This window comes from Antechinus flavipes, chromosome 1 (genome assembly GCF_016432865.1).
Source record: "Antechinus flavipes isolate AdamAnt ecotype Samford, QLD, Australia chromosome 1, AdamAnt_v2, whole genome shotgun sequence".
NCBI classification, from domain to species: domain Eukaryota; kingdom Metazoa; phylum Chordata; class Mammalia; order Dasyuromorphia; family Dasyuridae; genus Antechinus; species Antechinus flavipes.
Genome location: NC_067398.1, coordinates 641,632,855 through 641,777,033, shown reverse-complemented (window position 1 = coordinate 641,777,033; position 144,179 = coordinate 641,632,855). Strand labels below are relative to the sequence as shown.

Sequence of the window (144,179 nt, the reverse complement as noted above, 5' to 3'; positions counted from 1 at the left end):
AATAGGACAATCTAGTCACATGAGTTTTGTGCTGTCAGCATAGAGAAGAAATAAACAGTTTTTCTCTGTCCCTTGTGAGTGGCTTAGAAGAAGCTGAAAAGGCAAAACCAAGACCAGGGATACTGTACATGATGAAGGCTTTATCAAAAATTTGCCTTTGTACAGATGAATCCTGTGACTTCAGCATCAGGCAAAGACAGAAACAAATTACAGAAATAATTTCTCAAACAGAAATGCTCATAATGAACAAAATATAAAAACCTGCATAGGTACTTTAATTAACATATACCCCAAAAGCTGAGGACAATCCAAAGAAAGGCTTTTGTTGGCAAGCTTCTGTGAAGTCCTAGGTCAATGTATTAACCCTAAAAAAGATTTAATTCTGAGCTGTGGTTCAAGATGAGGGAGAAAGTAGTATTTTGTTTTGCTCCTAACATCAAGAGTTTATTTATTTTTACTGATTTAAAAAAAAAAACCTTATTTTAGAGTTGAGTTAATTTTTTGAAGTTTTTTTTTATTTTTAAATTTTTTTTATTTTTTCAAATACATTCAAAGAGAGTTTTCAATATTCACCTTTACAAAACCTTACGTTTCAAATTTTTCTCCCTGCTCCCCCTTTCCCAAGACAGCAAGCAATCTGATATAAGTTAAACATGTTTAGTTCTTCTAAACATATTTCCTTATTTGCCATGCTGAACAAGAAAAATCAGACCAAAAAGGAAAAAAAAACTGAAAATAACAAAAGTGGTGAAAATGCCCTCTCTGGATGCAGTTCTCTCCCTGGACGAAGATGGTTCTTTCCATCCCAAATCTATCAGAATTGCCTTGAATCACCTCATTGTTGAAAAGCGTCAAATCCATCACAGTTGATCAATACATAATCTAATTGTTGCTATGTACAATGTTCTCTTGGTTCTGATCACTTTACCTGGCATAGGTATATGTCAATATTTTCATGCTTTTCTGAAATCAGCCTGTTCATCATTTCTTATAGAATAATATTTCATTACATTCAGAAATCTTACCTTATCCAGCCATTGCTCAGCTGATGGGCAACCACTCAATTTCCAGTTATTTGTGACTACAAAAGGACTGCTACACATTTTTTTCTTTTTTATGATTTCTTTGGGATACAAATCTAATAGAGACACTGCTGGATTGAAGGATATGCACAGCTTTATAGCACTTCAGTCATAATTCCAAGTTCACAATTCTACCAGCAATGCATTAGTGTCCCAGTTTTTCTACATCCCCTCCAACATTTATCATTATCTTTTCCTATCATCTTATTCAGTCTGAGAGATGTGAAATGGTACTTCAAAGTTGTCTTCATTTGCATTATAAAGTATTATTCTAATCAATCTTGAACTAGGATATAAGTCATAGAATTCTCAGATCTATACTTATCTATATCTATATCTATACTTAATTCTCCAGATAACATGGTATGAATTCAATTCTTTGCATGTATCTCAAATTTTTCCACTGTCATGCCTGGAATCATTTCCCCATTTCTGTTTGAAATCCTACATAATTCAGTTCAAATTCCATAAATTATTGGAAACCTTTCCAGATGTCCAAACTCAGCAATCATCTTTCCTTCCTTCAACTTAACCTTTCATTTGTTTTCCTTCTGTTAAGTATGGTATATTTATCTGTTTTCTATCTCCCACTGCTAATTGCAAGCCACACATGATTAGAAATTATGTTTTAATTATCTTTGAATTCTACATCTCTGAACAGAGTACATCACTTTGCAGTAGGTATCTCCAAAGTGGTATTGAGTACATGCTTTAAAAAAGATACAAAATTGTGCCCATTTCTTCTAAAGTTTGTTTTATAAGGTGACCTACATTATACTTTGATGTTTTTCTCCTTTGTTATTTTTGATAAATGTTTTATTAACCTTAGCTTTCATTTTAAAAACAACAATAAACAGTTCATGTTTGTGATTTCAATCTCAGGCAAAATATAACTCTTAAAACTCAGAACACCAGATCAAAGAAACCGTCATCAATTGGAAATATTTCTGCATTTTAGAAATATAATTTTTAAAAAAGGAATTAACTTTAGTTTCAAAAGATGTTAGTGAACAATGAATATAATCAGAAAATTATATAACTCATGTTGTTGGTATGGCTTTCTCCCTTTGAGTAAAGAGTCCCAGGCATTCAAGATTTAAAGTGAGATGATCCTAGCATTGAGAGCTGCAAGAAATTTTAGAAGCCATCCAGTTTAATGTGTGCAAGTTTGTAGATTAGAAACCTGGAGTTTAAAGAGGTGCAGTGACTTGTCCAATTGCTGAAGCCAGAATCAAAACCCAAGATTTCTCTCCCAGTTTTCTTTCTAGTATATTACCAGAAATGGAAGACATAGTTCCTCTCCTTAAGGATCTTGTAATCTATTGAAAGAGACTAAATTCACATACTAGACAACCACAGAATAAGAGGAAAAAGTAAGGAATCGAGTACTATGTTATCCATTACAGTCTTCAACTGTCAAGGGAAAAGATGGAACCTATTGATTTAGTAGTCAGCGCTGATTACACAAACCAAATGGGCCTTGCAGAATACATAAGATTTAGATAAATCAATAATTCATGTTCATGAAGGATTTAAAAAGAATACCTTTCCCAAAAGATTATTCTCTTCATTGGAGATTCCACACAAAGGCCAGATGACTATTTGCTGTATATGTTCTGAAATAGGTTCGTGTTTCAGAATAGGATGGGATTAGATGCCCTGTAAGGGTAACTTGAATATTCAGTCATTCTCAATATTTCTTTCATCTTCCACCTCAGTGGAAAGGATTGTTCTAATTGCTGTCCACCAAAAAGAAGAAAAAATATCAGACTGATGAGTTGCTGGCATCCTAGCCTAGTATTTGTCTTCTTTTCCTATTCTCAGAGTAGTCTCTACACTTGTTGATCAGATCTTCAGAGAATTTATGTCCATGGGGAGAAAACCTGAGATCATCAGAGCTGGAAAATGGATCACAGGATGAAATATTTAAGGCTATTCAAGAGGACCAAGACAAATCTCTTCCAATCCCCTCAATTAAAGAAAAGTGACACTAGATCTGGCGTCGGGGTGCCTGAGTTCAAATCTAACCTCCAACATTTAGCAAATAGTTCCTAGCTGTGAGACCCTGAGTAAATAATTTAACCCTAAATCACACACACACACACATACACACACACACACACACACACACACACACACACACACACACATACACACACACACTTTAAAGAAAATGGAATGGAGGCTCAGATAAATCAAGTGATTCATCCAAAGTCACATGAACAGTAGGTAACAGTCATATCAAATCCCGGCCCTTAAATTTTAGAACCAATTGTATTTCACTCCCACGAACTAGGTAGATTCTGAAAGCAAGAGATTGGATGCCCCAGAAAGAAATAAAACTATGGTATGGGCAAGCTGGTTACACACTTAGGCAATGTATGAATTGGGGGTTTAAAGTATAGGAATCCCCAAACATTTGTGGCTTTAAAAAATTAATTTATGATTAAATCTCTCAAAGGAGAGATAGATATATAATATATATGAGATATGAAAATATAAAAGGTAGATTGAAAGATAGATAGATAAGAGAGCATTTATCACTTGCAATGATGCTCTATGCTAAGTTCTAGGGATACAAATGATAGCAAACAAAGCAGTTTCTAATTTCAAAAAGCTTATGTTCTAATAAAGGAAAACAATCCCTGAGGAAAGCTGAAAAGGGGGGAGAGAGAAAAGGATATCCACTTGGGTAAAACTACTGGTGAGGAAGTGAAAACCAGAATATGAATCAAGCAAAGAGAAAAATGAATGTTCCTCGTCCTTCATGAACTAGTAGTCTGAACTAATAATTCTTCAGTCATGAGAATAGAACAAAAGTATCTGCAGGTTAGAAAGGCTACTTGTCTAAGAAGTCAGAAAAGTTCACTGAGTCTAGCCAGAAAAATGTAAGTTAGCTATAAAGTAGTTTGAACTTATGAATCCTAGTTCTAATCTAATCCAACTGAGAAGTCTTGGATAATTTATTTGACTTTTCTGGGACTTCACTTCTTCATATTTTACAATGAAAGTAATAATGGTTGTAATATCTCACACATTGCCTAAATCTTTGATGGCTATAGGAGCTCCTATTAGTCAGGCTGGTCTTTGGTGACATCTTTCTATATTGGTAGAACCTACCAGACCTTGTATCCTGGTAGTCGGGGATTCCAGAGTTCCCTTCATTTTAAAATATGTCTCAAAGAAAAATGGCAATAAAAACAGTGCCTAATAACTTAGATAGTCCTTGGATATTTACAAAGAATTTTCAGACTCATTAGTCAATTTGACCTTCACCACAGATCTAAGTTGATGGGACAGGGATTTTTATATCCACTTTACAAGTAAAAAACCCTTTACAGTTGAAGCAACTTGCTCAGAAACCCAAGGGCTAGTCAAAAGCAGAGTCAGGATTCAAACCAAAATCTTCTATCTTTATATCTAAGACTTTTTCCATCAATTGCATTACCTCCCTAGGGGGTACCTACAAGATAGAATGAGACCAAATAAAATGTGCATTAAATTCCAGACCTAGCAAAGAATTGGACTTGATTCTAAAGTAAAGGGGATCATTTCCCTTTCCTAGGCAGCATACAGGGTGTTTACTGAGGTTGTTATAATGGACCCTTGGCGACAACTCCAAACTCACCAGCTGTAGTATTACTCTGAAGACCCAAAGAGCTCAGGGCTTAACTGGTAGCATGCAATATAGGTTGCCAGGCTGGAAAGTAGGTCCTAGAAAGCAGGGAGAGATTCTGAGCCTCTGGCAGTTTCTGGCATGACTGAACCTCTGCATTGGGAATCCTGGAACCTTGCCTCTGGGAATTGGTAATAAATTCCTGTCTTGTTTGCTTGATAGCTGCCCCCTAACCCTTTGGTATGTGGAGGACTAAGCTGTGCACATTCATTTATATGATCCTTGGAATTTAAGGAAAGTTCTAGAGAGGAAAATTTGACTTGATGTAACAAAAACTTCTTAGTATTTGGAGCTAGCTGGAAATAAGATGGAGTTGGGAGGTGATGACAGAGCTAAGACTTGAATATTTTATTCTCAAACAAACATTTGTCAGGGAAATAATTAGTAGTACAGAGCACAGTCGCAATCTGGCTATAGTCACCTTAGTAGGAGTCATTTAAGTCTTCCCTCTATAGAGGAAAAAGAATGGGAGGAAAAAGGAGGAAGGAATTCTTTCAGAACCCATTCTTCTGCTTTCCAATGGCAAGAAGTCAAGGGAACAAGCATTTATACAGCCATGTAAGATAGATGTTATTATTATCCCCATTTTACATCTAAAGAAACCAAGGCACAAAAATTGAGTGACTTGCTGAAGATCAAACAGCAAGTATGTCAGGCTGACTTTGAACCTCAGTCTTCTAGCTCCAAGACTATATTCTATCCACTATACCACCTGACTGCCTCTAGGAGTCTGGAGGAAGGGAGTAGCATGAAGCTCTGGGATAATAAGCATATTTGTTGTTGTGTAATATTTTAAGGTTTACAATATATTCTAAATATATTACCTCGTTAAGTCCTCACAACGAAAGTGTGAGGTAGACATTATTACTATCTGCATTTTACAGAAAAAATAATAGACTAAGAGAAGCTAAATTAACCCAGATTACTCTGTCACAGGTAGAGTCTGAATGTGGATTTTTCACTCCAAAGCCAGCTTCTATCCATTATATACCTAGCTGCCTTCTAACTTCTTGCCACAGCACAACTTAACAGCAACCTCACTCTGTAGCTACTGAAAATGCTCCATAATACAGTCCTCTCAGTCAGGGTCATAGTACAGCCTTTTCCCATTCCAAGAAAAATCTCCTTTCAATTTGATTTCCCAGTGATGAGTTGAACTGGCTCAAGCTTTTGGAGCTGATGCCAAATCCCAAAGAGAAGCAATAAAGGACTGCAGTGCCAGCCCCCAGCACTCAGCAATCTTGCAGCAGGGCCAGTTAGAGAAGCCCATCTTGATTAATAAGGTTGGATCAGAATCATAGAATCATTGGATCTTAGAACTGGAAGGGACCCAAGAGATCTTTCAACTCCAAAAACCCAAGCATACAGTGTGACCTGAATGGTCCTCCTTACCTTTAAATGCCCTTCGCCACATTCCTAACTTGTCCCTTATCTCCTCAGACTTGAGTGTCAGGTGAGATTTTTTTGAGTGGAAAAGAAAATAAGTTTATTTGCTGGTACCTTGATATCTATAATAGAAATTCAGTATGGCATAAAGAACAGAATGTTGAATTTGGAGCCAAGACCAGTGTTCAAATTCTGCTGTCTCGCCACAACTAAGACAATTAATATCTCTGAATTTCTTTTTCCTTATTTGTAAAATGGGGAAACTCTTTTTATCTGTCTCACAGGGTTTTTGAGAGACTCAAATGAGATAATACACAAAGCACTTTGAATCAGAAAGAACTCTCAGATTCTTTTAATCCATTTAGTACTATTCAACCCACCTGATCAACAATCCTAGAGCTTGAATTTGATTCCCTTCAGTCAGGAGGATTCTATTCTCTCCCAAGACAGCTCATTCCATTTTTGGACAATTTTAATTGTTAGAAAGTGTTTTCTCATATCATTCTGAAATCTGCCTCTCTGCAGCTTCTAGGTCTGCCCTCTGGGTCCAAGCAGATGCAACATAAGCTGTCTTTCAGGGGAAAGCCTTTCAAATAATAGAAGACAGCTAGCAAGCTCCTTCCAGCTCTGATATTTTTAAAAATTACATGAATACCAGTCACTTTTATTATAACCTGCCTACCATTTAAAACTCAACTCAAGCATTCTCTACCCCCAAGAATATTTCCCTGTTCTTGTGGAAAGTAATGGTCTTTTTTATTCAGACCTCATGTGGTATTTTGCACCTCTCTGTCTTATACTTCCATCTAAATTTAGCATTACCATTCTTTACATTAATAGAGATGGAATCTTGGTTTCAGGCAGCTATGTAGCAAAGTAGAACATTGGGCCTCAAATAGGAAATGCTGAGTTGAAATCTGGCCTCAGAAACTGTCTTCCTCAGTTTCTTCAATTGTAGCACCTTCTTTCCAGAATTGTCATGAAGAGCAATGAAATAAGGCTTGTTAAGCACTTGGCCAACATAGGTAATTAATAAATGATTATTTCCTTTTGTCTTTAGGGAAAATATGATTCTTATCTCAGTTCTACAGTATGGCCATTAGTAATTCATTTAATATCTCTAAATCACTTTTTTCATCCTTAAAAATGAAGATAACAATATCTACACTCTTTACCCTACAGTGTCAATTCAGGGAAAGCCCTATGTGGTGACATGCTATAGAAAGAAAGATGAATTGGAAATTGTTATTCTCTAATACTCTACTGTAAGGACAAGGACTATGTCTCATCAAAATGTATTTTTCTCAGAGCCACCAAGAGTGCTTTGAGCAAAGTAGGTATTTAATAAATGTCTATTTTGTTATTTTTTATACAGTTCACCTGGTCTATAGTTTTATCCTGGCTCAAGGGAGTCCAAGGCCTGGGGTGAGGGGAAACAGTGATATTGTTAGTAGGAAAGTCAGTAATCACAGAGGAATGAAAGAATATAATGCTACGACCCTTCTTCAACTGGCCAGGATTGTGGCAGGGATTTTTCACTCTGCCAAGGGACAAAAATTATAAAAATGAAAGAAGCCAGAATGAGGAATCCTGGGAATCCCAAATGGGACAAATACACCAATATAGTCTAGCTATCAAATCATTCATTTCAGTTAAACAATATGTGCTGAATTCTTGTAATACTCTCATGTTGGCACAGATGTAATTTTCTAGTCATGCTGTATTTCTCTTAACTAAGGGGTTGTATTTCATAAAGCTAAATGTTCCAAAATCTAAGGGTAGTTTTAAGCTATTTAAGCTATTTTGGTATCAGAAGCTTCATAGTCAATGGCAGAAATAATATAGGAGGAAGAGGGGCATACTTGGGTTCTTAAAGAGGAGCTTAATAAATTAGCAAGAAGTATTCTTATTTATGTAAAACTTTAAGGTTTATAAAGAACTTTCCTCAAACAACCCTGTGAAGGAGATAATATTTTCCCAATTTTATAGTTGAGGAAACTGAGGAACAGAGAGATAGCCTTTCCTTGCCATGATCCCATTTCCCAATCATCTTCACTCCATTCCACACTAGAAAATTAGACTCCACCCCTCATCACTCCTGAGTTCTATTATATGAGCTTTTTGCTTGATCTTCCCTTAAATCAGACCTTCAAGCCATTCCTTGTAGTTCTGTCCCTCTGTCCCAAGGTAAGTGTCCTTCCCTCACCCCTGATTTTAGCTCCCTTTTATGGCTTGTATTCCCCTAATAAGGGCCCTTGGAGTCAGAGACTATCTTTTTTATTTATATTTGTATACCAATCATTTAGCACAGTGCCCAACAAAGAGAGCCCTTAATCAATAGTTAAGATTTTATCTATCACACAGTTAGTAAGAAGGAGGACCAAAGTTCAGTATTTTATGTTCTAGTAGTCAATAGTCTAAGGAGCTGAGCTGTCCATGGTAGAAAGAACTGACTAGGGAGGGCATTCTCCCTTACCCTAGTGGAGTCTAGATGGCCTCTTGCCCAGGACATCATAGAGCCAGCTTCTATTCAATACACAGTATGGTTTCAGTGGATTCTGAGATCCTTTCTGAGTCTGAGAATCTATGATTCCTATTCTAAGGGCCTTTCCCACTGTAATATCCTACACTCCCTAAGACCTCTTCTAATTTTAAGACTCTTTGCTCTGGAGCCCCTTAATAGCACTGACATTCTGTGATTCTCTTCGAGTTCTGCAGTATTTCAGAGAGTCCAGGAAGCCTTGCACTTGCTGATTCCCTCCTTTGCTTCCTCTTCCTTTCCCTAATGCTCCCTTCCCCCATTAGCCAGCTGTGTTAACTAAGAGGCTCACAAGGAAGATACAGTATAAGGAAGAAGGAAAAAAAGCAGATGAGGGCCAGATTGGAGCAAAGGCTCTGGAAGAGGAAAGTGGGGGAAGGGAAAGAGAGTCTCTGTGTTGATATGTCTCCCACTAGGTCATTAAATATTCTCTATTGGCATAGCAGATGGTGAAGTAACTCCACAGATAACAAGATTAGGAGACTGGCATCAACAGCCTGAGAGAGCCAGATGTGGCCAGCTAGGGGGTGGGGAGGAGGCCCTTAAAGGGATAGCATCACTACCACGTACCCTCCATTCCTGCCATCATAATCCCTACTCAGCCTGTTCCAAATTTTCACAGAAATATCCATACTATTTCTACATTTTTTATTCACAGAACCTTGTTTCTATCACCTCCCCCAAAAGGTCTTTTCACTATATTCACATATCTTCTATCCATTCCTGTTTTTATTTATCTCTATCTCTCCAAATTTCTTCATCTTTCAAAGGACCAGTCTAAGCTTACTCACCTCCAGGGAATCTTTCCTGACTGGCCCCAGCTCACACTGATCTCTCTCTTCTCAGATCACATACTGTTCTTTCAGTCTGGACCCTACAAGTAGACAACCAATTGTTCTATAATTATTTCAGGGATGTTCCTAGACAATGAGTCCTATCTCCTTAGCTAAATAAACTTCCCAGAAGACAGAAATTATATCTTCTCAATCTTCTCTTCCCTTCACAGTACTCAATAATTCAATTCTCTTATTAAGACCTGAGAAGTGATGCACTCAGTCAAAAAATTGTCAATAATAGTAAGGGAGAAGGAGAGGATTTTGTTGATTAATAAATTAATTTATAAAGCAAAAACAATAAAAAAAAAGTCTGTGGACCTGTCACTCAAGGACTAACATACTAATAACAATAAAACTGACATTTCTATATTACTTTAAGGTTTAAAAAGCAAACATTTTCCCCATTCTATAATTAATTAAAATGAGGCTCAGTTTCACACTAGTTGCTTTATAGAATTTCCTCAGGAACAAAAAGAAAGAAGACAAATAACAAGAAGTAAAAGAACTGCTACAAGGAGGAGGAAGAAGAAGGATGGAGAAGAGAAAGAGGAGAGGAAAGGGAGGGAGAAGGACAGGGACAAGAGCAGGTACACAGATAAGGGGAGGAGGGAGAGAAAAGGACAGGAAGAGGGAGGAGCCTTCAAATGTTATCTCAAATATCTAAAACAAATGTTATCTCATTTTATGTTCACTATCACCCAGGTGCTGTTATTATCCTAATTTTACAGATTAGAAAACTAAGAGAAAGAGAGGTTAAATGACTTGTCCCCAAGTTCAAGGGTATAGGGAATTCTAAACAGGAAATCATTTCTAAAAAGTACAAATTGATACTTTCTCTGAAACTTATATAAGTTGCTTGGAGACAGAGTGTTAAGTGACTTGTCCCATGGTCACAGGTTACAGACTCGGTTCTGACAGAATTTGGACTTGAGCCCAAGTCTTGCTTGGTCTCCAAGACTATGTATTTATTATCCACATCACACTGCCAAACTTTATAATTGTCAAAAATGAAGATAGCTATCAAGTGGAAAGGAGAACAGTGATGTGACATAAAGGGTTTGAAATCAGAAAACCTGGATCAGAATTTGGCTCTACTGCTGATTCAATTTGTATTTCATTTCTCTCCTCCAGGCCTCAGTTTCTCTGTAAAGAGATGAAGAAGAATCCTTACTCAGCCTGCCTCAAAGTCATTGTTTTGAGAATCTAATGAGATAATGAATGTGCAAAGGCTTTGTAACTGAAAAACTCCATGCACATGTGAGGAGTGATTATTATGGCTATTAAACAATGATGAAGCTGAAGCAATCTGTTCTAAAAGAGTCCAGGATTTCTCAGTAATTTCCCCTCTGCTAGTTTTATTTCACTTGGGAAAAAAAAAAAAAGCATTTTTTTGCTTCCTAACAGGCTAATCTGTAGCTGACAAGCATGAGGATAGGGATAGCCTTGCTCGTTCTTTTAGTCTTTTAAGCAGTTTACTGAAGGCTGATGGAGAGCATTACCTCCTTTCCCAGGGGGAGATAGCAGATGCATAGGTGGATCGAGGACTAGACTCTGTATACTTCCAGAATGGTATAATGAGGTGAGTCCTATACTGAATTAGGATCCTGAGATTTCAACCCCAGCTTACTACCTTTGAGACCTTGGATGAATAAGTCCCTTCTCTTAGGTAAGTCTTAGTTTCTTAGTTTCCTCCACAGGAAAATGAATAAGTTGGACTATATGACCTTTAAGGTCCTTCTCAGCTCTTGCAAAAAGAAGACAAAGTTATAATATACAAAATTATACTCAGTCAGATTATTTGGAAAGTCATGACTGAAGAAACTAATAGCTAGCGATGTCCTCTTGGGCCAGGGAACTTGAAGATAAGAATAGTCTAACTCTTACACACACACACACACACACACACACACACACACACACACACACACTCATTTCTCATTGATTTTACCCTTTGACTTAAAATCCCAACTCCTCTGCATGGCATTCAAGACTCTCTACTGTTTGACAAAATCTGATTGGAAGCCGAAGATATCATGTGAAAAAGAGAAAATTTCTTCTTCATCATCTCAGAGTACAGAAATATAAGGGCAGTGACTAAGTAAAGAAGCAGACAAGCAATTTTCAATTTAATATGAAGATAAATTCCCTAGAAATCAAAGTAATCCCATAATAGAATGGTCTATTTAGTGAGATACTGAGTTCCCTGTTACAGGAGGTGTTCAACCAGATGATCTTGGGAGTGCTATAGACAAAATCAGTGCTTTGGAAATTGTATCTTAATGACTTCTGAAGTTTTGATAACTCAGATCCTAGAATACCTTTTGGATCTCAATTTCCCTATCAATAAAAAGGAGATTTTAAGACTGGAGATAAAGAAACTAGGAATTATAAATAAAATACTTCCCACTCTAGATATAAAAGTTGTATCATCCCTTCTAGCACTGTGATCTATGTTCTAAAGCAGGGGTATATTTGGAAACATTTAAAAGCTGAGAGGAAAATATGGCCACCACAACTTTTAGTTTAAATTGCATTAACGTTTTCTTCTTCATTTTTTGTTAAATCTAGACAATAAAAACAAATAAATCAATCCCAAATTTGTAGTGTCTCCTGATTTCCAATGTGTAAATGATCATAATGAGATTATAATAATCAGGTCTTGAGAGCTGGTTGAAGCTGGCTCCAGCACATACCCTTATTCTAAAATTTCTTGTCAGTCTGACATTCTTCAAATCTCTTCATCACCAGTTAAAGATGTGAGGCATTATGGGGTATAGACAGGACAGGGAAAGATCAGATAAGCAGATCTAAGTAGCATATTTCAGCAAGTTAATCAGGGAGAGCCAGTAACCCTGTTGGGTCCCCTACATTTTCCTAGAGGGAAGATTGAGAGACAGGTATGAGACCCCCTGCTTGCCTCACAGTGCCAACCTATCCACTCCTCCAAGAGCCAAGCCAGTTTATATATTTTTATGTCATGTGTTTTTAGCACATGCTGAGTAAAGAAGAAAAAGTGGAACAAAAGAACTCCTGAGGAGATTTCAAAGTTTCTCCTTCCTAACAATGCTCTTCCAGTAAAGTCAGTCTTCTCCCTTCCTCCTATAAAGACCAGATGAAAATTAAGAAGAGAATAAAACACTGAACCTGGAGATAGAAGATCTTGACTCAAATTCCAGTCCTACTTCTTTCTATTCGTATGACCCTGCCTGACTCATTATCCCTTTGAGGACTCCTATATTTTCTGAAAAATTAAGAAGTTGGTTTAGATAATATTTAAAGTTCCAAATTCTTTCATCTTTCTTATATCTATCTGTTCTTTATAATTCCACCTTTCCATTAACCATTTCAGATCCTAAATATCCTTCAAGGCCCATCATGCATCTCTTACACTCAATACACAGTGATCACTCATTCAAAATTCTCATAGCTCTAACAGATGGTGCTGTTCATATAGATCATTGGAATTTGGAATAAAGGGAAAGAGGGATTTCTGGACTTGTGATTTTTTTAGTTAGGGAACTCCTGGTCTGGAATCTCCCTCTATGTATATACAAGCATATGTAGGGTACTTAGCTCCTGTAATTCTTAACCTAAACTTTGGATCAAATATAGACATTCTGTAACTTGTTCCAAGCCTGTTATCTGCACTATAAATAGGAGCCTCTTTTTATTGGCGGGAAGTTAGACATTCAAAAAACATAAATTAGTGCATCAGTTAGCAAGCATTCATTAAGCATTTACTAAGTGCCTATCAGACAATCAAAATCTGGCCTTCTCTTTGTTGATTTTTTTCTATCTGTTAGCATTCCAGGGAGAAAAGAAAAACAATACTTTAAAGCCCTGGACTCTTACCATCTGAGGTTGATGTGTGGTCCATAAACAAGGATCTCAATTCTTGGTCACAGCATTTGTTCAAAAGGTCAAAAGTCTGATCTACCAGGAGATCCAAGAATAGAGTCTGTACCAAGATTTGCATATGGTCAGTCCAGCTTTGAGGATCTGAGGAATGAGGATTGATTTTTGTGACCCAATGGCTAGGAACCCAAGGGACCAAGATGGCATGGGGCAACTGTGCCCCTAAAGTGTTGAGTTTATTGATGTTTGTACTTTTGTTCTTACTGAATCTTGCTTGAATGAAATACCTTTTTTAAAAGCTAATTGAGGTTAATCAGTTGAATGGAATCAAGGTAATGGTAACTGGCAAGTAATGGTGAGGGGATAAACCAGAAAAGAGGCTTGAGTTGAAAGCATTAGAAAAGAGATCTCAGGGATACCTCTGGAAATCTCGGGAAGATGTAGTCAGCCTTACTAGAGAAAGAGAAATATAATGTTACAATAGATGCAAAATAACAATCCATTTAAAAAATTATTTTGGCATAGATTTTATTTTAATAACTTTTTATATCATTACAATTATCCAAAATTTCCCCACCACCACCACCTTTTTCCCATAGTCTTTTTTTTTTTTTTTTTTTTTTTTTTTTTTGCTGAGGCAATTGGGGTTATTGTCCAGGATCACAAAGCTAGGAAGTATTAAGTGTCTGAGACTATATTTGAATTCAGGTCCTCCTGACTTCAGGGCTGGTGCTCTATCTACTGCACCCCCCACAGAGCCATCTTATATAACAAGGAGCAATTTTAGAGGAGAGGAAATAAGCACAACTGATGAATACATTGAAAAAGTCCTCAAAATGTGCACTATGTTATACCTGTGGATCTCCTACCTCCAGGGAAGGGATATAGTAGAGAGTATCTTCTCATTTCACTACATTTACTTTCAATATTTTTGTTTTGTCATTGTTTTTTCTATTAATGTTGTGGCTACTGTGTATATTGTTTTGTTGGCTTGATTTATTTTACTCTGCATCCATTCATCTAGATCTTTCTATATGTCTCTTATCACATATTTCATTTCTCAGAGCACAATAATATTCCATTATATTCTAATACACAACTTCTTTAACCATTCTCCAATTAATGGTCATCTACTTTGTTTCAAAATTTTAGCTACCATAAATATTTTAGTGCATACAGAGATTTCCTTTAAGGTATAAGCCTGATAATAGAGTCTCTGGTTCAAAAGGTCATTTTTAGTCACTTTAATTGCATGATTCCAAACTGCTTTCCAAAAAGGATTGTACTATTTCACAGCTCCAAAAACAATAAATGGGCATCTCTATCATGACACAATGCTTTCAAAATTTACTGGTACTATTTGTGTCATTTTTTAAAATTTTTGCCAATTTTCAAAATATGAGGGGAAACCTCAGAATTGTTTTGATTTTTGTTTCTCTGATTATTGGTTTTGTTGTTGTTTTGATGGAGTTGTGAATACTTTACAATTCTTTTGAGAACTGTTTTTTTCATATCATCCATCCTTCATCTATTGAAAAATGACTATTATACATAAATATTTAAATATAAATAATTCATATAATATACAGTATATGACTTTTTTTTCTATTTCTTGGTTTATTTATATATCTTGGATGCTAAACCCATATCAGGGAAATTTGATATAATTTTTCCCTATTTGACCACTTCACTTCTTATCCTAGATACATTGATGTTATCTATGCAAAAACTTTTAAAATTTAAGTAATCAGCATTATCTATTTTATCTCTTGTCATTACCTTGATCTCTTGCTTTGTTATGAATACATCTTCTACTCATAGCTGTGAAAGATATATGATGTTTTTCTTCTTATGTTTTATAATGTGATCTCTAATATTAAGGTTGTATACCCATTTAGAATGTATTGTGACATGGTCTAAGCCTAATTTTTGCCATTCTGCTTTATAATTTTCCTAACAATGCTTATCAAACACATTTTTCCCCCCTAGGTAACTTATGTTTGCTATTTTATCAAACACTGGATTATTGAATTGCAATTTTTTTATTTTTCCTTGCATAGTCTCTTCCATTGATTTTTCTATTTTTAAACCAATAGTAGATGTTTTGATGTTTCAAATATATTTTGAGGACTGAAAAGGCTCTTCATCCTCTTTCCTACTTCTTTTCATCATTTCTCTTGATATTCTAAATATTTTGTTTTTTTTAAATCATGTTTGATATTATTTTATCAGCTCCTATAAAGTATCCCCTTGAAATTTTGATTGGTGTAGCATTAAGCATACATTAATTTCGGTAGTTACTAATTAGTAAGTACTAAATCTGGTAGTCTTTTGTATTATGTCAGCACAGCCTGCTCACAAACACTGAATATTCCCTTCAGCCATTCAAGTTATATTTTTATTTCTTAAAGGAGCACTTTGTAATTGAATCTATACAAGTCTTTTGTGCATTTTGGTAAGTTGATTCCCAGACATTTTATAGGAGTTATTTGGAAGGGGATTTTCCTTTTTGTTATTGATTTTTGGGTTTTGTTATTATTGTACAGAAATGCTACTGATTTTTGAGGATTTATTTTACAGCCTGCAATTTTGCTAAGGCTATTGTCTCAAATAATTCTTTGCTTATTCTCAAGGATTTTCCATGTAAACCATTATATCATCAGCAAACAAAAAGAGTCTCAATTCCTGCTTACCTAACTTTATGTCTTTAATTTCTTTCTCTGGTTGCATTGTTGTTACTAGCATTTCCAGAACAATATCAAGTAACAGTGGTCAGAGAGGGCATATTCACTCCTGTATTTATTAGAAAAAGTTCTAGTGTATCCCCATTGTGCATGATGTTTGCTTTTGGTTTTAAATGGATGTTTTTTTTTTTAAGATATTAAAAAGGGAGGTGAAGGCATGATGGCAGAGTGAAGCCAGGAAGCTATTTGAACTCTCCCAGTTTCACCTGAAAATCACATGAAACTAAGCTTTTGATCAGAGTCTGATGGAATGAAGCCACTTTCCAGTTCAATATAGATTAGAAAAACATCAAGAAATATCATTCTCACTGGGTAAAAAGGGGTTCAGCCAAGTTCAGACAGACTCTGGGAAAGCTGGTGAGAGGGTCTTAATCACAGCAAGTCAGCAATTGAGACCCTTGGTTCTGGCTTAGTAGAGGAGCAGATCAGTGGGAGAAGCCTCAAGTCCCAGCTCAGAAAGCAAACTCTGGGAAACTAGGCTGTTTCGTGAAAGAAGCAGGCAGAGCTATCCACTACAAACACAAAGGGGCCCCTATGCTCAAAGTCATAGCTCAGAGCTACACTGGAAGCTTCAGACAGTGTCCCCTTTATCCTACGAGGAGAGCTTGACAATAAAAGTAAAAAGAAAAGAAAAGAAAATGAGGAAAAAAAAAAAACAGAGAAGAACCTTGACCATAGAAAGCTACTGTGATGACAGGGAAAACCAAAACACCAACTCAAATAAGGATGAAATATTCACAGAGAAAATCTCAAAGAATGATATAAATTGGTCTCAAATCTGAAAAGGCTTCTTGGAAGTACTCATAAAAATTTTAAAAGTCAAATAATGGAAGTTGAAGAAAAAATAAAAAAAGAAATGAGATGTAAGAGGGAGTCAATAGCTTGGAAAAGGAAGTCAATTCCTTAAAAATACAACTAGTCAAATGCAAAAAAAAAAAAAAAAATCCACCAAAGAAAACAATACATTCAAAAACTAATTGGAAAAAGAGATACAACACCTAACTAAAGAAAATCACACATTAAAAACTAGAATGAGTCAAATGGAAGCTAATGACTTTATGAGATATGAAGATTCAGTCAAATAAACTAAAAAAAATTTTAAAATGTGAAATACCTCATAAGAAAAACAATCAATCTGGAAATTAGATCCAGAAGAGACAATTTAAAAATTATTGGTCTACTTGAAGGTCATGACCAAAAAAAGAGCCTGCATAGCCATCTTCAGAGATCATCAAGGTAAATCGATCCAATATTCTAGAAACAGATGGGAAAATCCTCATTGAAAGAATCCATCACATAAAGAGGCATAAAGGACCTATTATAATCAAGGGAAGAAGGGTGTTTGAAGCTTGAGCTCATAAATTGTGGCTCCAAGAGAAAATAACTTAATCACTTGATTGGTTATAGAAATATATCTAATCCTAAAAATAAGTAGGAGAAAAAGAAGAAAGAAAAGAGAGAGGCTGGATAGAAAGGAGGGCAGAAACACTAAGAAATAAAAGTAAGAAAAAGGGGAGAAGGTGATAGAAGATAAGGTAGTGGGTGGGTCAAAAAACAAACCAAAATACTACTAAGGACAGGGCAGAAATAAAGAACAAAAGTATATACAGGGGAGAAAATAGGATGGAGGGAAATACAGAGCTGGTAATCATAACTGTAAATGTAAATGGGCTGAACTCTCCCATAAAACAGAAGTGAATAGCAGAGTGGATTTCTCATGCTTCACCTGAAGTAAAAAATAAAAGCAGGGGTAGGTAGCATTCTAATCTCAGATAAATCAAAAGTAAAAAGAGATTTAATTTAATGAGATAAGAAAGGAAAGAACATCTTGATAAAGAGTCCCTTAAACAATGAAGTAGTAACAATACTAAATGTGTATTCACCAAGTGGTAGAGCATACAAATTCCTAGAGAATATATATTAAGTCAGTTACAGAAAAAAAATAGAAAAATATATTAGTGGGGGACCTCAATTCTTCCCTCTCAGAATCAGACAAATCTAACTACAAAATAAATAAGAAACTAGGGAGGTTAATAGGATTCTAGAAAACCTAGATATGATAAACCTCTGAAGAAAATTGAATAGAGACAACACATAATACACCTTTACAAAAATTGATGTATTATGGTATAAAAGCCTCACAATTAATTTCAAAAAGGCAGATTAGTAAATGCTTCCCTTTCAGATCACAATGTAATAAAAAATGTATTCAATAAAGGGACAGGGAAAGATAGACTAAAAACTAAATAGAAATTAAATATTTTAAGGTTAAAAGCTGAATTGATCAAAAAAAAACAAATCAATGAAACAATCCATAATTTCATCCAAGAAAATTACAACAATGAGACAATATACCAAAACCTATGGGACACAGCCAAATCAGCTCTTAGGAAAAATTTTATATCTCTAAATAGCTACATGAAGAAAATAGAGAAAGAGAAAATCAATGAACTGGGCATGCAACTAAAAAAGCTAAAACAAGAACAAATTTACCTCTGTCCCTAATTAAATAACATATTAGAAATTATACAACTCAAAGGAGAGATTAATAAAATTGAAACTAAGAAAACTATTGAAGTAATTAATAAAATTAAGAGCTGGTTTTATTAAAAAAAAAAAAAAACAACAAAAAAGATAAACCTTTGGTTAATTCGATTAGAAAAAGGAAAGAAAAATACCAAATTACCAGAATCAAAAATGAAAAAGAAATTAAAGCAATAATTAGGAGCTATTTTTTCCAACTGTATGGTAGCAAATCCAACAATCTAACCAAAATGAATGAATGTTTACAAAAATATAAATTGCTGAGATTAAGAAAAGGAAATAAATTTCTTAAATAGTCCTATTTCAGAAAAAAAATTGAACAAGCCATTAATGAACTCCCTAAGAAGAAACCTCCAGGGTCTGATGGATTCACAAGTGAATTCTACCAAACATTAAAAGAAGAATTAATTCTAATACTATGTAAACTATGTGGAAAAATGGACAAAAAAGTCTTGTCAAATTCCTTCTATAACACAAATATGGTACTGATGTCAAAACCAGGAAAAGCCAAAACATAGAAAGAAAATGTTAGTCCAATCTCTCTAATGAATATTGATGCAAAAATTTTAACTAAAATATTAGCAAAGAGATTATAGCAACTTATTAGCTGGATAATAATCAAGTAGGATTTATACCAGGAAGGCATGTTCAATATCAGGAAAACTATTGCCATAATTGACCATATCAATAACAAAATCAACAGAAATAATATGAAAATCTCAATAGATGCAGAAAAACTTTTGACAAAATATTGCACACACTCCTATTAAAAACATTGGAGAATCCATGGATAAAGAGAACTTTCTTTCTTTCTTTATCTATATAAAACCAACAGCAAGCATATTTGTAATGGAGGGAATCTGGATGCATTCCCAACAAAACCAGGGGTGAAATGGATGACCATTATCACTATTACTCAACATTGTATTAAAAATATTGGTTTTAGCAATAAGAAAAGAAAAAGAAATTAAAGGAATTAGAATAGGCAATGAGAAAATAAAATTATCACTCTTTGCAAATGATATGATATACTTAGAGAACTCTAGAAACTCATCCAAAAACCTACTGGAAACAATTAACAACTTTAGCAAAGTTGTGAAATATAAAACTCAGACAGATCATCAGCATTTCTATATAGTACTGACAAAGCCTATCAGCAAGAGAAGTTCTATTTAAAATAACTATAGACAAAATGAAATATTTGGGTGTCTACTTGCCAACACAAACCCAAGAAGTATATAAACACAATTACAAAACAATTCTCAGCCAAATAAAGTCAAATATAAACAATTGGGAAAATATCAATTGTTCATGGATAACTAATATAATAAAAATGCCAATCCTGCCTAAATTAATCTACTCGTTCAGTGCCATGCCAATCAAACTGTGAAAAATTGTTTTATACACCTAATAAAAGCAATAACAAAATTCATCTGGAAGAATAAAAGGTCAATAATATCAAAGGAATTAAAAAATACAAAGGATGGTGGTTTGGCAGTACCAAACTTAAAATTATATCATAAAGCAACAATCATCAAAATGACTTGGTACTGGCAAAGAAATAAAAGTAGTGGATTAGTGGAATAGATTAGATACACACAACACAATAATCAAGGCCTATAGTAATCTAGTATTTGATAACCCTCCAAACTTCAGCTTATGGAATAAGAACTCACTAGTTGACAAAATTGCTGGGAAGACTGGAAAATAATATATCAGAAACTCAGCATAGACCCACATCTCACACCTCATACCAAACTAAAGTGAAAATGGGTACATGATTTAGACATAAATTATGATACCATAAAGAAATTAGGGGAGCAAGGGATCTTTGGAGAATTTATGACTAAAGAAAATATTTTGGAAGGCAAAATGGACAACTTTGATTACATTAAATGAAAAAGGGTTTTCACAAACAAAACCAACAGAAACAAAATTTAAAAGGAAGTAAAAAGCTGGGGAAAATATTTACAATCAGTGTTTCTGATAAAGGTTTCATTTCTATTTTTTTAATAAAGTTTTTTTTTATTTTCAAAACATATGCATGGATAATTTGACAACATTGACACTTGCATAGCCTTGTATTTCAGACTTTCTCCTCCTTCCCTCCACTCTCTCCCCTAGATGGCAAGCAATTCAATATATGTTAAACATGTTAAAATATATGTTAAATCCAATATGTATAAACATATTTCTACAATTCTCTTGCTGCACAGAGGAATCAGATTTTTAAAAAAGAAGATAAATGAATAAGAAAACAAAATGCAAGTGAATAACAATAAAAAGAGGGAGAATGTTATGTTGTGATCCACATTCATTTCCCACAGTCCTGTCTCTGGATGTAGATAGCACTCTGCATCATAAGATCATTGGAATTTGCATCAATCAGCTCATTTCTGGAGTCACATTCACCAGATGATTGTCATATAATATTGATGTTGTTGTGTAAAATGATCTCCTGGTTCTGCTCATTTCACTTAGCATTGGTTCATGTAAGTCTCTCCAGATCTTTTTTAAATCATCCTCCTGATCATTTCTTATAGAACAATAATATTCCATTACATTCATATGCCATAATTTATTCAACCAATCTCCAACTCATGGATATCCACTTAGTTTCCAGTTTCCTGCCATTAAAAAAAGGGCTGCCACAAACATTTTTGCACATGTGAGACCCTTTCCTTCCTTTAAGATTTCTTTGGGATATAGACTCAATAGAAACACTGCTGGGTAAAAGAGTATGCAGTTTGCTAACTTTTTGAACATAGTTCCAAGTTGCTCTCCAGAATGGCTGGATCCCTTCACAACTCCACCAACAATGTATTAGTGTCCCAGTTTTCCTATATTCCTTCCAACATCCATCCTTGTCTTTTCCTGTCATCTTAGACAATCTGAGAGGTGTCTAGTGGTATCTCAAAGTTGTCTTAATTTGCATTTCTCTGATCAATAGTGATTTAGAGCACCTTCTCATATAATTGGAAATAATTTTAATTTCTTCATCTGAAAATTGTCTGTTCATATCCTTTGACTATTTATCAATTGGAGAATGGCTTGGATTGTTATAAATTTGAGTCAATTCTTTATATATTTTATAAATAAGGCTTTTATCAGAACCCTTAAATGGAAAAATTATTTCCCAATTTATTGTTTCCCTTCCGATTTTGTCTGCATTAGTTTTGTTTTTACAAAACCTTTTAAATTTAATATAATTTATCTTGTGTTCAGTTATGAATTCCAGTTCTTCTTTGGACACAAATTCATTCCTTCTCCACAGGTCTGAGAGGTAAACTATTCTATGTTCCTCAAATTTGCTTATAATATCACTCTTTATGTCTAAATCATGAACCCATTTAGAACTTATCTTGGTATAGGGTGTTAGGTGTAGGCTGAGCCCTAGTTTCTGACATACTAGTTTCCAATTTTCACAGCATTTTTTGTCAAATAATGAGTTCTTATCCCAAGAGCTGGGATCTTTGGGTTTGTCAAACTTCATTGCTATAGTTATTATTTATTTTGTCCTGTAATCCTAACCTATTCCATTGATAGACTAGTCTAAGTCTTAGCTAGTACCAAATGATGAAGGTTTCATTTCTAAAACATATAAAGAACTGTGTCAATGGAGGATTCTGATAAGATATTGGAGTAGGTTGGCAAATTTCAAGCTCTCCAGGTTTCCCCCACTAATAAAACAAATTTGTACCTCAGGATAAACACAGATTGGTGAAAAACTGGTGTCCTCCTGATATACCTGAAGAAGATCTGACGACCCCAGGTTGGAGATTAATTTGTCTTAAATGCAGACACCTACAGGCTAGTTCCACAGAGACATCTAGTGAGGACACTTCAGCCTAGCTAGATGTGGCTGGAACCTTAGCAAGAACCACAGAGACTTTTCACCTCCCTGATTGTTTTTAAAATTGGGGTTTGAGTCCAGCAAAACTGAGTGAATCTTGACTTACTGGGAATGCCAGGTGGAGCTGTGTTGATGAAATGTGGCCTTGGATGAGAAGAAATGAGCACCTAGTGAGTGCAGAGGCAGTGGAGCAGGGACACTGCTGGCTGTGGGCATTTTCAAGAGGGTGGAGCTCTTGGTTTGGGCTTCCTGGTCAGAGTGGAGAGTTTAAGGGAAACTTGAGGCACTATTCTTCCCATCCCACAATTAGAAGTGCTTATACTAATACCTCTTATTTAAAAAAAAAAAATGAACCAGGCAAGATAAAAGAACTCTATCATTGAAATATATTATGAGAAAGGGAAGACCAGGGTTCATCTTCAGAGAACACTTTAATTAAAAAAAAAAAAAAAAACTTCTACCCCAAAGAATAACATGAAATAATTCCCTGCCCAAAGAGAATTTATAGAACTCAAAATAGAATTCAAAAATCAAATGAGAGACATTGAGGAAAAAAATTTAAAATTTAAAAATTATCCAAGAAAAACAAGAAGCTTATGAAAAAAAAAAAGCTAACCAACCAGAAAAGGAGATACAGAGTCTCAAAGATGAAAATAATTCTTTGAAAATTAGAATTGGACAAGGGGAAGACAGTGAAACTGTGAGAGACTGAGAAATAATAAAGCAAATTATGAAGAATGAGAAAATGGAACAGAATGTGAAACATATAAGAAAAGTGACAGATATGGAGAACAGCTCAAGAAGAAAAAATATAAAAATAATTAGACTGCCAGAATTCTGTGACCAAAAAGAAAACTTTGACACAACAAAACAGGAAATAATTCAAGAAAATAGTCCTGGAATTGCCTTGCAGGAAAAAATAGAAATAGAAAAAAATCCACCAATTACTATGTCAGAGAGATTCTTTGTAGAAAACTCACAAGAATATTATAGTCAAATTCAGAAACCCCCAGATCAAAGAACATTTTTCAAGAAACAAGAAAAAAAAATTCAAATATGCTGTAACTACAATTAGAATTGTACAAGACTTATAAGCAGCTACAATAAAAGACCGCAGGTCCAGGAATCATACCTACCAACAAGTTAGAACTAGGAGACACAACCAATCTAGAACTAGAAGAACTAGGCCTGCAGCCAAATATATCATTTCCAGAAAAATTATCTACAATTTTGAATGAGAAAAAATGAACATTCAATGAACTTGCAGATTTTCAGGACTTTCTAACAACCAAACCCCAACTTAATAGAAAATGTAACATTTGAAAATCAGTATGAAAGATAAATTTTAAGGAACTTTCTCATGAACAAATTATTTAAACATGGACAAGTTGTTTTTTTTTTAACATGGGAAAATGTATACTATATGTTTAATATTCACATCAATAATAGAGTAGCTCAAAAGAAAGATTAGCAGAGTCAAGGTAAAAATAAGTCAAGGTAAAAATGAGGTTATGAGATAATATATACCTCATGAGGAAATGAGATGAAGAGGAAGAATAGATACAGAAACATTAGAAGTAGGGAAAAGGAAGACAAAGGGGAAGAGTTCTATCACTCCAGGACAGCTTTCTTGGATTATTTCCTGCATTATTGTGTCAAGTTCTCTTTTTGGTCACAAGTTTTTGGCAGTCAAATTATTCTTATATTTTCTCTTGATCTCTTCTCTAAATGTCACTTTTCTTATAAGATGTTTTATATTCTCTTCTATTTTCTCATTCTTTATAATCTATGTTGTTATTTCTTGGTCTCATGGTTTCACTGGCTTCCCCTTGCCCTTGTAGTTCTGAAAAACTACTCACATAAGGAATGAATTCAATAGGCAACACTACAATCTATACCATGAAGGGTAATACACTCTCCAAAATCTATAAAGAAATAAGGGAGGAGGGATGGGCAGATGGGGAAGCAAAGGGTAAAAGAAGAAGGCCAGGGAGGGACTCTTGAGTGTGGATTGGTTAAGTAATAGCAAGGCAAGTTAGGGAGCAGAATTCTAGTAAAGATTCAGCAGGGATAAGAAAAACATGTATGTGGAGGATGTGAGTGAGTGCGTGTGTGTGTGTGTGTGTCTCTGTGTGTGTGTATCTATATAGATATATACATAAATATATCTTTTCTTAACTGTAGCTTGCGTGGGGTGGTAGGGAGATCAAAGGTAGAAAAAAGAATAAAATAAATAAGGTGCATAATAGACAACCAAAGAACAATTTACGATGAACTAAAGAAAAAATGGAGATTCATGAATACAATTTCTTCTACTTATACACTTTCTTGATCTGGTACTTTGTTATTATATATTATGAATCCTTCCTGGTGTTCTGCTAGGCTCATGACAATGTTCTATTTTGTTTTGTATTTCTTTTTTTCTTACTTTGTTTTTTTCCAAGTAAAACAAATAAAAATAAAAAGGAACAGTGTCAAATATATAAAAATACAAGTCATTCCCCAATTGACAAACAGTCAAAGAATATGAACAGACAATTTTCAGATGAAAAAAATTAAAGCCATATAAAGTCATATGAAAAAATGCCCTAAATCACTATTGAATAAAGAAATGCAATTTAAACAACTCTGAGGCATCATCTCACACCTCCCAGATTGGTTAAGATGACTGGAAAAGATAATGATAAATGTTGGAGGAAAGGTGGGAAAACTGGAATACTAATGCATTGTTGGTGGAGTTGTAAATTCTGGAGAGCAAGCTGGAACTATGCCCAAAAGGCTATAAAACTGTGTGTATCCTTTGACTCAGCAGTGTCACTACTGGGTCTGCATCCTAAGAAAATCACAAAGGAGAAAAAGGCCCCACATGTGCAAAAATGTTTGTAGCAACTTTTTTTTGTGGTAGCAAAGAATTGAAAAATGAATAGATGTTTATCAATTGAGGGATGGCTGGATAAACTGTGTTATATAATGGCAATGGAATTTTATTGATGAACCAACTGATTTTAGAAAAGCCTGGAAAGATTAATACAAACTGATACTCAGTGAAATAAGCAGAACTAGGAATACATTGTACAGTGTAACAGCAATACTGTGCAATTATCAACTAATGAAAGACTTGGTTCTTCTCAAGGATTCAGTGATCCAAAGCAAATTCCACAGACTTTGGACAAAAAAAAATGACATCTGCATCCAGAAAAAAAGAACTATGGAGATTGAATGTAAATCAACATATGTTGTATTCACTTCTTTTTTCTGTTTTTTTTTTCTCTCCCATGGTTTTTCCCTTTTGTTCCAATTTTTATTTTCTAATGTAATTCACAAAGGCAATGTGAATTAAAATAAATTAATTAATAAAAATGATATTTTAAAAAAAACTTTAATTTGTAGAGTTTTTTTTTAACATAAAAGTGTTGTGCTTTATCAAAGGATTTTTTTATCCATTGAGATGATCATGTGACTTTGGATGTTAGGATTTGTAATGTGATTATGTTGATTGTTTTCTTAAGTTGAATCATTCTCACATCTATACTATAAAACTCACTTGGCTATCATTAGTTAATTTTTTGACAAATTGCTTTTTGACAGAATTTTGTTTAAAATTTTTGAGTAAATATTCTTTAATGACATTAAACTATAGTTTTCTGGACAGCCAAAATGATTAGAGGTCCAGAGACAAGGCTACACAAGAAGAAATTGATTGAAGAGTTTGGGTATCACATAATTATAGATTTATAGTCAGAAGAAACCTTGGAAACCATCCAGTCTAACACTCTTATTTTACAGATAAGTCAAATAAATAAACCCTGGGTTGTTTAAGTGAATTTTCCAAAGTCACATAGCTCATAACTGCTTAAGGCAGATTCTAAATGCAAGTCTTCCTGACTCTCAGCTTAAGTCTTTGAAATGTCAAACATGGGATCTTCCAGATTAAGTGCAGATTAAATTGATCAATATTTAACAAAATTAATTAAAATAGAATAGATATAATGTTAATGTATGGTTTTCTAAAGAAATGTGCTTACAGGAAGATTTTGTTTTGGTTTAATGGACCCCATTTCTATTTGAGTTTTATACTATTGCACAACAATCTAGTTAATTCAGTTCCAGCAATGTTGATTAAATGTCCCCTATATTCAGGACATTATGTTAGGTACTGAGAATGTAGGAATATCAGAAGAATTTATGATTTCCTTATCGTTAACAATTCCTGGAAGGACCCAGACTACAAATGTCTATAACTTTGTTGTAGTTGTTGTTTGTCCTATGTTCTTGAAGAGGACCATGACTTCAGAGAGGTGATGTGATGATATGCAAGTGAATTGGATTTATGTAAAGAAGGGCTGTGCAAAGACACCTGCCTCACATCTCCAGAGCCATCTGGGTCCAGTAGCCAGATCTAAGTTAGGACAATTGGAGATGGCCCTGGAGTGACTTTGTAGGCAAATCTAAGAAGAAGCTAAGTGGAATAGTAGATAGAGTATTATACTTTCAGTCAGAAAAACCTGAATTCAAATCATTTCAGCTGTGTGATCCTAGGTAAGTCATTTCAATTTTATTTACCTCAATTTCTTAAACTGTAAAAATGGACCTAATTACAGACCTTACTTTGAAGGACTATTATAAGAATCAAATGAGATCATATTTGTAAAGCCCTAATAGCAGTACATGACACATAATAGGTGCATAATAAGAACTTGTTCCCTCTCTTATCTCTAGTCCTAAATTGCCTGAGGCATAAAAAGTTTTGAGTGATTTCATTAGAGTCACAGAAGTTATGAAGAAAGCAAAGACAAAACCTATAGTGTTTACTTTCTATTATTAAATATGGAGAAGAAAGCACTTGGAGGAAATATGGTGGCTCTTCAAGTAAATGAAGAGCTACTGTGTTGCAGAAGAGGGAGGTTTGTACTATTAGCTCCCAGAGAGCAGCAGTAGAATCAATAAGGAGAAGCAGCAGAGAGATAGACTTGACCATGGTCTAAGTTAAGATCTCCTCCCAGTGACACTAATGCATTGGTGGTGGAGTTGTGAACGAATCCAACCATTCTGGAGAGCAATCTGGAATTATGCCCAAAAAATTATCAAATTGTGCATACCCTTTGATCCAGCAGTGTTTCTATTGGGCTTATATCCCAAAGAAATACTAAAGAAGGGAAAGGGACCTGTATGTGCCAAAATGTTTGTAGCAGCCCTGTTTGTAGTGGCCAGAAACTGGAAAATGAATGGATGCCCATCAATTGGAGAATGGCTGGGTAAATTGTGGTATATGAATGTTATGGAATATTATTGTTCTGTAGGAAATGACCAGCAGGATGAATACAGAGAGGACTGGCGAGACTTAAATGAACTGATGCTAAGTGAAATGAGCAGAACCAGGAGATCATTATACACTTCGACAACGATATTGTATGAGGACATATTTTGATGGAAGTGGATTTCTTTGACAAAGAGACCTGAGTTTCAATTGATAAATGACGGACAAAAGCAGCTACACCCAAAGAAAGAACACTGGGAAACGAATGTGAACTATCTGCATTTTTGTTTTTCTTCCCGGGTTATTTATACCTTCTGAATCCAATTCTCCCTATGCAACAAGAGAACTGTTCGGTTCTGCAAACATATATTGTATCTAGGATATACTGCAACATATCCAACATATAAAGGACTGCTTGCCATCTAGGGGAGGGGGTGGAGGGAGGGAGGGGAAAAAAAATCGGAACAGAAACGAGTGTCAATATAAAGTAATTATTAAATAAAAAATTTAATTAAAAAAAAACTAAAAAAAAAAAAAAAAGATCTCCTCCCAGTTAGAGCTATTCCACAATTGAAGGTTATCCCAGGAAAAAGAAGTTCAAATAGAAAAAGATATTTACTTGTCTAAAATACAAAGAAAGAAATATTTCCAGCATCAGCAGGGGATTGGACTAAATGACCACTAAGGTCCTTTCCACTCAATATCCCATCACTGATCTGCAACCCATTGCAACAGAAGAATCCAGTGAACTTCCTTGCTCACTGTCATTCCTCCTACTTTCACAACTGGAGAGTTGCAGCTCTGCCTTCAGAGAAATTAACTGCCAACACTCCTGTTCCCTCACATCAGTCCTGCCATTAAGTGTTCAAGCTTTGACTCCATGGTTTTTTTTTCCTCCTTTCCCTATAATTGAGTTCAAATTATTTGTGAGACGCTCAACCAATTTATCACATCTCGCTCAAAGCCCCTAAATTGGTGCTAGGACTGTTCTGGATAAGATGAGCTGAGCTGGCCAGGAAAATTCCCCCTAGCCCAATGACTGTGCTAGACAGTTACCTGATCAAGCTGTTTATGAGATAATCATATCACGAATGGCCAGAAACCCCTAACTGGGTCTATGAAATTCAAAGACAGAAAAAAAAAAAAACTTTCTTTTTCTACTGACTTAGATACTTGACATCAAATCACAACTTCTCTCTGTATCATTCTAATCTCATCAGAGTGGGACAATTGACAGAGAGCTGAGTCCAGAGTTAAAAATATGTAAGTTCAAAGACCTAGTTACATACATACATATGTGTTTGTGTTTATGTAACTTAACTCTGGATATATAACAACTTCAGTTTTCTGCAATTTTAAAATAGGGATAATGCCTACTTCATGTGTTATTGTAAGGATCAGATGATGTGATATTTGTAAGGTGCTTAACACAATACCTGGCATATAACATATACTTAATAAATATTTATTCCTTCCTTCCTTCCTTCTCTTCCTAAAAGTGGGCTCCCTACTTTTTCTATTTTCTATCTTCAAGGTTTATATCTTTCAGGTTATCGTTTGTTCTTCCTCCCAGGTTAATCTCATAAACAAAAGGCTACCAAGTCCTCTTAACTAAATACATTTATTTACCTATATTTAATACATGTAACATCTCTTATATTTGTGACCTCTTCTCTATTCCTACTTGTAAAGACTCTCATTACCATATATCTAAACAATTGAAACAAGCTTCTTTCCAAATCTTCCACTTTCATTTTCCTCCAAATCATCCAATAGAAGAGACCAGAATACTTTCCCTTTTGTGTGGATGTAGCTATATCACTTCCCTGGCCAAAAATCTTCAGTGTTTTTTGATTGCCTACCAAGTAACATTCAAACTTCTTAGGTTGGCATTCAAGACCCTCAATTATCTGACACCATCCTTCCTTTCCAGCCTTATTTCAGACTACTCCCCACATTATACTTTAACCTCTGGTCAAATTATACCCTGCCCCTCATACATACCCAGAATGATATTCTTTTGAAGTCTTTAATCAAATGGTTTACTATGCTTGGAATGTTCTGTGCATTCTTAGTGAATAGCTACCCAAAATTTAAGCCAGACACAAATGTTATTTACTGCAATAATCTTTTCTATATTTTTTGATCATCCTACTCAGTAGCAAGCTCCTCCTCCTCACTCAACTTCAAATAGCAGGGTACCTCATTGATGTAAATATCATGTATTTTTGTTTAATATAGTCATCTGTGTATATACCTTCTTTACTTAATAGATAGAGTTTCTAGTGGGCAGGAACATGTTTTATTTAAGCTTTTTCTCTTTCCCTGTATCTGGTATCTCAATACTGCAAATAGATAATTAGCAAATGTCTGTTGCCTAAAATGGAATTAAATCTGTGTCTTGTTTATGGAATTCAATTCACTTTTTATCTGAAAACACTATGTCCCAAGCACTTTGTTCTATATTGAGGACTACATGAAAGCAGGAAGCCCTTGTTGTCTGGGAGTCCAGTCTAACAATGGACTTAGAATACATACACACATAGAGGATATCAGTTAAAAGGTAACTAAGGTCTATACAAGAATTGCAAATAAAGAAGCATAAAATCTTGACAATCTAGAATCATCAGGTCTTGAACTAAAATGGATCTTCAAGATCATCTAGTCTAATCTCTGCTCTAGAATTTCCTCTATAAAATCAGATTAATTATCATTTTTCTGTGGGATACTTTCCAGATCTCTCTATCCAGCCTTAGTACTCTCCCAAACCCTAGAAACACGTCCCCATCCGCCTATTGCACATATACTCCATAAATGCTTCCAACTCAACATGTCTAAAACAGAATTCATTTTCATCCCCCCAAAACCCACTCTTCTTTTTCATTCCCCAATTTCTGTGGAAAATAGCACCATCTTTCTCATCAAGGTTTAAAACCTTCAAGTCATCCTCAACTCCTCACTCTTCGTCACTTCATATTTCCAGTCAACTGTGTCCATTTTATTGTTATGTGTTATGTAGTTTGAATTATCTCCAAATCTTCATGAACCTATTTAGCATTTTCTTGGTAAAGATACTCGAGTGACTTGCAACTCCATTTTATAGATGAGAAACTGAGACAAACAGGGCTAAGTGACGTGATTGGGGCTAGGTTTGAATTCAGGTTCTCCTTATTTTATCAATTGCACCTAGCTGGATCTATTTACTTTATTTTCACATCTTTTGGATTTGTCTTCTTCTTGTCTCTTAAATAGATACCACCCAAATTCATAACATTAGTTCAGATCTGGGCCATTGCAATAACCTTTAATTTAGTCATCTCCCTTCCTCAAGTTTCTTCTAATTCTAAGTGACCCTCCACATAGCCAAAAAATGATCGTTCTAATTCTCATCATTTTACTGAATTGCTCAATAAATTCTAGTGGTTTCCTATTAGGTCTTTTGCCATTTAAAGCCCTTCACAACCTGGCTTTCATGTTACCTTTCCATTGTTATAAACAATTATTTCCTTTAAAACATTCTTTAGTCCAATTAACTGGTTTTTTTAATAATAATGATGATATCTAGCATTTATATAACACTTTAAGATTTGGAAAATGATTGCATATCATGTCTTATTTTGTCCTACTATTATCCCAATTTTAAAAATGAGAAGACTGGACTTACATGACTCACTCAGACTTTCACAGGTTTCTCAGTATCAGGCATAGTTCTTGATTAGATCAAGTCTTCCTGAATCCAAGTCCAGTACTCAATCCACTGTGTTACCCAATAGATATTCTTCATACAACATCCATCTCTATAATGTTAAATAGGTTGTTCCTGATATCTTGAATAAAACCCGTCTCACCTCTGCCTCTTAGAATGTCTTGTTTCCTCTAATGAGACCTTTTCTGATCCCTCCCCTACTTTGCTTTTAAATTGCCTCATATTGATAATATATTTTTAATTTTAATATGCTTACAGATTTATGTATTGTAAAGAGGAGTGCACAGAATATGGCTGGTATGCAGGTTTTCCAAAATACCCAAACATGTTCTATGTATTTCTATAAAACCTACAAGGTTTATATTTCTATAAAGCCTCTCCTGTTCCAGGAGAAGGTAAGCTGCCTGAAGGCAGGCAAGGGCTGTTTCATTTTTCTATACATTCCCAGAGCAAAGTATAGCACTTAGCACATGGTAGGGCCTTTGAAAAGTATTGATTGATTGATTGAATATATCTAACAGATAGTAATTTTTTTCCAGATTGAATTTGACTTTTTTTAAACCTCACTCCTGCGTTCCTCTTCTGCCAGTTAAACTTTCCTCTCATCCCCAAACCTTTGTTTAAATGATTCCACTACGAAGAAGCTCACTACCTAACAAACCAGAGTTCAAGCTAAGCGAACATGAGAGATGCTATATAGAGGACCCTACAATGGGTGAGATTGAGCCAAATGACTCTAAGGCTCCTTCCAGAAGGGATATATTTTGATTCTATAATTCTAACTTTGTATGCTTTGCTGTATGATTCTAGATTGCTTAAGTTAAAAAACAATTGTCATCTTGAACATCCTCTATCCAATCAGGAATCTTTTCTATGGCCTTAAAAAAAACAGGCCCCTGGACTCCATTCAAGCATTTCCAGTGACAAGGAATTCACTGTTCCCTTAGACAATACATAATATTTTTTTAACAGTGCCACAGTTCCTTAAAACTACAGCAACCTATTATTTAAAAAGTCACTAATTCTACAGTCCTATGATTTCAATGTTCTAAGACTTCATGAATCTTAATTCCTAAGTTTCTAAGATTATATTATTATGTGATTCAGAAGTTATAAGAGTCAATGTATGAGGGATGTAGAAGAACCTTACCCAAAATGATTACTCAGAGATCATTCAGTAGAAAGCAGAAAAGTTGTTTATTAAAACCTCCGAAGGATGGCCCATCCCATCATGAGATAAGAAAAAGAAAGCTCGTGGTAGGAGGGCTAAAGAAGTAGTAAAGACACACAGCTTTTATACAAGAGATTACATCACAAGTAAAAGAACATTGAGAAAGGGAGGGGGAGGTATCTGATCAGCTGTTGCTATTCGGAGAGATTGGAATGGAAGGTTTCTATTTCCCCAAAATCAGGTCTTCAGACCTAATCAACAAGACTAAATAAATATCAATAAATGTCAAATACTGATAAATGTCATCAGCTCAGGTTAAGTAAAGCTGGCCAAGGCTCAAGTAAATATAGGCCTGCACATATTATACTGGTCATAGGGGAAACACAGAAATAATGAAAATAAAATACAGAAAAAGAATTCATACATTCCTGTAACTTCTTCACCTTATCTCTCTATTCCACACAAATGATTCCATAAAACTAAAATTCTAAGACTGTGCTTCTGTGGCCTCTGAATGTTCTTCATAAGCAAAAAGGAAAAACATAAATGGCAATTAGCAAGTTTGTCCAACAGAATCCCATGGAGCCATGGAAAACTTCAGAATTTCAGCTTCCTTCTGCTCAAATACCTTTTTAATCACTTGGCGTGGTAAGTGAGACTGAGCAATTATAATCTATACATCTGGTACAGCTTACACCCAACATAGCTGCCATGAAAAATCCACCATATAAGAGAGGGAATGAGAGACATGGGCAGTCCCAGCCTTGTTCATGAGCTTATTACCTTTCTGCAGAATTTATCTTCTCTCTAGTCAGAGTAGTTAGCAAGTGATAGCATCTAAGGATCCATCAGGAATTTCTCCTTTACTAGGCATAAAAAAATAAATAAAAGTTTCTGTTCATTAGATATTTACTAATAAAGTCACTCATAAGAAAGTCACTGGCTGAAAATGCACTGTTATCCTATCTACTCTATCTACTATACACCTCACTGCCTGAAAATTCAGCCTTATCATGTAATTCCAATCAAGATACTGCCTTCTGTTAAAATACATTTTTTCCTTCAGAAAGTAGAATACCTTAACCATTATATCCTAGCACAAAATAATTTTTATGATCCTTTCTATCAAATAGCTAGAGCATTTAAGGATAAGATCAAAAATGATAAGAATGGGTCATTCATAAGAATTTTGATGATAAAGAGATTGGATGAGGAAAATAGCCAGGGACCAGCACCATGCTTTCAGTGGTTAAAACTGGATAATAAAAACCGTTAGCAGCAGTGGTATAATAAAAAGGACCTCAGAGGCAGCTAGGTAGCACAGTGTTTAGAATGCTTATCCTGGAGTGAAAAAAATCTGAGTTCAAATCAGGCTTCAGACACTTACTAATTGTGTGACCTAGGGCAAGTTATCTAACTATATTTACCTCAGTTTCCTCCACTGTAAAATACAAATAATAATAGTCCTTACCTTACTGGGTTGCTGTGAGGATCAAATGGGATAAAACTTTGTAAAGAAAGCACTTTGTACAATGCCCATATATAATAGGAGTTATAGAAATACGTATTCTTTTCTCTTCTCCTTCTTTTATACTTGGAGCCAAAGACCCAAGTTGTACCCCCAACTCCATTACTACTTTGACCTATGAACTTAAGCAAATAACTTCCTTTCTCTGAGCTTTGGTTTCTTCCCTATCTGGAAAATAGGTTGATAATTCTGCCCTTTCTGTCATGGGGGTCTTTGAGAATCATTCAAGACACTGCATTCAATGTCAAAAGATCTGGATTTAAATCCTGACTTTTTCATTTACTGTCTCAAGCTCTCCAACCTTCTGTTTTCTCTTTTATAGAATAGTAGAGGTAACCAAAAAGGTGGCGAGATTGGACAAAGTGATCCCCCCAGGTCCATTCCAATTTTAAATCCTAGGTTCCTATAATCTTATAACCTCCCAATTGTGTAGGAACATAAAAGAGCAGCCCTTATTTAATATGATGGATGGCTTCAAGCTTTTGACTTCTCCAGCTTAATCATGAAAGGCTGAGCAGAAACATAATTACTGACTCACTCTCTCGTCAGAGACATGCCCATCCATCAAGAAAGGTAATTCATTGCAGTGCCTGTTTTACTTAACATGACATGTCATGAGCATCCATCCATTGACATATACCATATCATCCGTGATTTCTTAAGACACTTCTTCCCTTCTTGAGACCAGCCTCCAGGATGCTGAGATAGAAAATCTGGAGCTGGTTTTCTTACCTCTCTGGGTGCATAATAATCAGTCTCTCCTTTTTGACAATCTTTGCCCTTCACATTCCATAGCCAATTGATTTTTAAGTCTAGCCAGTTCCATCCTTGTCACATCTTTCATTTCTCTCCCCACCTTTATATTCCTATGTCTACATTCTTAAGATAGAACTTCACTGACACCTGCCCAGACAATTATAATAGATTCCAAATTAGTCTTCTTGTCTTCATGCTCTTCCCCTTTATGATTCCCCCTTCTCATGGTTGCCAAGACAATCTTAAGATACAGATTGGCTTATGCTACCTCCCTGCTCAAAAATTTTCTTTGGCTCCCCATTGCCTAAATAATATATTCAAAACTTCCTTTACCTACTATTTCCCCATTCTAACTCCAGTCATATACAAAAAGTTATCCTTGATACTTATATCCCAATATTCTTAATATCTTAGCCAGCGTGCTATCAGGTCTGGGCTTCAAACCAACTAGCATGGTATCCTGGCCAGCGCTCTATATCATTCCACATTTGTTTGGTGCGCTAAGCTTTATAAGATTCCTAATGACAAAGACATTAGATAATTATAAACTTTCTTCCAACTCTGAATTTTATAACAAGAAAAATTAATGGAACTATTGTAATCATTTTCTAGCAGATGACTAAATTGGAGTACAGAGAGTTAAAGTTGCTTACCCATAGTAACACAGCGATATATGTAAATGTCAGATTAGTCAAAATAAGATCTAGGAAAAACTAGTAGTCTTAAAATCAGAAGATTTTATTTTCTGATTTTAAGACTACTAGTTCTTCCTATTATAGCAAGTCACAAATCCAGTGAGCATTCTCTCCCAGACATTATTCTAATTCAGCCATTTTCCCAGCCTAACCAAGTTTCCAGACTAGTCAAGGTTGCATCATAGCTAGAGATCCATACAACAAGAACAAAGAATAGGGTATCCATGTGAAAAGAAAAATGTTCTCTCTTTGAAACACTCTACTATCACAATAATGTCATGAACAATAGATTTTTCTTCAACAAGATATCTTCTAGGAAGAGAATTTAACCTTCCTAGACTTCTGTTCAGTGTTGAACCTGTTTTTGTCACTCCTAAATAGAACTTAATATGGCTTTCAAGTCAAAGCATCATATTAATCATTTGATGAACATCAATGATTTGAATTATGTAGTTCCACTGAAAATCATATTAAATAGTTACTTTATGTCATGGAAATGCCTCCTTGTGATTTCAAAATATCACTCAACAAGTGAAAATTTCTTCATATTTTTCAAAAAAAAAATAAAGACTGCAAGTTCTAAGGTTGAGTTTGTAGATCAAATTCAATGACAAGTAAAGGTAATTTTACTTTATCTCGGCTTTTTTCAGTTAGGACACAATAATCATAAAGCTATTAGCAAGAAAGCTACAGCTATATGTTAAGAGACTCTCATTCTGTAGTTAAAGTTTAACACATTTGGAACAATTGATAACTATGCTATAGCAGTCTTTTATGTAAATTTTGTTGCTATATTTTTTATTTCAAATCACCTAACTTTTCTCCTGTTTCTTTCTCCCTCTCCCTCCAAGTAAACAGTGCCATAAAACAAAGTTATCTGGTTGTTGTTGTTGGCAGGGGGGTTTTAAGAGAAAAGAAAAAAAAACATATTAGTACTAGTCCTAATGTATACTTTTAGAATGGTAAAATAGATGATCTAGATGTCCAAACAAAAGCTTGCATGTTGTTTTAAAAAAGAAAAAAAAGGAAAGTAGGGCTCATCACCCCAAGGCAACTTTTGAAATATTAACACTTCATCAAAACAGGAGAAAGAAGATTGATAGATGTTCTCAGAGCATATGATAAACAGATTAAAAATTTACAGAAATAATTTTAGACAATGTCTTTAGAATGTAATATGAAAGGATGGCAAGAGATTAATGGCGCCAGATTGATTTAAAGCAGCATGAAAGATTTTTATTCCTAGATAGAGCCTATGAAATAGCTAAAATCCAATAGCGGTCAAATGGCTCTCTATGGGCTACATCCACTTGGACACAACCAATAATATGTTGACAAAGAAGCATCAGACTAATAGCTGAGTCATGAAGATTTGTTTATGAAAACCAGGTGGTTTACAGTAATGATTCAGGATCTAGTCAGTGTCCCTAAAAGTTACAGAAAGATTATCCTTAGGGATCTCAGACTTCTTTATAGATGTGTATTATTCAGTGAAATGGTGAGAACTATGTAATGTATTATTGTAGGATATAAAAATTTAGCATTTATTGGATACCCAGAAAAACACAATCAGATGACTAGAATGATACACCCCAAACACTCTATTTTTTACATTCTAAAGATGACAAATGCCCATATTATAAATACAAACCCCTAAGTATACTTGACATTTCACCAAATAAAAGCGCACGCCAACCTGAGCACCATTATAGATAGAAGCATTGCCCACAACTGCCCAGATACAGCAAAGATCCATAAAAGTTTAAGAACCTTTTCAATCAATGTCACCATACCAAATTCCACAAAACATTAACTAGACCTCTCTGGTCTTCTTATACTTTATTCTTCTCCATGTCATTTACAACAGATCTGCAAAGGTTTTCTTGGGTTCCTCTCATGCAATACTCCTTTCGACTCTGCTTTTGCACAGGTTTTTTTCCCATGCCTACAATGTTTTCCCTCCTCACCTCCATCTCCCAAATTTCTTCAAGACTCAGTTCAAATTCTACCTTATGCTGGAAGTCTCTCCTATGCCATTCCTCCCTCCCTACAAGCACACACACACACACACACACACACACACACACACACACATTATACTCTATGGCTAGTTTCATATAGCTAAAATTTATTTCCATATTCTCTATATATGGCATCTAGATGGCACACTGGATAGAGTGCTGAATTTTGAAATCAAAAAGATTCATCCTCTTGAATTCAAATCTGGCCTGAGATAATTACTAGCTATATGAACTTAGACAAATCACTTAACTCTCTTTGTCTCGGTTTCCTCATCTGTAAAATGAGCTGAAGATGGAAATGGCAAATAACTCTGGTATATTTGCCAAGAAAATCCCAAAGGAGATCATAAAGAATCAAATATGACCAAAATGATTGAATAACAACTCTGTTTATATCTTTTTGGAACATAGTTGTTTATATATGGGCTTTCCTTAAAATATGAGGTCCTTGTGAGGAGGAACCACATTTTGGCATTCTTGGTATTGTCAGCACTCAGCACAGTACCTGGTATACAGTGGGTGCCAAATAAATGCATACAGACTGATTCATTAAAAAGATAATAGCAAGAGAGCTATCTATCCTTGACCATTTCTATAAAATTTCATCAAAGGGGATGAAGAAAATTAGACAATAATGAAAATCACTCAGATTTCCACAGCACCTGAAGGAAAATAAAACATTTTCCTGAAAATAACCTTATGATATAGATACTGTCACAATTTTATAGATGATACAAGGAAACTAAGACACAGAGAGATTAAGGGACATGCCCAAGGTCACAAAGCTCAAAAGTGTAAATGAGTTCAAACTGACTTCTGCCACCAAAACCAGTACTCTTTCCATTAAGCCATAGTTTCCATTAAATCTGCCAACATCCTCTACCAGCCAGGATTCTATGCCAGGCAGCATTCTTCCTTAGCCAGGGTTCTGTCATAGCTGGCGTTCTAGCCCCGCCAGGGTTCCAGATGGGGATAGTGAACAAAGAAGTCCACATGCTCAGGGACAGCAGGAAAAGGAATTAATAAGCCAGAGCCTGGCAGGAAGCCTAGCCCTGAGTGATGGGAGGATAGCTCTGTCACTCAGCTGGACTCTCCATACCAATGTCACACGTGTACTTGTGGGAGCAATTGGGCCCCTGTGGAGGCATCCCATTTTCATACTGATGTCTGTCCAATAGCCCCCAGAAATCATCCTTATTTAGAGACAAGACAGTTCAGTACTGGAGAGAAAAGCCCTCCTGATGCTTATGGGATGTGGAATCCTCTGTGTCTGCTAGTAAAAGGACGAGATGAACCATTTAATGATAACTTTAATGGTAACATAAGCAACCACTGCTCCCTTTGTTTCATTGGGAACCCTCAGATCTTGAATCCTTTGCCAGCCAACCTCAAACACAAAAGTTCACAAGCAGAGATTATATACATTGTGAGCTCAGCAATGAAGCTTTTGTCTCTTCTCTTGGAGCTAGTTAGTTAAGTTACCAAAGAGTTGACCACCAGGGAACAAGTTGTTTTTAGCCACCACTACTCATGAAAATGTTCTAGTGAATCGTGAAGAGAGTTGTAGACTCTGAGGGGGAAGGAAGAAAGAACCTACTCTGATGAAATCATATCTCATCTGAAGCTTAAATTGAAAAAAAAAAAAAAAATATATATATATATATATATATATATATATATATATATATATATATATATATTATATATATATATATATATATATATATATATATATATATATATTGGTGGGGAAGGAAAGGGACAGATTTGTTGCTGATAGAAACTCCCTGATACAAAGAGGCAAATTGGTCATTTTTCAACAATTTATCAACTTAGAGGATGACCCTGATAAATTAAATGATTTAGTATGGGTCACACAGCTAGTATCTATCAAGTGTAGGTCTAGATCATTGCTCTTACTGACTCCAAAGCTGACCCACTAGTCACGATGAAATACTAAATCTCAAAAAAGGACAATATTGAAAATAACAATAATAATAATCAGTTCTTTCTAATATTTTCAATTTGTAAAGCCTTTTACCATTAGCAAAGTATTTCCACATTTCATCTTATTCCATATACACACACAAAATCAGTAAGAGATAGAGAAGGGATTAGAATTCCCATTTTCTAGATGAGTAAGTGGAATCTCAGAGAAAGGAATAAGCTTATTTAAAGTCACACAATAGGTCAGTGGCATAGGTTAGAAACATGTCTTTTGACTTCTATTTATCTTTCTTAATAATTAGCTAGAAAAACATCACTGCAACCGGTTGATGAACTCCAGCAGGGAAGACATTCTGGTTTATTCATCTATCTCCCTTCATTACCAAGCCCAGGACCCCAAATAGAATCAATTATTCTTTTAAATTGTGGTACTGGAGAAGACTTTTGAGAGTCCCTTGAACAACAAGGAAATCAGATCAGTCAATACTTAAAGAAATTAATTAAGACTATTCACTAGAAGTTCAAATACTGTAGCTAAAGCTTAAATACTTTGTTTACATAATAAGAAGACAGAACTCATTGTAAAAGACCCTAATATTGGGAAAGACTGAAGGCAAAAGAAGAAGGAAACAGCAATGGATGAGATGGATAGATAATGTCATGGAAGCAAGAAATGCAAGCTTGGACAGACTTTGGGAAATAGCAGATGATAGAAAGGCTATGGTCCAGGGGGTTACAAAGAGTCACATTGAATAATTGAACTGCATAAATGTGGGATATGGAACTGTATAAATGAACAATAACAAGCATAGTATAGTAGGGATGACCACTTCTAACTCTCAAATTCTGGGATTCTGTGAAGTGTTTCTTGACTGAATGAAATAAAATTAACTACATTTATTGTTCTAGCTTATAAGACAGTCTATGTGAGTGTCTTAGAGACTGATGAAAGGAACTCAAGTCCAGAGTAATAATGCTTGCATATAAAATTTCTTAGAAGTAGGGAGACAAACACCACTCCCTGATGAGAAACAAAAGCTGCTGTAAGGGGAGGAATGCTTTAGAATTTAGTCATAATATGCCTGTGATCTGTGATCTCCCCTAAAGAGATCCTCAGTGAAATACTATGGCTTCCAAAAGACACAAGATAAGGCAGGCTGGCTCTTGGCTAAGGTAAACTGGTTACTATCATCTTTCAGGAGGGAAAGTTGGATTGAATTAAGGTAGTCTTCCCCGATACTCTCTCTATCCCTATATTAAAAGCTATCACTTAGAAGGAAAAAAAAAACACTACACAGGTGTGGAAAGCATTTACTTCTAGAACAACATTTCTCATTATAGCCCTGTTGTGAGATTTGGGGTGTAAACAAAATTACCCTCACTTTACAAATAAAAGAAACAAAAGTGTTTCCTTTAGAAAAAGAGTGAATTGTCAGGGAAAAGTGAAATTTGCAGCCAAAGAACTTTAACTTGGACTCACATCTATCTATGAGTTCCTTGTGGAATCATCTGAGTCACCTTCTCAGTTCTATTTCTTCTATAAAATGAAGGGGTTGAACTATATTACTTCTAAGATCCATTCCAGATCCAAAGCATTTGCATCCATGAATTTTAGAGATGTAAAATAGCTTGCTTACAGTTTTCTCGCCAGCAGACGTTGGAGCCACCACTTTAACTCAGACTTTCTAACTCCAAGATTGAGTCTCTTGCCACTCTAGCAAGTGCAAACATCCTTATTGCCAAATTACAGACCAAAGTATCATAATTTAGAACTATAAAGAACCTACAAGGTTATCTAGACCAACCAATTTATTATGCAGTTGAGGAAATTAAAGTCCAGAAATTATGAGTGATTTTCTTTAGGTCACACAGGTAATAAGAGACAACATTTGAACTCAGGTCTCCTGATTCCATATCAGCACTGTGCGTCCCATGAGAGACCTGAGGCTCAGTGATGTGATCTGACTTGCCTAAAGTCCTACAAGAAGCAAGTAGTATCAAAAGCAAGACTGAAACCCACTTCTTCTGAATCCCATCTTTGGCCAAGAGATACCACTGCCTGTTTGACTGTACTATGCCAAGGTGATCCCTTCCCAGGTAACTGCCATCAATCATTTCCTTCCAAGCCAAAGATCCTTCTCCTAGGGTGGGCTCTGAGGGAGGAACCACCACACAGACGCCTACTAACCTTGCCTCCACCACTCCAGCAGCAGCAGGAGGGAGCTGATTATGTGTTGGCAGTCTCTGTCGTCATCCTCACACGATAGAGATGCAACATTTTTTTTAGCTTTGCTTCTTGTGCTCGATCTGGCACGCTCCACGAAAGCAGCCTCAAGCTGTTTAATATAATGTTTGCTAAAAGTAATTGTCCCCTAATTTATTCAATGTGTCAGGTTCCATCTGGCACAGGCAGCTCCAAGAAAGACTCTTTTTTTTTTCCTTTAAGAGTTTCAAGGCTCTTCAATTCCCAAGAGCACACTGCTGGAATAAGCCCAAAATGCAGAATCGTTCTCCACAAAAGGCCAACTCAGCCGTCAGAGGTCAGTCAAGATGGAAAATGTGGAAAGTGGTTTAATAATGACACAGGCTGGAAAATGGTAACCGAGTTTAATGAGTTAACACAGTGTTGAAGAGGTCAGTGTTATGATTTTAATCCCTAGATGACTTAGAATATAGTATCAGGGAAGAGAGCTTTGAGACTATCAGGTCCAACTGAGGCCTAAAATAAATAAATGTACGTCCAAGACTACAAAAGTATTAAATGCCAAACTTATGACAAGATCTTAGGGCTCCTGATTTGAAGCTCATTTTCATTCTGTTCTCCCAAGGACTGTTGCCAATTACTTTTTAAAGCCAATTCTTGGCTAAGAGTGACTCCTCATTGCTATAACAGATTCTAATCCTGATTCTAGATTAAACCCTAAACTAAATCCTGATATGTAGAACATAGTCATAGACTGAGTGCTGACCCTGTTTCTTAGATTGAATCTAGATACTGATGACACAATAAGCTCTAATCTTGATCTACAAATCAATAAATATTTATTAAGTACCTACTATATGTCAAACACTACACCAAGTCATGGGGGTATGAATACAAACAAAAATAAAATCTACCCCTCAAGGATTTTACAATATACTGAGAGAAGACAGAACACAAAGAAAAACTGAAAGGAATTAGGGGGAGCCTGACTTATGGCACTCATTGTGGGGTCACACTAAAGAAATAGACACACAGAGAGCAACAGAAACTGAGAGAGAGAGAGAGAGAGAGAGAGAGCAAAGAGACAGAGAAATACAGAGTGAAAGAAGGAGAGAGAGAGACAGCCAGAGAGAGGCACAGAGAGAAGGAAAGGGAGAGAAGGGGAGAGGGAGTGGGAAAGAAGGAAGGAGGGAGGGAGAGGGAAAAGGAGAGAGAGAAATAGAGAGAGAGGAAGAGAAAGAGGAAGAAGGAAAGGGAGAGAAGGGGAGAGGGAGTGGGAAAGAAGGAAGGAGGGAGGGAGAGGGAAAAGGAGAGAGAGAGAAAAGAGAGAGACAGAGAGAGAAAAAGAGAGAGAGAGAAAAGAGAGAGACAAGGTGAGGGAAAGGGAAGTAGAGCGAGAAGGAGAGAGAGAAATAGAGAGAGAGGAAGAGAAAGAGGAAGAAGGAAAGGGAGAGGAAGAGGGAGGGAAGCAGAGAGAAAAAGAGATAAGAATTTAGGAAAATTGAGAGAATGCTAGACCTGAAATCAGGAAAATATAAGTTCACATCCTAGCCCAGGTATATTTTAATTGTATGATCCTCCTTTGCATTAACTGTATTAACCTCCTCAGTTTCCCCATCTCTAATAATAACTATTATAATTGTACAATGCCTAATTATCGCACCTGCCTCACAAGATTGTTGTGTACACAGAGATAGTATATCTGCAGATCTTTTTGCAAACTTAAAACTGCTCTAAAATAGAAAAAATAAATTTCAATTCAACCTAAGAAAGGAGTTCTTTGCCCTTAGAGCTGTCCCATGATGGAATGTACTGCCTCTGGGTGTCATGCTTTGCTTGGGGCTTGGAGTGGGAGCTAAGTGACCCACTTGTTCAGGATTCCTAAGAGGGATTCCTTTTCATTCAGTCATTGAACTAAATAGCCTTTTTAGATCCTCCTGACTCTGAGATTGTAAGATTTTGTGATTCTATGAGGCTGTGATATTCTATGCCCTGAGGGTGAATCTATATCCACAAACCAGTAAGAATGAATTTCAGTTTTAAATAATGCATCAAAAGAAATGAGGGATTTCCCAGAAGTGGTGTCTTTAGTCTGGAAAGGGCAAAAAGCTCATGAGGGAGCAGATCTCAGCCAATAAACTCATAAAGGGTAAAGAAAAGGTTCAACATGAATAAAAATTCTCATAGGAGGTGGTTCCCTTTGAAACTTTGAATGAATCAGAAAAAGCTGTAACTCACTCCAAGGAGGATCATGGGGCAGCAGAAAGAGACCTAGGCTAAGAGTCTGGAGACTTGCTACGATGCCCTGGGTATGTTTCTTCCCTAAGGCATTGACCTCGGTTTCCTCATCTAAAAAAGAGAATTCATGATTCAAAGCTCTCTTTGGCCCCTTCCATTGCCCTAACATTTCATGATCCCATCGACCACAGGTGTACAACTTATTTGAGACCGTGGAATCTTGGAATCACAAAGTTAGGGGTGACCCCAGAAGCCCTTTCTATTACTCATATCCAAATCTTCATGACCAGCAATAAGTGTTATATTCCTTCAAACTTAATAAAAGAGAAAGGAAAAAAATGATAGTCAGTGTTGATATTTTTCAGTTCATTTGCATTTTTCCTAGTAGAAGTTGAGGGGAAGGAAAGCAAAGAATAGGGATGATCTCCACACAGTAAAAAGAGTCAGTTTATTGGAGAGTCTCACTTTTCAACCAATTTGTTTAAAGGCCATGTGGGCCCCAGACCTTGGGCAATAACATTGGGTGGCTGAATTATTTTCAGCAATGCTGCCTTTTATGGCCTTGTAAAGCTCCCAGGACACTTCTCATGCTCTATGAATAAGAAATGTTCTCATAACAGGAGCAGAAAGGAGGAGGTATGGAGAACAGAGTACCAAGGGAAGGAAAGGAGAGAGACTTCACAGATTGTTCAAGTGAAGAGGAGATTAAGGTGATGTGGTGGGGAAAAAGCCACATTGGGTTGTTTTAGCTTTACCACTAATAAAGCACATGACTTAGACAAGCAACTTGCCCCTCTCTGCACCACAGTTTCTTCGAAGAAGAAGAAGAAGAAGAAGAAGAAGAAGAAGAAGAAGAAGAAGAAGAAGAAGAAGAAGAAGAAGAAGAAGAAGAAGAAGAAGAAGAAGAAGAAGAAGAAGAAGAAGAAGAAAGGATTGAACTTGATGCTCTCTATAATCAATTTCTGGGTTTGACATTCTATATTTTTCTATCATTGTTGTTCAATCAATTTTTCAATCATGTCCAGTTGTTTGTAACTCTACTTGGGGTTTTCTTGGCAAAGACACTGAGATGGTTTGCCATTTCCTTCTCCAGCTCATTTTACAGATGAAAAATGGAGATAAACAGGGTTAAGTGATTTTCTCAGTCATACAACTAGTAAATATCTGAGGCCACATTTGAACTTAGGAAGATGGGTCTTCCTGAAACCACATCCAATACTCTATCCACTATGCCCTCTAGCTGTCCCATATTTTTCTATATTTTTCACATTTAACATTAACATTTTAACATTTAACATTTAGGTTTAACATTTAACATTAGGTTTTAAAGTCATTTCAATTCTAATATTCTTTCTTCTGTGTTCTAAGATAAAGAGGTAGTTAATAAAGCAGATACTCAATTTGGATGTGACTCTGGTTAAATTATTTAATCTTTCTCCCTCTCAGTTTTCTCATCTGTAAAGTAGGGACACTGTCTCAATACTTAGCATTCAAAGTTGTTGGGACTTTCAAGTGCAATAGTGCATTTAAAGAATTTTGCCAACATTTTATGAGAGCTATATACATTTCAATCATGATTATTAAGTTCTAAAGTCTAAGTTCTAACTTTCTTATAGTTTTAAATACTTAGTAAATCTCTGTTTTTCCATTAAAGTTGTCTTCTGAAGCCTCTTGAGTTGTGGATATGGTTCTATAGATTCAGAGACCTTAACAGTTAAACATAAACATAAACAGGCTCCAATAGAATCACAGAATATAAATGTTTGAAGGAATTACAAATACTACAACAAAAAATCAGTTCTATATAACATTTTAAAAGGTAGCCATCTAAAACTTTTTTTTCAAACATGGCTCCACTACTATGGTTTCCTCCTTCTCCTCTAATTAGTAAATTCCTTCCTGATACCTCCATTTGAGGCTTACAAACTGAATGGCAGTGAAAATACAAAATATTTGAACAAAAAAAAAAAAGGCATCACTTTCTTGCTGTCATGCTGTTCTTCAAGAGCAAAGGACATACAACAAAAACAACATCCTAATAATTATGCTCCCTTCAAACTCTGCCCAAAAGAGCAATGTTTCTCCCTCAACACTATTGTTAACCACACACACCCAGGGGCTACCATTCTCCTTTTCAGTGTTCTCTTATAGATCATTTTCATCCATTAGAATATAAATTTTCTGATCTGATAAGCAAGATCAGAGTTGTATTCCCAACTTTTTTCACAGTACCTAACACACAATAATTACTTTATAAATTATCTATCCATAGATATAGAAATATGTGTCCTAAAAAATCTCATGTGAAAGAAAACTGACTACTGGGTAAGGCAGTCTAAAACTGATTCTGGGTAAGTCTATTCCACTTTTGGGAAGTGTTAATTAATAAGAAGTTTTTCCCTTATGTGAAATCTCCATCTGTCTCTATAGTTTTCTCCCATTGGTTCTAATTCAGCTGTGTGAGACCCAGAAGAAAAAAAAATCTAATTTCTCTTCCATCTTTTTCAGTACTGAGCCCATTGCCTGGAATATATTAGATGCTTGATAAATATTTGCTGAATGAGTTACTCAATCTCTATTAAACCTATAGTTTTTCCCTACCTTTTATTCTTAAGAAAGAAAACATGGCACACCCAAAGCTATAGAACTGTATTGGAAATAAGGAGATATGTTCTAGACCTGATTATGTGAACAACCCATTCCAACTTGAAAATCCTATGAGATGAACTGGCTAGATTAGTTCCCACACCCCATTTTCTAGATGTTATAACTGGAAAGAATATTAAAAGGACAATAGCTAGCCAAGAGGATAACATAAAGTGATGGGGTTTTTTGTTTTGTTTTGTTTTTTGTTTTAGGATGGGAGAAACATCAACATGTTGGTAAGTAATAGGAATAAGGTAGTACATAAGAAAAGCTTCTCAATAAGCAAGATAGAAGATGGTAATTGGAGGGAGCACTTTGCTAAATTGGGAAGATAATGGGATCAAGGGGGAACATAAAGAGTTCGTCTTGGCAAGGAAAATGGGCACATCTTCATTGTCCTAAATCAATCCAATTTGATCAGCAAATACTTATTATTACATCCAGGGTACTGCAAACCATTCAGAAGAGGTAGAACAAGAATCCAGTTATCTGAAAAGAAACTGGGAGGACCAAGTAATCTATTTGATGACAGTTGAAATACAAACTATTTGAACAAAAAAGTGATGACCAAATCTAATAAAGCAAAATTTAGTATGGATAAAAGTAAATTCCATTTGAGTTCAAAAAATCAATGTGAGGACATATTCAGAGAACAGTTTGAAAAAATCAGTTTTTTTTTTAGTGATCTGAAAGTCCAATAGGTGTAGGCAATGAAATGTGATAATCAAAAAGTTTATATGTTTAGGTGGTATAGTGGATTGAATGCTAGACTTGAGTTCTAGAAGAACGCAGTTCAAATCATGCCTCAGATACTTAATAGCTGTATAAACCACAGCAAGTAAATTAACCTCTCTCAACCTCAGTTTCCTTCTCTGCAAAACAGAGATGAGAAGATCCCTATTTTACAGGGTTGCTGTGAGAACAAAATAGTATAATATATGTAAAATTCTTTGCAAACCTTCAAGCACTCTACAAATACTAGCTATACTCTTGGGCTTATTTGAGAGGTATAATAACAAAATTTTCTCTTTTCAGACCAGACCAAAACTGGAATTGTGTGTTTGGTTTTGATCTGAACATTTTAGGAAGGGCTTGAAAAGCTGGAATGTATTTAGAAGAGAGAGAGAAGGATAGTGAGGAATTTGGAAACCATGTTATCATAGACTTCCTTGAATGAAATAGATATTTAGTATAAAGAAGATTTAGGTAATTTTCAAGGACTTGGAGGTCTGTCATGTGAAGGAGGATCTGGACTTCTCACATTAAGTCCACAAGGCAGAAGTTGAAGTATTGGATTGAATCTGTAAAAAGGCACAGTTTTAGACAATGATTTTCCCAAACTGTCCAAAATTGGAAAAGGCTGTCTTCAAGCAATAGTGGGCTCCTTAGCACAGAAGTCTTTAAACAGGGATGGAATATCACTTGCAGAAGAGTGTCCTATTTAAAAAGTACTTGAACCAGATGCCCTCTGAGGACACTGGCAGATCTGAAAACTTGTAATTCAGTGATTCTTGCAGTGATGTAAGATATTTTATGGGTTACATAAATGTGGGCCCTTTCAGATCCATTTGCCTTCATGGAATACGATTGCTGCAATTGAGAGGTCTCCTTGCAGATTTGTCCCAAGGTATTAAATGGTTAGTAAAGTTTAATATCCAGAAAATAGGTTTTAAATTGATTAAAGTTTATGAACAATCCCAGCTCCATAAGAACTACTCGATTGATCTCTTCTTTCTCTCTCTCTGTGTGTGTCTCTCTCTCTCTTTCACTCTCTCTGTCTCTGTCTCTGTCTATGTCTATCTCTCTCCCTTACTGTCTTTCCCCTTCCTTCCCTCCCCCTTTCTCTTTTCTCTCTCTCCTTCTCCCTTTCCCTTTCCCTCTCTTTCTCTTTTTTCTTTTATCTCCCTTTCCCTTTCTTTTCTTTTATCTCTCTCCTTTCTCTTTCCCTGATAGCTGCCAGCTCCTACACCTAACATTGTTCTCAAATGCTATATACTGCTGTGAACATGTGTCCTTATATAACTAGAGTACATGGACTCTGGATCCATGAAGAAAGATCTTGAGTGAAGGTGAAGAGAGTTAGTTTCATTGTAGTAGAAAGAGCCTTGATTATAAAGTCAGGTTTCCTGATCTCTAGTCCCATATCTTTGACTAATTTACTATATAATAGTATAAATTACTTTCCTTTTGTGGGTAGGAAAGGAGAGACTTTGTTTTTTTCCTGTATAAGATGATGCTACTCTAAAGTCCCCTCTAATAATATCTAACAATTATATCATGCTTTAAGGTTTACAAAGTACTTTATGTGCCTTATTTTATTTAATCAGCACAACAACCCTATAAAAGGTAGATGTTGTTATACCATTTCATAGGTGACAAAACTGAAGCTGAGAGGAGTTAGGCAACATGTTTTGTCACCAGGTAATAGATAATTAAATTGGTATGTAAATTTAAGTCTTCTAGATTCCAAGTCCAGGATTATACTACAATGGCCTCCATTTTTCCTTAGATCTCTAAAATTTTATTGTCTGTGATCTCAGGTGGTTGTCTATTTGGTGACATCTAAAATTACATCATTAGTGCTTCTTCACTCTTGTGTAAGTAGTACTTTCCCCAGGTTCTCTGGTAAGGCAAGTCCAGGAGAGAGAAAACATAGTTCATACCCCAAGTGCCAAGGATAGTTTTTTTTCAGATAGTCATAGATACCTACCCATTCTTTCAAGCCTAATCTGGGCAAAATGAGGCATCATAAACAAAAAAGGGTAGTGAGGAACCTCAAAAATCTTGTAATTTAACACCAACTCAAAGTATGAAATTTATCTATAGCATCTCCAAATGGTGATCATTTGATTTCAAATTAGGCATCTCCAATGAAAAAAATTACTCTATCTCCCAAAGTATCTCATTCCTCTGTATGAAAGCTATTATTAATAGGATGTTCTCTCTTGTATGAGTGAAAATTGGCCTCCTTTTAACTTTTTCCCCACTCCCAGTGACCATAGTTTTTGCTTTTCAAGGCAACACAGAAAAAACACTTTTGCCCATCATTGTCATTCACATATTCGAAACTATAGATCACATTTTCTCCTTTATCTACAATTCTAAGAGGCGTTCACTTCTTCAGATTAAATTTCACCAATTTATCTGAGCCCTGATGATGTTCACATGGCATGCTGTCCATTCCTCTTATCCCCTCCATCTCAGGAAAAATCTTCATAATCAGTACCATTATGATTAAACACATGTATATCTCTCCAACACTACTTTAACCATCATTCTCATTATCAATATCATCAGCAGTATAACTGTCTTGTTAACACCATTACCATAGTTATCATCACCATTGCCATAATGACTATCACCATAACCACAGCCACACTACCATAATCGCTGTCATCACTCTCCAAATTCCCATGCCCATCTTGCTTTCACTAGCAATATGGTTGACAGCAGTAGAGCCATCATCAACACCATTTTTTTTTCATTTTCATCATCTGTATCATCATTATGATCACTATCAGATCTTCATGCCTTCAAGCAACAAGTGGTAAAAGATTTCAGGAAAATAAGAAATGGCAAAGGCTTCTGAGAAAAAGCTGCTACTTCAGATTAATCAGGATTCAGGTAAGTATAGAAAGGAATTGGGGGCAGCTAGATGGTACACTAGATAGAACAGGAGAAAACCTTAGTTTAAATCTGGCCTCAGACACTTAGTAGCTGGATGACCTTGATCAAGTCACTTAACTCTGTTTGCCTAAGTGTCCTCATCTGCAAAGTGAGCTGAAAAAGGAAATGGGAAAACACTCCAGTATCTTTGCCAAGAAAACTCTACACAGGGTCACAAATAATCTGAATAAACTAAATAGCAATATAAAGAAGGTACTTTCAGGAAATAGAGAAGAGACTAATGGTGAACACAAACGAGCCAAAGAAGAAGTTCTTTAATGTGCAGATGGCATAATTAAAAATCATTTGGTCGGAAAATGTATAAAAATAATCGGGGAAGACAAAAAGAGAGGTAGAGCCTGAGCTAAACTTTACCAGACTGATATGATTATCTAAGATGGGAGGTGAAAGACAATATAGAAAAATCAAAAGATAACACCGCCCCCCCGAGGCATATAATGGGAGAGGAGTTGGGGAGTAAACTTCGTTTATCCCTATGATTTTACAAGATTCATACTCCTCCTGCCCTTCCCCAAGATCCCCTACCCATTCTGAGCTTTGTGGTGTCTCTTGCTCAGAGCTCAATTCTGCTATTGTAGTATTTAGAGCTACTGGGGAGATAAAGAGTTTGAGTCCAACTCCTCTCAATTTACAGGGGAAGTTAGACAGAAAGAGAAATGACTTCCAAAGGTGACAATATCAACAGATATTGAATCTGTGCTTTGAATTCAGATCTCTTAACAATAGATTCAGTATTCTTTCTACTATATCACAATGCTTTCTTCCTGAGGTTTGATTCTTTCCTCTTATATATTGGCTCCCCTTTATCCATCTAGGAAGTAGGTAGTCTATTTAAGTAAGTCTTGATTTACTCATACAGAAGTGGCCTAAGCCATCTCCTAACCCCTTTACTTAATACAATCTATCACTTAAGGGAGTGACATAAAGTACATACAGAATATCACCTAAAGCCATTCTCTCTCCTTCATCATTTTCCACAATCTTTTTGCAAAGGGATAGGGTCCAATCAGGGGAATCTCTGATCAACCTGATAAACCTAATAAAATAGTATGTGAGATTTTGGAGGTACCTCCCCCTCCAAGAAATGTAAATATGCCTACTGCCACCTTGATGGTTGCATTTCATATTTAACCAAAGCAAATTTAAACTAAAGCAAATAGGCTGTTTCCAGCAGAGCTCTCCAAGGTCTCTAAAAACTAGCCGACTGATCAACTAGCTCTCTCTTGTTCTGGGACTTCAAGAAGACAGAACAACCCACAGCAATTCACTCCTACATTCAGGAAAATGGGGGTAGTAAGGAATAAATCCCTAAGCAGTTTCCTCTTCCAGGAGCAGGTGATGACAGTATGGTTCAGGAACACATCACAGGAGTCAACATGTATTTGCATTTGGTTTCAGAGGAAACTGTGACTTTCTACAATTTCTTCTCCTCAAGGAGCACATAATGTCAAATCATGGCAAAAGCACATGATGAGGCACTTAGGTGAGTGGAAGCAGGTGGTAGTAGGAAGTAGAGAGGAATTCTCATCTGACTTCTGCTTTTCCCTCTCCTTCTCTGAATACAAGAGAGACATTAGAAGACTCAGGGTAGACTTTTTCAATACAAGAGAGAGAATCAACCATATTAAGAGAATTTTGCAGAAGGACATGGTGGGATTGTATGCACTGGTTCTCAGTCTTCTTAAATAAGATTTCCTGATAATTTGTGCTCAGCAGAAGAGAAAAGGGGAAAAAAATCCCCTAGCCCCAATGCTGCTAACTTCCTAAATTGGTGAGCAAAACCCATGAGTTATTCAGAGAGTATTACTCCAACTGAAAGGTGTTTGCTTGTTCAGCAGCTCTAAGAGCATACTCACCTTCCAAGGGAACAGGATTCTGCCAGCACGGATAGGACCCTGTGGGACCAAGGAGTTCCTCCAGAATGTCAGAGCATTGCCTTAATAGAATCTGCAAACTGAATTCCCTCCAGGGATGTAGAAGGGAGCTGATGGGATATTTGAGCTATTTGTGTCCTTCTGTATTTGTTTAGGAGGTCCTTTTAGTACTTTGCATTATTTGTATTTTCTGTGGTGTGAAATAAAATACATTTCAAAACTGATACCATATTATAATGAGCATTCTATGGAAACTAAGAACCCCTTTTACCCACACTTGAATAAACCCAGACATTAGTTATACTATGATCATGTTAGAAGACATTGATGAAGTAATTCCAAACTGGAACAACAAGCCAAAGAAGTTTGAATATCTTCTTTAAGTTAGAAGCAGAATAAGGTCCATGTAAACCATGAGGGACTGAGGGCATGGGTTACACATTTATGTATTACTTCTCTCTCTTCCCTCCTTCCTTTTCTCCCTCTCTCTTCTTCCCTTCCTCTCTCCTTCCCTCCCTTCCCCCCTCTCTGTTTTTCTCTCTCCCTCTTCCTCCCTCACCCTTCCCTCTCTCTATATATATACATACATACATAAACTTAGCTAAATAGGAAAAGGCTCATGGTTAATAAACTGGTCACTTGTCTTTGAAATTTTTGACCAAGGCAACCTATAAACCAAAGAGGTAAAAAAATACATTTAATGATTTTCACTAGTACAAGGCTTTCCTTTCTGCTTTTATCATAAAACTGGCAAAGTTATAGGAAAAATGGCAGTTTCCTAAGGTTTTAGATCATTTATAAACATCCATTTAACTTTGGGTATTATAAATGTAAGATCCGTGTGCTAGAAAAAAGTTTGCAAGTAGACTCCCTACTGATAGAAATAGATCATACAAATCTTGATATTCTCACTATAAATGAAACCATAAAACAAAAGAAAGTTGTAGCTCAAAGGAAGAGCGGCTCACAGGTTGCACTTCAGATAAAAGAATTAGAGAAATTGTTTTTACCTTGCAACTATACATAAGAAGAAACAGCACTTCATGGGATAATTGATTATTTCTTGCTGTGTTGCTCATAATAAGCATGTCTTTTAAAGACTACTATAAAGATAATGTGTTTTATATGTGCTAAAAGTTATTGAAGTTTGTTGGGAGGTAGAAAAATTCAATAAGAAACTTGATACAATCCCAATTAAATATATATATCCTTTAATGTTAAAGATTTCAATGAAAAAGTGGGATGTGGATTAGATATATAGATAGATAGGCATAGATATAGATTTATACATATGCACATATAAACTTATGCATATGTACATGTATGTGTGTATGCTGGAAAAGATGGCTTGGGAATAAAAAGTAAGACTAGTCAAATGATTGTAGGTTGTTAAGAAAGTTTATGCCTATTGATCCTGAGTACTTATTCCAAGAACAAAGTCAGAAGGACTTGGAAATTATGATCATCTAATATTTTCACAGAGGAAAAAAATTACATTGCAACAAAAGAAACACTATTACCACTATGAGAGTCATCTCCAAATTAGTTATCTTATGTATAGACCAAGCATTGACTTGCTAGAGAAAGGATCAAAAACAATACTATATTAGAAGAATGAATAAAAGTGAGAAAAATACCACAAAATTGAAAGCACTATATAAATAAGTTTAGAGCAAAAAATAAATGTGAAATGGATAAAAGAAGAAAAACCAACTTTCACAATTTCCAAAAGAATGTTTATTGCATCATTATCATGTATCAGATACTAGGCTAAACACTAGAATTATGGGGGGGGGGGGGGAGAACAGTCTTTGACCTCAAGGAGCTTACATTCTAATAGAAAGACAATACATAAAAACTAGCTATATATAACACATAGACAGAATATAAGGTAGAAAGTAATCTTAAAGAAGGAAGCACTATAGATAAGCCTCTTGAAGAAGATGGTGCTTGACCTGAATCTTGAAGCAAGAAAGCATGGAATTTGAAGAGGTAAAGGTAAATAGGAGAAATATTCCAGGCATGAAAGATATAATAAGTGAAAATTAATGGAGATAAGAGCTAGAGTGTCATGTGTGAAAAACTGCAAATAAGTCAATTATGCCTAGGTTGTAGAGTATATGAAAGGAGAATATAACACATAAGAAGACTGAAAATTAAAGCTGGGGCTAAGTTAAGGAAAGCACTAAATGCCCCCAAAGAATTTATATTTTATTCTGGAGGTGATGAATATCCAATTGGGTTTATTAAGGTAGGTGGAAATGATATAGTCAGACTGAAACTTTAGGAAAATTGCTTTGGCATCCATGTAGAAAATGGATTGAAGTTGGAAGAGACTTGAGGTAAAAGCAAATTAAACTGAATGACCAGGTCAGGGACCAAACTGCAAAAGAGCTTAAAAATAAGTAAAAGGAGAAATGGGGGCCATAAATGTAGATAGCTTTTTCAAGGAAATTTTTCATTATCTGAGATATGAATGAGGGATGTAAGATAATAGCCAAAAGAAATAGAAAATTATAGTACCTAGTGAGATTTTTTTAAGATAAAATAAGTTTTGAGATGTTTGCAGGCAGTAGGAAAGAAACAAGTAGATAGACTGAAGATTAGGAGCAGAGTGGAAATAATTGAGACAATCTACTGGGGGAAAAATGAGAGGGATAAGATCAGAGGTAAAGGTAAAAGATTTGACATTGAGCCACCAAGAAAGAACACCTCTTCATCAAAGACTAGAGTGAAAGTTAAAACAGTGATAGATGGTGACAGGGATGGGAGATGAAGAAGATTGGTTGAAAAGCTCTGGGTAAAGTGGCCTTTGCTTTTTTTCTCAAGATAATTGTAAGGTGAGATCTTCTACTGAGAGGGTGGTGAAGTGGTGAAGTGATTGATATGTAAATCTTGAGAAGAAAAAAGGCTTATTCTCCATTTGATAAATGATCAAAAAATATGAACAGACAATTTTCAGATGAATAAATAGAAACCATTTCTAGTCATATGAAAAGATATTCTAAATTATTATTGATCAGAGAAATGAAAATTAAGACAATTTTGAGATATTGCTAAACACCTCTCAAATTGGCTAAAATGACAGGAAAAGGTAATGATAAATGTTGGAGGGGATGTGAGAAAACTGAAAGACTAATACATTGTTGATGGAACTGTGAATAGATCCAACTGTTCCGGAGAGCAATTTGGAACATGCCCAAAGGGCTATCAAACTGTGCATACCCTTTGATCCAAGCAGTTCTACAGAGCTTATATACCAAAGAGATCTTAAAGGAGGGAAAGGGACTCATATGTGCAAAAATGTTTGTGGCAGCCCTTTTTGTAGTGGCCAGAAACTGGAGACTGAGTGGATGCCCATCAATTGGAAAATGGCTGAATTAGTTATGGTATATGAATGTAATGGAATATTATTGTCCTATAACAAACGATTTTAGGGAGACCTGGAGAGACTTACATGAACTGATGCTAAGTGAAATGAGCAGAACAAAGAGATCATTGTACATAGCAACAGCAAGATTATATGATGATCAATTTTGATGGACACAGCTTTTTTCAATAATGAGACAATTGAGGCCAGTTCCAATGATCTTGTGATGAAGAGCCATCTACGCCCAGAGAGAGGATTATGGGAATTGAGGGTGGATCATAATATAGCATTTTTACTCTTTTTGTTGTGGTTTACTTGAATTTTATTTTCTTTCTCATTTTTTTCTTGATCTGATTTTTCTGCTGATTTTTTGCAGCAAGATAATTATATAAATATGTATGTCTATTTTGGATTTAACATATTTTATCATGTTTAACATATATTGGATTACATGCCATCTAGAGCGGATGGAGAGAAGGGGGCGAAATTGGAACAGAAGGTTTTTGAAGGTTCAATGTTGAAAAAATTATCCTTGCATATGTTTTGAAAATAAAAAACTTTAATAAAAAAAGGAAGAAAAGAAGCTTTAAAACAAACACTGAGATTAGTAGAGAGGGAAATCAATTAGGGAAGATCAATGGCATTATTTTGCTGTGGTGAGAGCCCAATTAAAATTAGAAACCTGATCCAGTCAGAAGTTTTATAATCTTTCCCAGTCCCAATCATCTATTCTATGCCTAGAAGTACAGGAAGCAGATGAATGAAATTGAGATTTGGCAAGGCATTATTAAAGATTGGACAAGGAGCAATTTTAAGAATAACGCAAGGTTGAACCAATTCATCAAGAGGTCAAGATTTGGAAGAATAAATCATGTAGCTGGAACAAGAATGATGATTTGGGGACAGACTAAGGTATAGGGGGTTGAAGGTATAGGAGAAAAAGGAGTAGACTTAAGCACTATAATGAGGATACAAAAAGAATCTAGAAACTGTTCCAACCAAAAAAAAAAAAAATACAAAGAGATATGTCATCCAAGTTAGTTTAAAATATAAATTCATTTGTGAAATCTTATATAGTGGGATAGAGGAAGATTAGACTTAGTATCACATCATAAAATAATAATAAGCAAGGAGCAGAAAATTAAATGAGGAACACAAGTAAGCCATGTCATCTGGAGGATATTTAAGGATGGAGAAGTAGAAGGAGGATAACAGATGAAAAATGGAAATGATCTATAGACATTTTTTTAAAAAAACAAATTATTTTTCCACTACTAAATTAAAACCATCACAAACAATGTAATATCAGAGGTCCCTAGGTGTTGCTACATGAGGAAATGAAAATGGTTCTCTTGGAGAAAACTAATATGGGAAGAGCCTCTGATTGTCACTAAGCATAACAAGAAAAGATCCATACAGGAAGAGACATAATTTTATGGAATTGGGATGTTATTTCTTAAGATTTCTATAAAAATATATTCTGTAAGAATAACAAATGCTTGCAACAAAGGGGAGGAGCAAGAATCACTGATCTTACTAAGATTTGCAGTTGGAGGAACATAGAAAGTCACCTGAGAAAATATCAATAGCCATGAATTAATATGGTTATTTTCCAGCTCTGCAAAATCTTTATGAGAATAATCAACATGTGTACTGAAGTGATACTTTATAATGGAATGAAAAGGGAACAAGAAGGTTTTCACAAATTATATTCTACAGTAAATAATATCTTTGCATGGATTAAATGGTACAAGGAATACAAGATCACACTCTGCTTATTGTTTGCTGACTAAAAATATATTTTATGTGATTTTAAAAAATGACTTCTAGGAGCTCCTCCAACAAGTTATCTTCCATAATTAGATTAAAATCATCCAAGATTTCTTGAAATATACAAATAGAGAAATAACTTTGTTCAATCTTCTGTTTATAATGTGAGGCGTAAAGCAGAGAGACATAGGCTTACCAAATATGTTTGCCACTGTCATGGATAGTGTCCAGAGGAATTCAAATTGAAGAGAGAGAGACTCCTTACATATGGGGAGGTACTCGAAATATTTCTGTTTAAAGATGGCATTGTTCCAATTGCCTTACATTCCAGAACATTGCAAAGTTTCCCAAACTAAATCACTAATCATTCAAAAGAGTTTAGTTTAGCTAGTCCAGACTGTGATATGTGATTTAATAGATAATCCACGAACCTAATCCATCAGTACATATATCTTGGACAAATACTACTAATAGACAAGGAAATATCTACCAAATTGAATGGAGATAGCAGTGAGCAAAGTTTTTAATAACCAAGTTTTTCCCTGAAATGAACTATATTTTAAATATCAATACCTTTCTATTGATCCTGTATGACTTCAGATCATAGTATTTGACAGAATTGAAGAATTAAGATTGGAAATCACCTAAAAGGCAATGAAAGGATACATAATGGGAATGATTGAATTGTAATATATCACCAATAAATGTGCATGAGGAATGGGTGTAGAATATTAGAGAAATTTGATACAGGAAGATGGAAATGGCACTTAAATAGCAACATTTAAGAATGGCTGATCAACAGTTTTACATTTAATGTCAAGAGATGAAGATGAAGGATGCTAGAATATGAGATTAATTTTCTTTGAAGGATTTTTATGAGAATGTAGACAAGAGTTAGTGTAGATTAGAAGGTGTAGGTAGGTTGCCTTGGATGAGGAGCTCTCAGTGATCAGAACACAAGTCCATAGAGAGTTAAGTAAGATCTAAGGAAGAGTTAGAAGTGGAAAAAAAAAGTAGACAAAGATAACAGCTATAAAAAATCAGAATCTTAAAAGATAACTTTTACTGGGAAGGAGAATAGATGTAAGGAAAGTTTCCTGGATGAAGTGATAAACTCTAAAAAAAAAAGGAAAGTGAGGAGAGTCAGTCTCAGAGAATCAGAGGAGATACACTATGCATGTGTTTCTCTGTATGTATTTGATGTAACTGTTGTGTTGTTGTGAGTATGTTATTTTTAACCTGGAAGATATTTCCAGGATTTCAAATTTAGACCACAACATATTGAGAAACATAACTTTTGAGCTGAAAAAATAACACTCCCCTCCCCCTAAATCTTCAGTTCCACCAACTCAAGCATCTGGGGTACAGGGGGAAGGTGTGTTTTGCTTTCTATCCATCAACCCCTACCTCAGTCTTCCAATGAGGGATAAACAAACAGCAGGTTGTCAAAAATGAATCAACTTTTTTTCTGTTTCCCCCAGAATCTTTCCAATAGAGTAAGACTCATTTATATAGAAAAGGGATTGGTCTACTTTCCAAGGATTGGGTGAGATGCTCTCTGCAATTTCCTCTACTCTGATAGTCCTTCTCCTGTGTTTGAAGGTTCTTTATGACTTTAAAATTCTATATCCTATATTCTTAGATTTTTTAAGGCTCTGACATTCTATGTCTGTTCATAGTTCCATATGTGAGTCTCCTGGGAAGTACTGGTTTTCCTGTGCTTAGATATTTCAAATGAAGACTGCTTTTTTGATTGAGCATTTGTAAAATTGGATTTGTGTATCAGTAACATTTAAATTAAATTAGGTCCCTTGAAATTGTGAGAATCTAAAACATCAGCTCTGACATTTGATTCTCTAGGTTCCAAAGTACCTTCTGGATTCAATATTCTCTGCTTTGTGATCCTTGATAAACCAAAATGAGAGGATTCACAACCAGATAGAGAAGTTAGGAGTCAGAATGGTCCAATCAATATACATGTACATCCCTTGACATGGACCTGAATTATAGAGATGTGAAGGCTGGGAAAATGGAGGTATCCTGAAACTATCCTTAACTTGGTGTGCAACCTAAGACCAATCAATTAACTCTTTCCCTGAGTCTAAGTTTCTTTATCATTCCAAAGAAACAATAATATCCAATGCTAACATTTTATGCATGACTAAAAGGACATTGGAGAAGCATTCAGCAGAAAAGGAGCAGGCTATTGTATATTATTAGTAGTACCTTGCACATAAAAAAGGTGATACCAGACTAGACTGGGATAGTGGGGATGGGGAAGAAGCATTGAAATTAGAGGTCCCAGATTAATATCTTGGATGTTTCCTAATATCCATGTAATCTTGGACAAACCACGTTCTGAACATCAATTTCTCCATTTATAAAATGAATTGTATCATCACTAAGACTCATTTCAGCTCTAAATCCTTCAATCTGATGTTGCTGGCAACTTTACCTGCCTGAATCTTTAGAAGCAGGATTTTCTCAAAGATCTCATAACAAAATGCATCATCCAGACCATGTGCCCTAGGACCTGGACCCTAGCAAGCATATCTAGGCAGCTCTTTTCCCAAGCCTGCCATTCAAAGTTCATTTTGAGCCAGAAAAAGTTTTAGGGCATCAACATCACCCTAGAAGAAGACATTAAAGCATCTCTCATTCCGAAGAAAGACCAAAAATATCAGGAAATCCTTCCAAACCCAGGGTTGTTGTTGGAGGCCACAGAGCCAAGAGTGAAGAAATCTAATTTGTAAAGTACCCAATCCCTAGGCCCATGTGCCACTTTTTCATGCGGATCTCTTCATCCCTTCTTTCACACTTGTTAATCAACATTTGCCACTAAACAAGGGCAGACAGTCAGGAGCATGGCTTTGAAGCCAGATGTGTAATTAAATGTAATAGAATACCAGGGATAGAGAGAACCTTAGAACCTAGTAAACAGAATGTTAGAAAGAGCATTAAAAAGTTAGATATGAAAAAAAAAAGCCTTAGAACCTAAAATGTTTGAACAAAAAACACAAAATATAACAGTTGGGATGACCTTGAAAATAGAATGAAGAATATTAGAACACAGTATGTGTTAGAGTTGGAAGAGTCTCTCAGACAAAAAAATAAGACTAAAAGGGATGTTTAAATACACAGTGTTAGAACATAGAGCATATAATGTTTGGGAGCGCACAATAATTTTAAAAAAAAACAGAATTACATAGAAAGTCAGAGCTAGCATATCCCTTAGAACTGAGAACATTTTAACGTTTTAACATGTAAGATGAATGTTACAGTGGGAAAGGGAATTAAGTTATAAAATCTATAATATTAGAGCTGGGAAAAATCTTCATAGAATATTAGAACATAATAATAGTAGTGGCAGCTAACATTTATGTAGGCTACAAGGTTGGTAAAGTATTTAAATCTATTATCTTATTGAAGTCTCACATTTAGAAATAAGCACTATTTTTATTCTCATTTTATATATGAGAAAACTCAGGCTAAGTAAACCCAGGGTCACACAACTAATAGGTGTGTGAAGAAGGCTTTGAACTCAGGACTTTCCGACACCAAGTCTAGCACTCTAATCCACTATTCTGCCTAGGTCCATAGCACATGGAATATGCACCTAGTCCAATTCTTTCATTTTGCAAATGGGAAAGCTGAGATGGAATGTCAAGAAGTGTCTTTCCCAAAGCCATATATCAAGGCAATGGTAGAACTGGAACCCAGATCTATCGATTTCCAGTCCATTGCTTCAGATCCTAAATTTGCAGATTCATTCCTCAATCCCTTTGGTTCAAAGAACTATCTCTTCTGTATCCATCTCCCTGCCCCAAAGAAGCCTGCCTAACATTCCCTGATCCCTCCATCCTCACTCTGAAGTGATGACCCCTCCCCCATTATCATTTTAATATTACCTTGGGCTCCCAGAACCTTAAGGTTGAGGGAGTTTTTAATGCCTCTCTAAGGAGGAATGAAGAGGAAGAATCATTTCTCCCAGAGGTGACTTGGAGGACAAGTTGATTGCAAAGGTTCTCCCCTGGGTGAGCAGGGAGAGAAATACTGCTCCCATTTTATTGCTGCACATAAAAGCTCTGACTTTTTTTGATGACCCCCAGCTACAGCGGCACCATCATGAAAAAGGAAACAGAGAAAGTCATATTTTTATTCATCTTTCCATAGAGCACTCCCCTTCCCCCCCAACACATACACACTCACACATACATTTTTACTCAAATTCAGATGTATACTAAAATCATCTATTGCTTTGAACCAACATTTTCATAATGGCACTGTTTTCAAGAAATGACCTCTCTGGGGTGATACCCAGGGACACTGGCCCGAGAGTGAGGAGACCTGGCCTCTGATCTGAGCTTTGCCATTAATTATCTGCATGACTTTGAATGAATTCCTTCCCTCCTCTGTTCCTCAATTTGTTATTGTTGTACAGTTGTTTCAGTTATGTCCAATTCTTCACAACCCTATTTGGAGTTTTCTTGGTAAAGATACTAGAAGGATTTGCCATTTTCTTTTCCAACTCACTTTACAAATGAAGAAACTGAATCAAACAGGGTTAAGTGACTTGCCTAGGCTCACATAGCTAGTAAGTGTCTGAGTCCAGATTTGAACTCAGGAACATGACTCTTCCTAATTTCAAGCCTGGCTCTGTACCACCTAGTACCCAAGTCCCAGATATTTTGTATGTTAAATGAAGATAGTTAAACTAAGTATGGACTAAAATCCTTTTTAGCTCTAACATTCTATATTCAATTTTATTGCATGACATAGAATGGAGGATGAGAGGGCCTGACACTTTCTGAGTAGGAAGGAGAAGCAGTAACCTAAGCCCCTCAGATTTTCTTTGTTTTCATGTTGGGTTCTTGGGAATGGGCCTACCAAATTTGTATGCATAAGAAAAACATGAGGATTAAAGTTATTGAATTTAAATATTTATCTCTAAAGGAGAGAAAGGACAGAGATGGGACATGTGGAAAAATAATATCAGTGGAGACAGAGAAAAGAGAAACACAGAAAGAGGGAGATAATTTAGCAGGCCATGGGAACAGGGGAAGATACTGGAAAAGTAAAAAAATTAGGCTTATAAAGAGAAAGAGTAGAAAAAAGGGAGAATAAATGAGAAATTAAAAAGAAAAAGAATGAGAACAACTGTGTTAGCAAGGCAGAGAGAATCTAAAGAAAATTCAAAGGATAGGACTGAAGAAGAGATGAAAAAGTGGAAGGTGGCTTGCCAACCCTTATCTATTTTCTAAAGCAATCATAGATTCCCAATCTACAAAGAAATATTGCAGGGCCTCTAGTTAAACCTGCAAAAAGCCCATCTTTGACATCCTTGATGAGCACTTACCTTTTGATGTCACTGAACGCTAGGCTTTTCAAATTAATTTTCAAATTAATAATTGACATTTCTGTCTTGATAGAAGATTCACATAAAACTCAATATAGTCTTCTTGAAACAGATAATAATAGCCATTGCCTCACCAATCCAATCCTCTAACTACCTTTCCCATTCCTATCAATAGAACCTACATCATTGTATTTTCTCAAATTTGGAATCACTCAAAGCTTGAAAGAACATTAACGTGGTCTGATAATGAGGAAACTGCTTTTAGGGAATCATAGTATGAGACTTTACATCTGTTTCATTAACTTTCTTATTAGATTAAGCCCACTATTCTAATTTTTGAGGTCTTTTGAGATCTTTATCTGAAGTCATGTCTCTCCCTTGTTTATGTCATCTAAAAATTCACTGAGCATGGCCTCATGTTTTCATCAAAGTTCTTGACACAAAATATTGGATAGGACACAGCAAGTGACAGATCCCCAGTTCTACTAAAGACTGCCTCCAAGTTGACACTGAACTATTCTTCAGGTTTAATCAATGTCTAATCTGCCTTAATGTAGTGTTGCCTAGTCTGTATCGCTCAATTTTGTCCACAAAGGTAGCCATGAGCATCTCTCAAACATTTTGCTGAAATATAGGTATACTAGCATGTCTCTAATTATTCTGAATGAGATTGAGTCCTTAATACAATATCTGGCATATAGTGGTGCTTAATAACTACCTCTTCCTCTTTCTCATTCTCCTAGATTTACAATTCTAGTAACCCTGTCCAAAAGGGAAATAAAGCTAGCATGATATGATCTATTCTGATTCTTAGTTATCTATGCTTTTACGGTTCTTATTTATCAGTGCTTCTTTTTCTAAACCTTTGCAAACTATTCCAATAGCAATAATAATACTCAAGGAGCTTTCAGTGAGACTACAGAAGAAAAGCATTCCAATAATTTCATCCAAGTACAAAAAGTAATTATTCTATTCTGTTGCACAATAGTTTGGAGACTTTTAAATATAAAAGAATAATAGGATAGTGATCTGTTCTAGGACTAGAACTATCAGAATATCAATCGACTATGATGAGAAGAATGAGATGATAATAATCACTGCTATCATCATTGTAAATATATTTTCTATAATTTTTCCATGAACCAAACAAAGTCAAGCTTACAGACCTATAGTTTGAAAATACCATGCTTTTTTTTTAAATTCAGGACAACATTTTTCTCAACTCCAGTATTGCATTACGTATCTCTCCCATTCTCCATAACTTTTTAAAGATCACCAGTAATCATAGCTCAGCCACCATTTTTTTGAGTATATTGAAGGCATGATTCATATGGATCTGGCTGACTCAAAATAATTTAATGCATCCAGAGATTCTTTTATCTAATCACATATTTGGGGTTTTGATTCCCTATTCATTAATATTTCCAGGCCTCTTAAACTGAGAGAAAAACAGAAGCAAAATAAGACTTTATAATTCTGACTTCTCAACATCATTTCTTTTTTTAATTTTTAATTCTTTTATTATAGCTCTTTATTTACAAAACATATTCATGGGTAATTTTTCAACATTGACCCTTGCAAAACCTTCTGTTACAACTTTTCCTCTCCTTCCCCTCCCGCCCTCCCCTGGATGGCAGGTAGTTCAATACATGTTAACTATTCAACATTGTTTCTTAACAACATCTAAACTATACCAAAAAATCAATTAATCAGCAAATACTTCTTGAATATTTACTATGTGCCAAGTATAATGTTGGGACCTAGTGAAAAAATGAAAAGCAAAAGTGCAAAAATAGTTCCTTCCTTCAAGAATCTTACATTTTAATGGGTAGGCTGGGAAGGAGAGAAGATGGACATAGCATAACAGTAAATAGGCACTTATAAAACACATTCAAAATAGAAGGAAGGTATTCTTAGAGGTTAAAGGGAAAGTGCTGGTGAAACAAGGAAAAAAAACATTGCTATCCCTTCTTTTATATCCCTTTTGCCCCCAACATAGCTTTTAAAAAACCTCTTTAAAATCTGTTTAATATTCATTGCCAACCTCAATTCATTTTAAACTTAAGCACCCCTGGTCTATACTTGCAGTACTTTCCTACTCCTTTAAATTCATCCTCAATTACCTGCCCTTTCTTCCATTTCTATAAATGTCTTTTATTAATCTGTGTTGGTTGATGAGTTCCATGTGTAATCACATTAGTCTCTTTAGATAATTCACCCTTTTCTTCATCATAATCATTTCTACATATAGACTCAGAACTTTCTATTTCACAACTTTCCTTTTTCTGTAGGTCAAATTCCCCTGTAGAATTTTCAGCCGTCATATTCTGCCCTTTTTTTGTAAAAACGGTTTAATCTTTCCTTGTAAAGTATAGGATACATATCTCTCTGTGACCTTTTTAACTCCCCTTCTTGTCACAATCTTCTAGATGTAGTGGTATTATCCTCCCGAGATTCCCATTTTATTTCTATTTATGCAACCAGCCCATCTTTGTTAGTCAAAGTATAGTTCAGAATTGCAGTTCTCTTTAATACTTCCTATACCTTTTAAAGGAGGAAATTTTAACTGAGGCAAGCCAAGAATTGATCAGCTGTTTTGGTAGAAAAAAAAATTCCATCAGAAATCTGGATAGTTGAAATCTCTTAGAAATTATAATATGTTTAATGAACTTATCTATTTTTTTCATTTTAAATGGTATTAAATATCATCCCACAACACTATTGCCTTTGTATCTCCCTTTATTGAGCCTCACTCAAATTCTCTCCACTATACTTGTCTTTTCTAGTATTTAGATTTCATCATAAAGATTTCTTCTAAGTACATACAATGATATTTCCCCTTCCCTTTTTTCTATTCTGTTCCTTTTGGATAAGACTATATACCTTGCTGTGGCTCTTAAAGGAGTATCTGTTGTATTCTAGAGTTCAGTAGATTCATAAATAGAGCAGAACTCTGTAATTCAGTTGTATTTTAGAGTTTAATAAATTAAACACAATGCATTCAAAATAAAGTATTTCTCTACAAGTCTGTAATGTATTCTAAAATCCAGTCTAAAGATGATGATGATAATACATAAAGCACCTACTATGTCCCAGTCTATGCTAAATGCTTTAAAAAATACTAGCACATTTAATCTTTATTACAACATTGAGAAGAAATGATTTTATTATCCCCATTTTACAAGTGAGGAAATTAAGTCAAAGTATTAAATGACTTGCCTAAAATCATCCACTTGGTAAATCTCTGAGCCCATATTTAAACATGGATTTTCCTGACTTCAGGTCCAGTGGTCTATCCATTGCAACAGACTATTCACAAAATGATCCATTTCCTTAAGAATCTCTATTGTATTCTAGAGTTCACTGTTATAAACAAAATATTCACATATAAAGCAGCTAGAGAACATTGCTATTCATGTGGAACACATTCAGATTTTACCTTAGGATTAGAAACCTTCAGAGACCTTAGTGTCATACCCAATTCATTCAGGTCATCCCTGGAATACTTCCCATAGAACATGGACATACCAAAGTATGTCTCCTCACTTGATAACTAGCTTCATATGGGTACTAAGAAAATTGTTGAACAAAGTTATTTCCAGGATTACATCTGCCATAGTCTCTGATTTTAGCATACACATGGGAGAATACATGGTAGAAAAGTGCCCTTTGTTCTACTGAGTCAAATGCTTTTTAAAACTTAATAAACAATAGACACAGCAGGATTTTATATTCTCCACACTTTACAATCAGTTGTGTGACTGTGAAAATGCAGTCTGCTGTAGAAAATCATCTGTGAAAGCCTGCCTGTTCCCTTGTTATATTTTCATAAAATGCATGCATAGATCATTCTCATAAAGATTTTATAGAGATGAAAAAGTAGGAATATGTGTTGCTACTTGCTAATTTTTTTTCTTGGTTGCCTTTTTAAAAAATGATCTCTTCCATTCTGTTGAAATCTTCCCCTTCGTAAGGTATCTCGAAAATTGATTCCCCAGGTGTTGCTAAAATACTATCATCTCTAGAATGGATTTATTCTGTATGATCAAGCTCATCTACTCTTCCTGTCTACATCTCCTTAAATATTATTGTCACTGCTTCACAAAATACATTTACTAGTAAGGTTTAAATGTGGTGCTACCAGTTTCATCATTGAAAAGGAGAGGTCACGATAGAAATACCAGATCTGTTCCCCTTTGTGTCCATTTTTTTCTCTCTCCAGTTTTATCTAGAATTTCTATGCAATACTATGCAAAAAACAAGCTCTAGTTTCCTTTGTGACTCTCTGGAAGTCTCTCTTCCCTAGAAAACATAATAAGAAAATTAAAAATTTAACCCTGAGGCTTCCAGTTCGAGATAGAATCTGAATGGTTCCCCACAACTGGTACATATCATGTACATATCCTGGCTCTCCAGTATTGGTATTCAGTCATGTCTTCATTCCTTCCATAACTTCTCTCTGGACTTTCTCCACCATACTCAAAACAGGTATCTTCACCTTCCCCACACTCCACCATATCCCACTTCTGCTTCCCTATGCATAGCATCTCTCATCTTTTTTTATCTTTTCAAAATATATTGATTCCCCCTTTAGAATAAGGCTTTTATCTGTGGATAGAGATGGAGAAACACTGAATTCCAGACTACTACAAACAGTTCTTATAGCAGGGCTCAATCACACTTATAGTTCAATCACTTGAACTCAGAGCACTCTCTCCTTTAGTCTGCAAACTTACTTTTCTTAATCTGCATGAGCACTTTGTCAGTCTCCTTCCCCTACCCTCTTCACATCACAGATTCATTGGGACATAGGTTTAGAATTGGAAGGAACCTAAGATGTCCAATATATTCACTTAACTATGTTCTGTGATACAGTGGATAGAGCACTGGATCTGGAATCAGGAAAAGCTGAATCAAATATACACTAAGATATTAACTTGTGACTTGAGAGGTAAATCACTTAACTTCTGCCTACCTCAGTTTCCTCAAATGCAAAATGGAAATAATAATAGCACCCATTTCCAAGGATTGCTTGAGGATCAAAGGAGGCAATATTTGAAAGTGTTTAGTCCTTAATATATTTCCTTTCCCCTCAACTGATGAAGAAATATATAAGGAAAATAATACTATCTCTGACCCAGAGTTTTTACAAGGATAAAACTGGATAATACTTAGCGCTTTGCTTGTCACATAGTACACTCTCTTTCTCTTTCTTTCTTTCTCGCTTTCTCTCTCTCTCTCTTTCTCTCTCTCCTTCTCCCCTCTCCATATAGATATAGATATAGTTATTGTTATTTTGTTGTTGTTGTTTTAAGTTATAATTATTTTCTTGATAATTCATTAGCTTACATTCACTCTGATCACTGCAAGGCAAAGATTATGTCCCATGTAATGACATGTCTTTTTGGTCTGGGGTTCCTGATGGAAACTAAATTCTTCCACATCCTTTGCCTTACCAAAGAAAACCTCTGGGTTATGAATATACAAAAATTAAATAAAAAATGAATACACAAAATATAAAAATATAGATTCTGCTCACAGGAATCATGCAATCTACTGAAATGCAGAGTAAGGCTGACAACATTTGTATGATTAAGCTCTTTGTTGGGAAAGATGTGGAAAAATTAGGGTACTAATGCATATTTGGTAGAGTTGTGAACTGATCCAACAATTCTGGACAGCAATTTGGGACTATGCCCAAGAGGCAATAAAACTGCATACCCTTTGTTTTTGTTTCATTGTTGTTGTTTATGCATACAATTTGATATAGTAATACATGACTAGGTCTGTATTGTTCTAAAGATTGTTCTAAAAGGGAGAAAGGATTTACATGTATTCTTTTTATGGTGACAAAGAACTGAAAATTGAGGAAATGGCCATCAATTTGGAAATGGCTGAACACGTTGTGGTATATAAATATAATGGAATACTATTGTGCTATAAGAAATGATGAGCAGGCAGATTTCAGAAAAATCTGAAAAGACTTATGTGAACTGATGATGAGTGAAGTAAGAGAACCAAGAAAACATTTCACACAGTAATAGCAGCATTATTCAGTGATCAACTATGATTGACCTAGCTCTCCTCAGCAATCCAAGACAATTCCAAAAGACTCACAATAGAAAATGCTATTCACAACCAGAGAAAGAATTATGGATTCTAAATGCTGATCAAAGCAAATTATATTTACTTTTTTGTTTGATTTGTGTGTGTGTGTAGCATTTTCATTTCTATTTCTTTTTTCAAAACATAACTAATATAGAAATGTGTTTACATTATTACGTAAGTATAACCTTTATCAGATTGCTTGCCATCTTAAGGAGGGAAGATAAGAGGGAAATAGGGGGGAAATTTTTTGAAACTCAAAATCTTATAAAAAATGAATTCTGAAAACTATAAATAGAATTGGAAAAAATAGAAATGTACCCCAAAATAGAATTACTATTATGCTATAAGAAATGATGAGTGGGGCAACTAGTTGGTGTAGTGGATAGAGCACCAGCCCTGAAGTCAGGAAAACCTGAGTTCAAATCTTGTCTCAAACACAACACTTCCTAGCTGTGTGACCCTGGGAAAGTCATTTAACCCCAATTGCTTCAGAAAAAAAAAAAAGAAATGATGAGCAAAAAAGATTTTAAAAAACAGGGAATACTTACATAAACTGATGTAAAATAAAAGGAACAGAACCAGGAGAATTTTATATATAATAAGAGCAATATTTTATGATGGTTAGATGTGGAAAAACTTATTCTTAGCAATACTACTGCCTAAGACAATTCAGAAGACAATTCAGATGAAAAATGCTATCTGCCTCCAGAGAAAGAAATGACAGAGCCTGAATGCAGCTTAAAATATACTTTATTTTATTACTTTCTTTATTATTCTTCATTTTTTTCAGTTTGTATTTTCTTTTGTAATATGGCTAATATAGAAATATTTTGTCTGACTGCACTTGTATAATCTATATCAAATTGCTTGCCTTCTCAAGGAAGGGGGAAGGGAAGGAGAGAATTTGAAACTCAAATTTTCAAAAAACAAATGTTAGAATTTTTGTTTCCATGTAAATGAGAAAAAAAGTATAAAGCCTCATAGAAAAAAATAACCCCCCACAAAAAGATATATCAATCAATATCTCTATAATTCCAATTACCATCCCTATAACTTTCCTAATCAAAAAATTCCTCCCTGGCCATCAGCCCCCAAGATATATATATTATTTATTAGGATGAAAGCTCTTTAAAATCAGAGATTACTATTATTTGTATCCCCAGCATTTAGCACAATGCTTAGCACATTGTAAAATATAATGCATTTTCATTTCATTCCTTGTGAAGTCTGAGGGGGAAGATCCTGATTGACCAAGATGTTTCCTAGAGCAGGTGCCATTGAAACAGTCCCTAAAAGATAGAAATTCAGTGGAGGGGAGGAAGGACATACGAAGCAACATAAACAAAGGCAAAGAGGAAGAAAAGTGTAAGGATACACAAAAGTAATAGTTTATCTAAGTTAACTAGAATATTTGGAATGCCTCATAATTGGATAAAACTAGAAAAGTAGGGAGGCAACAGATAGTGGAGGGACTTAATAATAGGCAAATAAATTAAAACCAGTCATAAGCAATTATGTACCATTGATGGGTCGTAAGCAAAGGAATGTTACACTATTGTATGCTCATTCTTCCAGGCTCTTAACTTTGGACTAAAGTTGGCTTTTGTATACTTCAGAGAGGAATATCTTGCTTAAGCTTTTGTTTGTTTGGGGTACTTTTGCTGTTTTCTTGGAGTACTAAGTATTATCCTAATCCCAAATCTCAGAGACAGCAAGATTTCAACACTCCCAAAATGAGCTATTCCAAAGTTAAGTCCTACTCACTGCCCTCCTTGTCTGAGCTCTTCAAATCTCTGACTTGGGACTGTGTGCATAACACTCCTATTCTTTTCATCAATTCACCAACAAAGTTTAATCTTCCAGGTGCCGAGTTCAGACTTAAAAAGCTTGCATTCTGCTGAAATGAGAGGAAGAGATAGCATCATATAGACAGTCAAGTCAATAAATGTTCATTAAGTACCTACTATGTGCCAGGCACTGTGCTAAGTGCTGGGGATGCAAAATAAGGCAAAAGACAGTCTTTGTTCTCAGTCTTTGTTACCTTTACAAAACCCATCCATCTTCTAGACCCAAAGTTTTCCTCATGTCTTTCTCTACATTCTCGTTCTAAATACTCTATCCTACTGATTTGTGCCATATGAGACTCCTCAAGTTCTCTTTCTACCAATTTCTCCACCTTGTTACTAGCGGTCTTCCCATTCTGAGGCCTGCTGTAAGGTCAGTGCATTCTTAGCCCAAACTATAATTTTCTGAAGCTTCCAGATCATGCTCACTTAGCTACCCCTTCATTTCTGGACTTCTCTAGCTCCTTGAGAACAGCCTTGGCCCAAGTGAATGTGATCCTGTCTCTCTACCATTCATAGCTCCTCGCTATCTGCTGCTGTCCTCCATTAAACGTCAAATTCCTTGACAGAAATCCTGTCTTTTTTGCTTCAAATTGCATCCTTAGCACTATATGTTTGGCACATAGTAATGCTTAATAAATTTTCTATGTATCTATCTCTCCAATGTCATAGAATGTGAGAGCTAGAAAGGACTTGCAAATATAGAACATGACAGCTTGAAAGGCTCTGCAAAAATAGAATAGAGATAGAAAAGATCTTGGAATATCCAGATTAGACCTAGAGACAGAGATAAAACAGATGTTCCTAGTGCCCTCAGAAACCACAATTGAATGTTTTCATCCTTTAGGCAAACAACACAAAAAAGACAACTTTTGAGACAATTCAGTTATGGAAGGGGCCTCAAAAATCATCAATATACAAGGTCCATAGGAGAAGAAATACCCAGATACTTATCTATAGTGAAGAGGAAGAGAATCCTCCAACTTTGACAACCATGGGTTATCATCATGAAGTGCTTGTTCAACTGTCCATTTCCTGTCTCGATGTTTTTGATCCAGTGGTCCTCTATACCTCATTTCTACATCCATAATTTTCTTCAAAACTTAATTTAAATACTACTTTTTCCTGAGAACTTTCCTGATTCTCTCAGTTTTTAGTGCATTTTCCCCACAAAGTACTTTGAATTTATTTTGTACATGTATATGCATTGATAGAAATTATTATTGATAATCAATGATTTGGAGAGATCCAGAGTTCGTTCTTTTTTCTAAAGTTCTGTTTTCAAAAGTTTGGTCTCTTGAAGGACATTACTGAGAATGAAATTGGACTAATTTTCTTAATAATTTCATTCAGACCCCACCTAAATGGGGAAGCCATTGTGCTCCAATGAAGTTTGGGTGAGTATAAATTCTTTGAACAAATTGCCCCAAGATTGGTGATAACTTAAATAAATGACATATGGTCCAGCCCCTCACTGCAATATTCATTCTCTCATTAATTGTTCACCAATAAGAGTTGATTACCACCCTTCCTAAGGATAATCCTCTTCTAATGGCCATATAAGTCATGAGCCTGCCACCATGATTGTCTAAGAGAGAGGAAGCCAAATGACCATCCTTTTATAAGATCATTAATAAAATGATTAAATTGCTCAGAAATTATGTCTCTCAAGCTTTTTAATTTCTCTATATGTAGATATAGACATACTTAAAACATATGTACACATATACATGCACACATATAGAACAGCTATGTGTTTCTACATACCCCATACATATACCCATACATATAGACATTTATGTGGACATAGACATAGATATTGACATGGATGTGGTCATGGATATAGTCAGATGCAGACATAGATATAGATATGGAATGTTGCAAAAGTCTTAGTAAAGTTTTAAGGAATTTTTTTGGGGGAAAGGGCACAATTGGGTTTAAATGATTTGCTTAACTTGATTAAGTAACTGTCTGAAGCTGGATTTGAACTCAAGTCCTCCTGACTCCAGGTCTATTTCTCTATCCACTGCACCACTTTAGTGTCCCCATTTTTAAGTTATTGGCACTCTTAATTCTGCACCAAGACTCCAGGGACATTCTGTAAAAGAATAGCGACAGAACTTATGATTTCATTTATATGTTGTTGTTCATCCTTCATTTTCAAAAAGAACCAATGACAATGGTTGGATTTAATGAATTGGATTTAAGGAAGGCAGAGTTGCACAAACTGGTCAGCCTTACCTCCTTCCAGAGTGATTGCAGTACAGTGACAAAACAAAATAAAGGTTTAGGACACCATGGATGAGCTTGCCATCTTCAGTGCCTGACCAAGTTCTAATGCATACTTCATTTGCCTTCTTTACCCCTGAAACAAATTGTTCTCACCTACCCATTCTGCTAAGGAAGTCTTAACATACTTGAAATAGATATCCCCCTAACTTACCAATGTGTTTAAAGACTGTTAGTTTACCCTCATCCTGGGTAAGCCCATTTTTAAGATTATTTTATCAAAGTGTGATCGCTGTGCATGCTACAGCTTCTTGGACCCCTTGGTGAGAACTAAGGAATAGGTGAACACCAAAGATAAAGGTACAGCCCTGAAAAAGGCTCAATAAGCCCTCACACCAGATATGTTGGTCCTCCTTGAACACTCCAGTTCTACCAGTGCAGATAAGTATGCTCTCTGCAATATATAGTCTTAGAATCTTTGGCACTCTTAATCCACCCAATCCCTGGTTTTCAGTTCTCTTTTATATTTTGTCTTCCCTTATTATTATTTTGTAAGCTCCCAAAGAGAAAAAAACTCTCATTTTTATGTTTGTATTCCAGGTACCTAACATAGTCACTGGAAAACATTAAGTGTTTAATAAATGCCTTACCTATTTCATGTCCCTACTGAGAAATTAAGTGACTTTCTCATGGTCTCATAATCTACATTTGTAAGAGACAGAACAGGAATCTAGGTCTCGCTGGCTTCAAGCCCAGATTTCTAGTCACTCTCTCAAGACTGTCTAAGGCTGTAAGATGCAGAGAAGTTTTTGGTTCATGTTGGTGGAGTTCCCTACTTCACATAATATAATAAAAGCTGAAGTTGTATTCCCTTCACCTACATCCATACATTACCTCCTTCTGGTATAAGTTCCCTGAAAAGAGGGAATATTTCATTTTCATCTTTGTATCCCTAATGTCTAAAATAATCTGGCATATAGTAGATGCTTAATGAATGCTTATAGATAGCTAGATGGATAAGTACGATAAAAGAATTAAGTGTTATAAAGGACCTTAAGAGATTTGTAAGTTTCTTAAAGACAGGGATTCTTTTTATATCACTAGTGCTTAGCACTGTGTAGTAGACACACATAGTTGGCACTTCATAAATGTTTATTAATTGATTGATTATCTAATCCAGTCCCTTCATTTTACTAAGAGGAACAACTATTTTTCTATATTAAAATCAATTAATATTGGGAAAATCCAAAATTTTTTCTCTTTCTATTTCTTCATTCAAAACCCAGTACTTATGGACATTGTTGATAGATAAGATGCACCTCTGGGTACATGTTTCTCACCTCACCAAACTAAAAGACCTTACAAAGAGAATTTAATTCAAGTAGAATTCTTATTCTACTATTGTTCATTTTTTTTACTGACTGGTTGGAGGATAGATCTATTTGTATAGATTGTCCCAAGATGTGTTTGTATAGATTGTCCCAAGGTGAGATTGTCTGGCTTGAGATGAGTTTCTTTTTGACCATGACTGTATAATCAAAGTATGTACTCGGGCCCTAATTAGAATAAACTCAACTCTCATTATAATATTCATTCTCTCATTAATTGTTAACCAAAGTTGATTTTCATTTATCAGGAATATCCAGTATTCCACACATTGTTGAACATCCTCTATGATTCCATCTTTGGTCCCCAAGATTGTCACTGAGTGTCATTTTATTAATCAATGGCCATAATCAATTAAATGATTGCTAACTACCCAGAAATTATTTCTCTTGGACTTTTTATATTTCACATTACTGAGACCAAAAAATATATATATAACATTGACATATGCAGGAAAACATGGGGAGGAAATAGCACAGCCTGAACTTAAAATGTTACAGATGAGGAAAGGGAGCCCCAGAATGGAAAAGTGTTTTCCCCAAGGTCACATATCTGACTAGTAGCAGACAGAAGATTAACATCTGAGTCTCTCATCTCCCAGTCTGGTGCTTTCCCTTTTTACCCTGCTGCCTATTTGAAGAGCAGTCTAGTTTCCTAACTGGTAAAGGAATAAGGTCCACCTGGGAGGAGGGATCTTAATTTTAAAACTGGACAGAAGCCCAGATAATAAATCCAATCCCTTCATTTTACAGGTAAGGAAATTGAGTCCTACAAAAACAAAACCACACAGGTAAGAGGAAGAGCTGGAATTTGAATACAGTTTCTTTCTGAACACTCTGATTTAAGATTCAGAATTGTTTTCACTATATCTTGCTGGCTCTTTAATACTGCTAAGAGTTTCTAAATTTGCTCAGGAATGAAGGTCACAGTCATGTCAGAGCTAAAAGGTGAGCTTTAAAGAATTCATTTCCATTTTAGTGCTCTTCAAATAGATAGATAGATAGATGGATGGATAGATAGACAGAAAGACAGACAGACAGACAGATAGATAGATAAAAAATCTGCACCCCTTAAGTTTGAATTCCATTAGAATGCTTCTGCCTGTCTCTGGAATAAAAAATCACACCATTAGCAAGACACAGATATTCAATCCTTTCACAGGGAGAGGAATTATCCTGTCACCTAGCTGAGGTGCTGGACCTACCTTTCCTTGTGATTAACGATATCAACCATTGCACACACCATTCCAAAAGGTGCCAGAAGATGATTGCTTACAAAATGTACCAATTACAACCACCTTCCCCCTCACCCTCCACCCCTCTCCCTAAGCCCCCATCAAATAAATAAACAAGTCGTCTGCCAGGCCCCCAGAGAGTCTGAAGATAACAAATCGGTCCTCTCTTTACCTGATGAGAATGCCCAGTTATTTGAGTCTGAATAGCATGTCTCCACTCTGATTGGATACAGGGCCTGGAATTAAATGTAGTACAGAATTTTCAAGGATGATACATGTTACTGAGGACAGAGGAAGATAACATTCCAGACGTGCCTTTTTATTTTTAAACATTTTTTATTGATAGGAATGGAAGTGAAGAGGGGAAAAAAAGAAATAGGAGCATGTATTAAGCACCTACTATATGCTGGGCACTGTGCTAAACATTTTACAAATATTATTTCATTTACACCTCATAACAACATTAAGAGGTAAAATATATTATTATCCCCATTTACAGATGATGAAACTGAAGCAAACAGAATAAGTTACTTGCCCAGGATCATTTAGTTAATAAGTGAACTCAGATCTTTCTAACTCCAGACCAAGTGCTCTTACCTACTGCATTACCTAGAAGTTACATGATCTTGAACAAGTCACTTAATATCTGCCTCTATTTCTTCAACAACTACTGCATAGAAAAAAAAATAGCATCTTTCTTACATATTTGTTATAAGATTCATATACAGAACATTGCAAACTTAAAGTGTTATTTAATTGTGGATATCATTATTATTATTATTATCATTGTAAACTGAGAAGTATTATAAAGGATCATGGGGCTTCTCACTCTGCACCATCTTCAGGGGAATGAATAGTTTCAAATTTCTCTACCTTCTCAGCATTTTTTTTCTAGGAATTTTCTCAGACCTATTTTTCTGCCCTGCTGAGTTCCTCTCAACAAACTAGACTGCCCCTCCCTGCCAGATCTTCTCATTGGAAGACCTTTCACTTATATCTTAACATGAAGAAGAACAAAGGACAACAACCAACATCCAACTCAAAAATTGTCCTCTCCAGGATGGCTTCCTTAATTTAGAAACATTTAGAAACAAATTTCTGCCTCAGACATCACACATGAAACTTTGTATCTCTCTAGTATACTTAGCATGAAAACTTGCTATTAGAATTCTCTATTAGAGTCTTGATGGAGACCTAACTCCATCCCTCATATCAACTCTGTCATAGGGGAGCCCGTGATGTAGCAGATTGAGAACTGTCACCATCTGTAAATAGGGATATCTACTATATACCTAATATCTCTTAATGTTGTTGTGAGGTACAAATGAAATAATATTTGTAAAATGGTTAGCACAGTGTCCTGGGTTCAAATCCTGCTTGTGTGACCCCAGGAGAGTAACTTTAAGCAACTATTTAAGTTTTCAAGCTGCAGAGAAAGTAATAATCTGTATGGAGAGACCATCCTCAATTGAGAGTTTCCTATGTTATTGGCATCAGTGAGCCAGACCCTGTCCCCATCTTCCCTTTACAGCAAGAACAATGTTTTGCACAAAATTGGAAATGAATGGAATCAAACTTCAAATTACTTCCTCTTAGCTTCCCAATTCCCAAGGTGACTTTTACTTTTGAGTGGCTAGAATGTGAGGTCAGCGCTTTCCTCCTCTATCTCCTTCTTTAGTTGATATATTCTACTCCTGTCCCTCCTCCTCTATCATCTCATCAAATGAAAGAAAACTGGTATCTAAGATTGATTGGTTGAGATTGATTAAAACTTGTGCATTCTTCTAGGTCATCTAGACGTTATCTTGACCATCTCCCTTGTTTCCAGTAAATATTAATATCTCTATAGAAGCATCTAGGTAATCCATTGGGTGGAGTACTAAACCTGAAGTCAAGAAAACCCGCGTTGAAATCTGTTCCCAGTCACTCAGTAGCTCTGTGACTCTGAGCAAATCACTTAACGTTTGTCTCAGCTTCCTTAACTGTAGAATGGGGGTGGTGATAATAGCACCTTCTCAGAATTATTGTGAGCAATAAAAAGATAATATTTATAAAGGGATTAATACAATGCTTGGTATATACATAACAGGTTATCAATAAATGCTATTTCATCCCTTCCATAATGAATCAATAATTTTCGACCATGTTCTTTAAAAGCTTACAGTTAAGGAAATTCTACAACCTCCTTCAGTGAGATTTTTCTTATGTTAGACTACCCAGAAGTTCTTCTTTATGTCTAAATTGAATCTTTTATATTTATAACTTTTCTCTTTTCTGCTATAGCTATTTTTTTTAAATAGTTACTGGACAAGAACCAAAGATCTATTACTGAGGGGCAAGGAATTCCTAAGACTCTCTAGTTACTATGCCTTCCCCTACCCACAATAAACCCTTACATTTAAAAACAAAAAGAGTGCCATAAAGGGAGATTGGCTTTGTATCTCCAGGGCCACACAAGCAGTAAACAGAAGTGCCAAAACCAAAACCCAGCTCTATTGGCTTCCAGACTCATGATTCTTCAATCATACCTTATAGCCTACTGCGAACTTGATCCCTTTAATTAATCCTGACATCCTAAGATCTTCTCGACTAAGTCTTCTTCAACTTTTTGCTGTTTGTTTCATGGATCCCTTTTTGACTAAATAGTGAAGTTTATAGATCCCTTCTCAGTATAATATCTTTAAATGCATAAAATAAAATACACAGGGTTACAAATGAAACCAACATGCATTGAAAGTTATACATACACATAGAAACGCAAACACACAACAAAAGCTCACAAACAAAAAGTTCCTAAGTAAAGACCATTACTTTTACAATTGTGAAAATTGAAGGCAAGGATGGTTAGGAAATTTTTGAAGGATACTCAATTAATAATAGAACAAAGATTCAGATCTGGGTGATCTTTGCACCAAAATATAAGCTCTTTGCACTTCACCTCTTTAGTTCTCAGCGACTGCTGTTTTTATTCTTCACCCCATTGGAATGTGGTGTGCAAAGGACAAAGCAATCCTGACTGTTCCATAGACCTTTCACAAAACAACTAGTCAGCAGATTTCACCTGCTGACCCAAGAGGGAAAGCAAGCTTTTCACATGTGTAAATTAAAAAGAAAGACAAGGGGAAAATAAGTCTCACAACCTAGTTCCCAGGTTTATAAACTATAACTGGAGCCTCCTGCCTCATAGATCAGGGGCCTGAGTACAAAAAGGCTGCCTCACACCATTCAAACTGCAATATAACATCACTCCCTTCACCTTCTCCAGCCATACCTCTACATCTGAACCTGGCCCTATAGTCTCCTTCCTGCACAGGTGGTCAAGTTATCACAAAGATGGGGATTCAGGGGAAAAAAAAAAACATAAAGAAAGAGAAATGGTCCAAGTGCTGTTTCCACTGAAAGGATAAGGAAAGAGATAGTTTATGTCCTATAGAGCTCTGATGCTTATTTCCCTGGACAGACTCAGAGTACACAAGAAGGAAGTAATAAAAATAAAATCCATGGTCCCAGTTATACATACACAAATGGAGAAATCCTGGGAAACAACATGGTGAACTGTACATCTTAATGCAAGAATATACATTTGAGTTCCTAGACATAAGTAATATTTAGATAAATGGGAGTGTTGAGTGACCAGTGTTGCTAGAGTGATATGCCTTATACAAAAAGTACAGGGCATGCAGGGGAGAGGGGATAAAAGAAAAGGGGAGAGAGAAAAATGAATTGGTGAGGAGGAAGTGCCAAATCTATTAAGAAGATAAACTCAAACTCATGAGGAAATCAAGGAAAGATAGGTGAGAAGCACTATGAAGCATATTTAGATAAAGGTCAACAGAGATAGAAATAGAAGTGATATTATCAGTGAAATATTCTTCAGAACTCCTGAACTGAAAGAGGAAAAAATGAGAAGTTCAGGATCACAAGTCTAGCACTGAGGCATGTTACAGTAATGGTGGGGGAATTAGCTGGATATTTACTGCAACTCCATTTTTGTCCTTCCTCTTTCTCCCTTTCTCTTTTTTCCCTCCTTTTCATTCATTGATTTTTCTTTATTGCAGTCTATATTTCTTCTTTCTATGTCTCTGTCTCTGTCTTTTTTTAGTCTCTCTTTTACTCTTTGTTGTTGTCTCTGTCTTTGTCCTCCTTCTCTTTCTCCCTCCTCCATCCATCTCTTTCTCTCTCTCTCTCTCTTTCTCTCTCTCTCTCTCTCTCTCTCTCTCTCTCTCTCTCTCTCTCTCTTTCTCTCTCTCTCTCTCTCTTTTTCATACACACACACACACACACACACACACACACACACACACATTCCTTAGCTTGCCTTCAAAAGGCAGTCACATCTTTTATGATTCCACTTTCCAATGAGGAAAGCTATTGCTTTCCTACTAGATGCATAGATAAAAATTTACACTAAATGTCATATTATAACAACCTAGTCACTGATATATAGGCCCAATTCTCTGTCATTGACATAGCTCCATTACTTGAGGCTGACCATCAAGATCATTATAGATTTGTATGTGTGTATATATACACTTGGACTGGCAGCCATGGAAGGTTGGCTATCTACATATTCAAGCTCTGTGAATCTGTACCCTGAGAGTCTCTGTAGAAGTTTTGGAAGGAAAGGAGTTGCCTCTGGATTTAGTTCTTCTGCTCTATAATAATAAACAAAGTTTCCTTTACTTGGTTCATCACTTTTAGTGCCCATATCTGGGTCAGAAAATCTTTGTACAACTGGTAAACAATTTCTTCTTCTCAACTTTTTTCTAAGTGAATATTCATCAGTTTTCTCTATTTGCATGCTAGAAAGTCTAACTCTGAGCAATAGATAGCTGCGGTGAATATTCCTGGCTGGATCCTCTCTATTTCTTGGGGCTATTTTATAAACTTGCAAGTTTTCTAGTCCCTCAATTCCCTTGAATAGGTTAGCTTTAATAAAGTATATTAAATAAAATATATAATATATTAAAACATGTTATATATAAAACACAATTCATATGCATAGAAAGAGATATGTAAAGATAGATAGATAGATGATAGACATTCTACTTAAATATGTATATATTGCTTCTCACAACAGATTAACTTCTTGAGTACAACAATGACTATGCTCCTAGCATAGTCTCTGGCCCACACTAGGTGTTTTATAAATGCTGATTGATTACCTGGTTGAATGAGGACAATTGCTTTCCTGACCATTCTAAACCTGCATCTTAGCAACAAGAAGGAACAAGTTGCTGAGATCAAAATTATGGGAATCTGAGGGGCAAGAGACCACCTTCTCTTGGAGTTTATGACAGCAGAAAAGAAGAAAGCTAAAAATGTCCTCTCGACAATTCCAATGACTGGAAGAAATTGAGAGGTAGAATGTTCTGATCTAAAATTCGGTTGAGGAAGCAAGTCCAAGAATTACCCCAACACTAAAGTTCTGAGTACAAAAAGTGAAATAATTGCGATAAGGAGAAAAAGTGGGAATTGTCTAAAGTTTGGCATGAAACTACAGGGAATTCATCAACCAAACATTGTTAAAAGATATGCATTCCCTGCCTTCTTTCCAAATATGGGGAGCTATGAGTGTGAAATCGTGCATCAACCACATCCAATTGATTTGTTGATTGATTTGCTAGTTCTTTTTTTTTTTCACTTTGTTACAAGGGAGTGTTTATATATGTGTGTGTGTGTGTATATATATATATATGTCTATTATATATAAGACATATACACACACATATATATATATGTATACATATAAATGTGTGTATATATGTATGTATTTCTTTAATATGGACTTGCTTCTCTCTTTAGCATTTAAATGACATGTGAAAAAGTTCTCATTCTCTGTACTTGAATTCCCTATAAAATGCTTGATGATGCTTAGTTAATAAACAATTACAATTATTCATAAACAAAATGTTTTAAGAATATATATCAAAATATATCAATATATAAATTTTAAATTAAAAATAATAGTCAAAATGAAAACAAGAGAAAATATAAGGAATGTGGAACAGTTAGGATGAACTTAGTATGTCTTGGAAAACAGAAGTCTAAATAAAAGGGTTATTTTTACATATTATTGTTGTTCAGTTGTTCAGTCATGTCTGGCTCTTTGTGACCCCATGGATTCTAACATACCAGGCCCTTCTATGCTCTACTATTTTTCAAAGTCCACCCAGATTCATGTTTATTATTTCTATGACACTATCTATCTTATACTCTGCTGTCCTCTTTTCTTTTTGCCTTTAATCTTTCCCAAAATCAGCATGTTTTCCAATGAATACCAACATTTCATTATGTGGCCAAAGTATTTATGCTTCGGCTTCTATATTTGACCTCTCAGTAAATATCCTGAATTAATTTCTTTAAGTATTGACTGATTTGACCTCCTTGCTGTCCAAAGGACTCTCAAAAGTCTTTTCCAGTCCTGCAATAAGAAAGTGTCAATTTTGCAGCACTCAGCTGACATGGCTACTGCAAAAGCCATATACCTTTGACTATATAAATCTTTATTGGCAAGGTGATGTCTCAGCTTTTTCATATCCTGTACAGGTTTGCCATAACTTTTCTTACAAAGACTGAAATCTTGGCTGCATTTGCCATCTGCAATGATTTTTGAGCCCAAGAACATAAAATCTGACACTATTTCCATTTCTTTCCTCTTTATTTTTCAGGAAGTAATGGGACCAGTTGTCATGATCGTAGTTTTTTTTTTCCTTTAATGGTAAACTTCAAGCCACTTTTTACACTGTCTTCTTTCAATCCCTCAAAAAGCTTTTTAATTCTGCTTCACTTTCTGCCATCAGAGTAGTATTGTCTGCACATCTGAGATTATTAATATTTCTCTCAGCAACCTTAATTCTGATTTTGGTTCATTCCATCTGAAATTTTGCATGATGTGCTAAGGAAATAAGATGACAATATACGCCATTATCATACTCCTTTTCCAATCTTAAGTAATCAATTGCTCCATATTCAGTTCTAACCCTTGCTTCTTGGTTCACATATTTCGCAGAATACAAGTACAATGATCTGATATTCTCATTTCTTTGAAGACTTGCCCCATTTTGTTGTGATTCATACAGTCAAAGGCTTCATACAGTCAATGAAGTGAAGATTTTTGGTGTTTGCTTTTTTGGGTTACTTTTTTTTCTGGAACTTTCTTCATAATTCTGAGAATATTGGCAATTTGGTCTCTAATTCTTTTGCCTCTTCAAAAGCCATTCTGTTTTTTTGGTAATTATTGATTCTCATATTGCTGAAGTCTAGTTTGGAGAATCTTAACTATACTGAAGGAAAAAGGAAGGAAGGCAAACCAAAGGGTTCAAGATCAATGTTCTCTATATATGGGATCATTAAAATGGAAAATGAAGAAAACTCAACTCTTACTTTGTTCCTGCTCATAAATTTAGGGAGGGGGATCTCTGGAGTGAGGAAGACAAAGCAAGAAGAGCAAAAAAAGGGGGGGGGAGATAATGGAGTATACAGATAGTAAGCCTTTGTTTTGACTTTTTGATCTCTGGCAAAATTCTAACTTGTTTTATTAATGACAAGTTTAGTGAACATCTAGAAAAGATAATAGAGAAACGACTATATAAGAAACTAAATGTTTTACCAAGAACTTCACAGACTCACTGACAAATTCAGGAAAAAATTCATTCTTTTGTTTTTGCAAGAATAGGTGCTTAAGCTACTAGACACTCTTGAAGTGCAAAGGCAGCATTTTATCTCCTTTCTGGAAGTGCAGTCTTTTATTTTCTTCCCAGAAGTGCAAGTTTCTTCCCTAATTCTCCATTTATTTGAGTATTACAGAGATCACAGAATCTAAATCTCCATCAACAATTATATAATTACATCTCCTCCTCCCCACCATGTGAGTATTCTCCCCTAATTATATCCTTATATCTTTCCCCTAACATGAATGTCTTCCCCCTGATTACATCATTACATCTGACCTCTTACAATGATCTAATGTAAATGGTTCTACACCTCTAATTACATTTTACAACAGTGTTTCTTATTTTAAGTCCCTACTCCTGACTATATTTTCCCTTTTTTGTTTCCTGTTTTGTGTTCTTGTCTCCATTTCTTAGTTTCTATTTTATTTTTCTAATTTAAATTTCATTTCTCTGTATTTCTCTAATTTAATTTTTATAATTCTGTGGAAACTAAACTCTTATTCAATTCTCACAGGCTATCATCTTTATTTCCAGATAACGAAACTGAGGCTAAAAGAGATGAAGATACCATTAAAAACATTGAACTAGGGTCATGTCAGAAATTCAATGCCTTTGGAGTCCATAAGAAGAAGAGCAAAGAGGAAGTCCCAGAATCATATACTTGAAAGCCTTTAGTACAACTCCTCTCATTTTACAAAAGATGAACCTTGCCTGGAGAGGGAAAAGTGTTAAATAATGCATAACTGAAGAAAAGCATAGAACAATCACCTGGAATGCAATGAGAACTGGTTTGGATTCAGAATAACTAGTTTCAATTTTTAACTTCAACTTACTACCAGTGTAACCTTTGACAAATCATTTAACTTCTCTGAACCTCAATTTCTCCATCTGTAAAACAAGTAGGATTCCTAGATTAGATAAGCCCTCAGAACCCTTTCATTTCTAAAAACCATGATTCTAGGATCAAAAATTCAAAATCTCATTTGTTTTTGTTGCTCTTCCTTGTAGATTTTACAAAGAGGTTTGGAATGGGTGATCATTAAAGTATCTCAGTTTTGATGTTCTGTGAGTCTGCTCATGATAAAGCAACATTTGCACTTATTTTTTTATGCTCAATTCATGTCCACAAAACAATGAGCATATATTGAACAATATCCTAAGCATGTGGTAGATGCTGGAGAAACCAGAATTCTACAAGAAGTTTTCCCCAACCTTTCTTTCTTAATTCTAGTTAGTGCCTTCCCTCCATCGAGTATTTTCTATTTATTCTATTTCTATTAGAATATTTATTCTATTTCTATTAGAATATTTATTCTATTATGTAACTTGTTTGTGCATATGCGTTTGCTTGCTACCTCCTCCATTAGACTGAGAACTCCTTGAACTCAGGGATTAGCTAATTTTGCCTCTTTTTGTATTCCCCATGCTGAATACCATGCATGGAACATAGTGGGTATTTAATAAATGTTTATTGACTAACAACATGGACTTTAAACTACATGGTGGTACTATAAATATGGAAAGGAGGGGAGTGAATTTCTGTATATAGCCTTAGAGAAAGATGGGATTCAAAAAAGAGGGAGAATTCTCCCTTATTTCAATTGTTTGAGTTACTATGAGTCCTTTGTACGCTTTTCCATGAGGTGCAATAAAGGGTATTCTGCTCCTGATAAGCACATCATTAACCTGAGTGCTTGCACAAATGCAAAAGACCTTTTACCCACATCTGTAAGGACCTAGACACAAGGTGAGATTTTTCTAGAAGCATCTTTTGTGGATGAAAAACAATCTAAAAGCCATTATTTTGGAGAGCTAGTTCTAAGAATAGATGGGGACCACCAAAAGTCAGTCTGGAGTGTTATGAGTCAGAACTTGAAACAAGGTGTTAACTCAATGGAATTGATAGAAACAATGCTTATGTAATTGGTTCACACATTAGAGCTCACACCTTTAAGAGAGTTTACACATTAGGTCACACATTAAAGATCACAAGTCGGGAGATTCACAAATTTACACCTCCCACAATCCCATTCTCAGAGGAGGAGTCAACCTTTGAGTTCACACCTTTAAGAGATCATTTATAAGAAGCTCTCAGTCTCAGCGGGGGTCAGTTAGAGATAGTGAGAGCCAGGAGTCAGAAGTCAGTCAATTGAGGAGATCGACAAGCTAGAGACTGCAGTTGGGCAGAACTGGGGATTTGGAAGAGGAGAGGCTGAAGCTGGCAGAGGCAGAAGCAAAGGACTAGCAACAAGAGCTCTTGGAACCAAGGAAAGCTTACTAGGCTATTTTGGAAGAGACAATAAAGGACTGGATTTTAACTCCTGGCTGCATTTGAAGTGATTATTATTCTGAACTGAAACTAAGGCTGCCTCCAGAACCTTCCCAAGAAACCTGCTCCTAGAGAGAACCATTATATTTTAGAAAAGAAGAGAACACCACACTGGAGTGCTAAGTCGTGGTGCTAAAACAGTAATTGTCAAAGATTTTGGCTTCAGGACACCTTTTCAATCTAAAAATTATTGATGAAACCCCAAAAGACTTTATGATGTTGGTTGTATTTATCGATATTCACTATATTTAAATTAAAATGTCTTAGAATTATTATGAAAATGGTTTTGACCTTATAGACCATTAGAAAAGGATTCTCAGACCACATTTGAGAACTAGATTAGAATAATACAGTTGAAACCTCTAAAGGAATTCAGCTATGATTGTATCATGGTCATTATGATTCACTCATTCATTGTGATTTCATTCAATCAATATGTTTTTATTAAGTGTTTGCTATGTTCTAGTATCCCAAAGTAGCTCACATTCTAATAAAAAAGACAACATATAATTAGGCACATATAAGATTTACAGAGACTGGAAGCAGAGAGACTAACCAGAAGTCTATTGTAGTAGTTCAGGGGAAAGGAGAGGAAGTGGTTACACCATTGGATATATTGAATGAGTGAAAGTGAAAACTTTAGCATGATACTGAGGTCTCAAGCTTGAGTAACTGGGAGGAAGGTAATGCCTTAGATATTAATAGGGGAACTAGAGACAAAACAAGAATTAAGGGGGAAATAATGAATTCTATGTTAGACTTTTCAAGTCAAGATATCCAATTGAAAATACCCAGAAGGGACTTCTCATTTTATAAATAAGAAAACCAAAGCTCAGGAAGTACAATATTGTAGCTAAGCTTATCCAGCTAGGAAAAGGCAGAACTAAGGAAAAAAATCTAAGTATTTCTGATTCTAAGTCCAGAACTTAAATGAATGGATCTACTTGGAGGAAATGCTTCCCCCAAATCCCATCTCCATGATTTTTTTTATACAAGGTTTGTATAAACTTCTGTATGCAAGAAAGTTATCTCAGTGTCCTTGAATTATCTCATTATCTTTCAGCTCAGCTCAATACCTTTGGCTCTAATAGAATTAATTTGCAGATTTGTTTTTTGTTTGTTTTTACCTCCTGAGAACTATAAAACATCAACATAAACAAATATAAACATGAGCCCCAGCACAGCGCCTGCGCTCACCGGCACACACACATCTTACTTTTTTTTTTTTTTGCTGAGGCAATTGGGGTTAAGTGACTTACCTAGGTTACACAGCTAGGAAGTGTAAAGTGTCTGAGACCAAATTTGAACTCAGCTTCTCCTCACCATGGCTGGTGCTCATCTTGCTTACTATTGAGGTCTTTTGATTACCTATCCATAATCCTTTACTTCATGCTGATTTCTGATTGAAATAACCTAAAATCATTTTGTTAAATAACTATTCACAGATTCTAACTATCATTATTGATTAACAAGTTAGGACCAATGGAGGTTCACAGGAAGCTAAGACATTTGGCTTTAATTCTGTTGACGGTTGGTTGATTGGTTGGTTGTTGTCCTTCATTCCCAAAGAGGATCAAAATGAAATCACTATGTTAGAGTCTGATTGTGGTTGATCAGACCAACACAAGTTTGGAATGCTCTGCCACAGGTTGGACACAAATAGTCCCTTTGAACATTTGGGATGGATGCTAATTTTGTGCATCTCATGTTTCTTCTGAACTAATTCAATTCTGCTTTGCTCATAGCACACAGCATCCTCTCTGGTGAGGACATGCCATGACACAGTCTTGTACCAGTGTTTCCCATGTCATATAATCAGTTCCAAAGAATTGATTTGAGAGTAGTCTTATATCACCTTTCTTACACCTTAGTGAGTGCCTGCCCTATGTTCTCCATAAAATAATCTTTTTGGCAAACTTCATTTGGCATTTGTACATTGGGGCCAACCCAACAGAGTTGCGCTCTCTGCAGTAGAACTGAAATGTTTGGCAGTTTAGCTCAAGAAAGGATCTCAGTGGTTTCTGATCCTGCCAGGTGATCTTCAGAATCTTCCTAAGACAATTCAAATGAAAGCAGTCTTTAGCTACCATTATTGATTAATAAGTCAGCAGTACCAGTGGGGGTTCCACAGGAAGCTAAGGCATATGACTTTAATTCTCTTGATAGTAAGAAGTCATTGAAAATTCTAAAGAGGGAGATTTAGCTGCTGAAAGTAATGCTTTTCCCAAGTGAATCTAGACTTTGCGAGTCAGTGATAAAAGGAACAGGGCTCTTAGAATCATTGACCCTTAGAGCCAGAAGTTATTATTTCCTAGAAGAGGAAATGTGGTCTAGTAAATAGAATAGTGGGCTTCAAATAACGCCATGGATCAAGTCTATCCTGACACATGTTGGCTATGATATTCAAAAGAAATTATTCAGTTTCTCATTGTTACAGTAAACTCAAACTAAGTTTTAGAGTAGGGAGCAATCTACTTTGACAGAGGGAATTTCCTTAACTAGATTTCCCTTCCCCAATAAAACAATATGATTATTTTTAGTATTAAAAAAAAATCTGATTGTACTTTAAAGAAGGAAGCCAGGAAGTCCAGTATAACAGGAGAAATAATGTTAGCCTAGGTAGGAATCAAGCTCAAATCCTGGTTTGGACACCTATTAGGTATAGAACTATGGTAAAGTCCCTTTATAGAATGTAGATACTTAGTTGTATGGAAAATAAAAGACTTGGGGAGGAAATAACAGAAAGGAAACCAATTGCATATAAATATATACATGTGTGTGCATGTACATAATCTATTACATGTATATATCACAAATAAAATCAATTACATATACTTAAATATAATTGATTTTCTTTGTAATCAGATGTAGATTCTTTTATACATTTAAGGGCATTTTTCTCTGAAGAAAGCCATAAGTTTTATTAGAAGTCCATGACATGCAAAAAGTTTAAGCACCACCCCCAAACTGGAAAGTCACTGAAGCCCTTTGTAAGAATTAGAACATTTATTTAGGATTCTGTAAAGAATTTCCTCAATCTTCAACTTACTGCTCTGTAAAACAGAATGATATTTGTAGCTTTTATATGCTAGGTGGCACAATAAATAGAGTGTCCAACCTGGAAGCAGTCAGACCTAATGCAAATCTTCTTTATTCAAATCTGATCTCAAACATTTACTACCTGGGTGTCTCTGGACAAGTCACCATTTGCCTCAGTTTCCTCATCTGGAAAATGAGCTGGAGAAGGCAATAGCAAATCACTTCAGTATCTTTGCCAAGAAAACTCCAAATGGGGTCACAAAGAGTTGGTCATTGAAAAATGACTGGGAAAACTACATCACAGAGTTGATATAAAGTCCTTTGCTATTTTCTTCAGTGCTATTGAATTGAAAGATGTTAATATTGACATTTTGCAGACAAGAAAACTAAGGCTCAGAGATTTAAAAATCATATACCTTCCTCAATGGAACAACATGATAGTTCTTAAAGCTGGTAAATGTCAAAGCCAAGTTTGGAATTCTTGCCTTCTGATTCCTGAGCCTGTCATCACTCATCAAAACTGGATCTACCCCATTAACCCCTAATTGTTTCATTTGTGTATATATATATACACTCATGTTTATATTCCTTCAAATATTTCCTTTACCTCTGCATAGAAGCTCCATAAATCCAAACAAAAATGGAGGATTGAACAATTCAATCCCATTCTGAGGATTTTCTTAGACTGGGAGACGAGGGAGGGAAAGGAGACCAGTCATTAGGTTCAGGGCTTGGCCTGCCATCCATCCTATTGGCTAAGTCCCAGTGATATCAATAGGCCAATCCTTTTTGCAGGGAGAACCTGTCCAATGCCATGTTTCATTATCCTTTAAGACCCCAGTGCCCCCATGTTGTTGTGCTGGTGGAAATATTGACCGAGGCATAGGTCCAGCCAGCTGATGGATGGAGCCTGGCAACTTGTGTCCAATACAGAATCCAATACCAGGCACTTTAGCCAATCGCCTGTAACTTTGTTTACTTCTGAGTCAATATATCCATCACTCACTGGCACTGATGGATTTCCTTCTCAGAACTTGAAAGAGGGGCATGCAAACAGAGAACTTTGTCAGGAGCAGTAATTTCTCTGAGCTTTAGGAAAAATCTTTTGCCCTATTGACAAGTACCTGGAGACATAGAGGCAGCAGATAAAGGGTTAATCTGGAATTAAACGATCTGAATTTCAATCCTAGCTCTTCCAGTGATTTTTAACTTTTTTTTTTTATTAAGTCCCTTAATTCCTTTCCATCTTACTTTCTCAATATGTTTAAGGAAGGATCACAGAGGCTCCTTATTCCTCTAAAATGCTATCATTTCTAGTTGTGGATTCTGTGATCCTTAAATATAATTTTTTTGGAATCTTATGCTTTGGTTTCTCAGGAATCTCTGAGGGTCTTTCTCAATCAGTACCCTCCCAGAAACATTCCCTATTGCCTTCTTCAAACCCTTACAGTCTTTAAAAATCAGTTCAAACATCACCTTGTCCATGTAGTCTTCCTAAGTCACATTTTTTTTCCATTCCTTGATCAGCTCCTACCATCTGCTAGGGATTAGAATCACACAGTCTAGCACTGAATGATGCTCTGATGTCTGAATTTTGCTTCAATGAGATTGTGAATTCATTATGAGCAGAGATTAGATCTTTTCCTTTAATATCCCCTACAAAACCTGTTGTAGGACTGAGCCCAGGAGAGGCAAATAAAGTAGACTGAAGTCAATTGAATTGAAATAGATGTCAGTGAATTGAAATAAATTGAAATTGTTTGAATTGAGTTGAATTGGATTGCATTGATTTGGTCAGACAACATCAAGAGTACTGCATTCAGTTCTGATGCCATATTTTACAAGGCTCATTGATAAATTGAAGAGCATGCAGAGAAAGGCAATGAGGACAGTGAGGAACTAGAAAATTATGTTGATATGAAGTTCAATTAAGAAATATTAAAATTTTGAGTTAGAGAAAGAAGACTTAGAACAAAAAATATTAACCTGGAAACTATTTTTTTTTTATGACTATGTATCAATAAGTTGGTTTCCTTTGTGATTCTAGGTATGTATAGGTTCTAAAAACATTATTCTGAAAAGGGATCCATAGACTTTACAAGACTGCTGAAGATGCCCAAGACACAAATAAAAGTTAAAAACCTCTGCCATTAAATGGAAATATAAAGAGGTATACATGTTTCTCAGCTGTGCATGGCACCTTTACAAAAAAATGATCAGGTCTTAGGAAGCAAAACTTCACAAATACAGAAAAATTAACTACCTTGAAACAAAATTATATTAAAAGACTGCTATAAAAATATTAAAAATCAACTGGAGACTAATGTTTTAACATTAAAAATTGCTGTGTCAAAGACAAAATTGTAAAAATGATAAACAATTTCTTTAAAGTTAAAAAAAAAAAAAAACAATGAGGCCACATTCCAAAATTTTAGGGATATATTCAAAGCAATCCTTAAGGGAAAAATTCATGTCTCCTCACACTTTTATAAAAACAACAAAAAAAAAAAAAAAAAAAGATGAATGAATTGAGAATCAACTAAAAATATTAGAAAACAACTATTTAAAAAATTTGAACATCAAACTAGATTAAAAAAGAAAACCAAATTAGCAGTATCAAAAATTAAAAAGGAGAATTCCCAACAAATGAAGAAAAAATATTATTAGAAACTTATTTCCAACTTTGTAAATAAAAGCAACTTGAACTAAATAAACAAATATTTACAAAAATACAAAATACCCCAACTAACAGAACAAGAAAGAGTTTAGGCAATCTCATCTCAGTAAAAGAAATTGAACCCGCCATACATGAATCTTCAAAGAAAAAAATCTCCAACATTAGATGGATTCACAATTGTATTTTATCAAAAATTCAAAAAACAATCCAATTAAAAACATTTTTGGGGGTAAAAAGTTAAAAGAAGAAATTCTACTAAATGCCCTCTCTGGCACAGATATGAGCTTGATACATAAACCAGGAAGGGTTAAAATAGAAAAATTATAGAATAAAGCCCCTACTTTATTTACTAAGACACAAAATTTTTAAAGAAAATATTATCAAAGAAGCTTTAAAAATAAAAACAATATTATAAACAGGTTAAATTAATACTAAAAGTGTAGGGTATAACTTAGTAAAATAATTAACTAAGCACATTAACAACAAAATCAATCGACATCATTTGATTATATCTATAGATACAGCAAAATATTTTGTAAAATACAACAAAAAAATATAATTCCCATTTCTGTTAAAAAAAAAACTAGAAAACATAAGAACAAATGGGCTTTTCTTTAAAATGATTAGTATTGTTATATCATCATCTCTAAAATCATGACCTAACATTAAATGTAACCGAGATAAAATAGAATTCAATAAATTCAGAAATGAAATAAAAATGTTCACTGTCACTATTTGTATTTGCTATTGGACCAGAAATGCTGGCTATAGCAATAAGACAATAAAAAGAAATTGAAGGAATAAATATAAGTAAAGAAGAAAGAAAATTATCACTTTTTGCAGAAGATATGATGGTATGTATAAAGAACCCTAAAGAGTTAAGTTAAATTTTAATTGAAACAATAACTTCAGCAAATATACTTCACTATAAAATAAATCTACACTAATATCAGCATTTCTATGTAATACTAATAAGACCCAAAAAGAAAAGACGAAAAGAGAAATTCTGTTTAAAATAATTAGAGAATGTATAAAATACTTGAGTCTATCTAACAAGACACATGCAAGAACCATATAAATACAACTATAAACCACTGTTTATTAAAAAAAAAAAAAAGGCAGACCTAAATAAGTGGAAAAACATTAATGTCTCATGAGTAGTACAAATTAATATAATAAAAATAACAACAGTATCTAAATTAATTTATTCATGCAATGCAGAGTTAATCAAATAGCAAAAGATTAAAAAACTAGAAAAAATAACAAATTTCATGTGAAAGCAAAAAGTCAAGAATCTCGTGAATGTAATGAAAGTATGTGGTAATGAAGCCTAATAGCCCTAGATCTCAAACTAAACTACAAAGCAGCAATTCTCAAAACAATTTGGTATTGCCTAGAGAAATCAATCAGTGGGAAAAAGTAGCACACATCATAGAGAAACAAATATATATATATACCAGCCCTTGTATTCAATAAATACAAAGACCTAGCTAGTGGGTAAGAATTCACTCTAACAAAAACCTCTAGGATAATTAGAAAGAAGCATGGAAGAATTCAAATTAAGACCAACACTGTACACCTTATACCAAAATAAATTCCAAATGGAAACATGACCTAGAAATAAACATAAATTGTTTAAACATGGGGTGAAATTACTTCTTAAAACAGTGGATAGAAGAAAAATTCATGACTAAACAAAGAATAAAAGGATTATAAGAAGATAAAATAGACAATTCTGATTACATAAAACTTAAGAGGATTTGCATAAAGCCAATAAAACTAAGATTAGAAGAGAAAAAAATTAACTGATAAAAAAAATCTTTCCAGCAAGTTTTTCTAGTATAGATTTAATTTCTAAAATATTCAATGATGTGATTAGAATGTAGAAAAATGAGAACAAATGATTCCCAATTGATAAATATTCCAAGGATATGAATAGGCAGTTGTCAAAGGAAAAAAACAGAGGCTATATATAGCCATATAAAATACCAACTTCTCTTCTGCTACTGCCACCCTTTCTTTTCTAGGATCTTATTATTTTAGGTATGAACTATTGATAATATTCTGCTGGTTGCTCTCCCTGCTTCAGGTATCTTTTCACTTTAATCCAAACTCCATTCATCTGCCAAGGAGATTTTTTTCTAAAGGGTGGATCTTACAATATCACCCTTACTACCATATAAATTTTAGGGGATCTCTATCACCGCCAGAATCAAATACCAACTACTCTGGCTTTTAAAACCCTCCAAAACCTTACCCCTTCCTACCTTTCCAGTCATCTTATTTCTTATATTCCTAAATATTCTATGTGATTCAGTGACACTAGTCTAACTATTGTTCCTCCCACTAGACACTCTACAGGTATGTCCTCCAAGGTTGAAACTTTCTCCTTACTTATCCTTGCCTCCTAGCTTCCTTGACTTTTTTCAAATCTCAACTAAAATCCCACCTTACCTAAAAAGATTTTTCCAATTCCTCTTTATTTTAGTTTATTCCCTCTGTTGATATCTCCAATTTATTTCCAATATATCATTTACACATGGTGATTTATATATTGTCACTCCCATTAGAGTATAAACTCTTTGAGAACAGGTACTATCTTTTACCTTTCTTTATATGGGTAGTGCTTAATTAGCACAATGCTTGGCACTTAGTAGTAGCTTTAAAATGCTTGTTGATTGATGTTGTATTAGAGAAATTCAAATTATAGCAATTTTGAGATTCTACCTCATTTCTATAAGATTGACAAAGATGATTCCCAAAAACAGAAATAATCAGTGTTGGAGGAGTTTTGAGGAAACAGGCATATTATATTGATACACTGTTCAGAAACCATTCAGAAAAGCAATTGGCATTGTACCTAAAAAATGAATATATTACATGCCTTTTGCCTGAGTTACATCAATGATTGATCCATACCCAAAAGAATTCAAAAACATAGGAAATCTTTCTATTTGTAAAAAAAATATTCATAGCAGCTCTTTTTGTAGTGGCAAAAAAAAAAAAAAAAAAACCTGGAAATTAAAGGGCTATGCCCAACAACTCAGGAATTGCTGAATAAATGGAGATATATGTGATAAGAAATGAGAAAATAGATTATTTTAAAGAGACATGAAATAACTTATATGAACTGAAGAATAATCAGAACTAGAAGAAAGATTACTATACACCAACATTATAAAAATGAACAACTTTAAAGCCTTTTTATAAACTGATAAAGAATAAAATGAACAGAACCATGAGTACAATTCATACAATAATAACAATAATGTAAAACAAACAACTTTGAAAGATCATATATATTCTGATCAATGTAATGACCATGTATGAGCTCAGAGGATCCCTGAGGAAACATACTATTCACCTCTTGATAGAAAGGGAATGATTCATGACATACAATGAGAAATATTTATTTTTATATATGTTTACAAGAATTAGTTTACATATTTGTAATTTTTTTTCATTTTTTCCAATGGAGGGCTTAAAGAGAAAGAAAAAAGGTTTCTTTTTGTTGTTGTTATTTTTTTAATAGGTTGCGGAACGGGACAAATGTTGTATGCATTTCCAGATGAATGTCATTGTAATGTTAGTTTTGCTTAATGCTTTTGCTTTGTTACAAGAGATCTCTCATAGGGTTTGGGGGGAGATAGGATCTGAAAATGTTTGTAATATAAAAACATGGTCAATAAAATTAAATTTTAATAAACTAAATAAACAGAACCTCTGTCTTAGGGGAAGCATAATACTATCTTCAAGTATTTGAAGGGCTCTCTCATAGAAGAGGGATTTGACTGCTTCTGATTTAGACCCAAGTAGCAAAGAGGTAACGTCAGTCTTTCTCCAAAAGTTAAAAAAATAATAATAACCATTGGGGAATCCGACTTGTCCCTAAATGAAAAAGCTTTGAAACCTGGTGGGGCTCTTACTCACCAAAGTCTTTGAGCGAAGTCTGGACAGCCACTTTTGGATACATTGTACAAAAATCTTGTTCAGATATAAGATTAGTCTAAACAGCCTCCAAGGTCATTTCCAACTATGAGATAAATTATCAAAATGGCACCATAAAAAGAGTTCTGGAATATAAAACCATCTGTGCTCAATTGTAGTTTTCTTGTGGGGGATGAACAAAAATAATAAAGTAAAAAATGCAGCACAGAAATTAAAAGAAAATTTACAAGGAAGCAAAGAAAAACGGACAGCTCTGGAAATAATGTATGGTATTAATTACACAGGTTTTCTGAAAATGGAAATTTGTTGCTCTGTGTTTTGAATTCTATCTTATGTTCTAATATGTACATGGCAATGTTTTTCCCCTCTTTTCTTATTTGATATTTAAATTCAAAATTCAAAAAAAAAAAAACACACATAACAAAAAAAAGAAACAGAAGACCTTTGAATTTGGAGTCAGAGGATCTGAGCTTGAATTATAGCTTTGCTACTATAAAATAAGAAGACTGGGTTAGAGAGGCTCTAAGATACTTCCTGGCACGAAATACATGATTCTATGATTCTGAATGCTTCTCTGATACCATGAATGGGAATTTAATCCAATGTAATTAAGTTGGAATTGAATTGCATGAGAAGAGGAATAGAATGAAACTGGAAATGAATTGTATGAGAACTGGAATAGAATGTAATTAAAAATGAATTGTATTGAATGGATTTAAATCAAAAGAAGAAAGGAGGGGCAGCTGGATTGCACAGAACACTGGGCCCTGGAATTAGGAACTGAGTTTGAATCTGACCTTGCACTCCTGACACTTACTAGCTATGTGATCCTGAGCAAATCATTTAACCTCAATTGCCCCACCAAAAAAAAAGAAGGAGGGGTGGTCTTTAACCATCAGGACCAGTATTAAAATCTTGTTTAACTATTTTTAGACTTGCCTAGGTGAAGAATGATTCACATAAATGACCAGAGTAAAACTTTCCCCAAATAGAGTTGTCTAGAAATAAGGAAACAGCACAGGCCTAGACATCTAAATTACAGGCATTTAATCACAGATTATTAGGGCCATATGTGGCTTTCAAACATAAGGCATAGAATGTCCCAACTAGAAACCTGCTAAGGCCCAGAAAAGGAAAGTCACAAACCTAGCAGGACCAGAACTCAGCTATTCCTGGTCAACACTCTATTACCTTCCATCAATCAAACTGCCTCTGATTTGGGGTGGTGTCTCAGACTTCTGAGGGGTAATGTCAAAAACAAAGCAACAAAGTTCCTCACTCTAATAATGTGTCCATTGGAACCACATAGAAAATATAATATAGAGTTTAGGTGACTAACCCACTATGGCAATTCCTATGGTCATCAAGGAGGCTTCTATAATCTGGGGCCATGATATTAGCTCAGGCTTTGATCATGGGTTAAGGTTTTACAAAAACTTTGCTTCCTCTCTTCCTCTGATATACTTAGATCGAGTAATATTATCCTCATTGTACACTGGGAAACATGCTTAAAGTCATCCAGATGCAGAACTCTAGTCCAGGTCTTGTAATCCCCACGCTGGTACCTGTTCCACTAAATAGAACTTTTATGATCTTTTTCTCACTTTTGAACCAAGCAGACATCCCATCTTTCTTCAGAAAGTCACCACTAAGCTCCTGGATAGAGCTCTTTGTTTTCTGCCATCATCACATAATTGTTTTCTTTGGTTTAAATGAAGTGCTGCAATGTTTTGGGGTTGATTGATTGACTGAAAACACAAAACATTTCATTTATACAACAGACATTTCCAGGCAGCATGAGGATGTTCAACAGACTGGCACACCTTAGCTCATTCAGGCATTCATTTACTCATTCATTCATTGATCCACTCCACATTCATTTAATCATTCACTTCATCAAAACTGTTTGAGCTCAGAGAAGGGAGAAATCAGAGTGGGTTGAGTGGTCAGGGGACTCTCAGGGGCAGAGTTCCATGTTCAGTGTTTGAAGGCAGATCTGATTTTTGACAGGGCTTTGAAAGAAGGGTGGCGAAGATTTGCATCAGCAAAGGGAAAAGGAAAATACATTCCAGGTGAAGGGAACAGGTTAAATAAAAGATAAGTGGAGAGCATGAGGATGGATGGATTTGGAGCATTTTGAGGAAACCAGTCTTATTGGAACAGGTTTGTATTAGACAGAATAAGGGACTCTTTGAGAACAAGGACCACATCTTACCTCATATCTTCATGTATCCAGCAAAGGGTCCTGTGCATAGTAGGCACTTAAAAGTATCCCAGGAATAAATGAGAGCATTGAACAAGTCATTGGTTAAAAGAACAAGTGAAGAATATATCACATCCTCTAGTCTTATTCCCTCTCAATGGCAAGTAGGATTCTGAGAGGATTGCTACCACATCTACATTATGGTTTAAAGAATCCTGAGGTGGGAATAGAGTCTTAATGCTACAGATCAGCAGCCCAAAACAGTATGTTTCCTTCCAATTGATTATCAATTGGTATAAGTCAGTCAAATTTAATTAGCTCTGAGAAAGCATCTTTACTAAGATGGCATGGTAAAAATAGCTGATATAAAGCATCACAAGAAAAGTCTCTGACACACTCTTCAACTAGAGTTTAGAAAATTTGAATTCATGTTTATTGAACATATGTCAAAGTGGGAATAACTCAAATTCAACTTCAGATACCTACTAACCGTGTGATGCTGAGTAGTCATTTAATCTCTATTTATCCCTAGTTTTCTCAAATGTAAAATGGGGATAAAAATAGCACCCACCTCCCAAGGTAGTGAGGATCAAAAAAAAAAAAAAAAAAGCATGTTTTAAAATGCTTAGCAAGGGCCTGACATATAGGAGGTACTTAATGAAAGCTTGTTTCCTTCCCTTTCTGAAAGCTTCTCCTAAATTAGTCCACCTAGGTCAAAGTGAACTCAAATTTCTTCAGCTCTGCCTCATGGTGCTTTGGTTCATAATAGAGACTGGTGTTATAGGACTGTGTATCTCCTCAGTTCTACAAGCCTACTAGTCCACACTAAGGAGGGAGTCCACACTCATGGGGGTATGAAAAGGAAGGGAAAGACAAAGTAGAATGGATTTGCTGGGAATAGACTTGGGCCAGGCTGTTAGTAATTAGTAAAACTGGAGATCCCAAAAGAGCATTTTCCAATCTTAACTAATATCTATCAAACACTTCAATACAGAGGATTTTAGGCAATTTTATATCAGAGGAAATAGGGAGGTAGTAAAAAATCAGAGACATAGAGAGAATAAAAATATGGAGAGTACCCGAATGTTACAGAGTTTTTCTCCTACCTCTTCCTTTGGATGTCCTTCAAATGTGCTTTCAATCTTTCTAAAGCCAGGTCTAGCAGATAAGAAATATTTTAAAGACAAAATGATGCACTTGTGCAGAGCACCAACAATCCTTACCCTATGGGAGCCTGCTTCAGCTAACTCTTTTGAATTTCCCAACTAAGATTGAAATAGCCTTTTACCTAGTTTCCCAGGCTCCAGTCGCTCTTCTTCCAATCTATCCTTTATATATGGTCAGAGTTATCTTTCTAATGAATAATTATGATCATAAACTCCTCCCCTAATCAAAAACCTTCAATGGATCCTTAATGCCTGTAGGATAAAATCTCATTTTTTTTCTTGTCCATATTGCCTTTAATGTTCCCCAGATTCTAATTACAACCTGCCTTTTGAACTTTGTCTTGTATTATTCCCCTCAGTTACAATGCATTCCAGCCAAATCAATTGATGCTGCTTATGCATTTCTCCCTCTACACTTTTGCTTCTACCATTCTCTTTGTTTATCATATGTCTTTCCTTATCCCATGAGTATTAATCTGTCCTTCTCCATCCATTATAGAGTTAGAGGTAGAAGGTTCACTGAAGATCATCTATTCTAGAAGTGTCAAACATGTGGTCCATGAATCATGTGCAGCCCACAAACCTTCCAAGGGTGGGCCATACCAGATTAAAATATAATTTGGAAATATTTAGTGAAATAAATAAAAAATACCACAAAAGATAAGTAATATCACATTTTAAAATTAAAACAATATGCATCCCCCAGGGATTCTTATGTGTGGATTAATAGACCCCCTCATACCAATGCTCTATTCGAATCCCTTTATTGGCTAAGAAAACCAAAGCTAGGAATGGTAGGGAATTTGCTCAAGATCACAGAGATGGGATGTAACAGAATCAGGATCTGAATCTAGATCCTCTGCCTCAAAAGCCAGAATTTATTATTTTCAGTTTCATTATTACCATCTCCAGCACATTCCTCGATTTCACACTTAATCTTCACAGGAAAGTAATCTCTTTCACCTTCAGTAGACAACTTGTGCAGGGGACAGAGTACTGGGTCTAAAGTCAGGAAAAATTAGTTTAAATTCAGGTTGGATCACTTACTAGGTATGACACTGTGCAGTCACTGAGTCACTTATCCTCTATCTTAGTTCCCTAAACTATATGATGGGAATAATAAGAGCACCTATCTCCCAGGGTTATTATGAGAATCAAGTGAAATCATATTAATAAAGCACTTAGCAAATCACCTGGAAAACAATAGATATTTATTGAATGTATGTTCTTTTTCCTAGTAGAAGCAGGAAGAAGGATTGAATCCAGGGTCCTGATTCTTTCTTTCCACAATAAAACTCAGGTCTGAAAAACCAGAAAACCCTATAGACCCTTTTCCCACACAGTAAGTGTGCTTTCAACAAAGGTTTTGGTTAGTTTTATATCAGGGTAAAAAGAAAAGAAAGAGAACAAAAGACAGAGACAGAGAAAAGAATTAGCTGGAAAACTTCAATGTTACCACTATTATACACTTAATCACATCCCCCTTAAACTATAGTAATGGTTTCTATCATTTCTCTGCTTCTATCAGACTCTGAGCTCCTTGAAGACAAGAATGAAATATCATTCATTTTTCACTTCTTTATAAGGCTGAAAAATGACCCTATATAAAGTAGAGTTCAAGTAATACTTGTTGCATTGAATTGAAATGCATAGTTTATCATCTCACTAATTGTCATGTTATTCAGACTAAAATCCAAACCCTGGAGGGTTTGTGGGGAACTTCAACTCTGAGTCCCCACTGTCTGATATTACACAGGTGCTCAGGAAGCTGGGTTGACACAGCTAAGTGACACTATTAAACTGCCAGGAAGAACAAAATTCAATACTAGGCTCAGAAGTTTCCTTGCTGTGTGACACTGAGTAAGTCAATTAACCTCCCTCTGCTTCAAATTCTTCATATATAAACTGGAGGTTAAAGACCAATTTCCTTTGCAGGACAGTATAGAAGAAAAAATACAAAACTTGGAGGGGGGAAACATGTATTTGAGTTTTGATTTTGCCACATACTAACTCCATGAGCATGAGAAAATTAAACCATCTTTCTAAGCTTCAGCGATATTCTTATCTGTAAAAGAGAAAGCAGAATCCTTGCCCTGCTTCCCTCATAGAGTTGGTATAAGAATGGAATGGAAGAATCAAATGAGAAACACTTTGTAACCTTGAAAAGCTATATAAATGTGAATTATTATCCTGGTACAGGGTAGCTGCTTAATAAAGGTTAGTTCAGTACAATTGCCACAGATAAAGGTTTAAGGTAGTCTTTTATGACATATTTCCTTAAGGGGGTAAGGGAGGTGGAAAAAACTCCCAGCTTTGCCCATGAATCACCATAGTAGAAGATTCCTCCATATCACCTCTCTTCATAATGAGTTAGCAATTTGATGAATCAACCATTCTAGATGACCTTAATAGAATTTCAAAGACTAGAGCAAGGGAGGTCAAACTATATATGGTATATATGGAATAAATCTGGAGATCATATTGTAAGAAGGTCATTCACAAACCAAAGAATATCAGAAAGAGAATGATTAAGGGCGGTAAAGAGAACTGGAAACAATATAGATCAAGCAGGGAGCAGGTTTGAGGAACATATGATAGCTGTCTTCAAGTATGTTCATGGTTGTTCATGGGGAAGAGGGATTCTACTTCTTCTGCTTGGCTCCAGAAAGCAGAGCTAGAACAAACTAGAAAGGAATTATAGGAATATAAGTTTGGGGCTAAATATAAAAAGAACTCACTAACCCAATGGGCAACAGACATTTTTCAGACTATACTATTATCAGGTAAAAATTTCAGATGGACCTTCACCAGCTTAATTTCAATCCTCAGTTATCCTTGAAGTCAAGCCTAAGAATTAAGCAATTTGCTTTGTCCCTTAAAGAGTAAGCCCAGCTGAGTCAAAAAGCAATTCTTCTTTGATCAGCACTATGCCCTATCAACAAACTTCATGAGGGTCTCCCCAGGAACAGAGCATCTGCAGATCTAGAATTGTGAATTGGCCTCCATGCATGTTACCTACATATGTGCTCAGAGATGTTAAATTCATACTTATTTTTCTTCCCCTACCATGAATTTTGTATCTATTTGTGAAAGAATACACCCCCAACACATGGGTAAAATTATTTAAATCCCTGTACTTATCATTTGAGTATATGTCTTTGCTCAAAAACAAACAATAAAACAATAAATAAAAACTAATGTCTGATTGTGGAGGAAATATACACAGCTAGGGCTAGTGGACCTGTGTTCAATCCAAGGTATTATCCTTTGTACCCTAAAAGCAAAGCAACTATCCATCCGGAAACCACACCTGACAAGGGCAGTGTAGAATGGGAAATTAAGCCCAGAGTGAATCTTATAATGTATGATATAATAAGTATAAAGGGAATAAACACAAATAAATACAAAAGTCTTAGAAGCACAGATGAAATTTCCTGATCCTAATCTTCTTATACGTAGGGCATTTCCCCCATGAGGAAATTTTTTTTGGTGTTGGTATTTCAAAATACACCATTGAATTATTGCATTATTAGCTGATTTTTTTTTTGGTTTGGTTTTTTTTTTTAACAAGGAATCATATGACTTTGAATAAGTCAATCCTACCCACTCCCCTCCTCTCTGAATTATAGTTTCCTATTTTAAGAAAAAAAAAAAAAAGATTTGATGGGCTGAAGTTCCTTCCATCAACAACATTCTATGTTCCAAATTCATAGGTGCCTTCCAGTTCTCACCTATATCCCAGGTTTTTTTCTTGGGTTTTTTTTTATGGTTCTACCCTATAACTGCACAAAAAAGCTGCCATGAGAAATATATGCTATGGAATTTTGTGTACCATTCCTATTCCTTTGACTGCCTATTATAGTCATCATTGTTAACCATCAGACAGTAAGGGAGAAAAAAAATGGCATTTCTCTAAATTTACTGCCTCAATCAAGGGCCAAAAATGGGAGAAGAAAGAAAGATGTTTGGGATTCTGGCATCTCTTGTGGGCTCTGCTGCAGTGCTCCCAGAATGAATTCATTCAGCCCCTCCAAAGGCAGTCCGATCTATCTTAGATGACAGATCTGCAGAGAAAGATTTTCATCCAATCTGGCCTGACTAGACCTTCTGTCAATTATTCAGACAGACAACAATGAAGACAAAAATTAGCAATAGTAGAAAATTACACTGTTCTAGTCTTAGATCTGCCACTAAGTCACTATGTGACCTTCCACAAGGATATTTCATTTTCTGAGCTTTAGTTTCTCATCTGTAAAATTATGGTTTATACTAGATAATTTTTAAGGTTCCTCTAGCTCTCACATTTTAAGAGTTTATAAGAAAGGCTTCCTATACATCAATATAAAGGCTTTCCATATTTGCATCAGCATTTTTTTGTGGTAGCAAACAACTAGAAATCAAAGAGATACCAATCAATTGGGGAATGGTGGTATATGAACCTAATGAAATCTTGTGCTTAAATCAACAAATGTGATGAAGACAGCAAAGATGAAAAGACTTAACAGTAACTGATGCAAAGTGAAAAGTTAGGAAAACAATAGATATAATGACTACAACAATGTAAATGGAAATTTTAAGTATCAAAAAAGAATTTAAAGAATTATAAAGACCAATATTAATCCAAAGAAAAGATAGGAAAATCTTTTAGCATATATTAAAAAAAGATGGATATCTCCTGATATTTTACAGAGTAAAAGAAAAGGTGGGGCGGGGGGGAGTTTGTGGGTATGGAACTTTGAAAATAATGTAAGAGTTGATTTTTTGATATATTGATTGAAAATTATTTTCTCTTTGACATCTTCCTTTTTTAAATCTTGTGATTGAGAGAGTTTCGTATGTGATTGGAAAAGACAGAGGAAAGGATACAGGAGACAAATCTAGGTATATAAAAACAAAAGCTATTTTTAGATATATGTTTTTAAATAAAGAAGAATGAGGATAAAGAAAAGAAACTTTTAAAAAGGAAACTATGATTTAAAACTTTTATGAATTAAAAATGCTATAGTTTTAAGAGCCTATATATGAGTCTAAATTTCTAAAATTCCAAGATTTTACTAAGTTGAGAAATTCTGATTTTAAAATTCTGGATTATAATTCTATGACATGACTCCACATTCTACTTATCTCTTATCTCCATGATTTTGCAAGAGTTGTCTCCCATGCCTAGAATTCTTGCTTCCTGATCTCTACCTCTTGGAATCATTGGCTTTCTTCAAAACTAAGCTCAACCTTCTACAGGAAGCCTTTCTCAGTCTTTCTTAATCTTAATGGCTTCCCTCTAAGGCAATTTATTCTGCCTCTGAGTCCTTTGTATATCATTTTTTGCAACTTATCTCTTTCTTCAGAACAGGGACTGGGCTTTTTTGTTTGTTTTGTCTTTCTTTGTATCTTCAGCACTTAGCATAGTGCCTGGTCCATGATAGATGCTTAATGAAAGCTAGTTGATTGATCACTAAACTTTGGTGAACTGAAAACAAGATCCCACAGGGGATCTGACTGTAGCAAGTCAGAGAACTATCACTTTTTTATTCAATCAGTTAATTAGTATTATTTACAAAAAGCATGAAACAATTGCTATCTGAAAGAAGCTTGCATGCTAACAGATGCAACAAGGACATATACAAATCTGATCAGAATAAATATAAGGAAAATAAATGTAAATTAATAAAATATAAAGCTGTTTAGAAATGAGGACACTGATAAGTAAAAACATCGAAAAGCATAATGCTTTTGCTGTGAAAGAGAAGAAAGAGAAAGAAAGTGAGAAAGGCATTTGGAGAGGTCCATAAAAAGGCACAAGAAATGGGAAATGGACTGTCATGTATGGGAGAAGAGAGAAGACAAGTGCAGCAGACTGAAAGACGGAAAGATAGGTTGTATCCAGATTGACAAAGTTTTTTAAAGATTAAGAAAGGAGATTATATCTTATCTGGAAGAAAGAGGGAGCTACTGGAGTTGATTGAGTAGGGGAGTAATATGATCAGATCTGCATTTTAGAAACAATGTTTAAAACATGATGGAGTGGGAAAAGGCAAAACGTGGAAACCACTGAGATGCTATGGCAATAATCTAGATGAGAGATGATGAACTAAAGCAGTAGCTGTGTAACTTGAGGAAAAGAGTTGGATTCAGGATATATAATAAAGAATAGAAATAGCTAGATTTAGCGAATGAATAGATTTTTAGATGAGAGAGAGTAAGAAATTGAGAATAACACCAAAGTTATGAAGGCAGGTTACTGAAGAAATGGTGATGCCTTCAATAGAAATTAGGAAATTTGGAAGAAGAGTGGATTGGGAGAGGGCAAATAATGAGTTCTATTTAAGATATGTAGAATTTGAAATTTCTATAGTAGATACCTAGTATGAAATACTTAATAGGTAATTACTATTTTGGAATGGATGCTCAAAAGAGAGAATGAGACTACATAGTGGTATTATTAAGATAAGAAATGAGAATTCAATCTACAAGTGCTGATGAGACCACTGAGAAAGTCCTTAGAGAGAGGAGTAGGAGATTAGGAGAGAGCCTTGGTGGAACATCCATAGTTAGGGGACATGAGCTGACTGATGAGCCAACAAAGAAAACTAACCCATACCTCAATTCTAGAAACTATGCCCCTATTAATGAAATCCATATACACTTTAGCTTTGATGGCACTTCATATTGAATTTTGAAGTCCACTAAAATCCTTTGACCTTTTTTTAGGGGAAAAAAAAATCTACTCTTTAACCATAGTTCTAACATCATTGTGAAATTAAATTTAAGACTTTGTGTTTCTCATTACTACATTTTCTAATTTTATTCAAACCTACATTCAAGTCTGTCAAGATTTTGGGAGGATCTTGAAAAAGTGAAGAATTATGTGTTAGATGCTCTTCATAAGCTTATTTTTACAAATTCTATTTCATTTGGTCCTCAGAACAAACCCTGCAAAGTAGGTCCTGTTATTATACCCATTTTACAAATGAAGAATCTGAGACAGAAAAGTTAAGTGACTGTTCAAGGTCATATAGCTAATAAAAGTTTAAGGACAAATTTGAAATCAGATCCAGAGCTCTATCCACGGCTGCCTCATCAACATGCTAGCTATCCCTCCAAGTTTTGTCATTGATAAATAAGCTTTTATCTGTGTCATTAGCAAAGAATGTTAAACAATATAGGACCAAGAACTGACCCCTGGGGCACTCCATCACAGACCTTCTAAACTGACATGGAACAAATAATGAGCACTCTTTTAGTCCTAGCCATTAATTTGTGAATATACATTATTAACTATTGTCTTTCATTTTCAAATAGAACCCCAGATGTCACAAAGTGATAAGTCAGATTTGCATTTCTGACCAAGCTCTGAGCACTCCAAGGGATCCGTTTTGGCCACCTCCATGGTTGCTGAAACAAATTGTTCTCATTTGCCCATCCTACTGGAGGAAATCTTCCCATTCTTGGGGTAGACACCCCCAATTATCAATGACTTTGCTGTCTTTCAGTTACTCTACACTATTGCTAAAATTCATGCCTTTCTACCTTATGCACAATGACAGTGTGAAAAAAAAATGTTAAAAGCTTTGCTGAAATTTAAGCATACTATAGCTACAGCATCCCCTTGATCTACCATCTATTTACTCTGTCAAAGGAAATGAGATTAATCTCATATAACCTGTATTTGTTGAAGCCATGCTGGCTTTTAGTGATTTAGCTTCCCTTTCTAAGTGCTCACAAACAATTTTCTTAATAATGTTTTCTAGAAATTTGCTGGGAATAGAAGTTAATTTTCTTACTCTACAGTTTACTGACTCTTTCCTTTTTTTTGAAAATTGAAACATTCATCCTTCTCTAGTCTTCCTGAATCCCTCAGAGTCCTTGCAGTAGGCAAGTTTTACTATCTCTTGTTCAATTGCACAACAATTTGTCATTGTTCAATCATTTCATGTCCAACTCTTCATGACTTCATTTGGGATTTTCTTGGCAAAGATACTAGTTTGCTGTTTTTTTCTCCAGCCTATTTTACAGATGAAGAATGAGGAGAACAGGATTAAGTCACTTGCCCAGGGTGACATCCTTGTTTCTAAAACCAGATTTGAACTCAGGAAAATGAGTGTTCCTAACTTTAGGCCTGAGACCCTACAGATCTGCATAATCTAGGTGTAGAGCCAAAGCACTCTTTTATATCCATCCTCAGCTACTACTTACCTATGTTTATGTCTTATATACTTTTTTTTTTTAATTTTGAGTTTGTCAATATGTTTCCAGGTTGGATTCTTTTTTTTTTTAATAGCTTTTTATTTACAAGATATATGCGTGGGTAATTTTTCAGCATTGACAATTGCAAAACCTTTAGTTCCAATTTTTCCCCTTCTTCTCTCCTCCCCCTCCCCCAGATGGCAGGTTAACCAATACATGTTAAATATGTTAAAGTATAAGTTAAATACAATATAAGTATACATGTCCATATAGTTATTTTGCTGTACAAAAAGAATTTGACTTTGAAATAGTGTACAATTAACCTGTGAAGGATCTCAAAAATGCAGGTGGACAAAAATAGAGGGACCAAAAAAAATATTTAGTGGTTTATAGTCATCTCCCAGAGTTCTTTCACTGGGTGTACCTGGTTCAGTTCATTACTGCTCTATTGGAACTGATTTGGTTCATCTCATTGCTGGAGATGGCCACGTCCATCAGAATTGATCATCATACAGTATCGTTGTTGAAGTGTATAATGATCTCCTGGTTCTGCTCATTTCACTTAGCATCAGTCCATGTAGGTCTCTCCAAGCCTCTCTGTATTCATCCTGCTGGTCATTTCTTACAGAACAATAATATTCCATAACATTCATATACCACAATTTATTCAGTCATTTTCCAACTAATGGGCATCCACTCAGTTTCCAGTTTCTGGCCACTACAAACAGGGCTGCCACAAACGTTCTTGCACATACAGGTCCCTTTCCCTTCTTTAAGATCTCTTTGGGATATAAGCCCAGTAGAGACACTGCTGGATCAAAGGGTATGCACAGCTTGATAACTTTTTGAGCACAGTTCCAAATCACTCTCCAGAATGGCTGGGTGTGTTCACAATTCCACCAACAATGTATCAGTGTCCCTATTTTCCCACATCCCCTCCAACATTCCGCATTATCTTTCCCTGTCATTCTAGCCAATCTGACAGGTGTGTAGTGGTATCTTAGAGTTGTCTTAATTTGCATTTCTCTGATTAATAATGACTTGGAGCATCTTTTCATATAGCTAGAAATCCAGGTTGGATTCTTTAAGGAGTTTTCTTTTGTCCTCATCAAAATCAGTTGTCTCCCATTCTCCTTGGATTCACTCTAGTCATCCTGATCTATGTCTTGCCTTGAACCCAGATGGCTCCAAAGGGAAAAGTGAGATTAGTAACTTTGTACACTCCTCCCTCACTTAAATCCAATTCACTTTCAAGGCATGGCATCACCTCCATGTTGTCATGAGTCTTTTCAGTGATGAAGAATAAGCAACAACCCCCCATAAAATTGTTGGTCATAGTGTTCTGACTTCCTTCTTTAGAAATCATTTTCCAAAAAACTTTTTTTTTTCATTTAAGTCCTTGAATTGGATCTGAAAAATTCCAGGCAAATGTTTTTTTACCGAACTTTTGTTGAGTATATTTCATTACTATCTGGGAGTTCATTGTGTTATTCTCATATTTTAAACCAGGAGCCAGAAATTAAAATCCCATTCTCAGATACCTTTATCTCTTCTAGCTGCCCACTTGCCATAACTAACATGATCTTCTAAATCTAACACCTCCAAATGAAAGGAATGATTTTTTTTAAATGCCACCTGTGAACCCAGATGTTCAGTTTTCTGCCCAGGACCTGATAATCCTTAGAAAAAATTGCCAGGTATTGTCTGGTGGTATTATTTGTTTCCATATGAATTACCAGAAGTGTATAGTGGTCATGACAAGTGATAATTCTTGTTAGACTGTCTGTCATGTCTCATTAGATTTCCCTGTTGTTCTCATCCTTCAAGATATTTCTTCTATGAATTCTGAGACTCTATGAAGTCTCCTTGCTTATAAGTCTCTTTCTCCTTTAAATTCTTGTATCACTACTCTCATCAAGACATTTCCTTACTCAAAATGGAAACTACTGAACAAATTATTCAGTCTGGTATGTAAGACTTCCTGCAATCTGGTTCCAACTTATTTTTATGGTCTTAATTTATGTTACATCTCCACTATGTACTTTATGCTACAGATAAACTGAACTAGTCACTTTTCCCAAACATGTCACCATGCTCTCTCCCCAGTACCTTCAATCATATGGACAATCATGTCCATAAGAGATAATAGGCTGTAGTCTCAAATATCCCTTCCCCTACCAATTTCTTCTTATGAAGAAAGGACTTTTCAGTAACTTTCATAAGTTAATTTGGGTATTTGTGGTACATATGTTGAGATTTTAAGTTACCCTTTAAAAAAGGGGGAAATGATGAATTGGACACCAGGAAAATTGGGAAGAAATTATGGTTTTTATTAATAAGCAAACTAAATTAAGTTATCTGTAGATTTGGAACAAAAAAGGCTATATCTTTTGTGAATCTTTATACCAAGGCTTTATTTTTTGTTATTTTATTCACTTAGCTTGCATTCTCTCCACCTTTACAACATAACCTATCTTTTCTTAGTAAGAAAATAGAGGGCAGAGAGTGTAGTTACCTCCTTTGCCAAAGTCGAGTGCCAAGAAAATGCTACTTCCCCCAGAAAGAGTAGGACAAATCCAGGAATAGTGATATATAGCTAATTCTTAAGTGATATGAAAGTTATAAGTCTTATATGTACAAAAATATGTACAGCAGCTCTCTTCTTAGGGCAAAAAATTGAAACTTGAGAGGATGTCCATCAATTGGGGAATGGCTGAATAACTTGTGCTATATGATTATGATGGAATATTATTGTTGAATGGGAAATGATGAGCAGGAAGCTCTCTGAAAAAACCACGAACTCAAGCAAAGTGAAATGTACAAAGTAATAATGTTGTAGAATGATCAAGTGGGAATGATTCCTATTCTTACCAATATAATGATATAATACTACTCCAAAAGACTTATGATGAAAAATGCTATTCATACCCAGAGAAAGAACTGAATACAGATTGAAACATAATATTTTTTTAATTTTATTTTTCTTGAAGTTTTTTTAGCGGGTGGGGCAGGAGAATCTATATTTTCTTTCCCAATGTGACTTTCATGGAAATGTTTTGTATAATTTCACATGTGCCTTTTTTTTTTGGAAGATGTTGCCAGATTTCATCATTTTTTAATTAGTTGCTTTATTTTTTTCTGGTTATATATGTATATTAATTTTTTTTAATATACATTTCCTCATGAAATATGTTGGGAAGGAAAAATCAGAACAAATGGGAAAAAACACAAGAGAAAAAAAAAACAGAAAAAAGTGAACATAGCATGTGTTGATTTACATTCAATCTCCATAGTTTTCTTTCTGGATGTAGATGGTATTTCCTATCCAAAGTTTTTTGGAATCACCTTGGATCACTGAACCACTGAGAAGAATCGAGTCTTTTATAATTCATCATCATATAATCTTGCTGTTATTATGTACAATGTATTCTTGGTTCTGCTCGTTTCACTCAGCATTAGATCACATAAATCTTTCTAGGCCTTTCTAAAATCAATTTGTTCATCATGTTTTAAAGAACAATAATATTCCAGTACTTTCATATACAATAACTTATTCAGCTATTGATGGGCATCAACTTATTTTCCAATTTTTGCTACCATAAAAAGAGCTGCTACATACCTTTTGACACATGCAGGTCATTTTCCCTCTTTTATGATTTCCTTGGAGTACAGACCCAGTGGTGGCACTTCTGGTTCACAGGGTATGCACAGTTTTATGGCCCTTTGTGTATAATTCCAATTTTTTCTCCAGAATGGTAGGAACAGTTTACAACTCCACCAACAATGCATTAGTGTCCCAGTTTTCCCACATCCCCTGCAACATTATCATTATCTTTTTCTGTCATCTTAGTCAATCTGAGAGATGTGAGTTGTTTTATTTTGCATTTCTGTACTCAGTAGTGATATAGAGCACTTTCTCATATGACTAAAGATGGCTTTAATTTCATCATCTGAAAATTGTCTAAAATTGTTCTTTGACCATTTATAAATTGGAGAATGACTTGCTATTCTTATACATTTGACACAGTTCTCTATAGATTTTAGAAATGAGGTTTTTATCAAAAACACTGGCTATAAATTTTTTTCACAGCTTTGTACTTCCTTTTTAATCTTGTTTATGTTGGTTTTGTTTGTGCAATTTTTTTTTAATTTAATGTAATCAAAGTTGTCTTTTTTGCATTTCATAATGTTCTCTAGTTCTTCTTTGGTCATAAATGCCAACCTTCTCCAAAGATCTGATAAGTAAACTATCCCTTGCTCTTCTAATTTACACATAGTATCACGCTTTACACCCAAATCATGTACCCATTTTGACCTTATTTTGGTATGGGGTGTGAGATGTAAGTCTGTGCCAAGTTTATGACATATTATTTTCCATTTTTCCCAGAAATTTTTTTCAAATAGTGAGTTCTTATCCCAGAAGCTAGAGTTTGAAGATTTATCAAATACTAGATTACTATAGTCATTGACTATCATGTCATATATATTTAACCTATTCCACTGATCTAAAAATCTATTTCTTAGTCAGTACCAATGGTTTTGATAAATGTTGCTTTATAATAGAGCTTTAGGTCTGGTACTGCTAGGCCACCATTCTTTGCATATTCTTTCATTAACTCTTTTGATATTCTAGTCCTTTTCTTCTTCAAGATGAATTTTGTTATTATTTTTTCTAGTTCTATAAAATAATGTTTGGGCAATTTGATTGGTATGACATTGAACAAGTAGACCAATTTAGATAAAATTGTCACTTTTATTATATTAGCTTGATCCACCCATGAACAATTAATATTCTTCCAGTTGTTTAAATCTGACTTTATTTGTGTGAGAATAGTTTTGTAATTGTCTTTATATAGTTCCGGAGTTTGTCTTGGCAGATAAAGGCCCAAATATTTTATTTTGTCTACAGTTATTTTAAATGGGATTTCTCTTCCTATATCGTTAAAAAGATCTCTTTTAAAAATTATATTTCTTTAAGAGGGTGGGAATGGGGAAGAAGGGAAAGAAACTGGAACTCAAAGCTTTAAAAAACAAATGCAAAAATAACTGTTTGGACATGTATAATAATATTGTATTTAATTTATACTTTCACATATTTAACATGTATTGGTCAACCTGCTACATTGGGGAGGGCATGGGAGGGAAGGAGGGGAAAAATTGGAACAAAAGGTTTGGCAATTGTCAATGCTGTAAAATTACCCATGAATATAACTTATAAATAAAAAGCTATAATAAAAAATGCAAAAAAATTGTTTCACATGTAACTGAGGATAATTAAAATATTTTTAAAATAAACAAGAAAAAAAGTTGCACGTCTTAGAAACTATAAGAATTAAAAACTGAAATTCAACTGAAGTGTACCATTTCTTTGTATACATACACAATAATCAGCAATCATAGATGCACATTAAAGTCCACAAAGAGTTCTGTTTTTTCATATGATAATACAAGTCTCACATTCTACAAGCCTTCTGAAGCATGCAAGAGACAGAGATATCCATCTGTAATTGTGATTCAGAAGACAAGACAATTGAACTTTGAGAACAGGGAGCCAAAGATGCTGTCTGTGGCATAAATACTGTTCTACCCCAGGTCTATGTGTAAGCAATATAAAAAAAAATTCAAAGAAACCTAGAATTCTAAGCTAGTATTCCCAAAACTGGACCATATTCCATAACTACAAAGTTGATTGAATTGGAAGCAGAGAGAATAAGAAGGCCAGATGAGAGTACTTTATGGTAGAGCAATGTATCTCGAAGGAATCTGGTTACCTAGGTATTTTTAATAATATAATAGCTAGCTAGCATCTCTATAACACTTTAACATCCACAGAGCACTTCATAAAATTATCTTATTTTATCTTTAAAACAACTCAAGTAGATACATTTTATAATTATCTTCATTTTAGAGAGGAGGAAACTAAAGTAGAGAGAGATTAAATGTCTTGGCCAGAATCACATAGCTAGAAGATATCCAAGGTGGCATTTGAACTCAAGTCTTCCTGATTCCAGGTCCTGAAACCCAGCATTTAGTCCATTGGGCCCCCAGCTACTTCTATATTAAAGGTTTATTATGTACCAGACACTGTGCTAAGCACATGAATATATAAAAGACAAGATAATCCCTGCTCTCAAAAGCTCACATTGTAGTAGGGGAAGAGAATACCTAATAAGAGCTAGAAGGAGGAACCAGCATCAAGATTTAGAGTTTAAGGTTGGGAAATGGTGTGGAACATTGATTCTAGGGCAAAAGTTGTGATTCCATCTAGGACTTGACGGAAGGATAGGATGGAGGAAAGCTCCAGCTGGGAGGATAACCTTGTAAGCACAAGTTGAAGAAATAGAAAAGAACAAATCTAGTAAAATCTAAGTGACAAGGTAACTTTATCTGGTTCTTTCCAAATAAGAGACTCAGGATGCAATATTTCTGTATCCATTTTTGATAGAACTCATGCCAGGGTAATTTTTTACAGCATTATCCCTTGCATTCACTTCTGTTCCAATTTTTCCCCTCCCTCCTTCTACCCCCTCCCCCAGATGGCAAGCAGTCCTTTACATGTTAAATAGGTTATAGTATATCTTAGATACAATATATGTGTCTGCATCCATTTTTTTCAAGGTCTGAAGTTAGAGTTATGCCAGAATTAAAAAGAAATTTAAAACATAGAATTTCATAATTGGCAATGACATTAGAAAATAAAACATGGATTATTAGAATTGAAAGAGCCTTTAAAACATTAAATAATTTTAGAGATGAAATGGGCCTTAGAACATACAATATATAATGGTAGAAACAGAAAAGATTTTAGAACTTAGAATATAAAATTCTGTGCCAGAAGGGACCCAACAATATATAATTTCAGAACTAGGAGAGATATTAGAATATTTACAAATGTTAGATATAAAGAGAACCTTAGGACTTAGAACACAGTGACAGAGATGGAAATGACATTATAGTCTAGAAGGATGCCAGAACTGAAAGGGACAATAGAACCTAGACCATCAGAACTGGAAGAAACTTTTGAATGCAGAAGGCAGAGGTGCAGAAACTTAGGAAAGAGCAGAAAGGAAGGAGTATGTTTTAAGATTTAGCTTGTTAAGGCTGGAAGGGACATTTGAATACAAGATGTTAGGACACAGGACATAGAATGAAGAATGATAAAATTAGAGAGAACTGGTATGATTTAACCCATTTAACCCATAATTACAAATAAAAAAACTGAGTTCCAAAGAGGATAAAGGGCTTGGTCACAATCTCCTAGTGAATCTGTAGGCAGGACTGACTAGAACCCAGATATGCAGTCTCTTGGGCCAATGTTCTTGACACAACACTGACCTTCCCCACCATGTTCCCTGGGTTGAAGTGGGTGATAGATAAAAACAGGGAGATGAGCTAAACGAGGAGAAAATTTGGGAGAGGGGACTAAAGGGAGAGGAAGTGGAAATTTTATGGAAGGGGCACCCTGCCGGGGCCATGCATGGTTCTGAAAGCTAGTAATAGGCTTCAGAGTGTCTCCCAGCAGGATGCTCGTTAAGAGGCAGCTGATGTGAGTACTAACAGAAGGCAGCTCCTGTCTTAGGGCTGGTAGGATGACTTTGTGGCTTCTGCTGAATTCCTACTGGGGGGAGGAGGAAAGTGAGAGGAAGGACCAAAGAGAAAAGAAGGCAGGAAGCAATAGTCCTTTTCTTTCTTTTTAACCACTAGTGCTAAATGAACAAATTGATCAGGAAGAGATATTGGACACTACTAATCAATCCCAACTCAAATGCCTCCCTGATAGACAGTGATGCAAAGAAATTGACCTATTCATGGACAGATTCAAAACTGTCCACATGGCATAATGAAATATGCTTCAACCCAAAATTCTTTCTACAATTCCCCTATTGGTGGACAACACTATTGATCAAGAAGTGAATCTCGAAGGAGACAAGAGACTTTGGTTACTGTGTGGCCATCACTTCCTCTCTTTGGCCCCCAGTTTCCAAAGTATTATACTAGATGATTTCAAAGGTAGTTGATGCTCTTCCAATTACTACATTCTTTCTTTCAAGGCCCTTTCTAGTTCTGAAAGTTTATGTACTAAAGCCTATCATTTCATGTTCTAAGATATCATTCAGCTTGGGCATTTTATGTTCTAAGTCCCCTTCTAGTTCCGAAAGTCTTGTGTTCTAAAGCTCTTTCTAGTGCTAATATTCTGTGTTCTAAGGATCCTTCCAGCTCTAACATGCTATTTTCTAAGGTCTCCTCCAGTTCTGAAAGTCTGTGTTCTAAAAATCCTTTCTATAGTTCTAACCCTTCTTGATCTAATATTTTGTTTTTAGGTACCTTCCAGTTCTGAAGTCCCTCTTCTAAAACCACTTTCACTTCTAACATTCTATGTTCTAAGACTCCTTCCAGTTTTAAAAATCTGTGCTTGAAAACCCCTTCATAGATCCCTCCAAACATTGGTATTTAATGGATATTTAAATCTTGTTCAATTCTATTCAATAGGTTATTTAATTAGTAAGTATTTACTATTTTCACTGTCCATTGCTTGACCCTGTAGGAGATTCAAAGCTTACTTGTTTTTACTAGGTCTACAATCTTGTATGAGAGATAGATGCACGTACAATACAAGTAAAATATAGCCAGATGGGCTCTAGGCCTTTAGAGCTTGTGTTTCTTTAGTCTTACAATAATCTTGGGAGGCAGATGGTTTCAGTATCATTAACAGCATTTATTTTATTAGATCTGTGATTTCTTTGATTCCCAAAAGAAAGGTGCCTCTCTGGATGCAGATTTAAGAACTATTCTGAAACTATGAGCCTTAGAGATTTGTGTAGGCGACTAAGAAGTCAAGTGACTTTCCTATATGTCTCAAATGTGCATGGTAGAGTGGAAAAAGAAATGGATGTGGAGTCCACATTAGAATCCCATCTCTGACGTTAATAACCTGTATAGCCAGTTTCCACATCTGTAAAAGGAGAAGCTTGAACTAGGTGGCTTTGAAGGCCCCTTCCAGCTCTTCATCTATGAATACCTTATCCTAAGTCTTCCTAGCTATGAAACAGCTTTTGGTGCTCACTTTTCTGAAGGAAAAAACTGAAACTCAGAGAGCTAGGAAGACCAGGGATGTCTTGGTATCAGAGATAAGGAGCAGGAAGTGATCTCAGAGGTTCTATATATCAATCACTATTTTTTTTTCCCAGATGAGAAAACTGAGTCATTGGTATGGTAGACAAGTAGGAAATGCCCAATTTGGTACATCAAGGAGGACCTCATAGAGGAGATATGGTTACTCTTGGTCTCTCCACCTGCCCCACAAAGTTTTTCACAGATCATTTCACATTGTCCTCCCTCTCTCTCTCCTCCCCACAGCTCAGTTCCGCCACTGGGCCAGAGACAATCAGACTTGGCATTAACTACACCTTTGGCACCAGTAAATCCTGGCTGCAAATTCTGTGCCTACTTCCCCAGCCAGCTAATGTCAGTAGAAATGGGACTGGGAAGCCCCTGGGGACCCACTCACCAACTCAACGCAAATGTTAAGTGAGCCCACAGCCTGCCTTGGAAATGTCACTCCCAAGAGCTGAGTTAAGGAATGGCAGGGGCTGCAGGTCCCTCCCACCATCAACCTGGCCTGTGAAGGCTTGCTTTCTTAAAATAGCCTTCTGTCCTACTCAACTCAATTATAATTACAGTCAGCCTTGGAAGGGGGCTGAGGAGGGAGGAGGGTAAGTGGAAGGAGAATTGGCGCTGAGTTTGAAATCATGTGACCTAGGTTCAAAACCCATTTCTGCCCCTGACTCTACCAAAGCTTGGAAAGTCACTTTCCTTCTCTGGAACTCAATTTTCTCAACTGTAAAATGGATAGAATTATATTTCTGCCTACTTTGCAGTACTACTGTGAAGATTAACTGAAATAACTGATATGAATTCTATTTGTAACTATAAAGCATTTTGCAACTATAACCTATTATTATTTACTTCTATAACCAGCCTTACCTCAGAACCCTACAAACTCCTGCCTTGACCCTCATGCAAGGCCTGGGACCATAGATCTGTCCACAATTAGATGGCAAAGTATATAGTGCACAGGACCTGGAATCAGGAAGACCACAGTCCAAATCCAGCCTCAGATACTAATTAGCTGTATAACCCTGGGGAAATCACTTAATCTCTGTTTGCCTCAGTTTTTTCAGCTGTGTGAGAATAATAGGGCAGCTAGGTGGTACAATGGATAGAGTTCCATCAATAGGAAGATTCGTCTTTGTGAATTCACATCTGGCCTTTGACACTTAGTAGCTCTGTGACTCTGGCCAAGTCACTTAATCCGGTTTACTTCAGTTTCTTTATTTATAAAACAAACTAGAGAAGGAAAATGGCAAACTGCCCCAGTATTTTTGCCAAGAAAAGCCCAAATGGGATCACAAAGAGTTGAACACAATTGAAATGACTCAACAGCAATGGGAAGAATAATAGCATCTATCTTTCAGGGTTTCTGTGATCATCAAATAAGTTAAAGCACCTAGCACAGTACCTGGCACATGGTAAGAACTATATAAATTCTGACTCTTATTATTTCTATCATTATTATTATCATCATCATCATCATCACTGGTTACAATGAGAACCATTTGAAGAGCATCTCTCCATTCTTCCTGAGAAAAAATTTATTTGGCGTTGGAATGAATTCTTGTTCTGATATGACCCAGCTAAGGGTAAGTCAAATATTCCCCTAGAACCAGCCTGGCCCAGTTCTCAGGCTGACCCATCAGGCAAGATGAGGGAATAGATGTCAGGTCTGTCATGTTCATCCCCACCACATCCCACTTTTTTCTCAGGCAATGACATTCAAGTCATCATTTGCTACAATGAAAGGCAAAAAAAAAAAGAAAGAAAAGGAAACATTTACTCTTTGAGTTATGGTTCTACTCAGTGTCTCTTTAAGTTAGATAGGCAAATAAAGCTCCATACACAAATTACCATCATGGTCATACCTTCATACTCATCTATATCAGTCCCACATCTCCCATGGATGTAGAGAGTAATCTTTAGGGGAAGGCATAGGTCTACTAGGAAGGACAGTTTATTAATAATAGAACAGGTATATATACTTTATACTTATATGTCTATATGCTGTTTTCCCACAGTAAAATTTAAGCTATTTGAGGACAAGGAATCCCTCATTTTGTCTATGTATCCCATATATAGTAAGCACCCAATATAATCAGAACTTAATAAATATTTGCTTGAAATGATGTAAAATAAATTCTTCTGAGAGTTCACTTCAGGAGTTCTTAATCTTTTTTTATTCCTTCTCTGAATGATGTATTTAATTTTATTAAGAAATGCCTGTGATGTTTAACATATATTGGATCACTTGCCCTCTAAGGGAGAGGGTGGGGAGAAGGGAAGGGAAAAAATTAGAACACAAGATTTTGTAAAGGTGAATGTTGAAAATTATCCATGTATATATTTTGAAAATAAAAAGCTTTAATTTAAAAAAAGAAATGAAAAGAATGTGATTACAAGTGAAACAATTTTTTGAAATAAAAGTGTATATCTATATATATATACATACATACATACATACATATATAAAATAAACTTATCTAATGATAAATGGTGAAGGGGATGAGAAAACTGTGACTCTAATGCATTGTTGGTAGAGTTGTAAAATGATCCAACCATTCCAGAGAGCAATTAGGAACTATGCCTAAAGGGCTATAAAACTGTGCATTCGGGCTAGAAGAGCTGGAAAGGGGAGGTGCTGCAGTTTCCTGCTTCAACAGAATGTGCTGTTTGATTTCCCTTAGCCCCTTAGCCACATCTCCTCCTTCATCTTCACTAACCAATACTTCCATCCTATTGTTTGAGCAGCCGCTGTCCACCTCAGCCACTGCCCCAGCCGCATTCTTCCTCCTCTTCTTCCTCCTCCTCTTCTCAGCTGCCTCTATCTCTGCCTCCATGACGACCTCATCTGGTCTCCCATCAACTGGCAGATCAACCAGGATTTCTACTTCTCCTTCCTCTACCTGTCCATGTCAACCGAGATGATGTGGCATTGAAGAACTTTGCCAAGTATTTGGGAACATGCTGAGCAGCTGATGAAACTCCAAAATCGAATCTTGCTGCAAGACATCAAAGAAACCAGATCGTGGTGACTGGGAGAGCAGGCTGCATGTAATGGAGTGTGCTGTGCATTTGAGGGGAAAATGTCAATCAATCATTCCCCAGGAATTGCATAAGTTGGCAGCAGACAAAAAACAACCCCCATTTATATGATTTCATCAAAACCCATTTGCCTAGACAAATAGGCAAAACCCATCAAACAACTGGGGTGATCACAGTAACCAACCTGCACAAAAATGAGGTCTTCCCAATTCTGGCATGACAGAATACCTTGTTGACAAGCACACCCTTGGAAACAATGACAATGAAAGCTAAACTTCAATTAGAACATAAGTATCTGGTGCCAGAGATAAATGCTTAAAGAAAGTTTTCTCCAGGTATTTCTCCAAGGATGCTTGCTATATGAGAGGTGTTAGAATGCATAACAACAATGAAAAGGAAAAAAAAAACTTGAAAAGCTTTAAAAATTCTTATGAACTCATTGACCAACCATGATTCCAAAGGCTATAATGAAACATGCTGCCCACCTCTTGATTCAAAATTTGATGGACTCACTATGAAGAATGAGGATGAGGTTGAATTTATTTTGTTTGACTATATATACATGGTTTCTTTCTTTTTTTAGAGGGGAGAAGTAGGGAAAGGAGAAAAGGTAAATACTTGTTCCCTTTTTATTAACATTTAATTTTTTAATGAAAAATTATAGACCTGAAGTTATAAGAACTATTCTTAAGTTCTGTCTCTGTTCCTCACAGAATTTAGAATTGGAAGGGACCTTAGAGCTTGCCTAGTCTCCCTAAACCTCTGTTTCCTCATCTTTAAAATTAAGGATGATCTAGATGATCTCTAAAGTCATTTTCACCTCTAATACTCTGATCCTGTAATCCCTTGCCTGTATAATAGATTCAAAGTACTTTGGCAAACATTGTCACGTTGAATGTTCATGACATTCTGTTGAGGGACAGAATCTCATAGCTGGTCAGTACTTCAAAGGGAAGCTAATCCAAGTTATATATGAACAGAAATCATCTTTACAGCATCCTTATAACACTTTATTCATCCTTTTCTTGAATATCTTTAATGATGAAGGAATCCATTATCCATTAAGAAAGTTGGACTTTAGAACAGTTCTAATTCTCTTTTTTCTTTCTTTTTTTGTTTTTTATTATAGCTTTTTATTGACAAAACATATACAAGAATAATTTTTAAGCACTGACCCTTGCAAAAACTTCTGTTCCAACTTTTCCCCTCTCTCCCCACACCCTCTCCTGTAGATAGTAGGTTAAATATGTTAAAGTATGTTAAATGTGTTAAAGTATATGTTAAATACTATGTGTGTGTGTGTGTGTGTGTTTATACAATTGTTTTGCTACACAAGAAAAATCGGATTTAGAAAGAAGGTAAAAGTAACCTGGGAAGAAAAACAAAAATGCAAGCAAACAATAATAGAAAGAGTGTAATTGCTATGTTGTGGTCCACACTCATTTCCCAGTGATTTTTTGCTGGGTTTAGCTGGTTCTGTTCACTACTGATCAATTGGAACTGATTTGGATCCTCTCATTGTTGAAGAGAGCCACTTCCATCAGAATTGATCCTCATATAGAATTGTTGTTGAAGTATATAATGATCTCCTGGTTCTGCTCATTTCACTTAGCATCAGTTGCATATAAGTCTCTCCAAACCTCTCTGTATTCATCCTGCTGGTTATTTCTTACAGAACAATAATATTCCATTATGGAATATTCCATAATTCATATACCATAATTTATTCAGCCAATCTCCAATTGATGGGCATCCATTCAATTTCCAGTTTCTAGCTACTACAAAAAGGGCTGCAACAAACATTTTGGCACATACAGGTCCCTTTCCCTCCTTTAATATCTCTTTAGAATATAAGCTCAGTAGTACTACTACTCAAAGGGTATCAAAGGGTATGCACAGTTTGATAACTTTTTGAGCATAGTTCCAAACTGTTCTCCAGAATGGTTGCTCCATTTATAGTTCCACCAACAATGCATCAGTGTCCCAGTTTCCTCATATCCCTTCCAACATTCCTCACAATCTTTTCCTGTCATCTTAACCAATCTGACAGGTGTGTAGTGGTATCTCAGAGTTAGCTTAATTTGCATTTCGTAATCAATAGTGATTTGGAACACCCTTTCATATGGATAGAAATAGTTTCAATTTCATCATCTGAAAATTATCTAGAACAGTTCTAATTCTTAAGAGAAAATCTATGTCCTTGACATTTCTACCCATTGTTCCTGATTCTTTCCTCTAGGGCAAAGCAGAATAGCTAAGCTTTCTTCCATGTGACAGTGTCCAAAGGCCTAAAGATGAAGAAGTTTTCCATAAATCTTCCCTTCTCCACTAAAACCATATTTCTTTTCACTGTTTCTTGTAAAGCCCAATCACTTGTAATTTTGGAAAGCCTCACTACCCTGATCCTTTGGTCAGGCTCCAGTTTGTCAATATCATTCCCCAAATGGAGCATCTGGGACTAAATCCACTATTTCAAATGGGGTATGATTTTGTCAAATTGCAAAACGTGAGTTATTACCCAGACTTTCCAGGTGAGAAAAAAAAGTGCAGCAAGATGTTAAAGAAGGATGTTACTTGCTTTAGAAAAATGAGCCATTCACCAAAAGAGTAGTAGAAAGAGAGGGCGGGAGAGAGAGTAAAAAGAGAGAAAGAAAGAAGAGAGAGAAAGAGATGAAAGAGAAAGAAAAAGAAAAGAAAAAAAAGAAAGAAAGAAAGAAAGAAAGAAAGAAAGAAAGAAAGAAAGAAAGAAAGAAAGAAAGAAAAAGAAAGAAAGAAAGAAAGAAGAAAGAAAGAAAGAAAGAAAGAAAGAAAGAAAGAAAGGAAGGAAGGAAGGAAGGAAGGAAGGAAGGAAGGAAGGAAGGAAGGAAGGAAGGAAGGAAGGAAGGAGGAAGGAAGGAAGGAAGAAGGAAGGAAGGAAGGAAGGAAGGAGGAAGGAAGGAAGGAAGGAAGGAAGGAAGGAAGGAAGGAAGGAAGGAAGGAAGGAAGGAAGAAAGAAAACAGGATTTTGTCTACTGATGAATTCATATCCATTTCTGTGAATCTTTTGACAATTCCAAAGACACTGGTGATGAGAACTTCCTTCTCCAAATTTTTAATAGCTGTCATTGCTAATAAAAAGAGAGGCCATAGCACTTGCAGCAGCAGTTGCCAGGTAATATCTCTATAGAGGCTGCAATCCTGGAAAATGATGGCAGGAACTAGGCCAGAAGTCTGGGAGGGATAGTGGGGGGGATAGAGGAGTTCAGGTAAATACTGCTATTTCCAAGGACCTTAGACACAACATCTTAAGCTGCCCCCACTGGGGATCTGACGGGATGTGGTGACTGAGATGGAGTTGCTGATCCAGATCCTCTAGCACAGGCTAACAACTCCTGTTTTCACCAGTCATCTCAGAACAAGGGCTGTCTCTGTGGCAATATAGGTCAGAACTAATATCTGCAAAGACCCATTAAAGGGAAATAACTTACTGTAGAAAGTCTCAGCTTTAGACAAACATCCAGGCTTACAGTTGGTGTGGGGGTAAAGGAGAGCATCACAGAACAGATTAGAGTAGGGGATCTCCCTGATACCGTCTAAGGTACTATGGAGGACTAAACCAGAGACCTTAGGGACTATGAAGTCTGGAGTCCAGAGGTAAGTCCTAACTTCCTGAGAGAATCACAGAATTACAAAAGCACAGAATGTCAGCGTCACCAAGGGCCTTAGAAATCATCTGGCCCACATCTAGTAAGTTGTCCATCCAGGAATCAAACCCAGATTCAGAGGATCATGATTTTCGAGTTGGAATGGTCACAGAGGTAATTTAGTCCAGAGACAAGGTATAGCCCCACATACTCTGCCACCAAATGTGGCACCACTTTCACTTGGCCATGAGGCTGCTCTTGGAAAGCAAGGTAAGCAATCAGAACTGGAATGGAGCACAAGAAAAAGAGTGGACTTATTTCTAAGTCTTATTACTGAACAGACTCCTAACTAGCCTTGGATAAAAGGGGCTTTGCTAGGGCACTGATGTGGCAGTGGATACATTGCATTTAATGAAAACGGCTACTCCTGTGGGTCACCTCCTCCATAGGCACAGGGAGCAAAGGACTCTGTGGGGGAAACTACCTCCTCTCTACATAATTACCCATCATTTATCTGTCTTCTATGCTACCTCATCCTTCAACATCATACCGGTGTTCATTCTCTCTCTCTCTCTCTCTCTCTCTCTCTCTCTCTCTCTCTCTCTCTCTTGTCTCTCTCTCTCTCTCTCTCTCTCTCTCTCTCTCTCTCTCTCTCTCTCTCTCTCTCTCTCTCTCTCTCTGTCTCTCTCTGTCTCTCTCTCTCTCTGTCTCTCTCTCTTTCTCTGTCTCTCTCTTTCTGTCTCTCTCTGTCTCTGTTTTTCTCTCTCTCTCTCTCTCTCACACACACACACACACACACACACACACACACACACACACACACACACACCTGTCCCAACTGTAGTTCTAGTTAATTATGTCTCTTACAAACTCTAATACTTTCAATCTCAGTGTTTTCCCAAAGGCTGGAACAGACTAGGGTATCCATTCAGGAGAACTTAGTAACTTCTGCTGTGATATCCAAACAATACTTAATTCTCCAAAGTCACTTTAGCTCACTCAATCTCAGTTTCCTCAGCTGTTAAAACGGGATGTTCAGTTAATAATCTCTAAGCATCCTTTAAGTTTAAAATTTAGGAGTTTATACAACTGCATTTGAATTCTGGCTTTCCCGCCACTAGTTGTGTGTCCTTAGGCAAAGATACTTTCTTCTGTCTGGGGTTCAGTCTCCTAATCTGTGAAATGAAGGGGTTCAGCTGAATGATGTTTAAAGTCCTTGCTGACACAGATACTCTACAGTGTTATGATTTTCCAGGACAGACAAGTAGGGTATTTGTGTAGCTTCAATAAATCCCACACCTTGCTTCAGCTCCACTCCATTCCAGTTAACAAAAAGGACAATTCTCCAGCAGGCATTAGTGTGCTATCAGTATACCAGGCCTGGCCAGGCTAACTAGTATTAGTTGTGCCAGATGGCATAGACCAGCTAACTACTGACCACATGTCACCACAACACTCCTGAATGCCTGAGACAGATTAAAATGTAATTGGAACTATTTAACAAAATAAAGAAATAGATATTGATGTAGATATAACAGTAGCAATATTACATTTAAAATTAAATCAATATACCATCTTCAGTGATCCTTATGTTTGGACTAAGGGCATCCATTTCAATCTAAATTTGACATCTTTGGATAGATATAGAATAGAAAGTCAGCTGGACTTGGAGTCAAGAAACTTCACTGTGTGATCTTAAGTTACTCACCTCTTTGAGCCTCAATTTGTATAATAATAATATTTATCTAGAATTTGACAGGGGTTGGATGATCTCTGAAGTCCTTTGGGGTTCTGACATTCTACTTCTAAATATTCTACATTATAATCTTCCTTCTAGTGCTACATTCCTATCTTCCTTCAAGGTTCGTTGTAATGCTGTTGTTCTGTGTTTTAAGTTTAGTCATGTCAACTTGGAAATTATTTAGTACAATTTTCACATTTTACAGATGAGGAAATTGAAGCTTATAAAAGGGAAATGAGTTGCCCAAAGTCAAGCAGCAAGTCCCTGGTAGAGCCAGGACCAGAGCCAAGGTTTCCTGACCAACTCCCAATTCATCAGTAATTTTTTTTTTTTTTTTAGATTTTATGTTTCTCTCACGCTTGCCTTAAACCTAGTACTAATGAGCACAAGAGCTCTGAATTATTTCAATTCTATCTTAAAGAGGTTCACTCCTCCTTAGGCAGCCTAATGCTCCAACCCTCAATCTCAGGGGCTCATCATATTGGTGCCAGATTTGGAGCAGACACTCCGTTGGTTTTAACTTTTTTTAGCTCAAAACACATGAACTCAAAAGATCCACTACTTTAACTCCCCTGAAACAGGGATTACAAATCTTTACCACCATACCCAGGGATTCTCTTCATCATATCATATTCCTTATTATTTATCCAAAGGTCACATTGTAACTACTCTTTCTGCCACAAGTTTTTGCAAAGGCCTTTGGCAAAAAAAAAAAAAAAATCTCAATAAATAATAGACTGATTGATTGATTCCTGCCTGGGAAAGCTCCATGTATAATGTCATTCCAAGGGAAAGGATAAAAGATGGAGGAAGAGGGTGTATTAGCAAATACTCCTGATTAGATTGCTGATGACTGATGGCTGGCAGCACCACCCTTATGATCCAATTGGAGCTGATCTTCCACCTTCCCTATCTGTGAGGTCCTTGTCTATGTCATCCCATAATTCCTCCAGAAAAGATCCTCTCCATGCATTGGAAGCAAACCTTTATGTCTTTTAATTTTTATACATTATAATTTAGCTACCAATCCCTTATCCCGCTACAAATCCTTGATGCTGCCTTTTATACCAAGTTTCAGATGCAAGTCATTATTGGCCACATGACCATAGTCAGCTGACCCAAGTCATACAGTTCTCCTTTGGTTCACTTCCAATATTGGTATTTATGAGACCATGGTGTTCTATAGTTCACAAAGAAGATAGTGATATTAGGAAAGTTTGTGTGTGTGTGTGTGTGTGTGTGTGTGTGTGTGTGTGTGTGCTCACTAAAAGTTGCTAAGATGATCCATATTCTCTATTTCTAGCCAATTCTGGTCTTAGCTAACTGTCCATCTTCCTAGTTTATCCAAGAGAGACAATCTGATGAAACAACTCAATGGGTTGCCCAGCTAAAAGCATGCCATAGTCTGGATTGACTACAGGTATCTTTTATCCATTTTTCCCCCGCAAATGGATAATTAAATCAGTCTCTTTCATTTCAAAGTTCATTGATAGGCATTAATTCATTCAGTAAACATTCAACAAATATTTACTAAAAAAAACAAGTTTATGATGAGAACACTGTGTTCGAGGGCTGGGGATTTTATGTTCTAATACCCAAACAGGAAGTAAAACCACATAAATAGATGGACATCCCAACCCTCTAATCCTAAAGCTTCTGATACTCATTCCAATATGCTAATGGATCCACATATAGGCATTTTCTCCACACTTGCTGATTGCAACCCTTCCATGTCTTTCCATCTAGTTTTAATTTCTTTCCATGAATCCTTCATAAAGGATCAAGACAGTACAAGGAAATGAAAAGAAGGCAAAGAAAGGGAAAGGAAGGGGAGGGAAGGGAAAGGAAGAAAATTGAATAAACATTCATTTTATATCTATTATGTGCCAGACACACTGCAATCACTTTACAAATATTATCTTGCTCCTCATAACAACCCTGCAAGGTAGGTACTGTCATTATCTCCATTTTACAGTTGAGGAAACTGAAGCAGACAGAAGTTAAGTGACTTACCCAGGATCACACAGCTAACAAGAATCTGAGGCTGAGTTTGAACCCAGGTCTTCCTTTACCATATCTACTTTCCCTACTCTACAGCCCCTTGAGTTGACAAAGCTCTTTTCACCACTCTGAGCTATGATGAATTTCTAGGGTGCTGACTACTACATTCTGTGTGGTTGTGGGGAGACGGCTGGACCTATGATTCCTATGACTTCAGCAAGGTAACTTCTCAGTGGAAAGAAATCCTCTTCCAACATAGATCAGTCCTCCTCTGAAATTCCTAAATTTTGTCTGTACCACTAAGAAATAGAATGATATTTCCAAAGGCACAGAGTCAGGATATATCAGACCTATATATTATGGCATAACAGAAATAGACTTCTCCAATCTCACTTAGTCTGGTCCTCAGATGCAAGGCACAAGATCTATCACTAAGACCATACTCAAAGCTTTTCCAGCTTGATAGGACCTCCAAGAGTTTTCACTCTGATGGCAAAACCCTAAAGAATCCAGGTTCACCTCCATGTTCTTTCGATTACACCCTACTGCTTCTCCCCAAAGCATCTAAGGAAAACTTTAGTGGAGGCCAGATGGCCACTATTCTGTGAAACCAGAGGTCACACTAGATGATCTCTGAGCTCCCTTCTGGCTGAAACTTATGTTTCATATGTTCCTATGCCATTATGAAATTTATGATCCTGTATGAAGCCCAACAGTTCCCTCCTTTCCCTTCCTAAGGCCATTCAAGCTGTTTTCTACACGGACTGCCCATCTCTCAATGGGGTCACTGAACAGCTGTGCCCAGTCAACCAAACTGCCTATCATTAAACTCATTTTTTTTCTCATTGTCTTCCTTTTCCTATTAAATAGATGGTTGGGTTTGTGAGAGGGTGGGAGCTAAGGCCAGATATAAAACAGTCCATTGGTTGTAGAGCTCAAGAATACAGTACACAGAGAAGATGGCGACTCTTCCAAGCTAACCTAATGCCTTGAGTTTCAAAAAAGATCCTTAGTCAAGGGGAAAGCAGAGTGATAGAATGCAAATTTGAATGCTGGGCTAGAAGACAAGAGACCTGATTTCTAGCTTAGGCTCTGCCATGAATTCATTATGTTACCAACAGATAAGTTACTTTTCTTTGCTGATCCTTGGTTGTTGGTGGGGTTTCAGTTGTCAAATAAAGGTACCAGATTCCCAGAACTTTAGAACTGGGAAGGGTCTGATGCAAGATTCCTTGCTACAGCATCCTTGGCAAATGGTCAACCAGCCTCTGCTCAAATATACCAAATAACAGGGAACTCACTTACCAATAAAACTGGCTTTATACAACACACACAAATATACACACACACACACACACTTATGGACAGCTAAAATTTATGGAATTAGAGTATTCTGGACCTGGCAAACGATACCTGGCTCAATGCCCTCACTTTATAGAGAAGAGATTCAAGATGCAGAGAGGAAGAGTCTAAGTCAAAGACAAGAAATCCAAGTCTCTTGATACCCAGCCCAGGGCTCTCCCCACTGGAAAGTACCATTGCTGAGATTACTGGCTAGCTGTTGGCAGGTCAGCAAGCAAACACCTTGTTTCAGGAGAATGGAAGAAAATAAAATAAAATAAAATAGCGAGCACAGGATGGAAGTACAAAACCTCATTAAAGAGGAATCCACCACAGACGGGTTGTAAAAGCTGAACATTGTAAGCTATAAAAATTAATGGCATCAGGCAAGAGGATGCCTGGGGAAGAAGGGACTGTGACTGAGGGCAGCCAGCCACGAGGAAGGGGAATGGGAAAAAAAAAAAAAAAAAGACTTGTAGAATCATAGCATTTCTGAGTTAGAATGGCTCTGAGAACTTAGCTGGAATAGATCTTAGAACACAGAACAGTGTCCAAGCTGGATGGGATCTTAGAATATAGAATGTTAGAACTAAGAAGGGCCTCAGGAACTATGTGACCCAATACCCTCATTTTACAGATAAGAAAACTGAGACAATAAAAGGAAGGACAGCTTATCTATGGCCACACTCAAAACTGAGATATGTCACAATTCCATATTTCTATTTCTACAGCACTATATGACCCTTTTCTTTGCAACAGTCCATGAAGGAGCTAGAATAAACTGTCATACCTATATTTTACAGATGAGGAAACTGAGTCTCAGAGAGAGAAAGTGGCTTGCACTGTTAGCAACACAGTGAGGCTTTGTACCCAGATCTTCTGATTCCAGGGCTCTAGGATCTCAATCTGGGTGCCCTGAGTGATCAGTCTTGTGCCTCATAAGTTCCACTGTAGAGTTCCACTGTGGAAAAGGATGATGGGATCCTAGAAAGCTGTGGAAATAGGATTCATGCACGATTAAGAAAAAAATACTTCCCTCCAAGAGACCTTTCCTGATTCCCTCAGTTATTAATATTCACACACACTGAAATCACTTTACATATTCTGTCTTTATTTATCTGAACAAGTTTTGCTGCACATGTCACCCTGTAAAATTTAAGCTCTTGGAGGGCAAAGACTGTTGTACATCTGTATTTGTATATCTAGCAGTTTCACAGTACTAGGCAAATATTGGGTTCTTAATACATGTTTGCTAATTAACTGATTGATTAAAGACTGCTTATAATAATGTGCTAGCCTGTATGTCCTTTGGACATTTGGAGAAAGGGCAGATCAATGAGAACTGGAATCAAGTAGATTTGCCTGAATTCAATGGCATGATAGGAAAAGCACTAATCATAGATTCTAGAGTTGTTGTTTAGTCTTTTTTCAGTCATGTCACTTTGGGGTTTTCTTGGCAAAAACACTGGAGTGTTTTGCCATTTCCTTCTCTGGCTCATTTTATAGATGAGGCAACTGAGGCAAACAGGGTTAAGTGACTTTCCCAGGGTCACACAGTGAGTAAGCATTGGAGGCCAGATTTGAACGCAGGGAGAGGAGTGCTTTCTGAATCCAGTACTCTATCCACTGTGCTACCTAACTGCCCTAAATCTAAGAATCTGTATTCTAATCTTTGTTCCAACTGGCTAAATGCCAGTTAGCAAGTAACTCTAATTCGATGGACCTCAGTTTACTCATCTTTGAAATAAAATGATTGAACATGATGATGCCTGAAGTGCCTATAATTCTGTACTTCTTAGTTTCTCCACTCAGATCCTTCTCTGTTGCTTCATCTTAATAAGCATTGAAGGATTTGAATGACACTGGGACCTGAAACTAGAACTATTCAAGTACCAGTTCTGGTATGTTCTATAAAAGTAGCAAGATTTCGAGTATAGACACCAGCATATCTGTAACGAGGAAAGTGTCAGAATGCCCTCTTCTAGAATCTACGTCTTCACCAGGACTGCTGGATCTTATTTCATCATCTTCACCAATATATACATTGCTCCTAACATTTTAGAATTCAAAGAGTCATGATTTTATGGCTAAGATTCTATAAGTTCAAGATTCTATGCTGTCTTGATTCTACAGGCTATAATTGATTCCATGACATGCAGAATCTAAGATTCTATGATTCTGCGGGTCTACATCTTTTAGATTCCATGATTGAAGGGTTCTGTGGCTTTAACATTCAAAGATTTTAAGATTCTATAACTTTCAGGCAATTCCAGAGCAGCATTGAGAAAATGCTGTTTCAGAGAACTGACAAAGTAGAGGGATTGTCAGCTCCCTTTGGGGGCATCTCGGGCTTATTTATGTAGTCCTTAGCCCACAAGGACCTGAAAGCATCTCTGCAAAAGGACAGCCAATTAATTAGAAGGGGAGGGGGAGGACCAGATCACTAGGGAAAGCCAGGTGGAGAGGAGAGATTGGGCTGGAGGGAGGGAGGGAGGGAAGAAGACACATTTCCTGGTTGATTCTCCTCATTTCTTTCCCTTTCATATTTGATTTCCGTCTCAATTTGAGTAATTATTCCCCACTCAGCGTCATTTCTTTCCTTCATTCAAGTGGGGGGGAAAATATACCAGCATCCTTTTTTTTTCTTCTATTTTTTGTTCTTTTTTTCAGGATTGGCACAGCTGCTCCCTGCAGGGGGCAGAGAAGGCTGGGGAAGGTGGGGGGTGGATCATAAAGGATAGGCAAGTCTTGAAAGTTCCACCAAGTTTATTCTCCATTAGGCTTTTTCCCCACTCCCCATCCCCATTCCAATGGGTGTCCTAAACTGACAAAGGTTCAGTTCATATATATCCCTCTAAATCCATTTCTAGGGACTTGCATATTAAATGTCTCCTTGGAAACTCACCTTAGCCCTATGAGGGAGGCAGGGCATGTATGAGTTTCCAGTCCCATTAGGCAGATGACACTACTAAAGTCCAGAAAGGAAAAAGTAGCACACACAGTTCTTGACAGACCCAAGATCTGAACCCAGATGTTCTGACTACTTCTTTCCACTGCAGTGAGCTTTCCCACTCATTTAGGTACAAAGGGAAGTTGCTCAAAGGTGTTCTTGATCAACTTGATGACTTCCTCCCACCAACTTGATGAGCTTACAAGATACTGACTTTTGCCCAAACAAGTATGACAGGGCATCCTAAGGAGATGGGCAAACACACTGGAATGTCTCTAAAAAGATCTCAGAAATTCCTCTTATTGATTCCCAGTGAGCAAGGCTGCTTCAGAGTGATTGAGAACTGAGTTAGAGGGACTAGGGTTTTATCAAACAATCCACCCCATCTCCCACAATTTATAGAAAGTAAGCTGTGAAACCAACTCGGAGCTGTTCATAATATGCCTTTTTTGCCTTTTCCATTTTCCTTTAGACTAGAGCAAAGCAAGGCTGGGAGGAGGGGAGAAAGAAGGAGCAGCATTTCTCTCTTTTCCCTCCACCCTCTTCCCCTTTGAGCAGCTGAAACACTTGGCAGGGGCAGGCATATTTGTGCTTACTCAGTCTGACCATGATGCTCATGAATCCCAAACTCCTCTGTGAGGAAAAGAGGTTTTTGAATTCTCAAGGCAGTTTGATCCCAGATTTTGGACTTTCAGTCAGAAATGCAAGCTTTCCTAGGCAACAACATCTGGGCAGCTTTGGAAGTCATCTCATAAACCACTCTCCCTTTGGAGAGGATTGGTGGTTAAGGGTTGACCTAAATCTGAAGGACTAACTCGGTGATTTGGAGGATGGTCAGGGGAAGAAGGGAGTCTCAGGACCTTGCTAACCCCAATAGTGCTAACCCCACTCTTACTGTGTAAGTTCAGATCCATGGTAAAGGAAATGTTGTCTGGCAGCCTCCAAGGTGGATTGACCTTTCGGGGGAATCAATCAGACTAGAAATCATTATTTCTATGTTCTCAAAGAGGACCATGACATCAGGAGGTAATGCCATGACTTGCAAGTGAATTGTATTTCCGTGAGGGGAGGACTGTGCAAGATCACTTACCTCATTTTCCCCTCCAGAGCCATCTGGGACCAGTGGCCAGATATAGATCAGGACAGCTGAAGATGATCCTGGATACAGTGGGAGACCTCCAAGCTAACCTTAGATTTTTAAGCTAAGATCATGAACAGGTCTCAATTTGATTGAGGCTGTACCCATTCTGTGATTAAAGTTAAGGAGAAATTACCTGCTTATGGATTCCTGTGAATCTTTGACATCTTAAGCATTTTCTTTAAACCTTAAAATTAAGATTCCCATATTATACACTGTTGTAAGCTTGTAAGCACCTTAAAAAGCAGACTTTCTCTTATGACTTTCTTTCTGTCCCCAGGACCTAGCACAATAACTGGTACATAGTAGGTGCTTAATAAATGTTGAGTGACTAGATGAATGATTCTCTGGGAATTGGTTAGTATGTTATTTCATTTATAGAACCCTAGACTAAACCGAACTGTGGGGGTAATGTATTTAGAGATTTTCCTGTGATGTTTCAAGTAGAAATAATGAGCCAAGAAGAGAAAATCACTATCTCCAGCCCCAAGACTGAACCCAGTCCTTTTGAGTTTAGTCTTAGAAGGATGGGGGAGGAAGGGGAGATGAGGGGGAGAGGGAGAACATAAGAAACATTCATCAGCACCTACAATCCACTCAGCCTTGTCCTATCCACACTAAAAGCAAATGGACAAAGGTGGATAATCACCAAAGCCCACAGCCTCTTAAGAGTAAGAATGACCCTCAGTCTTCACTTAGTCCACGCAGCTTCTGAACAACCATCTCCTCCCATCAGCTTCCCAAAGCATCCTGTCCCACTTGTGAATTGCTCTAATAGTTATTGAGTTTTTCCTTCCTTCTCTCTCCTTACCCACTGCTCCTATATCTGACCTCTAGGGCCAAGCTGGACAAGATGAAACCCTCTGGCTCATGACAGCTGTTCAAATACGAGAGGATAATTATTCTCCCAGACACCAGATCCTCTCTTTTCTTGGCTAAATATTACCAATTGATTCAACAGTTCCTCATATGGTCTGGTCTCTATCCCTCAACCTCCTGGTCATCCATCCCCTTATAAATATGAAACCATCCACAAATGTCCTCCTAACATGTAGGAATAGGTACTAGAACTAATTTCATTTGTATAGGGAACTTCTAGATGGGAAAGGTCTTTCTACCAATTTTTATTATCATTTATAGACTTACATAGCTACTTAAGGCAGTTAGAGATCCAATGTGTTGACCAAGATCACAGAGCCCACGTCAGAAGCTGCATGAGAAGCCGAGTCTTCTTGGATCTGAGGATGGCTCCCAACCTTGATGACTCATGCAGTCTGACCTTGACAGAGTATTGTTATCTGCCTCATTCTGGACATTAAACTTCTCTTTGTGATGATTAAGCCTGAAACAAGGCACACTCCCTGCCCTCAGGGAGCTCTCTGTTTAATAGGGCAGAGAAGACATGGATTTATTTATCACTTTAAGGCTATAAAAGAAGCAAAGACTTAATTAAAACTGTGGAAATTCAGAAAGAAAGCAAGACACTGGGGGATGGGTGGGAGAGAAGAGATCAAAGAGGCTTGGCAAGGCTTCCTGGTATTCATGCTCTATTCTTAAGCCTAGAAATGACTTGAGTTATTTTGGTTTTTCTTGCAAAGTGCTGGTGAGCACATCCTTGATGAATGTCAACTTGGATTTTTAAAGCTTCATGTAACTCTCCAGCACGCAGTGCCTCTGACATTCCTAGAGGAATATCCAGTGCAATTGCTTATTACAAATGAACCCAGAACGTGGGGGGAAGGGGAGCTTGGAGGAGGGGAGTCCTGCTAACAAAATTAACTTCAAGTTTGTTATTAACAGCTTACCTTTCTGGGCCTCCATTTCCTCTTCTGTAACATGGGGATAATAATAATACCCATCTCATTTGTGAAAATTAAATGAGATAATGTACAGAGTTTTGCAAACATTTAAGCACTGAATATATGTTATTATTAAATATTTTACATAGTAGTTTTCCACAGAGTTTTATATAAACTGTCTTATTTAATCCTCAAAACAGCCCTGTGATGTAGATTTTATTTTTATCCTTATTTAACTCCTCCTTCTCCTCACGTACTCTATGATCAGTGACAATGGTTTTCTTGCTGTTCCTAACATAGGACTCTATTTCCTGATTTCCTACATCTTCACCAATTCTCTCTTATATTTCCCTGTCTTCTTTCACACAGCTAAAATTGTACTGTCTTTAAAAAAAAATTTCACACCTCCTTAATGCTTGTGCCTTCCCTCTTAGGTTATCTCTAATTTATCCTGTATTTAACTTGTGTATAAATAGTAGTTTTAATGTTGTCTCACCCACTGACCTATGAGTACTTTGAGAGCAAGTGCAGTTTTATGCCTTGCTTTGTATATCTAGTGCTTAGTACCCTGGCACTTAGTAGGCACTTGAACCCTTGGGATTCAGAAAATCATCAGACAGCTAGTAGATGTCAAAGATGGAATATGAATCTGGGCTTCCACTAACTTTATATCCACTGTTTTGTTCACTCTGTCAATCTGGTTCTACAAGGACCCATGACCTCAGTAATATAGATCCTCCTTTCATCAGCGCAGGTGTCAATCTCTCTAACAATGGTTACTTGAGCTGCTGCGCCTGAAAAATCCATCCTCAAGAATTGCCCCTTTGGTAGAGAGCTTCTCTGTATTTGATTAGGCTAGTCAAGGAGTGATTGATAAAAAATTTATTGCCAGGCCCAACTTAAAATCTTTGTGGATGGATGGAACCTATCATGGTTTACATTGAGCTGGCTTAGCTTTCAAGAGTCCAAGTCACTTGCCTCCACACCATAATAAGATATTGTAGGTTCGATATCAAAACATTGTCAACATCCTCATCATCCTTATAATGAATGATCCACCAAGCTGTGACCCACAATCACTAGGAAAAAATGTTGATCTACAATCCATTGTGAATGCTATTCTAAATACACATAATCTAAAAGCAATGTAGGATAAAAAAATTTAACTTAAAAAATCTAGTGAAGAAAATAAAAATCATGTGAAAATAAGGTAAAGTTCATATAATCCTGTCATCCTGCCTGCTTTTGAAATTGTGCCAAAGATGCCCAATTTATAACCCAATATTTTTTCAATTATCAAAAAAAAAAAATGTACTGTTTTATAAACTCTGCAATAGTAGAGATAGGACAGTCCCTTCAATTAATTGGAATATGGAACTCCCAATTGAGGAAATCACCTCTCTCAATATAGCTTGGTACCTTTTCTGCAATTTATAGTCTTAGAGCATTTCTGAGGGCATTAAGAAGTTATCTGACTTACCCAAGGTCACACAGCTAAGATATATTAGAGGGCAAATACATATAGTAAAGAACAGTAGCAAAATACCAACTAGACCTGGATGAACTCCATCAAATAAGATAAGAAGATTCAGATAAAATAAAATAATAAAAATAACTGATATTTATATAGTTTTTTAAGGTTTGCAAAGCACTTTACATAATTATTTCATTTGTTAATGCCAAGAGCTACAGTTTCTATTATCTCCATTTTCTAAAGAGGAAAACAGACGCTTAAGTAGAGGAAAAGTGAATTGCAGAGTCACACAGAAGATAAACATCCTTAGATAGAATTGAACCCAAAACTTTCTGACTCTAAGACCAGTGTTTTATCCATTTATTATAAGAAATAGGTGTGTGTGGGTGTGTGTGTGTGTGTTTATGTGTATGTACATATGATTCTCTACTGAATTTATCACATAATAATGCATCCTATATTTATTTATCTGTGTTGATACCTTCTCCCTTACTAGATTGTAAGTTCCAGAATTCAAAAACTATATAAATCCTCCAGCAACTAATACAAAGTTCTGTATATAGTAAACATTCAAGGAATGTTTATTAAATTTAATTCAATTGAATTGACAAGCAGAACATGAGGGAGGGGAATGAATATCAGTCTGAAGCTGTTCTGGGAAGAGAAATATGTCAACAGATGTTATAATCTTTTTCCTCCTTGAAATTTCAGAATTACAGTTAGAAATATTGAAAAAGGAAACAAGATTATGGGATCAGAGATTCAGAACCGAAAGAAACCTTATAGGTTATCTTTCTTGCCCAGGCATTTCATTTTACAAATAAGGAAACTGAGCACCAAAGAGAAGGGACTTGCTCAAAATGCCACAAGAAGTAACTGAAAGAATTAGGATGACATGGAGAGTCCTAGGTGAGAAGTCACAAGACCTGGACTCTATCTCTAAAGTTTTCTATGACCTAGGGCACTCATGAAGCAAATTAGGCCTTAGTACACTTGTATATAAAACAGAAGTCATTCTATCCTGAACCACTGTACCATAGTAGAATCACAGAGAATTTTCAAAAACAGGATATCAAATCACTGAGAACAGATAATATTAGAGTTAGAAAGGAGACCAATAATCATCTAATCCAGCCTCCTTTACTTTTCATACATCACATGCAGATTAACAATACAATTCACTTCCATTGTCACTGAAAGAATATTTGACCCATATAACTGGTTTCTTTTGTGGTTAGCTGGCTGAAAGTTAATTAAAGGCAAATTCATTCAGACAGATGGTTTGGGCTTCATCAAGGGCTGAAACAGTTTGTGGTGGACCCAAGTTCCTGGCCTCCCTGAGCCTTTAATTCACATTCTGCCTTGCTGATCAGATGTATAAGCAGAGAAAACAATGTTAAAGCTGAATGAATACACAGAACATAACATATCAGAATTGAGAAGAATCTGAAAAGTTAGAATACAAAATATCTGAATTGGAAAGGCCCTGAGAATCATTAGTTTTAACTCTTAATTATATTGTAGTTACTTTTTTTTTTTTTTAATTAACAAGATCTCCCATTCATGGCCTGAAAGAGGGTAAAGAAAGAAGGCAGTAAGAGGGGAAATAACGTATAACAAACATATACAACCAAGCAAAACAAATTCTCGCTTTGTTATATTTTAAAAACACATGTTTTATTCTACACATTTAGTCCTTCCTCTCTCTTTGTAAAGAGATGGGTAGGGTAGCTTATTTCATAGTTGACCATCTGTGATTATGATTGGTTATTGTTCTTGAGATTTTCCAAATAGTTCATTTTTACAATGTTGTTATTTTTTTGTAGACAGTTTTCTTGGTTCTGCCCACTTTACTTTGTATTAATTCATACAAGTCTTCCCAGGTTTGTTTTTTTTTTTTAATCATCCCCATCATAGTTTCATACAAAATAATATTTCATCACATTCTTTGCCATCAACATCATTCAACTGATGCTAGTTCTTCATTTTACAGATAAGGAAATCAAAGTTCAGACAGGGTAAATAGCTTGTCCAAGATTATAAAATGCTAGTAGTAGAATTGGAAATAGAGAATTTGAACATATTAGTGTCAAAAATTGTGGGACATAGATATCTTAGATTTTTCTTGTACACTTATCTTGCTCCATCTTGGGTTGCATTTCCCAATTGTTAAGTACCTAGAGATCTATGCTATACTTTTTTTTTCCGATAGACAGACAGACAGACAAATAGATAACAGATAACAGATAGAAATATACATAGAGATATAAATAGATCTTGTTTGATCTTGGATTATATTGTATTTCCCAACTATTAAGTAATTAGAGATCTCTCTTAGATCATCTTTTCCAGTAAATAGATGGTTGATTAATAGAAAGATAGAAATATACATAGTTATAAAAAGGATCTTGTTCCATCTTGAATTGTGTTGTATTTCTCAACTGCTCATTACCTAGAGAGCTCTTCTAGACCCTCTTTTTTGATTGATAGATAGAAAGATACATAGATAGATAAATAGAAAGACAGACAGATAGATAAAATACACATAGAGATATAAATAGATATAAATATTCCCTGACTTGGGATCTCTTCAGCTGCTAAGGATTCAGTTATGTTCTTTATATGGATCCAAACATCTTGCCTCAGTCTCTGTCCTGAGTTCCAGTCCCATATTACCAATTGTCTAATAGATATTTGTAACTGGATGCTACATGGACATCTCAAAATGAATATGTCCAAAAAAGGACTCATTACCATTTCCCAAACATTCAGCCCTCTCTGTAACATCCTTCTAACAAAAAACACAACTCCCCTTCCACATTCCAGTTCATGACCTCAGTTTTATCTTCATCTCCTTCCTCTTTCTAAATATCTAATCAGTTGCTAAATTTCACCTATTTCACATAGACATCAGCTAGGTACTACCCATTCTCTCTACTCAGACAACCACTACCCTAGCTTAGAACTTCTCATCTACTACTTCATTAGCCTTCTATTTGATCATTCTGCCTCAACTCTCTATCTTCAATCCATTCTTTGCTCAGCTGCCAAAACAATTTCTGAAAGTGCAAATGTGACCACATCATTCCCTTGTACAAAACACTGAAGTGTCTCCATATTGATTCTTAGATAACAAATTCCTTGTTGGCACTTCTAGTCTGTCACTATCTAACACCTTTTTCCTTTCCAAACATTGCATATTACTCCACTTCATGCATTTTATCAGCCAAACTAGCCTTCTTGTAGTTCATCAAATATATATATATATTTCTTCTCCTATCTCCAAGTCTGTCTCTCTCAGCCCTCAAATCCTCTCCTCCTCCTTTCTGCTTCTTAGAATCATTAGCTTCCTTTAAAGCTCACAAGTACTACCTCCTAGCTGATGGTCTCCCAGTGCCCACCCACCCTCAATCACTAGCACCTGACCCTTTATAAATATTTTGTATTTATTCTTGTATACATGTTTGTATTTATGTTTTGTATTTGGTGTACATGTCTTTCCCTCAACAAAAATTTAAATTCTTTGAAAGAAAGCATTTTTTAGTTGAGTTTATTTTACTTTAATTGTTTTACATAATACAGCACTTGGCATATTGGCTGACATAAAGTACATACCTTTACATACCTTAGTATGTAAGGTACATACCTTAGTGTTTGTCAGCTGATGTATTGATTAAAGCCCTTGGTTAGGGATCAGAGAATATGAGTTCATTCAAATCATCGTTCTGCCATTTGCTCCCTATGTGACTTAAGGAAACCTACTTTTCTCTTAACCTCACTTTCTCCATCTCTAAAATGATTGGGTAGGATTAAATGCTACATGATAAGAAAGAAGAAGGGGAATGGAAGGGAAAGAGAGAGGAGAGGAGAGAAGAAAGGAAAGAGGAGAAGAGAAAAGGGGGGGGAGAAAATGAAAAGAGAATGGAGGGGAAGTGAGGAAAATGAGAAGGAAAGGAAAAGAGTTAAAAAGAGAAAGGAGAGGAATCAGAGAGAAGAGAAGAGGGAAGGAAGGTTTTCTAAGTCTTTCAGATCAAAAACCTATGATTGTATCATGCCAAATCTCCTGAATCCCAACCCAAGACTTTTTTTACTATGTCTTATTGTATCCAGAGATGACTCAAAAAAAAAAAACTGCTCTTCACTTAAGGAGAGTTTTATGATAACATCATAGGGGAATTCAAAGGAAAATGTAATTAAAAGTCAACATAATGTAATATTTATTTATTTGCAATTCAGGAGGTAGCTGTCACAGTGCATAATATTGGATACTGAGTTCAAATCCTCCCTCAGATTCTTCTACCTATGTAACCCTGAATAAATCAGTTAACTTTTCTCCACCTCAATTTCCTCATCTGTAAATTAGGAATAAAATAGCACCTACTTTACATGATGACCAAATGAGAATACATGTATAAGGCTTTGAAAACCTCAAGGTGATATATAAATCTTAGCTGCTACTTTTATGAACACCTCCATTTTACATAGCTCTGTAGTCAATGCTGGAACTATTTTTTTTTTTTTTTTTAAGATTTAAGGGTCACTGAAATCTGGCTTCCATTCTTGTCCAACTCCCTCCAACTTCTAACCTAGAATGAAGTGCCCCTATACTTCAAGTCAATGTCTGCTAATGTCCTTTTCTATCTCCTTTCAAACTAGATGCCAAGGACAGGGAATAGGATGGAAAAAGGAATCCCACAAACAAGATTAACTTGAAGGATATTAATCCTAGCCTATGACTTTGGCCCTCATTTTCTTCCTGAAGACATGGAGATAACCATAGCAACTATTTCACTGAGACTCTAATTGTCAGATTATCCATCCCAAGATCATTGTTATTATTTCCATGTAGTATACTAGCCTATCAGCTTGTAAATTCCTTAAAGCAGGACCTATTATAATAGCTAGCAAGCAATTAACTTTTAAAAAACACATTACAAACATTATCTCATTTGATCCTCATAGCAGTCCTGTAAAGTAGATGCTTTAACCATCATTCCCATTTTATGGATGAGGAAATTGAGGGTGGGATAAATTGAGTCATCGGTTACACAACTAGTAAGTGTGTGAGGTGAGATTTGTTTGTACTTATTTTTTCCTGATTACAAACAAGTTCAGTGCTCTATCCCATCTGCTTCATAATTTCCAATGTCAAACACAGAAGATCTACAAAATCAATACTTTATAAATGTTAAATTTGTCAGATTGAATATAAGCCCAAATCTCTTCCCTCATAAAACTCATAATCTAGAACAGGAATGGGGAATATCCAGCCCGGGGGCCATCTAAGGCCCACAAAATCATTTATTCTGATCTGTCAAGGCAATCACGGGAAATGATGAGCTGAAAGCTAAATACAACAACCTTCCACTGCTTGAGTTTTTAAGTTGATAATTTTGTGTGACCCACAAATCATCTTATAAATATCCAAATGGCCTTTGGCAAAAAAAAAAAAAAAAAAAAAAAAAAAAAAGATTCCCCACCTAATCTGGCATATCATGACATTGAAACATTTATAGTATATAATGGGTCTGACACATAGTAGGAGCTTATAAGTGGAAATGATTTATTATTCCATGGCAAGTTTAAGAAAAGAAGGTCATTGAAATTGGATAGATCAGGGCAGACTTCTTAGAAGAAATCATATTTGAGTTGAGTTTTTTTGAAACATGTAGAAATTAAACAAAGAGGAAAGGCAGGAAGAAGGAGCAGCCATAAGCAAAAGTAGTACAGTGGGAAAGCAATGAATGACTTGTATAGTTGGAGGTGATGAATCCAGTTTGGTCACAGCACAGAATATGTAAAGGGGAACACTGAAAAATAAAGCGAAGATGGCAAGAAGGTGTCAGAGTGTGGAGCCAATAAGCCTGAGCACACGTCTTTCCAAACCATTTTTTATTGTTATTATTATCAAACAGATCCAGGTTGGCCAGAGGGAATGGAGGAATGGAGGTGGGGTAGGGGGGTGGCAGGAGCGGGTTCATTCACTCAGGCAGATGTGACTGACTGCTGGAGACTGACCCTCCAAAACCATCCCCATTCAAACGGAATTGGAAATACTTCACCGGGCTCCCAAATTGCTAATTGCTTGGGGCAAAGCTGCCAAAAATGTACATTTCTAATTAAAAGAGAAATTAATCCTCACCCAATGACTACCTGCTATCTCCAGCCCGAGGAGCCCCAGTTTTCCGCTGCTAATTAATGTTATCGGCGATTAGTTCTATTTACATAAGCAGATATAATTCAGGCTGCTCTGCTTGGGTTGATGGGGAACTTTTCTTCTTTTTTTTTAAGTTTAAAAAAATAATAATTACCCTGATCCTGTCTCCTGTATTCTAATCACAGGCTTGCAGGGTCCCCATAACCATGTTTCCTAAGTCTGTTGAAGGTATTTCCTTTGATGAACAGGGTGCTTCTTTGAAAGGGGGGTGAGGAGAGGGAAAGTTGAAAATTGCTTTTGAGTATCTCAGAAGAAAAAGAATTTAATAGTTCTTACATGAAAGTCTTGATGGATTAGATAATTATTTACCATGCCCGGCTTTGAATGTTTTTGTTACCCAGTTAAAGAGACGATAAATGCCGCATTAAGACCCTGAAAAAGTTCCCGGTGGATTAATAAATCATATTAAGTGTGTTGGCATTCAGCAGGCCAGCTTCAAGGGATGAATATGTATGGTTATGTGGGGCACCTGAAGTTGCTTCTCCCTGGGAAAATGTGACATTTTATTGTTAGATGTGTAATGCCCATGGAGGACTCTGTGTGTGTGTGTGTGTGTGTGTGTGTGTGTGTGTGTGTGTGTGTCTGTAAAAGAGGGAAGGGGTAAGAGGAAATGAGATAAATATCAAACAGGAATGGAGGGAGGGAAGGAAGGGGAAAGAGGAAAAGGGAAGAGAGGAAAACAGTGGGAGAAATAGAGACAGAAAGAGACAAAGAGACAGAGACAGAGAGATAGAGAGAAAGAAGAGATGAAAATGAGAACAAAGATGAAAAAGGAGAAGGAGATTTACTAAGGAAACTAGAACAAAAGAGATTAAACACTGATTGTTTGCAAAAAAAAAAAAATGTTGGAATTACTGCATCAAGTCTAGGACTCTATATAAGAAAAAAATACAAAGAAAAAGGTTAGCAGAAACAATAGGCTTATTTATATAGAATGGAACCCAGAGAGGTAGATCTCCCATCAGAACTATGGAGGGTAGTTGATCTGGGATCTTGCCATCTTGCCATCTACCAAGGAATATATGCAGATCACAAAGCATCTATAAATAACCCTCTTAGAGAGTTATCTCAGGCTTAGAGTGTCTAAACTATTTGCCCAGGTTCACATCATAGACAAATGGCAAAGGGAAAATTTGAAATCATGTCTTCCTGATGCCATCTGGCACTCTAACCCCTATACCACACTGCCTCCCTTTAGGGGAATCATGGGATTCCCAAAACTGAGGAGTTGGAAGTATATATGAATATAGTACATAGAATATTGCCCTTTAATAGGACCACAAGATAGAGTATTAGACTCTAAAACATTATTACTGTCAGAGCCAAGAGAGATTTCTATAGACCTTTCCCTTTTAAATGTAGTCTAGTCAAGTACTCTCATTTGAAAGATTGGGAAATTGCGGTCCTAAGAGATACACAGTTAGTAGGTATCAGAGCCAGGACTTAATTTCAGTCCAGTTTTCCATCCATCCCTTAATATTTGTCTCCCTGCAGGCAAAAAGCTGGGATGAGGAGACTGAAGGCAAGTTTAGAAATTCAAAATCAGGGTTATGCATGGGAACCACCTGGATCAGGAAAATAAGCAACAAAATTCTGAGCATTGCATCTGAAGTTGGAAGATCTAAGTGTGAATTGTGGCTGTTCTAGTATCTGGGTGACCTTGAGCAAATTTATTCAAGTTTTCTTATATGTTAGATGGCATTGTCCCACTAACAAAAAAGTTCTTAAACTTTTTAGCTTCAGGACCCAATTATATTTTTTTAAGTTATTGAGAAATGCCCCCTAAGTGCACACTTTTATTTATGTGAATTATATCTATTGATATTTTATCATTTTAGAAATTAAAAAATTATTATTATGAAAAGTTTTATCTTGTGGATCTCCTGAAAGGTTTGTCCTGGAAATATACTTTGAAAATCAGTAGACTAGATGTTGTCGTGGGTCTCTTCCAAATCTTAATTCTATGAATTTATTAAGGCAGTTCCCTGGTACAGTAGAATGACAACTGGGCCAAGAGTCAAGATCTGAGTTCAAGTCCTGCCTTAGACACTCCCTAGCTTTGCGATCATGGGCAAATGAATTAATCTCTGTTGGCTTCATTTTCCTCATCTGTTAAATGGGGATGATAACAGTACCCACCTCCCAAGGTTATTCTATCAAATGAGATATTATGTGTAAAGTGCCTTTTTTACCTTAAAGTGCTATATTAATTCATCATAGTTGTTGTTATATAACGTCAGCAGTAATAATTGAAGCAAAAAGTGAGAATCCAAGAAATGCATGAAAGGTGGAGGTCCAGGTAAATCAAGAGTAAGGGAGAACACAAGAAATGGATAACTAACTAGCACAGATTGTGAGGAACCAAGCAAGCAGAATGAGTAGTAGACATGAAACACCAAAAACAAATAAACCTAGAAATCAAAGCAAATTCTGCCTAATCCAGATCCATACACCTAAAAATTCAACCAAGTGAATCAAAATGTGAGGGGGAGTTGAGAGAGAATATTAATAATAATAACTTCCATTTTGTAGCACTAAAAGTTTATAAAGTGCTTTCCTTAAGAGAACCCAATAAAGCAGATACTGAAAATGTTATCAGTTCCAGGGGATATTCATTATTAGAGCTATTGTGCAGCTCTTTGTCACCATGTGGACCCCAGCATACCAGATCCTTCTAAGTTCTACTGTTTCTCGAAGTCTATTCAAGTTCATGTTCAATATTTCCATTATATAGTAGAGCTATAGCCAGAGACAAGTGACTAGACCAGGTTGTGAGATCAGAAGGCACTAGATTTGAATGGTGTTGACTACCCTTGTCCTTCAGTATCTTAGAAAACCTAGAGCTTAGTACTTGGTTACCACTAAAAATGAGCTAAAATAAGAAGCTTCTCTGTGTATTTCTGGTGTAAGCTGCTCTCAAAATCTCCCTTCCTATCCCCAACTAAGCGTGAACTTTATTTCACTTGATCTGAACAG

At 35.9% G+C, this 144,179-nt stretch overlaps 1 pseudogene; it reads left to right on the top strand.

Annotated features, from left to right (window-relative positions):
* The first annotated feature begins 50,255 nt into the window (after positions 1 to 50,255).
* On the top strand, positions 50,256 to 119,192 carry LOC127547858 (ferritin heavy chain-like; annotated as a pseudogene).
* Positions 119,193 to 144,179: the final 24,987 nt, after the last annotated feature.